The sequence below is a fragment of the Rattus norvegicus genome, chromosome X (assembly GCF_021556685.1).
Source record: "Rattus norvegicus strain SHRSP/BbbUtx chromosome X, alternate assembly SHRSP_T2T, whole genome shotgun sequence".
Lineage (NCBI taxonomy): Eukaryota > Metazoa > Chordata > Mammalia > Rodentia > Muridae > Rattus > Rattus norvegicus.
Window position 1 is genome coordinate 112,329,496 of NC_141554.1, and position 144,179 is coordinate 112,473,674.

At 38.7% G+C, this 144,179-nt stretch overlaps 2 protein-coding genes across 6 annotated transcripts; one reads left to right on the forward strand and one right to left on the reverse strand.

The window, feature by feature from the left end:
• Nucleotides 1-7,470: 7,470 nt before the first annotated feature.
• On the reverse strand, nucleotides 7,471-63,111 carry Nup62cl (nucleoporin 62 C-terminal like). 5 transcript variants are annotated; one of them, XM_087599355.1, is made up of 9 exons: nucleotides 63,028-63,111; nucleotides 38,297-38,402; nucleotides 34,879-35,038; nucleotides 28,537-28,687; nucleotides 28,226-28,275; nucleotides 27,956-28,090; nucleotides 25,549-25,660; nucleotides 22,382-22,448; nucleotides 7,471-7,699 (listed from the first exon to the last, which is right to left on the reverse strand). In XM_087599355.1, exons 2-9 carry the CDS (start codon nucleotides 38,349-38,351, stop codon nucleotides 7,608-7,610), a joined length of 822 nt encoding a protein of 273 aa, XP_087455481.1. In that variant the 5' UTR covers nucleotides 38,352-38,402; nucleotides 63,028-63,111; the 3' UTR covers nucleotides 7,471-7,607. The 5 variants fall into 5 exon arrangements, with proteins under 5 accessions (XP_087455481.1, XP_087455480.1, XP_087455478.1 ...); XM_087599354.1 differs by lacking the exon at nucleotides 63,028-63,111 and adding an exon at nucleotides 62,270-62,405; XM_087599352.1 differs by lacking the exon at nucleotides 63,028-63,111 and adding an exon at nucleotides 61,947-62,119.
• On the forward strand, nucleotides 62,630-113,826 carry Dnaaf6 (dynein axonemal assembly factor 6). The gene is made up of 8 exons (NM_001024890.2): nucleotides 62,630-62,660; nucleotides 65,157-65,233; nucleotides 70,069-70,239; nucleotides 73,765-73,837; nucleotides 75,876-75,981; nucleotides 84,061-84,157; nucleotides 102,344-102,429; nucleotides 112,924-113,826. The coding sequence occupies exons 3-8, from the start codon at nucleotides 70,072-70,074 to the stop codon at nucleotides 113,048-113,050; spliced, it is 657 nt and encodes a 218-aa protein (NP_001020061.1). The 5' UTR covers nucleotides 62,630-62,660; nucleotides 65,157-65,233; nucleotides 70,069-70,071; the 3' UTR covers nucleotides 113,051-113,826.
• Nucleotides 113,827-144,179: the final 30,353 nt, after the last annotated feature.

Sequence of the window (144,179 nt, forward strand, 5' to 3'; positions counted from 1 at the left end):
GTACTCCATTGTGTAAATGAATTACATTTTCTGTATCCATTCTTCTGTCGTGGGACGTCTGAATTCTTTACAGTTTCTGGATATCACAAACAAGGCCACTAAGAACATAGTGGAACACGTGGTGAAGGACCCAAGTGAGGATACCTCAGTCCCACTTGGGAGGGAGAAGAAAGCAATCACAGGAAGGGGGAGGGCGGGAGGGACCTGGGTGGGAAAGGGAACAGGGAGGGGAACAGGAGTACATGATCAGTTATTAGATGGAGGGAAACAAGACTGAGGCCCCAAGGGCCAGCAGAAAGAATGGAAACAGACAACCTTGGGAGGTGCCGGGGCGGGGGCGGGGGGAGGGGCATCCAGAATGTACCAGAGACCTTGGAGGTTGAGAGACTCTCAGGACTCAAAAGATGGGATTTTAGGTGAAATGACATACAGTAGAGAGAGGGAACTTGTAGAGCCCACCTCCAGCAGAAAGACAGGGCATCAAGTGAGCTATGGGGTTGCCATTCCACAGTCAAAAACTCTGATCCACAATTTTTCCTGTCTTAAAGACTGGAGGGACAAAAAATGGAGAAGAGCCTGAGGGAAAGGAGGTCCAGTGACAGGCCTAAATTGGAATCCAGCTCAAGGGGAAGTTCCAAGGCCTGACACTATTACTGAGGCTTTGGGATGCTCACAAAAAGGGACCTATCATGATTGCCCTCCAAAAGACCCAACAAGCAGCTTTACGAGTCAGATGCAGATATGTGCACCCGACCAATGGACAGAAGCTGCTGACCCCTGACGTTGAATTAGGGAAAAGCTCGAGGAAGCTGAGGAGGAGGGCGACCCTGTAGGAGGACCAGCAGTCTCAATTCCCCTGGACTCCTGAGATCTCTCAGACACTGGATAACCAACCAGGCAGCATACACCAACTAATATGGGGCCCCAACACATGTACAGCACAGGACCCCCGGGTCTGGGTTCAGTCAGAGAAGATGTATCTAACTCTCAAGAGACTGGAGGCCCCAGGAAGTTTAGAGGTCTGGTGGGGTGGGTGGGGTGGAGACATCCTTGTGGAGACACAAGGGGGCATGTAGGGGGGTGGGGGTGGGGTGTAAGATGTGGAACAGTCAGAGAGTCAACCAGGAGGGGGATAAAATCAGGGCTGTAAGAAAGAGACTAAATAAAATAAAATAAAATTGCCCTAAATAGCATTTTTTTTTAACTTAGGAAATGATACCATAATGGCAATCCATTTGTTTTGTTGACATTCTGGTGAAATAAGCACTCTCAATATTGCTGGTAGGGGGATAAATTGCTACAACCTCCAATAAGTACAACTTGACATTAATACTGACATGGAACACATCTACAAATAATATCCGCCATAAAACAAACCCTTAATCTATGTGCATTACTGTCCAATTGCTGTCTATAACAGAATACTGAGGTGGGGGAGGGTAAAGTTTAATTGTCCAAATACATTCAATGAAGTCTATATAATGATGAAAAGGTGGTAAAGTCCTCTGTATTACAATTCTGGAAATATACCCAGTGTAATAGCAAGTTTCAGAATAACAGTATATTTGCCTTTGTATAAAAGGTGGAATATATATATAGCCTGCATATGCATGCAATGTTTCTATGAGAACATATGACAGTGAGTGTCTCCAATTAACAGAATTCAGTGGTTGAGGGACAAGAACAGAAGGAAAAAACCACAACTCTTTATATGTTTTTGTCCCTATTGAAATTGTTGTGTTGAGACAGGGTTCCATATGTAGCTCAGACTGGCCTTTCACTTGTGATATTGCCGCTTGAGTCTCCCACGCATTGGGATTGCAGGTGTGTGCCATACATACCTTTATGCCCTTTGAATTTCTAACTGTATTACTGTCTCATCCAATTGCTTATTTTTAATTAAATAGAAATGTTATGTCAGGGGCAAGTTAAGAAAAAAATATCTTGTACACTTTGGGGTTCATATGACTTGGGTTGAGATTTCAGTTCTCAGTTACTGACAATATAGCATAATAGGGTTTTGCACCAATCTGGATGTTAAAATGTGTCTTGGTAAGTTATGGACTGTGAATTTCAGTAACTTTCTCTTTTTAAAGATTTATTAGCTGTCTTCAGACACACCAAAAGAAAGCATCAGATCCCATGGTGGTTATGAACCACCATGTGGTAGCTGGGATTTGAACTCAGGACCTCTAGGAAGAGCACTTAGTGTTCTTTTTTTTTTCCGGAGCTGGGGACCGAACCCAGGGCCTTCGTGCTTCCTAGGCAAGCGCTCTACCACTGAGCTAAATCCCCAACCCCGCAGTTAGTGTTCTTAACCACTGAGCCATCTCTCCAGTCCTTCAGTAAATTTCTTTAACTAGCTTAAATCAGCTTCCTCTTATATAAAATGAGGACACTCAGTTCTCAACCTGTGGGTCACGACCTCCTGGGGTTAGAATGACCCTTTCACAGGGTATACACAACAGACATCCTGCATATCAGATATTTATATTACAGTTCATAAGAGTAGCAAAATTACAGTAATGAAGTAGCAATGAAAATAATTGTATGTGTGACCTTCCCTGCCTCTGGGGATCATAGGCTGATATCAGTCCACAAGAGCAAAGGGAACAGAGACAATATACTGAGGGTTTGGAAGCCCTGTGAGTACATAAGGAACTGACATATGAATCAGCTATTTGGGGTCAGAGGGAGGGGCGCAGATCAACTTTACTTGGTATATGATTCAAGCTTATGTGGTTTGGGGGATGGGATGGAGCATCCAGGAAGGTCAAAGGACACAGGCTGTTGAGGTAATAAGATGCCTCATTTGCATGGGGAAGCACTTCAGGAATCTCAGGTGTTAAACCAGTGGTTTCTTATCAGGAGAAAGGAAGTCCAACCCTTAATCTCAACAGAAGCCAATTGACATTCTACAGGTAGAGGCTTAGGGTGGGGGTGGTGACAAGGTCAGACAAGCCACAGAAGGGATTCCTCCTCATTGAGCTCAGAAGGGCTTTGAGACAATGGTAGACTTCAACCTTAATTAGCAGGTTTTCCCACATTTATGGTTGAGGGTCACCACAGCTTGAGGAATTGTGTTAAAGGCTCACAGAATTAGGAAGGTTGAGAACCACTGTTTCAGAAGAATAGGGACCAGCTAAGCTGTATGATTTTAAAGCTTTGCCATGACAAAGATATTTAAATATCCCAAGGTGATCCAGTAAGTTCACACTTGCTCAAACTCCTTGATCAACTCCCGTTCAAGTCAGCAAGAGACCAAAGAGCAGCTACTGGAACAAAACGAAAGCTTTATACCTTTGTACTTCCCAAGAACTTCTAGTCTAGTAGATTTAAACTATCATGACACATATTAAAGTTATCTGCAATCTACTAAATGCAAATGTCGGTGCTCTAGAAGCACACTAGCAAATAAATGCAAACACACATTGCTTTGTAGTTCTGATGTAGAAGAAAGATTGGGTTTAAGTATAAACAAATTGTGGGCCACATCAATCTGTGAGCTAGGCCTATTTTTTAGAGAGGTGGGGCTTAACACGGATGCTCAGGCAAGCTTGACAAATTTGTGAATAGGGAAATGGAACACGTATCAAGTTTGATAGTGTGCTTGACTTCTAGGAAGGGTGGAACATTTCATCATCATGGCAAATTTGTCTAGTTCTAATAAAACAGTCTACTGCTACTGGAGTGATACACACAGTATATAACAAATCTTCAAGGAGGGATGACTGGAGAATGAAGGGATGGCTAAAAGACAGTTACGTGGCTGTGCAATTGCAAGTGGAAAGCGAGGTCGTGAAAAAGCGTTCTATGTGTCTGTATATAACTGCAGACAGCAAGTGTAGGTACCAAGTGATGTCTGGAAAATTTCACTAGAAGGAATGGCATTGTACTTCTAGCTGTGCTAAACTAAGGTATACTACCTATTATTTTCACATATGCCTATATTTTCACAGCATCCCTTTTCCCATCTTAAAAGCATATCAGACAGTCTGTAAAAAGCTTTAAGACCTTTGGTGTTATACTCCTTATCATGAGTTAATTTTGAAAATCCACCTCTCAAATTTATGACAAACTGAAAAGTATGTCAATCTACAAAGTAATGGTTTTATGCCAGTTGTGGTAGTTTGTGTATGCAAGGCCCAGGGAGTGGCACAATTAGAAAGTGTGGCCCTGTTGGCCTAGGTGTGTCACTGTGGGTGTGGGTTATAAAACCCTCATCTTAGCTGCCTGGAAGTCAGTCTTCAACTAGCAGCCTTCAGATGAAGATGTAGAACTCTCAGCTCCTCCTGCACCATGCCTGCTTGGGTGCTGCCATGTTCCTGCCTTGATGATAATGGACTGAACCTCTAAACCTGTAAGTCAGTCCCAACTAAATGTTGTCCTTTAAAAGATTTGCCTTGGTCATGGTGTCTGTTCACAGCAGTAAAACCCTAAGACACCAATCTATAATATTAGTTTAACTGAGCCAAAGTTCCTCTTTAACAAATAAGACATGTTTTCAGGGTGTTTCCTAAGGTGCTTTGTTTGCTGTATGCTTCTGATGAATACATTAGGAAGCGGTTTTAATTCTGTCATATGGAAAAGTTTTTTTGTTTTATTTAAATTCCAGCCATTGCCCCCCCAAGTCTCCCCTCCCACAGTTCCTCACCCCATTCCTCTGCCCTCTTGCTTTTGAGAGGGTGCTCCCCCCAGAACAGTCCTCCCCCACTCTCTGGTGCCTCAAGTTTCAACAGGATAAGGCACATCCTCTCTCACTGAGGCCAGACAAGGCAGTCCTCTGCTGTATATATGCCAAGGGCCTTGGACCAACCCCTTTATGCTGCCTGGTTGGTGGCTCAGTCTCTGGGAGTTTCCAGGGATCGGAGTTAGTTGAGACTGAGAGAAAACGTTTAAAAAAATCTCCTCTTGAATCTACTGAACATCTAATATTAAAAGGAAAAAAAACCCTTGTTCATGGCTTTCAAATTTCTTCTTAAAGGAAGAAAGAGGCTATGTATTTGAGAAAAGGCCAAGACACTAGAAATGTAAGAACTTCCTTCAGTTAATATTTAAGCTAGGTAACAATGGTTGCCTTAGAATTATTAGCAAAATGGTTTATTTCTGATCTTTAAAATTAACATTGGTTTGAGCAATGTCATGTCTTTTAGACAAGTTAGAACCAGAATCAAATGGTGTTAAGGGGCTATTTAATGTAAGGCTCCAAACACAGTACACTGAGGCTTAGTGAATTAATCTGGAATCCAGTGGCTACTTTTATGTACTGAGGGTCGAAATATTACAAATTCCAGTAAAGATGGTGCAAAAGGACAGAGTAAACAGGACTTCAGCTTCCTCTTTATATAAAAAAGTTTCAAAAGCCCTCTGCTAGCATTCAAAAAGGAATAAGAAAACCACAAAACTTTGGAGACTTGAAAAAAATTTTTCTTTCATTAGACTTTTTTATTTACATTTCAAATGTTATCCCCTTTCCTGGTTTCCACTCCAGAAAATCCTTATCCCATCCTCCTCACTCTGCTTCTTTGACGGTGCTCCCCCACCCACCCGCAACCTCTGGTCTACCCACACTTGCATTCCCCTACAGTGGGGCATTGAGCCTTCACAGGACCAAGGGCTTCTCTCCTCCCATTGATGCCCTACAAGGCCCATCCTCTGCTACATATGCAGCTGGAGCCATGGGTCACCCCCTTGTGTACTCTTTGGTTGGTGGTTTTAGTACATGGAAGCTGGGGGGTAGGGTTGATACTGTTCTTTAAAAAAGTTTTATCCTCACAAAACAGTTGGCAAAACCCAATGTTGCCCAGGATGATTTTTTTCTTTCCAGTGAATTAGACAAACAGAAGTTTTTTTTTTTGTTTTTTGTTTTTTGGTTTTTTTTTTTTTTGGTCTTTTTTTTTCGGAGCTGGGGACCAAACCCAGGGCCTTGTGCTTCCTAGGCAAGCGCTCTACCACTGAGCTAAATCCCCAGCCCCTAAACAGAAGTTTAAAACCAGAAATTCATATAAGGTATTATATTGTCTTTACTGAATGTGGGAGCCTCACTTACATGTGGGCTATTATACCAGAGTTTTATCAGAAAACAAAACAAAAAGGACGTTTGTCCTCATCTAGGGTATATTAGTAATCATATTGAAGTATAAAAACTAGAGATTACTCAAAAGCCATGTTTACTTTAAGAGAGTCTACAAGACTTAATAGTATGCATTATCCCCCTCAACACACACACACTTCAGTATTAAAGACTGAAGCTTGTGCATGGTAGGGCAGTACTCTATCATAAAACTGCAGGTTGACATTGGTTCATTCTTTGAGATAAGGTCTTAATTTAGTTGAATTCAGGCTGGTTTTGAATCTGTGATCCCTCTCCCTCAGCCTTCCAGGTGACTGAGATTATAGGCCTGTGCTATCAGGTCCAGTTCACACTGCATAATCTTGAGCGCTGACAAAAACTTACTGAAATAGCTATTTCATGGAAACATTTGTATAGGAAGTGAATCCATTAAGTTCTAGTATTTATTCTACTCATAAAACTTACTACCACTAGTAGTCATTTAAATTTTTTTGTAACAAGAACCCTTCAATGTGTTTATGGGTGATTTGGAGAACAAAAACTCAATTCAGTCACTTAAAACCTTTTAATCACTTTATTTTCATTTTTAGGACATCATTATTAGCAACTTGGATGAAACACAAGAGATGAAGATGTTTTAGAGCTAAGAAGGCAGCTTTTTTCTTTACAGACAGAAAACTAAATCATATGCTAAAACAAAACAAATGACAAAAATCACCAGGATACCTAGGTATAGTGGCACTTGTAAAACTGAGGCAGGAGGATTGTAAGTTCCAAGCCAGCATAGGCTACAGTGAGATCTTGATTTAGAAACAAAAGCACTGAGGTATATTGTCAAAAGTAAGTGGATCATTGGACCTTACCCATAATACAGTGCTGGGTATATTATCCAAGAGTGTGGCACATGGTTTGATCTCTAGTACCATTAGAAAAATCAAAGCCCAAATGAAATCTCTAATCCATAAAACCGCATTATCATCTGTGAGCTCCTGAAAGACACTTGCTGTAATTTGTCATACACTTGTTTTTTCATTGCCCATATTTCCCTTAACAGGTAAAATTATATCTCAGAGTAGATAGTAAATTTCACTTGAGACTTTACAGGATCCAGCACTTTCTATGAACGGCCACAAACACCCAGTAAAGACTGGGTGACACGTGCATTTTGGCAAACAACTGGCCACAATTAAGCTGCAGTAAGAAGTTGATGTGCACTAGTGACAGTATGCAGAATCTGAATAAGACAGGTATTATACACACAGAATCAATACCCACAAGGGGGTTACTTAATTCTGTGTAGGCATTACTATCACTGTGTCCAGACTTTATTCCATTCTGAAAGAAAAAAAGCACACTTCTCTTCACATTATCTAAATGAAAAACACATGCACAAATTATTGCAATCAAAAATTAAGTAGTAACTGAAAATACTACTCTATTTAATATCATCAGAATTTAGGGTTAATGAATAATCCAAAAGGAGTAATTTGGAGCGATAGTTATTCAAAGGCAATCTTCTTCATGGTATCTTCAGTTACTCAAAGGCAACATTCATGGCATCTTGCCCCTTGCGACGGTACTCCTCAAATGCCTTTGCAACCTCCTCTACCTTCTTATGCATTATGCCTAGAGTGGGAAAGGCATAGAACCATTAGTCAAAGTCACATTCCATGGATGCAATAACACACCCTCCCCTCAATTATGACATATGGAACTTTAAATCACAATTTTAATAGGGTTAAGTTTTAGAAAATCCGAGAGAAAAAATTCATTAGTTTGGAAATAAAAATAGTGGATGAGAATCATTCTTTGTTGTCTTTAACTTTGGGGCAATAACAGTCTGCCTTCAATTTATGTTTTATTGGAGAGAGTATTAACTGTTTGTTTTTACTCATTAACACCCAAAAGGACAATTCAGGGTGGTCAATACATTGAACACATAGATTTGGGGAGGTCTGAGCTACCTATAAGACAGACCTTGGAGAATATTTACATTTCTGGCTCCTGATTATTTATTTACCTTGGTGGTTCTTAAGTTTGCTCAGGGGCAGTGTACTGCAAAATGTCATTAATAGTTACCATATCAAATAGTAGTTTTCTGCCAGGCAAAATAAACTGTTGAGGTAAGTATGTTAATCAGAGCTTTTCTACAAAAATGCACAAATAGAACTGCTCGTTAGTTTTCATAGGGGACAAATAATAGTTGGTACCCTCAAAGGAAAGGAAAGTTTTGCAAAATAAAAACTAAAACTTAATTGATCTACTTTATTCCTTTCAACCATCCAGAACAGTCTTAATGTTTACCCAGTTTTTGAAAAGCACCATACATATATGAAATACATACACTCTGTAAGATCACACTCTAAGAGTGGGTAATTTAAATCATGGTTATCTGCTGAAGGGCCAGAACAACAGTGGATAATGAGCTTGACAAAATAAATCTCTTCTTTTTGTTCCAATAACAAACTGCAGGGTGCAGATTCCCCCCCCCCCCTTAAATAACGGTTTTAATGTGATGGAAGCATAAACGAGCAGTCTGAGCCATTAACTTCAGACTAGAGACGTCACCATCAGTGCAATTTACTAATTTGCTGATTGATACATACTAAATGCAAGGGACTACATTTATAACAATCTTAAAAGTCAATAAAATGTCAAGAAACACAAGTCAGCATTATTAAGAGAGGCTTACTATAAACAGTTTGTCATGTCTTCTAATTGAATTCCCAGGACTATTTCTGAATTAACTCACCTCAAATGTTTTAGGCCCTTCATTCATTAAGGGCAGACATTGCACATAGTACTTACTGCTCAGATTTCTGGTCCCAAGACCAGCATCACTGATTGGTTTCTGACACTATATTAAGTTAATACATCATAGTAAAAGTAAAATTCTAGTACTAGTCACTTGAAAAAAAATACAGCATTTATATTTCTGCATTATTAAAAAGACACTCTACATACAAAAATAAAAATTCTATTACTAAACAAAATGTGAGTTATCAACAAAGACAAGAAGTAGATTCAAGATTTCCTGAGACTTGTTTGGGATAGGAATGGATGGTAACTACTAGTAGGGCAATAGGACACTTGGGAGAAAGAGAAATATTCAAATATTGAAATGCTATTGATATTGATGTTTGTACAGCTCTACAGACTTATCTAGTCAATGACAATGTATTTAGTAATGAAATCACAACAATCTATTTTCATAAACACAGCAATTCTCCTGCTTCAGCTCCTTAAACCTGGAATAGCAGACATGAACCACCACATTTGGCCCTTGAATTTACTTCTGTGCCTTATCAAAAATCAGTTTGGGGTAAGCTTGTATTTTTGTTTCTGAGGTCTTTATTTTGTGGATCGTTGTGTCTTTCCCCTTAAATATCACACAGTACTGTTTATTTATTTATTGTTTTCATTTTGCTTATGAGTATCGATGTAAAATACTCAATAAAATTCTAGCAAACTGAATCAAAGAACACATCAAAACCATCATTCAACACAATCAAGTAGACTTCATCTCGGGACGCAAGGTTGCTTTCAATATATGAAAATATATGAAAATCTCTTAACATAATCCACTATATAAACAAATCAAAGAAAAAAATCACATGATCATCTCATTAGATGTCGAAAAAGCATTTGACAAAATACAATACCATTTCATATTAAAAGTATTGATTAGTGAAGCATAATTTAAAATAAGAAAAAAGTTGGGGACTTTAAGACTTAACAATGGACTATAAAAAACCATTTGTATGTATGTATGTATGTGTTTACACACACATACATACATACACACACAACAACAACACAATTAATTTAAAAAGAAGTCATGAATTTGAAAGAAAGGAGTGGTATATGGGAGGCTTGGGAGGAAGGAAAGAGAACGGGTAATGATGTAATTGTACTATAATCTCAAAACTAGAAGAAATAAGAACAAACACCATGGCATATTCAAGTATTTAGCTAACTGCCGTTAGTAGCATGGAAAGACAGTTATGTATGCAGGTCTACTACCTGTCAGCTTTGTATTTTCTCTTTCATTAGAAGCTCAGGGGTTGGTAAGACCCCTCAGCTAGATAAATGCTTGATGTGAAAGCAGGGGGGCTTGAGTTCAAGTCCCAAGTTCTTTGTAAAGGATGCTGTGGAACTAGAGACAGGTGGATTTCTTGGGCCTGTTGGCTAGCCAGCCTCAATGATGAGCCCAATGTCTTAGTAATGGGTCATGTTTTATAAGACAAGGTAGGATGACAAATGACACTGAGGCTGACCTCTGGCCTACACACACACACACACACACACACACACACAGAGAGAGAGAGAGAGAGAGAGAGAGAGAGAGAGGGAGAAGGGGAGGAAGAGTGAGGAGAGAGACAGAGACACAGAGAGACAGAGACACAGAGAGACAGAGAGAGAAACGAAAAGAGAGAGAGAAACAGAGAGATTTAAATACAGAGCAACACATATACACTCACATATGTACATATATACACACAGGGACACATACACATTCATCTATAGCCTCTGCAACAATAACAGTAAGTTTAATATACTGTGCTAGGTACATGTCAGGGGACAAATAAATTGTAACTGTCTATTAAACCCTAAACTAAATCAAAACCTAAGGCCAGAGGTACATTTCAAAAATACAGACAAATTAATGCATAATTGCTATGAAGAAGTTAAAATCTGTACTTTGTATATGATGCTAAGATCAGGTCTTATTGAAAAATCAGGAGTAAGGGGTCTACAATAAAGACATAATAATTTCATGAAGATCATTCTGACAGGAGTGTGGAAACGAACTGAAGTAGAGTGAGAAGAGAAAGTAGATCACGAAGGTTTCTGCAGACTGAACTCACACATCTGTAAAATAGTTGTAAAGATGTAGAGGAGTAAAACACCAAAACGTTAAGTATACAAAGAAAGGCATGAAACACTTTAAAAATTGCGAAGAGTTCTGTGTCAGAAATATGAACTTGGTAGGACTAGATAATTCCAAATGGTGTTCAAAGTGGAGCAGTAAACAGGATGCATGACTAAGAAGCTGACCCTTCCTCTCCTCTGTATCTTACCTCTGGGTAGTGCTCCCTATTCGAGCTCTGCAGAACGTTTGCTTTGACAACTGAACAAGCTAAGCTCTAGATCAGAGATACCAGATCAAGTCAAGGGTGGGCATTCTGTATTAAAGCTAAGGAGTAAACAGATGTTTCCAAGAGCTTAAGTGTGCCCACAAAGGAGCATGGAGTGTCTACTTCCTGCTCTATGGTTCTAAGAATGCTGAGTTAACACTGGCCTAACTAATCTACAGCCAGGAACTGCAAAATTCTTCTCCAGAGACTTTGACTCGCTAGAAAGTCTAAAAAAGATAGTGGCTAAAAGTCCTTCGGTGACGGGAAAAGAGAGGTATCTAATCATAATTTCCCACAGCAAGTTAACAAACCCAGCTACAAAATGTTTCATGTTGCTTTAAGTATAAGAATATTTGAGAAAAACAATTTGAGAGAGATTGAAACAAAATGGAAAGATGAGAGCAACAAATTAGGAAGAGCAAAATAATTTTTTGAAAAAATTAACCAACTCAGGGATGATACTGATTCTACAAACATGAATGAATGCTACTAAGTGCACATACGTGCGCGCGCGCACACACACACACACACACACACACACACACTCGTCATATGACAGCAGGCTCTTGCAACATAAAGGTTATTGCAGAAAGTAAAGATCAACACAAGTTTGGAAAAAGAAGTAGAGTACAGATCTAGAAAAACTAACAAATCCCATAGAGAGAGACACTAGGAAAGAATAAAAATGTAGATGAGTTCAGGGAAGCAAGCATTAGATTAAGTATATTTCCAGAAAGTGGAACAGAGATAACATAAGCAAAGAAATTAGCAGAAAGCTCATTTGAGAGCACAGCCTCAAACAGAAAGAACTGAGTTTCTGGACTCATTAATATTAGGCTCAGTAGATGAAACAGATTCACATCAAAGCATATCATCCTAAATTTAAGTATTCTTAGAAAGAGCTTAAAAATTTCAATAGGGAAAAACCCAAAATGAAGAACCTTCAGAAAAGGTTCAGAATCACAATGGCCCTCAGAGTTGGAAGAAGACAGAATTGCTTCTTCAAAAGTCCCAGGAAAAATTATTTCCAAGCTATCATTTAATACCTAACATTATCAATCAAGTGAGCTAGCGGGGTACATATCTTTTCAGCAATGCACAAGATCAAAATACATGTTGTACATTCTCTCTGGAAGCTGGGGGAATATGTGCTATAATGGAACCAAGGGAATGAATCAAGGGATCAGAATATCAAGGGAGTCACAAAGTAAAGTCAGGCCAGCACCAATTTCAGAAGGTATAATAGAGGAGGGTTGAAAGGATAGCTCAGTGGTAGAGCATCTGCTAAGCATATAGGTTCTAATTCCTATATTCTAATAACCTATGCATATAGGTTCTAATTCCAATCCCAGGAACCACCACCACCAACAACCACCAAATAAACAGCACAGAAAACAAAGAGTAGAGATTACAGCTCGATGGAAGAGACAAGTATTGCAGGTTGAACTAGATAATTTAAATTAAAATCAGGGATTCAGGTACTAACTCTACTGTTAAGTATACAGAAAACTAAGCCAAAAATAAAATTCAAAAGTAAACAAAAACCTGTAAAAAGAAAGAAAATGGAGTGTGCTAGGCTATGAACAGCACCTGTGTGATCATAATTAAAGTAATAATGGTCAAAGTGAAATTTATGATATTTGTGCATTGCAAGTAGGTGGAGGGATTTAATATAGGAAAACTAAGACTAAATAGTTTTTGACAAAATTAATTTAATTTGAGGTGCCTCTGGCATATCTGTGGGTGAATGTTTCTTTTTTTTTTTTTTTTCTTTTTTTTTGGAGCTGGGGACCGAACCCAGGGCCTTGCGCTTGCTAGGCAAGCGCTCTACCACTGAGTTAAATCCCCAACCCCCTGAATGTTTCTTAATGCAGAGTTTTGATAGTGAAAATAAAAATAACCATTTGTGAAATTATGGCTGGAGATGACAACTGGGGTCAAATGTACTGCTGGCTAAGAGAAATGCCCTTTAATGCCCTTTAATGGTTAAGAAAACCATTAGAATCAGGGAGAGGTCTCAAGTCAATATTCTAAGTGCCTACCTTAGAAAAACAGAAAAAGAACAAAGTCAACACAAGGCAAGCAAAGGGAGGGAGTAATAAAGACAGAGCTAAGAGGAAGAGAAGTGCAAACAGAATCACCATAGGAAAAAAAAAATCAATGAACTAAAAAGCTAATTCTTTGAGAGAGAAAAAAAAGTCAATAAAATTAATAAACTTCAGGCAAGAGGGAGAAGTTTAAGCACAGAAACCACAAATCACCAGGATCACAAAAGAAACAGGACATACCACTGCAAAACTACAAAACTATTTTGTATTTATAACCCAACAGCCTAATTCTTTGAGAAACAGAAGGCTTTTAAAATGTAACCAAGGTAAAACACACAATCAAAATACATTTAGAAACAAATGAAACCTTTTCCCTACAAAAGTACCCAGGCCCGAACAGTTTTACTGATGATCTATCAAAACATTCAAAGAAGAATTAATACCATTTCCCCAAATCCTAAGAAATAGAAGACAGTGTTGATACCAAAAACAGGCAAAGATAGTACAGTATCAAGAGAAAACTACGGGCCAATAAATCTGCAGCACACCCAAAGTATCTCACATATTTAAAAGCTTGTAGCAGAGAATTAGAAAAATAGATCCAAAAAGGCTGACTTTTTTTTATCCCACATATGTATGGATGACTGTCTATTTAAAAAATAATGAGTCCACAATGTAATCCAATTAAATAAAAAGCTCTTGTAACAACTGTACCGAAAAAGCATTTGATAAAATCTCACACCTGCTTATTATTTTTAAAAAATCAGCTAATTAGGAATAGCTGAGAATACATGAGCTTGAAAGAGCACCCACCAAAACCCTACAGCTAATATTACTACGTTAAGATGAAAGACTGGACGTTTTGCATATATGATCAGAAATGAAAGCAATAAGTAAACTAAGGGCTGTGTGATAGTTAAGGGGAAAGACACAAAGATTTATAAACATAAAGACCTCAGGAAAAGAAATCCAAGCTTACCCCAAACTGATTTTTGATAAGGCACAAAAGTAAATTCAAGGGCCAAATGTGTTGGTTCATGTCTGCTCTCCCAGGTTTAAGGAGGCTGAAGCAGGAGGAGTGCCATGAGTTAGAGAACAACTTGGGTTACAGTGTCAGAGTCTGTCTTTCAAAAGGAAAGAAATTTAGACTACAAGATGACTCAGCAGATAAGAGTGCTTGCCACCAAAGCATCATGGGAGAGAGAACTGACTCCTACATGTTGTCTTCGGACTGTGACATGCGTGTTGTGGCATGTGTTTGTGTGTGAACACTCACACAATATAAACAAACATAATGACAAAAGAAAATAAACTCTTTTGACCAAGGATAGTTTTTTCAATAGTACTGCATCTACTGAATGAATACAGGCAAAATCAACAAACAAAAAGCCATTGATCCAAACCTATCATACAAATGAAACCAAAATGTATCACAACCTTAAAATATAAAATGTAAAAAAAGACAAAACTTTTAGAAAAAAATGAGAGAAAAATCTTTGGGATTACAGATAATAAAAGCAAAAGCAAACACTGACAAATTGCCTAGCATTAAAATCTATGACAGGCTGGGTCAATGTCAGTATCCTGATTATGGTATTATTATACTACAGTTTTGTAAGATGCTATAATTGAGAAAAATAAGGTAATAAGAAAAATAAGGTAATAAGAAAATAAGGTAATAATAAGTAGGGTTTTGGTATTATTTCTTACAACTCTGTGAATCTGAGTTGACCTCAAACCAATTTTCCTAACAAAAAGCCCAACACATATGTGTAAGCTATTTTGTTAATGCTGGTGAAACAGGTTTTTTTCTCTATAATTGAAGCTGACCTGGGGACCTCATTCAGAAGCTCAGGATAGCTTCGTACTTGTGGCTCTCCTGCTTTAGCCTTCCTAGGTATGTCACATGTTACGGTTTTAGCTATTGCCAAACATATCCTATATAGGAAGCTAGGTTGCTTTTGACACTAACTGAAATTTTGTGGATTTCATATAATTAATCTTTCCTTGTAATTCAGAAAAGAAAAGTGAAGAGAAAAGGGGGAGAGGGAAAGAGGATATGACATTATCCTTTGACTAGTCATAGCTACTTTTAAGACATGCATTTTTCTAAAATCCAAGTAACAGCCAGCTCTACTTCAGTTCTTGCTGTACACTTCTAGATGGAAGAAAGTACTTCTAGAAGTACAAAGCCTCCCCCTCCGTGCTGCCCCCCACTCATAAGAATGCATCTGGTGTCATTGTGATATTAAAGTGATGAGAAGCTCCTATGCTTGGTGTAGCACTGTTCTTCACACACAATTGATAGGAAAATACAGTTCAAAGATGGGTAAAAAGAAAGACAAGCAAATGGCAAAGGGGTCCTGAATTATTGCAGTCGGGCAGGGTAGGTAGCCCAGGCAGGAGAATTATTTTTACATCTTTATGTGGTCTTCACTTGGTCAGTTATCAAAATTTTCAAAATATTACTCATTATAGAAGTCTCACTTTAAATAGCCACTTCCTAAAAATTAAAACAGGGGCAGCAGCAGCAACCCTGCTGCGCCATTTTGCCGCCCCCCCCCAGCTTTTGTTTCTTTATCCATCACACTTTAATCTCCTCCCTTTGTACCTGTTGAAGGCAGAGATAACATGACCATTTATGCCTGCTACAGACTAACACGGAGCCATAACACATAGGTGTTTTGTTCAATATCTACATAACATCTAAAATTACAATGTCTAATCTGGTCCGCAACTCATGCCCACTGAATCATCTCCCAGCCCCAGCACTTGAGTCTTCCAAAGCCTGTGGGTGCTACTTCGAGTCTCCTAATATTCTGTGATGGTAAATAAAAATGTACGAAGGTTTCAATACTTCTCAGAAGCCAAAGCTTATGAGAATTCATAGTTGGGCCTGTTGATTCCTCTCCTACAGCATTTTTCCTATTAATGTACCTGCTTGTCAAATGCTTTGAAATTTTTGAAAAAACAGTGCATAATTCATGCATATATTGAAATATCACACTGAACTTCATTGATATGTATAACAGATACATATTAATTAAAACAAACTAAATGCTGGGCCAGCAAGATGGTTTGGCAGATAAAAAGAACTTGCCAACAAGACTAATGGCATAATTTAGATTCCCAGAGCGAGCTGACTTCCTCCCACAAGTTGTTCTTTGAATTTCATAGAGTCACTGTGGAATATACAGAGCCCCTCCAAATAAATAATAGTAATTTAAAAACAGACAAACTAAGTGCTGACCTAAGAATGGTGGCAGACTTATAGTCCCAACACTTAAGAGGCTAAAGCAGGAGGAGCACCATGAATTCAAAGGCAGCCTAGCTACATAGTGAGACCATGTCTCAAAAATAAAATTAAAGTAAAATAAGCACTGTGTTGAGCTATAACTGACACCATAATGCTATCCTTTGCTCCTTCAAACACTGGTGTGCTTAACATGAGGACTGTCTATCTGAATACTGTAAGGGAGGCCATCCACTTATTTCATGTTTGACTTGTCTATTGAGCATGGGCCCCAAAACGGCATTATCCCGAGGCTCCAGTGTGTGTATGCATGCATGCATGTATTCAGTCACCAGCAAGAGGAAAACTGCTTTGGAGGGAAAAAAACCCTATCTTTCTTACAAACAATATAAATTCTGGTATTTGTGAGTGATTTAAATTATGTTGCATGTGGGGAAGCTCTCCAGCTTGAGGAAATTCACTTGGGCACAAAATGTACGTAAGTAGGATTAGTGAGAAATCTAATTTTGCAGGTGTATTGAGGGTATGTCAAATCTGGATTTACATACAGAAAAAGAATTCTGAGAATTCGACTCTGAGAATGTTAACCACCACACACTATTTCTTAACAGGAACTGAAGATTTGCTTAATTCTAATGTTAGTCCCCTAATCTAAAGTACAGGACATTCTTTGGAATTAAGGGAAAACATCTGTTTTGTCTGTAAAGAATAGCAGAGATGATCTAGTGGATCATTTAAATAGTGGAAAGACGCAAAATACCATTCAGTTAACTGAAATGGGAAGACTTAAGTGTCCCTGTGGAGTTTAAAATACACATTCTATATGAGCAAAGTCTACTTAGGTGGCTTTGTGCTGCTGTCACAGAGCTGGCAGAAGCCATTCAATTCTAAAGTATCTGAAGTGGAATGTTCAATTCCAGAACATAAGAGATGACCTTACCAATCCACCAATGTCACCAAGATTGCCCAAAGAATGTAAGGAAAGGCAGAGGCAAAGGGAACAGCCTCAATCAGTGAATGTGAATTGGAGCCTAGTCTAGAAGATGAAAGAGGACGAGGGCTCAATTGCAGTTTAAAGGTATCTTTTGGCACTTCAGCATTGGATGCTCTTCAGATAAAAGAGCTGAAATAACAAATATCCTGGGTTTGCTTTTGTGTGTTTGTTCATTTTGACACAAGGTCTCATACAGCACAGCCTAGCCTTCAATTACTCACTGAGTACTGAAAGACGACCCTGAACTCCCGATTCTTCCAGCTTTACCCCTCAAGGTACCTGGATTATGTGTTTGCACCGTCATGTCTAACTTTAATAAAAAGTGATTGTTTGAAACAAGGTGTCACTCTTAGACTTGCTTGGCCTGGTACTCATTGTGGAGATCAGGGCAGTCTAGAACTCACAGACATCCACCTGCCTCTGCCTTCCAACCGAAGGTATTAAAGTGTATACCATCATGGCTGGTTAATAAAAATATTTTTAAAATCACTTATAGGGGGTTGGGGATTTAGCTCAGTGGTAGAGCGCTTGCCTAGCAACCGCAAGGCCCTGGGTTCTGTCCCCAGCTCCAAAAGAAAAAAAAAATCACTTATAGGCTGAATCAAAACTGCTTTAAAAAGATCTAACACTAAAAAAGTTTAATTTGTCTCCTCAAATAATAACTATTAATATTGGGCAAAACAAAAGCACAATTATAAGGCATTATGTAAAACAGCCATTCTAAGATGAACCCTTAAAGCATTTTATGCAAGAGTTAGTTAGATACAGTTGATGACTAAGAATACTTCGTATAGAAAGTAAGGTAGTCACAGACATGGGACTCTACTTTGGAAACTTAACAACCCGGAAGATCATTTTAGTTACTTTAAGGAATAATTCTTTCTGCTCTAAATAACAATATAAATGTGAGACTCCATAGAATAACTATGCAGTTTTACTCTTTAGGAGCCCGCGATGATCATAGATAAAATAGATTTAGTCTTAGAACCTTGGGACATCTCATGAAAGAAGCCCAATGCCACGATAATAATAACGTTTCGAATAATAACGTGTTTTCCATGGCCTGCTCCTTTATTATTGTGCTATTTGGTGACTATGAATGGGCAGGGAGGGCGATGGTGGTATACGAAGCAAGAGGAAAACATGGATCCCTTATCCCACCTCCCTCCTCTGCCAGAATATACTCCATATACTTAAAACAAATAATAAATGACTTCAGACAGATTGCCAATTCTGTCGTAAGTGGTCCCCAAAGAGCTAGAGTTGCTGCAGCTTCAGTGGCTGCCAACTCAGAAGACAGATGTGGGACTGCAGCACTATTGTCAAGCCAGTCTTGAAAGAATGCTGTACAGTCTTACAAAAAGGAAGACGAGAGGGAGCTCCGATTTGCATCTGTGGCTACTATTCACTCTCTATTATACTCTTCAGCTGAAAAGACCCCACAGATACTGTCTAAGGGTAAATAAGCATTGTATTTGAAACCCTGCATGTGTTCAGACTTCCCTTAATTTGATGGTCTCTGAACCCCTTTTAATTCTGCCTATCGCTATGGACTGGTGTAGGAGTTAGAGATCTAAAGGAGCCCGGCTTGCCACACCTTTGTGGATGTTGAAAAGTTCATGGACTATGAAGTAATAGGTTAACATAAAGTGTATGTGGTGTTCAATTTCCAGTTCATCTTTATTTTTCCTTTGAAACACAATGGATTCTTTGGAGTAACTTTAAATTCATGGAAAATATTGTCCAGAAAAAGAGAGTCCCCATATACTGAATATACTCAAAAGTTCTAGCCTCACAAGCCTCCCCAGCTACCACTGTCCCACACCAGTGTAGTCATTATCCCTGATAAAGTACCATTACCACCCAAGGTCTATTCTTAGGCAAGTGCTCTACCACTGAGCTAAATCCCCAACCCCTCCAAGGTCTATTCTTTACACTGAAGTTCATGAATAACGTTGTTCATCCTACAGCTTTCAGAAAGGTATAATGATAGGTAGCCATCATTAAAGTACCACAGACAATATTTTTACAGCTCTCTGACTGCCTATTCATTCATCACCACGCCCACTACTGATCTTTTTTTTTAAACTATCTTTACAGTTTTGCCTTTTGCAGAATGTCATATATTTGGAATCACACAGTATATACAGTCTTTTTATTTTTAGCTTTTCTCAGTTAATAATATTCATCAAAATCACTTTTAAATAAATGATTTTTCAGTTAAGTATGTAATCTTTTTCATGTAACAGCTGCCATGTTTTATTATGGAAAATTTTTGTGCCAATATTACAGATATTAAGTCACAAAAACATTTCCCGGAAACATTTTAAAATAAAGATTTGATTTTATATGAGTTAATGATTTCTTTTTAGTAAAATATAATATTTGTATTGCCAGAAGAACACACTCATTCATTTTTCTATAACTGCTCTCTGAAAGTGAAAAAATGGATTAATTTAATCTTAAACTTTCAGTCCACAGACCATTTCAACAGACATGAGCCAATTAACTATTAAAAAGGAAAATAAAACAAAAAGAAAAAAAATCCTTTCCTGGACAATATAATTAAACCCCACCATGCTGCCTTCTTGATTACCTCGTTTCCTGATATGAAAAGGAAAGGCTTGTTGGGTGGGGATGGCAGAAAGAAGCTTGTGCTATCACGAACTAACAGAGTTTTCTCATTCTTCAGGAGAGTCCGTCTCTAATGAAACCCTCTAGACCAGGGGTTCTCACCCTCCCCAATTCTGCGATCCTTTAATGCGGTTCCTCATTTGTGGTGACCCCCAACTATAAAATTATGCTACTTCATAAATAATGTTGCTGCTGTTATGAATCGGAGTATAAATATTTTGGGAGATGGGTTTGCCAAAGGGGTCATGGCACACAGGTTGGGAACTGCTGCTCTATAACATTTCTCTAGTTCTTAAACTCAAATGAATCTTTAGAAAAAAAAGGAATTCTTATTAATCATCACCCTCTACTGTCTTATGCTGCTATCAATTTTGACTGAGAACTTCACCCAGACACTGAAAATTAACATCCCATCCAAAATATTTCATATTTAACTACCCTGTCCTCCACTGTTTTGTGCATGATTAAAATTTGTTTTTATATCTAACAATACCGACACTGTTTGAAAAGCTCACCGGAATTAAAAATAATGTTTTTCACACAAGGAACTCTGGATCCTGATCCCAATTCTTCTATGATTGGTCTTAGTTGTGTGTTCTAAAGAAGTCATTAAACCTTTCTGGGCCACAGTTTTTTCATTTATATAAAGTAAATCCCTTGCAACACTAACAACTTTAATTTTATAAAGGAAACACTGGCTGGGAGCCTTGCGGTTTCATTTATGACAAAGAGGATCCCTGCCAAGAGAAAAATCACTGCAATTTTTCTTTATAACCTAAATTACCTTATAACACCCCTTCAACTCCACCCCAAAAGTACTGTTCGCTGTAGAAAAATAAGCCACACACAGGAAAACTTTGAATAATCTCATTCTTTGGCATTGTGTGGTTATTAACACTTCCCTTCTTCTTAGCTACTGTGTCAACTTCTCAATGTACATGGTATTTAATGAGAAGCTACCTGGAAGTAACTCTTTAGATCTAGTTTAATAGCTACCTTTGAACCCCATGACCTTCCTTATGTCCACCCCCATACACAAACAACACAAATTTTAACAACCACTAACTAGTTCTCACTGTCATTTACTAACTACCAACACGGACTAGGCACTATCCAAAGAAAGCTATACACTGCTTCTTTTAATCTTCTAAAAATTAAGGGTACGTATTATCTATCTTTCGTTTTTGAGAATGAAATTAAAGGCTCCAACAGACTAAGTGTATGCTAAAAAGAGGTACTAGCTTCACCTGAATTGTGTGTGTGTGTTTTATTAATCAATACACGGAGTGATAAATTTTAGGAGTATATAAGTATCTTATTCCTCAATGATCTTAAACTTTATAGCTTCACCATTTATTGATGACCCTTGCCTGAATCAGCTACTATATAACAGAAATACACAATCACGATTTCCCCATTGTCTTAAACAACTAAAATGCTGAATTTCATGGTATGTAAATTGTACCTCAATAAGATATTTTTAGAAAGTTAACAAAATAACCTGTAGTCTGTTTTGGTTCATTTTCTGCTAGTATATTTTTCTGCCAAGAAATGACTATTAGTTGAAAGAGTTTATAAACAATGCAGGGTATTCAAGATAAAGATGAACTTAAACATATTCCACAGAAAACTTGTATTATTAAAGCAGAGAGGCATAGAGGAAGAGACCCAACCTCGACTTGCCCAGTCTCTACAAGCATGCACACACGTGGCCTAAACACATGTCATGAACATATACATTTATACCTTCAAACAAAAAACATTCCAAAAAGAACGTTGCATTCAATGGTTATCTTCACTGAGTTAGTATGCCAGAAATTGTGCTGATTTTGGGTGAGAAGGGCTTTAGTATTTGTCTCTCATTTTGGGTCCAATTCTGAGTATACAAAATATATATGTTTTACCAAGATCAAAATTCTATATAAAAGATAAATTTAAAAGTCCTACTTCGGGGTTGGGGATTTAGCTCAGGGGTAGAGCACTTGCCTAGCAAGCACAAGGCCCTGGGTTCAGTCCCCAGCTCCAAAAAAGTCCTACTTCATTGATACTGTCAATACCTTACCTATACCCATTCCCCATTTTTATTAACTTCTACTTAAACTGTAGAATTTCTTCAGAGAGTATATGAGCATGAGCTGAACAACCCTTGAGCCAAGGGCTTAAGTCAGTGTGGTCCCTGAAAGCACAATGTGCGTTATACATTTTCATACCTACAACACTATGTATAAAGCAAACTCCCACCTGAATTATGGCTGATCCACTGCAGAGACTCCAGATGAGCACTCAGAATCCTGCAGATCTGCTCCAGCTGAAAACACACCAAAGTCTTTTAGATTATGACTATTGGAATGTAGTAAACAAAAAAGCAAGCAACACAGGAAATTGAAACTAGGAAGCAACATTTAATTTTGTTCTGGTAACTGGTGCATTGACAATGAACTACATATTAATGGGGCTTTGCCATTTCATACTTATATACTAGTTACTTTTATGCATTAGTTCAATCTATTCATTTGGTAACTGTCAAGAATAAGATCCCTACAAATCAATAAAAAACTGACAAGCACAATATAAAAATAAAGGACATTAAGAAATGTTTCAAAAGAAAACAAATTAATAAATCCATTTAAAATTAATAACAAAAATTTGTCAATCAAATCTGCACATTTAGGGGGGACACTCGCTTGTTAATGTAGTACAGACTGGCCTGAAAACTAGTCATGTAGCCAAGGCCCTCCCTCATCCTCCTGAATGATAGTAATATGCATGACCCCTCAAATTCATTATTTTAAAAATAATAACATTCAGTAGTCAAGTATAGGTTGATAACTCCTTACTCAAAATCCTGTGAGTAGAATTGTTTCAGACTTTCTTTTCAAATTTTGGAACATTGCATTATATATAGCGAAATATCCCAGATATGGGAAGCAAGCTTAAACATGGAATTATGCTGCTTGTTTGATCATTTGTTTGTTTCTCATGGGCTACTCTGACCACTGAGTTACACCCGAGTCTAGCTACACTCATATTTTTTGACTATGACCCATTTCATGGCTGTGGACCTATTTGTACATTATTTCTTTGCTGAGAGAGTTTTAGATTTTGGAGCACTTAAAATTTCACCATTGCAGATTAAGAACATTCAATTTACAAGTAGGAAAAATTTGCATGTTAATATACACTAAACACTAGTGTAAATAGGCCCAAATTTCCAAATGTACATTTGTATGTCACCTGTCAATAGTTTTAAAATATTTATAGCATTTTATACTATTCTACTTCCAGGAGCCAACACAACTCTAAATATGATTGATCATTACAATGCTATATTAGATATCCCCAAAATTGGAAATAATATCTCTATCAATAAAAATGGTAAATATATTATAAAATTCATCTCTAGCAAAATATCTTGGCAGCATTAAAACTCACATTGTCAAAGAATGATTTACATTTTCAGAAAGGGCCATGGATACAGAAGGTAAAAATCAATAGATTTATGTTTCAGATTTTGTATACATAGAAGGACTTTGTGTGTGTGTGTGTGTGTGTGTGTGTGTGTGTGTGTGTGTGTGTCAGGAGTGTAAAAAGACTAGAAGAAATACATTAATAGAAAAGGGAGGGATTAGTAATGTTGATGCTTTAATTTTATGATTTTATAAAAAATGTAATTGGGTAATAGACATAATATGTTCACAAAATTGTAAGTATTATGTGGTGTCTCCCATTCATCGAGAGACACACACACACAAACCCCCACACAAGCATAATGAAAGTCATTAAGTGCCAGCACTGTGAATGCTGGGACACAGCTCCTATTTTTGTACCGTGACTGTGATGATCATCACATTATCCATAAGAACATTATCATTCAGTAGGTGTGATTTTTCTGTTCAATGATTTATGCTAGCTGAAAAGAGGGATGATCTCTCACTTCCTTTGTCCTGCTATCACACAGTAATTACCCTTAACTCACTCATCTTAAACATCTCCATTATCCCGACCAGGACAAATGAAAACAAAAAGACTGTTTCCTAGTCACCAGGAAAACAAAATAATCGTGGGCCAAGTTGAGAAAACGACAGAGATAGATTTTACTAACTCTGTTGACTACACTTCTCAAATTAATTCAGCACTCCAGGACTAGACATCAGTTCTGCTGTGTCTAAATCTGCTTATATTTATCTATTCATCAGAAACCTATCACAACAAAACAATTTTGAATCTTGGAATTACATTCAGAATCTAATAGAAATGTATTTTGTCGACTCGTGATCATCTTTGTGAACACAGGGCAGATGGTAGCATTGGTAATTTCAGACTAATTTATATTTGTCATTGTTCAATTTTAGATTGATGCTAAGTACAGAATAGCACTGTTTTATGGCTGAAAGGGACTTACAGGTCATTTATTCTGTCCTTGACATTTTACAAAAGAAGGAACCGAGACCCAAGGAGATTATGTGACAAAATTCTAATAGTTTCTCGACTATAACTGGCTGTCTTTTCATAATTAAAAAATTCAGTAATAATATGTATGCACAGAAAAAACTGTCTGCATCTAACTGGACAAAGAGCTTGCTAGAGAATAATGGCCACTTATGTATATGTTATTCATTCTCATCTACCCAGATCTAGCCTCACTCCTACTTATAACTAATGAGAAAAAGCACAATAGAAGCTCCTACAATAGGAGATGCCTCTTAGCTTTAGTTCCATTGACTGGGAGCGGGGAAAAGAGGACTTCATTTAGGCTTCTGAGACAATAGGGAAAGGTAGGGGGAATATGTTCTTTATAATTGGAGTATAGACAACTGAAAGAGAAACCCCCCACTTCTTTCTTACTGCCAAATTGATTCACAGAATCTCAATTCTAACAGGATCCTCAGACATGCATTCCAAAAATATAACATATTTGCTTTATGAACTAAGTTAGATGCTGTAAAGCAGTTAGAAACATGACAACATTTAACAAAAAAATTTTTATGGGAAAATGTTGTCTTAATAGTTGCTATAATTTAAAGATATAAATTAGTGCCTACATATGTCCAACAGACCTAGACATATATGTTCATATTTATAAGACTGTGTAAATAACTATATGGTCTGAAAATTTAACTAGTACATAAAAAAGTACCAGGATCCATTTAATTATGCAGAAAGTAAGTCCTGAATAACATTGAGAGTCATTTATTTTATACTCCTGGGAATAACCACAAAAACCTCACAACTGTAAATATTTACTAAAAATTTACTGTCCCACTAATCATGCCTAAGGGCTTCATATCTCTAGAGGGCACATAAGGAGTACTCTGGAGAACAGGAGAATGTGACTAATTAAAAGACCCACGGAGGGCTAATTTCCTATAAAATCTTGGCTGTCTAAATCAAAAGAACAGGGACCGTACTGGTTCAGAAGCATCAGCAGGACGAATCACTGAATTCAGGTAAATAATGATGTCCTTGAGATCTTGAGACATCCTTTTCAGGTCAGCATCTATGACTTCAGCCAGTCTATAACTGCAAAGGGAAATGAAAGAGAGAAACAAGAAATGTTTTCTCCTGGTTGTTACTGACATATAGAGATTTTACACTCCTGGGAATAACCACAAAAACCATATAATTGTCAACTAGATCTGTCTCGACTCCCCTACATTCATTTAGTTTCCAGTTATGATCAAGGACATACAGTCTCACAGATTCAATGTTACCACCATAACCTAAGACTGCAAAGCAAAGACTTTAGCCTCTGGCTAAATTTCTGATGAGTATTAGAGCAAAGGAACCCTTTGGTTGAACCAAAATATATGCGATAGTCAGTACTGAGATTTCTTCAATGACGGAGAATACATCAATGCTGAGATTTTTTCAATGACTGAGAATACATAAACTTTCACATAGTAAAACATTACATGGTATACTATAGCAAGTAACAACGGATATTTTGAGAAACAAGCTTCACAATATTAAAAGGTAGATACATCTAAGTTTAGTTACAAACTGATCAGTGGCCTAAATTTTCAAATATTCTGCTCAAATTGTTTATGAGACAGAGAAGGGAGCGGGGAGTGATGGAGAAAGGTTGCTTCCTTGAGCTAGTCTGGTATATAGATATGTTTATAAGAATTCAAAGCCAAGAGAAGATTTCTCAACTTTATTATCTATAAAATTAAAAGATGCATTTAGATTTCTTGGTAACTACCCATTGCTCTCAGTGCCAAATTTCTTATATGTATTTGGTTGCCTAAAGTGTTCAAAATTCTGGTGAAAGTATTATTGTAATATAAATTTGAGTAGAGTACAAAAGAGCAGTTGGAAAGGAGTTAGTGTTTCTGAGGTTTTCTTCCCCAATCTACAGTTAATATCTTCTAAAAACATGTTTTAAAAACAAATGAAACAAAAACTATAGACTAAAGTTGAACATGGTGATACATTCCTGTAATCACAGCACTTCCAAGTATAGATAGGTGGGTCAAGCCTTTCAAGCCAGCCTTAATTGCTACATAGTTTGTGGGATGAGACCTTCTCCAAAAACAGGTGATAAAAATATAGCATGTGTCAGGTGTGGTGGTGCAAACCTACAAACCCTGTACTCAAGACGGGAGGCAGGTGGATCTCTATGAGTTCAAGGACAGCCTTGTCTATCTATGTAGGGAATCCTTGGCCAGCTTGGTCTACCTAAAGAGTTTCCCATGGATACATACCCAGATCCTATCTCAAACAAGGAAACGTGTGTGTGTGTGTGTGTGTGTGTGTGTGTGTGTGCGCGCGCGCGCGCGCGCGCGCATGCATGTGTGTTTCACAAAAACAATGTCAAAGAATAGAACAAAGGAAGACATGGAAAAAGGAAATAGAATGAAAACACAGACAGAAACAGGATTAGAAATAAAATGGAGGTCAGTACAGATTAGCTATACTTATCAACATTAAAATTCCTACAAAAAAACCCATCAACTTGTGAGCTTTATAACAAATAAGTTCAGCTGAGCACTTGCAAAAGCTCAGTGGGGCACTGTGATGAGTGCCTGCAGTGCCTGCTACTCACAATGATAAGGTGACAGAACCACTTTAACCCAGGAGTTTGACATAAACCTGGGCAAACCCGCTAAGAACCTGTCTTAAAAACCAGAAAAAAAATCCAAAACATAAAAGCCCCATCTTGATTCACTAACAAGCCACTGACAAAGTGAGCCCAAGTTAGTCGCAATTTAGATTATGTAGTATGTTCACACAACGTCTCTTAATGCTTTCTAAAGTGGCCTGATTATCAAATCACAGGTCCAGGGACAGAGTTACCATGGGAACCCTGACAGCGAACAGACACAAAGTAAAAACTGAACAGTACACAAATAAAACATACCTAGCTTGAAACCCTGAAAAAAATAACTACATTTTTGAAAGCCAGAGTTCATCCTCAAATTACCAACTGTGTATGAAAAAAATCAAATAATGTATGACTAAAACCACTGTATGAATATTAGGTTTAGAAGTGCCACTATGAGGCCAGAAATATTCCATAATACTATAACATCACAAGTAAGCTTTTACTTTCACTTTAAGAATACACTTGACAAATATAAAAACTTTATAGATAAACATGAGCTCGAGATTAATAATAGTGAATGAAATGCTATAAAACAGAGCTGCCAGAATGATGCCTTTCTTTGCAGGCATCCGTTAAAGACAAACACGGTGAAGTCAAAGCAGATGATAAATATCAACTAGAAGTTGCCCTTTCCTATCGATCTTTATTTTCTCTTTTGTGATTCAATTTTTCCCTCCTTCTGCCCAACTCTTCAATCTTTATGTACTTACATCATCTCATACTCCTTATTCACATACAGCAGTTTAAGAGGACCATTCTGCTCCTTCAAAAACTCCTCTATGGGAGCCAAGGTATGTTCCAGTTCCTTCTGCTGGAGCAGGATAAGATCCAATTCTTGTTCCAACCTGAATAAAACAAGCCGATGGAAGGGCTAATGCAAGCAATTTGGGGTAACTAATTAAATGCCAATAAATAGCAAGGGAAAACAAAAGAGAACAAAAGTATCTTAAGTATTTCAACCAAAGACATCAAGGGTCTACCTGCTCTGATCCCGTTTCACTCTTTCCACTTCGTTGTGCAAAAGAGCAATCTTTAAAGAGAAATAAGAACAAAGTTGTGTTGATATTCAAATTTTCTTAAAAATTTTACAACAATATACATTTTCTCGAACATCACTCTACCACCAAACACTTACTTCCAAATTCAGAGAGCATATTAATTCAGGAAAATGTTTTTAAGATATTCATCAATATTGCAACAGGAAACTAACTACAATACAAAAGTCTATTCTCATTTGCTTATCTAAAAGTTCTTGTACAATAAAGTGAGATTAATGAGAATATCTTCTTACCTCATTACTGGTCTCAATCAGTGCATGGTTCCAAACATTGAATTGGTGAGCCTGATAAAAGTAGTGTTTTTCTTGTTCTTGAAGCTGATAGTGCCAGTTGTTCACCATGCTATCCAGAGGACCATATGTCATCACAGGAGTCACTATTGAGCTAAAAACCATAAAAATATGGTCATATTTATTAAAGTATAATCTTATTTTAAAACAAACAATACAGGATAATGAGGGAGAAAAACCTGTGGGGAGATTCTCTACTATGATGTCTAGTAAAATCATAACATGCAAAGATGATTTTAAAACATCCAGTTAAATTCTCTGAAAATTATCCTAAGGAACTAGAGCAAATGGATACTTCTTAACATGTCTACTATATCAAAAATATAAACAGCTAAGCCAGGGCCACAGTCTGCTTCCGCTCTCCATGCTATGTCAGCACAGTATGATGGAGGCTATAGGAATTACTCATCTAAGTCCAAGTGTACTTCTGAGTATTAGTCACAAAAGACAGGCATCCCACAAGACCTGCAAGGAACCCTACAGAACTCTAACTCCCCTGAGGATTGTATTAAGAGCTGATCTTCTATATTCTGTGATCAGGGTAACTAGGCCAAACTCTGACTCTAGGGGTAGTATCAGTGGAGCTCTAGGGGAAAGTAATATGTTAATACTTTGCTGGCAGAAGGATGTAGCATTCTAAATTCCTACTGGGGTACTAATGGGGACATATAATGCCAGAGTAAAGCTAAATAATCTCTCAGAAGCAACAAAATTTAACAAGAGTGGGTAAGTCAGGATTAATTGGTAGGCCTCGCCATTTGCTGTGGTATCACAGGGACCCAATAGAGAATCTAACCTCTAAAGACTGAACACTCTAAGACAAATTGAGACTGGTAAGGACTCCCATTTCCTCCACTCTGGAAGTCAATTAAGACTTGAGGAGTTTAACCTGATCACTGATGGGCAAAACCAAAAGTAGAGGTGAAAGGACTATCCTCTTACACCCATGAGCCTTGTGTCAGCAAGGCCCAAAGGAGGGCCAAGCCACCATGTCAATAGAGTATCCACGAGGCCAAACAAGTAGCATAAAGGTAAAGTAGCTGGTATTCTGAGTCCTCTAAACGCATGGTCCAAGTAGTTGAAACTTTGCCTACTCCTATATCAACCAAGTATTGAGTTAGCTCATCACTTGCCTCTTCTTCTGGTGTTTCTAGTCCCATCTGCAAGCTGGGCTTACATTCCTACAAGAGCTAGTGACATGGGAATGAGTCAGCAGAGCTCAGAGTTGAACTTCCACATCACCTGTGTGCATTGAGGCAGTATGACTGAGGGTTCCATTTTTGCTGGGGTGCTTGGGGCAAGGTCCATTTGGAAGCGAAACACCCACTCTTTGCACTATATCTCAAAAAGGGGGCTATCTCATGAAAATAAAGAAGATATAAATAGGACCCAAACACTCCTAAAATAATAGACAAATGTCCATGACACCATAAAAATGATCCATATCAAGGACTAGGAAAATCACCACTCCAAAGAGAAAAGGCTAGAAACACACATAAAAGCATTGAGAGGTATCAGATGTTGGGAACTGCCTGAAAAGAATTTTAAAGCAGCCACTAAAAATTTCTGAAGAGGACAATTTTTAATCCTCTTGAAATTTAAAAAAACAAAGAAATGGGGATTATAAAAAACAAGTGGAAAATATACAACTGAAAAATAAAATGACTGGAATAATAAGCCCTCCTGAAAGACTTGATGCTAGCTAGAGTGAGCTTACAGAAAACAAATCCATGAACATAATGGCAGGTAATTAAAATGTACAGAACAACAAAGAGGAAACAGACAAATGAAAAAAACTCCTCTAGGGCATAGGAGGACAGTAATAGATGAGATAAAAGTATATGCAAGAGAAGTTCCAGAAAGAGAAAACAGGCCTGAAAAATTATTGGGAAGAAAAAGTGCAAACTTTCTGAATTTGGAAAAAGACATAAACATGCCATTTCAAGAGGTAAACAACCAGAAATAGGATAAATCACAAAAACCTTCCTCTGAGGCAGCTGTGATAGCCACCATGCTATGGAAAGGGCTCTAGAGAAATCCATGGGAAGACACAGTGTGACTGGACTTATGAAAGGTAAAGGTTTTATATATATGTATGCATGTATGTGTATATATTTATTCATATGTATATGTATGTATGTGTATATACATATTAAATCATGGAAGCAAAAATATGAAAAAATATGCTTAAAATAAGAAGAGCAACTGAATGATAGCTGGCTTCTCATCTGAAACGGAGAGGTTAGGAAGAAATTGTACACTTGCAAAGTACTGGAAGGAGGAAAAGAAGTGCTCATCATGACCTTCTTCGCATCTTCATAAATGAAGAGGAAATAGAGATATCTTATGGATATCTAAGGTAAAGCACTGCCCACAAATCTCCCCTTGAAGATCGACTCTGCAGAAGTTAATGGCAAGTCTTAGAATGTCGCCTTGAGAAGGCTGAAAAGAAGGGCAAAGCATCATCCACCCCCTGAAGGGGGTTTTGTAGATTGTTCTTGTAGGTGGGAATGAAAAACACAGCCTTCTGTGGTGTTGCATTCAATGTGCATGGAAGAGATCCTTGTGACAACAGCACCAACAAGATTAAAAGTAGGGAAAGTAAGTATGGGTTTCTCTACTTGAACCAAAATGGTAAAAAGTCAATACGAATAGACCGTTCAAAGTTATATATGCATACCTTTATATCTACAACAACCAGTAAAAATTAATAATAATAATAATAATAATAATAAAGTATTAAAAACACCATATATATACAACAAGGTAAAACTGCCTTAAAATATTCCATCAATAACAGTTAGATTAAAAACAAGGAGAAACAGAAGACAAGTCAAAAATAATAACTAAATAACCAAACAGCAGAGTCAAGCTCTGATAGTCAACAACCACAACACCTATAAACAAGCTAACTAGAGCAAATAAAACACAGTGATGGATATTGCAGTTTAAAAACATCCAGCAATATATGGCCCACAAGGAATCACTCCAAGGCTACGGAAAGGCTAAGGTAAAGGAGTTGAAGGTGAAAAGGTATTTTTTTAAAGAAAAGATTATGTTCCTATTACAGAACAACAAAAATTACCATCTGCAAAGTCAAGGGGGAATTGCAGAATAATAACAAAATCAAGATGTAAGGGGAGAGCTGCCAATCTAATGTATATGCAGCCAGACGGTAAAGCCTCCAAGTCCATAAGAAAAAGCTAGATACAGTATATAGCATGAAAAGGCAGGAGGGAAACTATTTAGGGGGAAAGAAGGGACTACTAACAAGACATGGATGTGGGAAAGGGGGGAGCAGCAGGGGTGCCAATAAAAGAAAATTGTATTATGTATGTTTGGAAATGTTACAGTGCTGTGTGGTAATAAAAAAAATTTTAAAAACAACTATAAAGGATGCTAGAATTTTCCCGAAAGAAAAAGTGATAAAGCTAAAGAGAGAAAATAAGACGAATCCAAAATTATTTGGTTGAGAACTTCAAAAAGCTACTTTCCAACAACCAAAGGAACTACTAGAATGAAATCAGACAAAACTCCAAAATCTTTACATAAAGTAACAGAAACACAGAGAGCATTAAACTTAATAAGATAAAACAGAATATTTAGGTTTCCATGGAACAGTTTGTAACAGACCATTTCCTCTCACACAAGAAAAAAGTGTGAACAAATATAAAATAGCTAAAATCATATGGAGCACGTTCACTGACTAGAACTAATTCAAGAAGAAAAGAAGACAATCTCAGAACACTTGGAAATTAAGCAACATACTGCCAAATAACCCAATGCTCAAAACGAAATCAGAGCATAATGAAAGATGCGGGCCACAGAAGAGCAGTGCAAAGGCTATTTATAGCCGTGCAGGCTGGTGTGAGAAGAAAGTGCCTCAAATCAATAGTCTAAGATCAGCCGTTAAGAAACTAGCAAAAGAAAATGAACCCAATACAATCAGGAGAAAAGAATCAGCAGTGGATAACAGTGAACCTGAAAACAGGCAAGTTTTACAGATTAATCAATGAAACAAATGCTGGTTCTTTAGAGAAACATCAATAAAATTCATATAAGAAACACAGAGGCCACCAATATCAGAAACGAAACAAGAATATCTCTCCAATGTAACAAGGACAGTAAGGGAGAAGCCCAGACAACTCGATGTCATGAATTCTGGACTTATTCCTTTAAAAATCACACACTGCTGAAGCTCATTAAAGATGAACTAGACAGTCTGGCTGGTTATGGATCCATTAAATACGTTTATTTTTAATTTAAAGGATTCTGCATGAGATGTGTCTGGGCACAAAAGTTTTCATTAAAGAAACATCTAATGACTCAGTACCAAATTGACAATTTCTTTGAGGAAACAGGAATAAGAATGCCTCCCAGAGCATTTTATAGGTTGTAAAGTTGGTCCTGATCATTGAATGTTGTTCTGTTATCAAGACCTAGAGTAGAAAACCAAATCCACATGTATATACACAAATACTAATATGAAAATACAAAAATAGATAAAATAGATATCATTATATCAGAACCAGCCAGAATGGAGAGTGTAAGGGGACAGAGGTAATGGATGACTGTAAGGTCATAGCAGGGTAGCTTTACATAGCAACTCACAGCAGTTATGACAGCATGCACAAGGCCTGTGCAAACCCAAACCAGTCCAATCCCCAAAATGGAGAGGGTAGACAGGCATGAAGTCTCACCCTTATCTACGCTGCTGGAAAGAAAGTCCACACATGTAATAATATAGTCAGGACAGACTGGACTTTTTGTTGGATGCTAAAAAAATGAAAGGAGAACAAAATGTTGGGTGAATGGTAGTGGGGTGGATCTGGGAGGAGCTGGAGGAGAGGATGTGTATGGATCAAAACACACTGTATCAAATTCTCAAAGAATGGAGGAAAAAATGAAAGATGTACATCATCATCAGACATTAAAATTCAAACCACAATAAGAGCATGTCACATCTGTGAGAAGGGTAATAAAATGTGTCCCATTGCCACTACTGAGCAAGTAAATATGGACAGTCTGGGTAACTGACACACTACTGGTAGGTGTACCAGAATGACACAGCCACTCAGGGAGAGTGTCAGGCACCTAAGAATAATAAATATACAAATGACACACTGACAAGCACCTACATGCCTAGACATTTACCCAATATACAAAGGACTTAGGTTCACAAAGGTACTTGTATGCAAATATTCACACCAATAGCCCCAAACATGGAATTAACCTAGATGCCTATTAACAAGTCTGTGCTTAAACAAACTACATTATACCCAGCATGTAATACCACTCAGAAAAAAAGAACAAAATTTTATGTAGAACTGAAGGAATTATGCTGAATGAAAACACACACATGCCATGGCTTGTCACCTATTTAGCATTTAAAAAATATTGTCAATATGGTAATGAAGAATATTAATTACCGCCCACTTAATGAAAGGAAGAGAGATGCACTCATAAAAGGGCACCATGTGGAATCCTTGTGGTGACAGACCTAGTCTGTAGAACTTTTAAAAATTATTTTTATATTTGCTTTTACTTTTTATGCTCATGTATCTGTGTGAATGTGTGTACATGTGTACAGGTCCCCATGGAGATCAGAAGAGGGTCTTGGAGACCCTGGAGCTGGGGTTCTAGGCAATTCTCAACAGCCTGATACGGATGCTGAGGTGGAAACACTAGTCCTGCAGAATAGAAGCGAGTCCTCCTAGCTGCTAAACTTTCTCTCCAGCTCCCTAAATTGTATGTTGACTGAATCAACGTCAATATTCTAGCTACTTCTATACTATAGTAATACAAGATTCTGTCATTGTAGGAACTATACAAAGGACACACAGGATGTTTCATATAATATGCAAATTTATATAAGTTCTAGCGTTCAATTGCTTGATTTTTTTTTTTTGTGGCACACAGACTACAAAGTGTATGACCATTAGAGGATTACCTGATCTCTCTGTGTTCCCATCTTCTATAAAACAGGACCCCAAAATAGTATCTATTTCATAGGATAATTATGAGTATTAAATGATATGATGTTCTTAAAGCATTGTCATCTTGCTAAACATGCAGAATTGCACAATAAATTATAACTCTTAGTAGTATTAGTAATGGCTGTATTGGAACAGTATAACAGAAGCTTGTTGACTGTTTACCATCCAGAGCTACATTTTAAAAAAATCCTTCCCTGTTCCCACAACTGATTTATAAAATACTAGTTTAGAGCTACCCAGCCTACTAAGTGATAAAACAAAACAGAAAATTTCAAATAGACAAGCTTACTTCACGGTCATGGTAGAAGGCAGAGAAGCCATATTGATTAAGCCAGTGTTGTTAAGCCATGGTGATGATGCAGGTGGTGTCAGATACAGGTTGAAGCCACTTGTAATTGTGGTAGTGGTATTGGTGGTGACCGTGGTAGTTGTAGTTGTTGAGGTTGTGGCTAGAAAATCAAATAGATAGTGTTGGTAAAATTTTATAGTGTTAGTAAGGAATGAGAAACTTACCTCTGTCATTCAAGATTTTAAGGGGGAGGGGAGTCCCTTGTTAATGAGAATTTGAAATCAAAGCCATGGATTTGAACCCAACACTGTTGCAATATGAAGTGATATACTGCACACCAGGAATCTAAATTAACCTTCGGGCTGAAAATTAAAACTCCTGGAGAGATTCATTAAAATATAAAACAACTTAAGGAGCTCTATAACCATTAAGGGAATTCAATCAATTTTCAAAACTCTTTCCATAAATATTGAAAACTCTAGACCCAAATGGCCTCACTGGTAAATTCTACTAAATTTTCAAAGAACAAAAATAATTACAATGTACACAAAATCTCTGTACATATTTTGCATAATAACATGACTTATTTGAGAAATTAATTCCTACAAGTGAACTTGCTAAATCAAGAGGCTGGTACGCTTTAAATCTTAATGCATCTTGTGAAAGAACCCATCCAAAGTGATTTTTTTTTTTATTAACTTGAGTATTTCTTATATACATTTCGAGTGTTATTCCCTTTCCCGGTTTCCGGGCAAACATCCCCCTCCCCCCTCCCCTTCCTTATGGGTGTTCCCCTCCCAACCCTCCCCCCATTGCCGCCCTCCCCCCCACAGTCTAGTTCACTGGGGGTTCAGTCTTAGCAGGACCCAGGGCTTCCCCTTCCACTGGTGCTCTTACTAGGATATTCATTGCTACCTATGAGGTCAGAGTCCAGGGTCAGTCCATGTATAGTCTTTAGGTAGTGGCTTAGTCCCTGGAAGCTCTGGTTGCTTGGCATTGTTGGACATATGGGGTCTCGAGCCCCTTCAAGCTCTTCCAGTTCTTTCTCTGATTCCTTCAACGGGGGTCCTATTCTCAGTTCAGTGGTTTGCTGCTGGCATTCGCCTCTGTATTTGCTGTATTCTGGCTGTGTCTCTCAGGAGCGATCTACATCCGGCTCCTGTCGGTGTGCACTTCTTTGCTTCATCCATCTTGTCTAATTGGGTGGCTGTATATGTATGGGCCACATGTGGGGCAGGCTCTGAATGGGTGTTCCTTCAGTCTCTGTTTTAATCAAAGCCTCTTGAGGTTTTACTTAACTCCAAGAGTTCTTTTCTAAGTTTGTTGATGTATTCTATCCAGAATGCCTTGCCCTCTCACAGATTAAATCTGAATAAACATCCCAGGCTAAGTCCTATGTTCCCTGTGTGTGTTGCTGACATCTCATAATTTTCCTAACTTTAATAGCACTATTGATCCTTACTCTATGCCAAGCATATAAAGAACAATGAAAGAAAATTATGGCTGGTGGGGATTGGGAAGTATTATTTTCTTTCTTTCTTTTTTTTTTTTTGATTCTCTTTAGTTTCAAATATTCCTGGAAATTGAATGGATCCTGTGTAACCTGAAAACTGTAATAAAAATATTATTTTGTACACCATGGTTTATGTTAGCCTAGCTTTTCCAATTAGCCATATGTTCAGGTTAATGGCTATACTAAATAACCACAGAAATCATGGTGCCTGCTAAGTGCACAGACTACTCTAAGAGAGCCTGGTCTACTCCATTCCTGCTAGGGGAAGAAGCTCAGGCAGCCCTGCTTTATTCCAGGTAGCTCCGTCTGTTGCTCCTGGTTCATAGTACATGTGGCCAGCAATGAGGGTATGAAGTACAGCTGCTCCATATGCCGCCAGCTTAAGAGAGAACCCAATACAAAAAAATGCTCTAATTAGACATGGGATAGAATGGAATCTCATTCTCAAAAACTGAATGACATGAAAAAATCAAACTATGTAGAAATATAGGAACATATACAGAAATATGGAACCAGATGAAACATAAGCACCAAGTGGAAATTATATAAAAAAAACAACAACAAAAACTTCAAGCAGAGGGAGGAGAGAAGATTGACAGCTGAAGAACATAAAGGGTTCACAAACAAGTCAAAATTAGGAACAAGACAATATACAAAGTCAGAAAAAGGAGAGAAACTTGGAAAAATATAGATCAAAGGAGGACAATAGAATGAAATGCACGTGATACTTGATGTGGCAACCCCCCAAGGATGCCACATGAATACTTCTTAAGTTCCACTTTCCCTGAGTAACAGCATGAGATTTTCCTAAAACTCAGTGTCCCTTTTGGCAGAAGGAACTTTGTGGTAATATTGCATTCTTGTGAGAGTGAAATGAGCAACACACAGAAGACTGTGTCCAATCACAAAGGACTCTTGGGGTTGGTATCAATAATAATATTGAGTGCTTGCAGATAGGATCCCAGGTGGTGTTCTGTATAGCCAGATAGCATTATTTTCTTCTTGAGAACACTAGTAATTATATACTCAAGAAAAAAGTAAAATGATTCCTTTGGAAAGAGTCTACCTTGTCCAGAGGAGATCTTCCAATAAAGTAACTTGAATTTCTGACCTGCACAGATACACAGGCACTGACCTAAGAGGGATGATACATTTCAGGACAGGAAATGAAACACTATGCTTGCCAGATTTCGGTTGACTTAAAACAAAGCAGAGCTATCTGGGGAGAGAAAAGCACAACTGAAGACCTGCCTCCATCAGGGTGGCCTGCAAGTATGTCGGCTTCAGCACCTACATCATTGGTAATTGATGAAGGAGGGCCTAGTCCAATGTGGGATGTGCCGTCTGTCAGGTGGGTCTGCGTTGTATAAAAAAGTAGCTGAACAGGAGCCTGAGAGCCAGTGAGTTAGCAGAGTTCCTCTGGGGTTCTGCTTCAGTTCCTGCTTCCAGGTTCCTGCCTTGAGCTCCTGCAAGCAAGTCTTTTCCTTTCCCAAGTTGCTAGTCCTCTGTGTTTTGCCACAGTGCTACAGAAAGCAAACTATAACAGATAAAATGGCCTCCTTCTTACGGAAAGCAGATAATTTAATATATGCTTTATATGTATGGGATTAAGTTTGGAAGAAAAAAGCCAAAATTGTCTTCCTAAGCTAATGCTATGTATGTACATGCATACATATGTACGTACATATATGCATGCATGATTTTTATGATAAAAAGCAACCATCTTCAGCATTTGACAAAACATGAATAACTAGAAAAAATTTCTTCTGATTTCAACAGTGGTAGATGAATTCAAACATAGTGTTTATTTATAAGGCACAGGAAATCTATAGCTTTTATTGGTAAACTGAGTCAAGTGGACTTATTTGAAATAACAGTCATTTCTTTAAAATGAGTACAACTTACATGAGAGTTCCTGAGAAGCCATGCAGGCAGGAACATATGGTGTTGAAGGGAACATCTTAGTGCTCAAAATCTCAGTGGTGTCCACAGAGTAGATCTTGGAGTAGACCTAAAAATCAGAGCAAAAGTAAAATATAATGCTCCAAAAGTAAAACACCAGGACAAGATTCACTGATGTGGGGTAATAAAAACAGAGACACTGGATCATCAGCGAGGCGGCATACACAAGCTGATATGGGGCCCCAACACATATACAGCAGAGGACGGCCTGGTCTGGCCTCAGTGAGAGAAGATGCACCTAACCCTCAAGAGACTGGAGCCCCAGGGAGTGGGGAGGTCTGGTGGGGTGGGTGGGGTGGACATCCTTGTGAAGACAGGGCAGGGGTTGTGGGGGCATGGGGAGGAGATATGGGATGTGGAACTTGGGGGAAGGGGGGTGCGGACCAGGAGGGGAATAAAATCTGGAATAAAAAAAAAAAAGAATGAAAAAGCAAGAGCTACAAATGAAGCATCTTGAAGAAAAAAAATTAGTAAAAGCCTTTAAAATGCTCCTCGGTACTGCCTGCTATGAGCCTTCTAGTGACATGGGCTGAGAAAGTAAAGAGATGAGAAGCAGCCCTTCTCTGAAAGTTCAGCATAAGAACTCCTGTGAAACTGTTTGAAGCTGGTGAAATTGGTTTTTAAAAATTGTAAACTGCTGGAAATTGTCCTAAGAGTACACAGTGAGCGAAGAAACATTTCTTCAAGAACATCTGCTAAGTCAGTGATCTAACAGTGAGGGTCTACATATGGCACACAAGCCATACATAACTCACTGCCCTTCCTCCCAGGCCCTTGCTTGACTTTGTACAAGTAACACCCAGATAAGAGTGGCTTAGAAGACTGGATGCCCTCTGGCTCTGACTCTCAGTCAAGGGAGACAGGCTTTCCATGAGAAAGCCAGCAGCCAGCATTCTCATCACCTCTGCACGGATGGGAAGGGCAAATTCCTGGCAAGGACAGCCAAAGCTTCTGGAGCTTGTTTCTTTTAGTTGTTCCCATTCATAGGATAGAAACTCCATGCCACAAAGGGTTGAGAATAGTAGGGATGCAGTCACCCCACTCCAATTCCCTTGCCTAAACATCTTTGCAGTTCTAAGTTCCCCCAAGTGAAGATCAATGGCTGTTACCACTGCCCAACACCCAAAGTCCCCTACTTTGCACCAGAGCTAACAGCTGCTCCTGAGAACAGAGAGCTCCCAAACTGTCCCACAAAGAAATGCCTTTATGTAAAACAGAATGTAAAGTAGTTCCAGTTGTAGGATTCCCTTTTATAAGATGAAGATTTGGTGGTGAGCAATTAAAAGGTGACAGGTAGCTTTATGGTAGTAAGAAGCTGTCTCACTCCCCTAGTCTACCAGAGATAATAAGGAAGAATTAAGCACTGATCTAGCTATAGCATGAACAAATCTTGGGACTAGTAAGCTAAATAAAGAAAAAAAAAGACACAGAAGGCAACGTGTTCTACAATTTCAATCATATGAAATCTCCAGAATAGGCAAAGCCATTGACAGAAAGTGTGTTTGTTAGTGGTTGGCAGGAGCTGCAGGATGGAAGGGTTGCGGTTAATGGAGGGTGACCACTAACTGGGACCAGGGTTTCTTTTAGGGGTAATGAAAATGTTCTCAAGTTACGTGCTGGTGATGGTTGTATGTTTTGTGGCTATATTAAAAACCACTGAATTGTACAATTTCAAAGAGTGAATTGCAAGATGTGAATTATATGTCAATTATACTGTTATTAAGAAAACACATTATCATCTCAGGAGAAGAAAAAAAACAGCATTTGACAAAAATGCAATGCCCTTTCATGATAAAAGCACTCAATGAACCAGAATGAGAAGAGAACATCCTCAACTCTTCCTAATGATTTTTAATAACATGAAATAGCAAGGCTATTTATTCTGCCATATGATGTAAATACTCTGCTACCCCAGTTGGTCAATGACTTTTAATTTTCTTACTACGGTAATAAGTGGACAAATCTTTGTGTCATTTCCCTGTATGGTCTAATCTAGGTCTCAATATCATATTTTCAAAGGCCTTCCCTTTAACATCCAAGTGTTCAATCTAATCTTTAAGAGAAAACCACAAATTGTGCCTACATTGAGAGAAATTTCATATGGCAGATGACAAGAACTCAAAAACTACTAACACTCTACTAAGGACATCAAGAAAGGAAAACAGAAAATGGACTGCTAATGAGCGTGCGAAGTGGCATGGCTTCTGTGGAAGATAGGTGGTCAACGTTTTAAATATGACAAAGGTATCTGCCATCTGAGATAGAAATACTTCTGGAAATGTATCCACAAAGAATGCTCTTTATGTCACAGAAGTAGACATATATACCCAGAAGTAGACAACTGTATACTTAGTGATGAAGCATTTGTGTGTTTGGGTCTGTTGTTATTTTGGTTATTTTTTTCTTTTGTTCTTTCAGAGACAGAGTTTGTCTGTATACTCTTGGCTGTCCTGGAGCTCACTCTGTAGACCAGGCTGGCCTTGAACTCAGAGATCCAACTGTCCCTGTCTCCTGAGAATAAAGGTGTGTACTACCACTGCCCATGCTAATTTTTAATGTATAGTTTATGACAGTAAATTTGTAACATGTTCTTGTGCACTTGCAAAATGCCACATAAAATGATATCTAAAGCTAGAGAGGTGGTTAAGCTTGTGAAGATGCTTACCACCAACCCTAAAGGATCCACATAGTAGGGTGAGGCATTTGATAGGAGGACAGAATGTCCACTTATCTCCACACAGGTGCTATGGTGCACACATATACATACAAATAAGTAAATGTAATAAAATGATATCCTCTACATTACTATTTGTATCAGCAAAAAGAAGAAGCTAATATGTCAAATGCCAAGGGAGTGGATATACAAATTATAGTACCTCCAGACCATGGAATACTATGATACTAAAGATCTAAAGATACTAAAGAATCTCTCCATGACACAAAAGCTTTTAAACAAGTAGAGTACTAAAATTACAAGTTGAAAAAGCAAGATACACAATGGTAATATAGACGATATTATCTAGGTCTAAAACAGATGGAAATTTGGAAGCCCTGGGATGGTTCAGTGTCACAAGACTATGCAAGCCTAACAACCTGAGCTCTGTTCCCGGAAACCACTTAAAGGCCAAAAGAGATAACTGACTCAAGAAAAGTTACCCTCTGAACTTTATATGTAAGCCATGACTTGTGTACCAAGCCCATCTCTCTCTTTCTATTTACCTATTTCTCCCCTTCTCTCTCTCTCTCTCTCTCTCTCTCTCTCTCTCTCTCTCTCTCTCTCTCACTCTCTCTTTACATATATATATCTCACATGTATACACATATGAATAATAACTACAGTAATCATAATTTCTAAAGGTGGAAGGCTAAGAACAAAGATTTTGTCACTGAAAAAGGTTCTGGGAGGAGGAACACTGTGACGGTGGTTAGCAGCTGGGTATGGAAAACAGAGAGGGGTGCAGTGCACAGGGGCGTAGTACATCTATTTGTAGAATTTATAGTTTTATTTTGAGACCATTAGCCTATATTATTTACGAATTAGAAGGAAGTACATGTTCTTGTAGCCAGTGTGGGAAACATTACTTACACAGTTTCATATTCACCTACGCCTTTAAAATATTTATACACTCTCTTTTCCACCTTTAATTCATGCAATATTTCTTATGATTAATATTTTAGGCAAACAACAGTTATCCAGCTATTACAATTCATTTATTCATTAGTTTAGCCTCTCCCCTTACGGATTTGAAATGCCAGCTTCATACACACGGGTATGTTTCTGTGTCTTAAAATATTTCACTGATTATTAGTTTTTCTTCCTATGCCTGTTATATGGTAGAAACTCAGTTATTATAGCCCTCGAATTATTTATTTTCACATTATATAACATTTTAAACCTATAGGAAGAACACTGACTTACACATTTTGATGTATTTTCCCAAAAGCATCCCATCGTTACAAAACATCAGGGATGGCATTTATTCCTCCATTTGAATTCTAGGTTCTTCACTCCTTTCCTTCTCCCCAAGAACAATCATGGCTCCGCCAGAATTGCATTAGATTTGTAGATTAATTTGGAGGTAAATTTTGTTTTGATATTACTGAGTCTGTGCATACATTGATCCTGTTCATTATTCAGTGCATCTTTTATATGTTTCAATAAAATTGTGGGTTTTTCCATCTAGTGCATGCATATTTTCAAAAGTTTATTCCTAGGTATTTATGATTTTGGTTGAAATTGTTAATGGGCTTTTCCTCAGCTGTATTTCCCAACAACTATTACCTAAACATAGGGAAACTATTGATTTTTTTGTATTATTTATTTTGTAAATGGCTGTATTACTGAAACCTCTTCACTAGCTCTAATTAAATTTCTACTTGATTTATGCCCATATTTTTAAAATCCTGATCATTTATCTCTGATACTGGCATAATTTCAGTGCCTGTCCTTAAATCACATAACCAAAGACAGCTAAGGAAGCAAAAACTATTTAATGTGACTTAGTTTTAAGTTAAATGCTCTTACTCTAAAATAGAAAAGGACTTAGGACATAAAACCTTATTTTCCTTAATTATAAATAGGATTTCTTAACTTGGCACTATTGATATTTTGCGTCTGATTGTATTTTGTTAAGGAAGAATGACCTGTACGACATAGGACATTTAACAAGCTCTACTGGCACATGCTACTCCTCCGTCTATACTCAAAGGGCTTTCTGCTTTACTACACAGTTATTTACACATCCATGTTTACTGCTGCTCTAGTCACAAGTTAGGAAATTGAATTAATATACATACCCAGTGTCTCAGTTAGGGTTTCACTGCTGTGAAGACACACCATGACCATGGCAACTCTTATAAATGACATTTAATTGGGGCTGGATTTCAATTCTGAGGTTTAGCCCATTGTCACAGTGGGAATTGTGGCGGCATGCAGGCAGATATGTTGCTGCAGAAGAAGCCAAGAGTTCTACATCTGGATCACCAGGCAGCAAAAAGAGAGAATTATACTGGGCATGGCTTGAGCATCTGAAGCCTCAAAGCTGGCCCCCGGTGACACACTTCCTCCAACAAGGTCATACTTCCTAATAGTGCTGCTCCCTGTGAGCTTATGGGGGCCATTTTCATTTAAACCAACATCCACCAACTGACACATGGATAAGGAAAATGCAGTATACATAATGGCATATGAGTTAGATACTTACAGAGAAATGGATAGTGCTGAAAAAAATTATACTGAGTGAGGTCATCCAGACCAAAAACTAGAGATGTGAAGTTGGGAAGGGGGCCTGTTGGAAGGGTCCAGGGAGATGTGGAGGGAAGAAATGGTGAGTGGCTATGCTCGAAATATATTGTATATGTCTACAAAATTCTTTTAAATATAATATATAAATATATATTATTTTTAAAAGCCTCTGCATAAAATGAAAAACATGGTCAACCCTCACAGTCCAGGAAATGGTCCTTAGGGGAGGGGATCCTGTTGTTTAGCCAAATTGCCATAGCATCACACTGCCTTCTGAATATTTGTTTATACCCATAGACAAATGTTACTCAACACACACATAGCCTGATGGCTACACAAGGTACTTAGACTAAGTGACAGAGGAATGCTCAGCCCCAAACCAGACAGACAATAAAGCTCATCAGAGAACACTTTAGAAGTAGAGACAGAATAAAAAAAAACCCAAGAGCCAGAAAACTGAGAAAACATTGCTAAATGATATCTTCTATGCAAGACATGGCCATTGCAACCATGAGCTCCCTAGCAGCTGGGGATTCGTGCACTGGATCTACAGAGGAATGGACCCATGAAGTGTCAGGAATGGGTGGAAGAGGCACTCCAGAGACCTTAACCCTTATTGCACAGTTATTCGTCCCTGGTAGGTCCAGGGAGGGGAGGAAGTCACTGTCCACAGTTGTGTGCCCATTGCTAACCTCAGCAGGTTCCAGTTAACAGTTCTAATCCCACACAGATAATCCCCACTAAAGCAAATGGATCACAAAAGCAAACCAAAAGTCATGAGTCTGAAAAGGGGACTGGCAGCTGGGCGGAAGGGTTGGTTATAACAGGAAGGAGATAAGAAAGGCTGGGGAGAAAGTATTCAGAAGGCATTCTTTTTTTTTTCTTTTTTTTTTTTCCGGAGCTGGGGACCGAACCCAGGGCCTTGCGCTTGCTAGGCAAGCACTCTACCACTGAGCTAAATCCCCAACCCCCTTCAGAAGGCATTCTATACATGTATGAAATTGTCAAAGTACTTGTGGGACTTTCCTTCTCAGAGGAGGAGGGGAAGAGGGAATGGGGGAAGGGTGTGTGTGGGGGTGTCTTGGAGGAGATGACTGAGGCAAGGGCTGCGATTGGGATGAATAAGTAAATTAAGGGGGAAAAGGTGCTGCTATTTTCATACAAGCTGTTAATAAATTGTTTCATGTTTAACAAAAGTAATATAGGAAAGCCAAAATCAATTTTTAAAACACCCAAATAGCAAATAAGAAAGGGAGTGGATGGGGAAAAACAGAAATGGAAAGCAGAACAAATGAAAAAGAAAGTGTGGTGGCACACATCTGTGATCCCAGCACTTGGGAGATGGAGGCAGGAGGGTGAAAAGTTCAAGGCCAGGCTCAGCTACATAGTGAATTCAAGGCCAGCCTTGGATACATGAGACTTCCTTTTAAAAAAGAAAGAAAGAAAAGAAAAGGATTCTAAAACAAAACCACTGAGAACAGAATAAAAAGAGTAACTACAAGCCAGGCACGGTAGCACACAGTTTCATCGGAGCACTGAAGCAGAATCATGAATTCCACTTCAGCCTGGCCTACAAACCAAGCCCCTACTTCAAAAGCAAATAATAAAAAATGGAAATGTCAGATTTCAGCCCTAATATAACAATAATTACGGACCATGTTAAGTGATCTGTGTATACCAATCAGAAGAGAGCCTGACAGTGGGATTTAAAAGCCATGAATGACCATGTCTGTAGTGTATAAGAAATTCATTTCGAAAACAATTACATTGGCAGGCTAAGAATAAAAAGATGAAAAGATGTGTCCCATGCTACATTAATCAACAGACGGAAAGATTCAGTGTATTATTATTAGATAAGAAGACTTCAGATTAAATGAAATTACCATAGAAAAATGGAAGGTTACATAATAATTAAGGGTCAATCCTGTAAGGCATCTAGCAGTTCTGTCAATGCACTAAATAATGGCGCTTCAAAACACAAAAGGTAGAAACTGAAAATACAGCAGGAGAAAATGTCCTACATGCAGAATTCAGCGCCTCTCTTTTACTAGCTCATAGAACTGGTCAGAATATTAGCAAAGATACAAAAGAACTCAAAAAAAAAACAACATTAACCACCAATATGCAACTGATGTTTATAAAACAAAACAAAGCAAAAAAAACCTTTGCCCCAGAATGCTATACATTCTTTTCAATTGTCAAGGTAAAAACAATACGCCCACACCCACACCCACTCACCCCCCACACACAGTGTTTTCCAACAGCAATCCAGTCAAACTAGGCATATAGGTCAGGAAACTAGAAAGGAAACCATAAAAGGAGAAAAGAGATTTTATTGGGGAGGAAGAGGTTAGGGGAATAGATCTAACAGGAAAGTAGAAAGGGGGCCTTTGGGAGGAAGAAGTGGACCATCAGGAGGGGGCAGGAGGGCAGGGAAGGACAGGGGAAGAGGAGGATTAACAAGAACAAAGTATGTTTGGAAAATGCTATAATGAAACTCAGTGCTTTGCATGCTAATTTAAAAAAAAACCAATAAAACTTAAAACTAAAAGAAATCAATAACAAAAAGATAACAAAATCTCCCAAACATTTGGAGAGCAAGCATACTTTAAATAATTGGTGGTTCCAATAAGAAATTAAAAATGTGCTGAATTGAATGAAAATTAAAATATACCCTATGAAAATTCAGGGGAAACAAAGCGCCTGGCAGACAAATTTGCAGTGTAAAATGTGGACATTAAAAGACAAGAAAGGCATAATCAACAATATAAGGTTCCAACTCAAGAAATGTCAAAACAAACCCAAGGCAAGCAGAAGAAAACACAGGGCAGAAATCAATGACGTTAAACACAAAAGCCACAGAGGGAAAAATCAGTGCTATAAACTTCTGATTGTTAAAATATATCAATAAAATTTAAAGGGAAAGGGATGAGATTACCTCGGTGGGTATAAGTGCTCCTTATGTTACACAGGCCTAATGACCTGAGTGTACATCCCCAGACACCAAGAAAAAGACAGTTTCGTGGTGTGTCTCTGTAATTCTAGTACTCCTAAGTGAGGTGGCACAGGGAGAATTGAGCAGAAGCTTGCAGGCCAGCTACAACAGCATATGCAGCATTTCGTCAAAACAGGGTGGAAGTAAGGGCATTTGAAGCTGTACCATGACTTCTACACACACAGACACACTGTAGCACACATGGACTGTCACACACCACCATGTGCACACACAGACATCATACACCCACGCACTCACACACTGATGCACGTGGCCCATGTGAGTGTGCACACAAAAGTAAACAAACGAACAAACAAGCAATAAAAAATTAAAAATCCCACTGAACAGCACTTCTGTCTTTTGTAAAATCACATTATGCACTAACATTCAAACTCCTATACAAAAGTATTCATGTAACAATACATTGCTTTTTTTTTTCTGGCTGAAGAAAGACATCCACAGACAAGATATATAGATGAGACATTAGCATTGGAAAAGATATTCAACATCATTAGCCAACAGGGAAATTGCAAATTAAAGCCACAATCTGGTATCATTATCTGCAAGGGAATAAAACTGAAAAAGAAAGATAACACCAAATTATGGTGGCAATGCAGAGACTGGATCATACACATATTGTTGGTGAGTATGCAAAATGGCACGGTCCACCTGGAAGAAGTTTGGCAGTTTCTTTTAAAACTGAATATGCAACTACCATGTGAGCGAACAATTACATTGCTGGGCATTTGTCCCACAGAAAGGAAGAGTTATGTTTGAAAAATGTACGAAAGCATTTATAGAGGCTTTATTTGGAATAGTAAAGGGGTGATTTTATCATTTGAATGCCCCCCAAATTTACATAGTAGAATATTAGTACCTGATACAAACCAAATGGTGGCCCCTTCAATATGCCATTAGATCTGTCCTTATGAGTGGTTTAATGCTATTTTTTTCCTAAGGGTCCATTACGACAAGATGAGCTTGACACTCTTATGCCTGTCTCATATCTAGTATTGTGACTTTTGCTCTGGGATATCACAACATGAAAGTCTTTGTCAGATACAGGGCCCCAGATTTCTCCGTTTTCATAATTGAAGGAAATTTATCCATTATAAACTACCCAGTCTCAAATACTGTTTAACAATGAGCAAATAGTTAAAAGTGCAATCATAGCAGCAAAAAAACAAACAATCAAATAAACAAAAAAACAAAGACTTGATGTACACAACAATCAGGGAATTGTTATAGTAAGTTTTAAAAAAGTCACTCCCTAAGAATCCTATACTATGTAGTTTAATGCATATTAATTTTGTATACTGCCAAAGATTAAAAACCATAACCATTTTAAAATAACAACCATTAACCTAGAATAGGTTGGTAATTATTAGGCTTAGTGAGTTGGGGTAGGAAAAAAAAAGTGAACACCTCTATATAAAGGCAAACTGAGGATATCTTTGTAGTAAGAGAGGTAGATGGTTACAAAATGGTATCTCATACATGTATATAAGATGTCAGTACTAAAGTATTCTGGCAAGAATATACTACAGTGTTTAATGAGTAGAAGCAGGGTATGTTGACATAAACCTGTAATCCCAGCATTCAGGAGGCAACCTAGCTTATAAAATGTTAATTTTGGCAGATAATAGGTCTTACATGAAGTTTATTCTTAAAAGGCAAGTTTTAGTTTTAGAAAGAAAATCGCAGATCACAAGAAGCATCCCTTTAATAGATTTCCTGTGTCTAATATTTCATGACCTATGACAAAGTGCTTCTGCATTTACAGTATCCCTTAAAAAGGTGACTTTACTATAGTAGGATCAAGGAGAACTGCAGGGAGCATACCCCAGCTTCCATCCAGCATCAGGTAACTACTGAGCAATCCAAATCCAACCACAATTGCCTAGAAGACTCTAAATGAGGCTCTCCCCAAAATGTATTCAGGCAGAGAGGCTCATGCCTTCAAAAAGGCTGAGGCAGAAGAATTAGCATGAGTCCCAGGCCATCTAGAGACACAACATGAGATGCTGCCTCAAAAAAAATGTCATTAATTCTGAAATTCAAGAGGGAAGATGTGTACAAACAAGGTCATTATAAAGATGCTAAGGCTTTCTCTTTAGAGAGAAGCTGGAGTAGGCAGCTTCACTTCAGCATGATCTATGCCTGAAAGTCAGAAAACTTCTTCAGCTCACAATAAATCCAGGGGGTGCACGGCACAGAATTCAAAGTGCCCCGTGTCTTCTATGTGAGAGAATGTCAGTTTCTAACACTATCTTGAGAGTGAGAGGCATAATTCCAAATGTCTCTCTGTTCACACTCTAACCTTACATCTGCTTTCTAAAGACGAACTGGCCATTGCCATGAAAAGAACCACAAGCTGTTTTGCTCTCACCCGAAGAAAATGCAGTTTCTACCTAGGTAGGACGTGATACTGCTCATGGCCCAATCCTGCTGTCTACACAGCTGAGTACAGGATGGTACAAAATGGCTGGGACAGGATCTCAAAATGGGAACCAGCTGGAGAGAAAGGAAAGTCACCCTGTAGGTGAAGTGAGGAATGTCCTCACTGCAGAGCTGAAAGGGAACCTACCTGGAGGGCATAGCAGCTCCTCCTTAACTAAAGCTGCTTGTGACTCCAGACCCTAAAAGGAGTAAGAGTGACTGGAAAAAACTGTAGGCCTCGATGACACTGCAGAGTGAATATTCTGGATGGAAACCAAAATGGAACCACTTCCTCTTGATTGAGATACTCAGAAAGAGACAGAGAGAGACAGACAGACAGACACAGAGACACAGAAAGAAACAAACATTCAGGGTCCAGGCAATTTGCCCATGCTATCACTGAACAGCGAGGTTTTCACTTCCTAAATTACATATATTTAAAGGCCCCAAAGAATGATTGATACAAAGTAAAATCACAGATCATACAAGTCAATGATCTTTAGGACATAAAATGAGAGAATTTTCTTCCAATGAAATAGAGACAACACAGGAATCAGAAGAAAGCATGAAAATGTGTTGATTACGTCCAAAGAGCCCAAGTAGGAGAGCATCCACAGAACGAATGAATGTGAAAAAGCATGGAAGGCATTCAAGAAATGGATGTTAGCACTAAAGGAAAAAATGTTTGCTCAAGAGATCTAGCCTAGCATTGTACAACACCCTAGGCTGGATCCCCAGCACTAAAAGCATTTCAAAACATAGAGTTAAATAATAACTACACATAACTGAAGAGAATATGAAGTCACTGACCAGTAAAAGACTGTCAGAATACAAGGTGATTGGAAATGAGAGAGAAACAAAAAGATATGGAAAAGGACTACACAGACATATTCAGGGATCACATGGGAAATATAGAAGGAATAAAACAGAATGGTTAAGACAATATTCATGGTATTAATAAACGTGTTAAGTAGAACTAAAGAAAGTGATTCTTCAGTTTCAAAAGGCAACTAATTACAAGCAAGCAACTTTCAACCAACACACACACACATATACACATCCACACCCACTCACACACACATACACACACACACATCCACACACTCACACACACATCCACACACACATCCACACACTCACACACACATACACACACACACATCCACACACTCACACACACATACTCATACATGATATCCTGAAATGCTAGAAAATTAAGTAAACTCTGAAACTTAATAGAAAGAAAAATGACTAATAGGCGACAATAACCAGATTGACAAGAGGTGCTTCATTATCACGAATAAATGTTGAAAGACAATACACAAAGCATCTTCAAGTGCTAGGGGAAGATCACTGTGCATTTATAATCTTAGTTAAGTAAGAGTGGGGTGTGCCTAAAAATCTGCTTTTATACAATAGCTATAAAAGGCAGTTTTAAGCAATCAGGTTTAAAAATACTCCACTAAAACTAAGAGTCCCATTATTTTATATGCTACTGACGAAGGACAAAAGAAAGAAAGAAAAAAGACGCCAACCTGTCATACTTTAGTTAGTTAACTTTTTCACTTTTTCAAAAAGCTCTTTTCATTGATTTTTATCAACCACATAGTGACTAAACAAAGTCAGGCATGGAAGCACATGTCTGTAATCCCAGAAATCTGGTGTTAGAGGCAGGATGATCACAAGTTCAAAGCCACCCTGGTCCAAAGAGCAGAAGAAAGAGGAGGAGGGAGAGAGTAAGGGAAGTGGTGGGGGAAGGGAAAGTGAAGACAGGAGAAGAAAGAAATTGAGGGAAAAAAGTAAAACCAAAAAGCATATGAAACCACATATATAATCTAACTTTCATCTCAAATCTCCTGGTACTGTCACTACAGCACTTTTGAAAATATTCATTTATTTATATGCTCCCTTTTCATTTTCCTTCTCCCTCTCTTTATGTCCCTCTCCCTTTCTGCCTTTCCCTCTCTCCTCTCTTCTTCTCTCACTTCTCATCACATTTTGAAATAAGATGTCACTATGTAGTCCAGGCTGGCTTTGAACTTAAAATCCTCCTCTTCTTGTCTCCATAATGTTGGAATTGAAAATGTCTACCACCATGCCTGACTGAAGCACTCTTTCTCCTCCTCCTCCCTTATAAAACATCCCATGTTTTTATTATACACAGCTGTTACTAAAAGCAAAGTTTATATCAAACATTTTAGACAGATTTTAAAAAGTCCTTGGCTATAAAAGCCATTTAAGCATGTGCGCATGCACACAGACACACGCACTCATAGTGTTTTCCATCATAATAATTATACATGTACCTAAGTATGCTGTTTAAATTATTTTACATTTTCCTAAAAGGAAAGACAATTATCAAAACAAAAAAATGGGGGGAGTGAACAAAACAGACATTACTTTTAAAATATTACAAAATTATTCTTTAATCAAGAGAATGGATTTACTTTGCTCAAATATCAAAGCTAGGATTTCAGTGTTAGGTTCCCGTTGCTGTTATTCTTTCATTTTACATAACAATTTAAAAATAAATATTCTTACCAGTGAGGTCAGACCATTGCTCTGAATAAGCTGAGCAGAAAAACACAGATGATCATCTAGTCATCAAAACTGGGGCAAAACTCTACCTTGTTGCCCACTTAAAACCAAAGCTCCCATGTAGAATGAAATATTAATCAAACTCCCGCCCCCCCCCAAATATCAAGCAACTTACATGCATTTTGACTTCTCAAAGAGTTTCTTCAGCATGAAGCACTCTCTCTGCCTGCCTGCCTGCCTGCCTGCCTGCCTGCCTGCCTGCCTTCTTTCTTTCCTTCCTTCCTTCCTTCTTTCCTTCCTTCCTTCCTTCCTTCCTTCCTTCCTTCCTTCCTTCCTTTTTAAAAAAAGGTCTGGAAACCACTTTGCTATATACACTTTAACCAACTGCGCAAACATAAACTAGCATTCCTTTGGCTCCCATTTTATGATACTGATAATTAATCTGTTCAACATATGCTCCACTGCCCACAACTGCTGCTTGCTAGGAGTCAATAAGCCATCCCCAGCATCTCAGAGCTTTTCACCCCAGCTGCCTACCATGCAAACGTTGATCCTAGAGATTTTCACGTTGCTTGTGTGCACAAGGAGGATTAGGATATCAAGACTACCACCTGGACAGCACACAGTCTCAACTCGTTTTCATTTCTGAGGTTAAAATATGAAGCAGTACATATTCCTTAAAATTGAGTATTACTATCATGGGTTTTAGAGGGAGACAATAGCAAAAAAGGACCATGTTGAACGAGCTAATCACTGGATGCTTATTTTAAAGTTATCTATACTTGCTATGACTTGTAAACTGTGATCTCCATTTGGTGATTCCATGTGGAATAAATCAGTCTCAGAGAAGGAGGTACAATGAGGAGAGTAAGAGCGCTTGATACTGTATTTAATTTTATATCCCCAAATGTATTTCTCTCCTGGGGCTCAAGTGCTATGCTGCTATAAATTATATTAGATTTTTATAGCATGTAATTATATGCTTTTATATTTATAGATTCCCATTTACCGTCATGAAATATAGCTATCTATGATAAAATTACAAAAGCTGATAGAACTCAGCATTGTTAATCGCAATGTTGATCTTGTAGCAGAATTTTGACATATTTTTGACAAGGTCTCACTGTGCAGCCCTGGCTGCCCTGGGACTTAATGATGTACTCCCAGGCTGCCCTTGAATTCATGGCAATCCTTCTATCTCAGCCTCCAGAGTGCTGGGATCTAGGGTATGAACCACTGTGACTGACTCTTGGAGTACAAATGAACACTTTCAGATTTATGGGCTGTCATTAGTACCTGCAGTGCACACTGCAAAGGAAAAGACAGTGCTTGAGTAGCCATAAAAAGATGGCCTTGCACCACACACTGTCTATTCTTTTGCAAGTAAGAGAAACGTGATTTTATTAAATTATAGCATTTGCCTTTAAGTTGTTTCTAATTGAGAAACTTGGGCTATAAAATCTTCTTCAAATCATTACTTTGGGGGTTGAAAATTGACTTTTGTCACTAAAAAAATATGAATCAAAGATTATTTCCCTTCCATCTAATGTAGACCTTAGTGCTTTTTCTGAGAGTGACTTTACCCAGCTAGTTTCTAATAAGGCTATTTTTCAGAGCTACCATCATTATTAGGATTTGTCCATTCTCTCTAGAATTCCATTGCTTTTTTGCTTCATTTATGTTTGTAAAAACTAACCATTGAGGACCTACATTGGAACTTGTGCCTATTACACTCCTGGCAACAATTTTTCTCTTTCATCAATGTGAAGGATCTGTTTCTTGCTAAATTACATTAAATCATATTTTGTCTGAACTCAGTGCTGCCTTGCTATTTGTTTGTTTGTTTGTTTTTTGGTTGATATTTGTCTAGTACATCTTCTGGCTCATCACTTTTAGGTGTCACTTTAAGATCTTGTAAAAATCATAGTTAATGCTTTTCAAAGTATTTAGACTGTAGTTGGGGATTGTGCTGGTTAAAGAAAGAAACAGTGGGACATTCTCCTCTAAGATCCAGACTTCACTAGCCCTACTCAGTTGGCTAGGTTTCCAGTAACAGGCCTGATTTCCATAGGAAGGAGGAAAGATGTAATTACATTGTCTGATTATTTTTAGTTATAAAAATATTAAAATACATCATGACTATCTCTCAATGAGTGAATATAACTGCTTTACATTTAATGGGACTGACACAAGTGTGCTTTTTCTTCAATATTACTTTCTGCATATTTGGCTTGGTAGGATTTTTCTTTACTTGATTACTTTGTCCAAGTTTAGAAGTTAGATATTCTAATTATATTACTTAATTTAGGCTCTCCTAAATGCCTTTAACGGGAAATAGTTCCCTTTATGGTTTTCTAGCAAAGCCTGAAGACAATCCAAAGGTCCTACCACATTTTGATAAACAGGACAATGGTTCACACTTTGATGTCCCTGTACAGGTCAGTATTTTCTTTAAAAGGGAAAAACAGGCCTGTGCTCTTTATCTCTGGCTATCAGTGGGAAAACCTGTCTGTCTCCTTGAGTTACCTTTTCCATGCTGCTTGTTTCTCCCCTTTCTGTGTCCACCCGGCCTGGCGACTTTAAGTAAATCGCAGCTTTGCCTGTTGAGCCCAGTTTACAATTCTATCTCGGATGACTCAACAGAAGTACACACATTTAAAGAAAAATAGTTAATGGTAAACGCCTTCGGCAGAAACAAACTACGCCTGGAGAACTCATCACAGCTCACTTTGAGGGCTGTTGGAAGCAGGCAGATGTGCTCAGCCTGGCTATACAAATCTAAATAAGGCTTCTTAAATTAGCTAAATTACTGGAGGGAAATGAAACAGCTCACTGAGTGCAAATACCTGGCAGACTGTGCTGGACCCAAATGCATGGGTGCATCGCTTTCCTTGTTTCTAAATTTTGCTGGTTCCACTAGGTGAGAAATCAAAAATTTTTTTAAATAAATTCACTAAAGGCTCTGCATAAAATTACCTTATCTAATTCAATTTAATTCGAAGTGCTATGTGAAAGCTTTCCAAAGACTAATACCGGGTTATCCTGATGTTGTCAGTGAAGGATCAGCAAATCCAGGGTAATTATAGAACACTTTCAGCTGGGCAAGAAATTGAACATAAATTGAATTTCAATTACAAAAATCATACCACACATTTATCTTATTTATCAGCATGCAAATTAACTACACTGTCCCTCCCTGACTGTCATTTATTGACCTTAGGAACATTTTAGGTACTAGGACCCAGATCTAGGATCAATAAATGACAGTAGGACACTTCAGAAAACAACAGTGTGTCACTCAAACTCCTATAAACAGAGACTAATTATAAAGGGGAAAATGTACTGAGTCTAAAATCCTTGGTGTTAATAACTCATAGAAGGGAATTCTGATCACAATTCTGTAGCTGGAGAAACTCAGACACTGTAACACCACACATGTTTCCCAAAGAGAAGCATCTATTAAGTAAAGAAATGGACATAATAATTGTATTTTGATAATAACTTGAGCACACAACATTAGGAAGATGAATGTACGCCTCAAATGGAGGAAGGATGAATTCAAGCCTGGGTGCCTATTAGGAGTCATTTTGGCACCAATGTGTAGAGGCTTTTGTCTCTCCAGGTATAAACATTTTGTTCTGGATTATTTGTACCATTATTTCCCCACATTTCTTTGACGATAACTGTCGAGAGGTAACCACCATAGAAACTCGGTCATATAATTTATTAAAAATTGTTCCCACCTTCTTAGAAGCAAATAAGCTATTTTCCTTGGAGATAGCATTTTCTCTAAAATGCCTAGTTACTTGACAACCTTCGAGTTCCATGAATACACTTTTCCTCCTCGGGAACATCATGATGAAAGGGTCTGGCCAGAAAATGCACAAAATGTGACTATCAAGTAATAAAGCCGTTTCTATGAATAGCCACGTCTGATGCGGTGTATGATTCTTTAGCATACCATTCATTAGAAAGGCGGGAAGGCAAAAGAGCACAAATTTGCAGAAGAAAGCTCTGATTCTACTAAGATATAAAGCCTTATAGAAAAAGCACTGAGGACGAAAGTTGGCAAACCTAATTCTCAAAGCATACTGAAAAGTTTATTTACTACTAATGGCCTGAATGACAACTCTGAATATTCTGGCTACTGAGAGTTTATTTTAAACCTGTCACTGGTAAGCAACAGCTGGGAACAGTGGGATTTGTACACACATATTGAAGGAAATGGGGAAGAATCACATGTATGAAGTTGTAATTTTACTCCCTATCAAAGTAAAATACAGGGCTTCTGAAAATAGGGTGTGAGTTCTAAGTTCATGTTAAATATCTTAGGGGGCAGCACATTCTTATGATCTCTTGCTTGCAAAGAAACCCAAAAACTCCAAAGACCAAGACATAAAAGCAGGACTATTTAGGAGGTAAGAGGGAGCTTGGAGGAGGGGTGTAGGAGAAGAGTGGGTAAAGGGCATGTGTGATTTGAACAAATTATAGTAGGATGGTCATGGAAAATGTCACCACGAAACATAATTTGTATGCTACCTAAAATAATAATAATAATAATAATAATAATAATAATAATAATAATAATTTTAAACCTCAAAGAACAAGTCTTCAAAAATTACAAGTGTGATGCCGCTTCTGAGTATGTGTAAGGTCCACCTGCACACTGAAAACAAAGAGGGACGAAATGTACAATATTGGAAAAGCTTGTAAATTGCTAGGCAGCAAATCTCCCCCGACTCTGTGTGTGTGTGTGTGTGTGTGTGTGTGTGTGTGTGTGTGTGTGAGAGAGAGAGAGAGAGAGAGAGAGAGAGAGAGAGAGAGAGAGAGTAGCAGTTAGAATATTAGAAAAGGAAAGAGCAAGGTAGTACTTAGCAAGGAAAGGTGGGCAAAAGTCAAGAGAGGGATATCTTAGAGGAGGGGAACTCAAGAGAGACTTTGCAGAGCAGGAAGACCCAGGGGTGCCCTGCAAAGGTATAAAAGGATTGAAGATAGTGTTTAGAGCATATGAAAAGGGAGAGGAGGAACTAAGAAAAGAGGTTGGGGGAGGGGAAGAGAGTAAAATATTGAACAAAACTGGTAAATAAATCAAATTGTAAAACACAGTAAAGCGAGAGCGCTTCAAAGATGTCTACATTTAGAAAATTGGTCCCAAAAGTTTGGAGACATAGGAAAAGTAAAAAAAAAAAAAGAATGAAATAAAGATAGAGAATAGGTGAATAAGAACAGACCAGGGAGGAAGGAAAGGAAAGAAAAAGATAAAAATGGAAAAGTATGTGGCATTTAAATATGTTAAAAATAACATCTTATATCTTACAAAAATAAAGAGATCAGGTTAATAGAATTTCTTAAAGTAAAAATAAAAGTACATAGATGCTTTGCCTGCCTCTATGTCTGTGTACCACTTGTGTGCCTGGGCCCTATGGAGGCAAGAAGAGGGTATCTGATCCCCTGGAACTGGAGTTACAGAGAGTTGTGAGCTATGGTATGGGTGCTGCGACTTGAACCCAGGTTCTCTGCAAGAGCAGACAGCGTTCTTAACTCCTGAGGCTCCTCTCTAGATACCACCATCATTAAAAAAAATACAGAGTTTTATGTACTCAAGGCTACTCTTCCACTAGATAGCCAAGAACAAAGTTGAAGTTCTGATTCTTGCACCTAATACCTCCCAAGTGCTGAGGTAACAAGCATGTGCCTCCACATGCATTTTTTTTTAATTTATTTACTGGATGTGTATCGTCTGGCTGTGTACCACATGCAGGCAGTTCTCATGGAGTCCAAAAGAGGGTGTCCAATACTCTGGAATTAGAATTAGAGAAGGCTGTGCACAATCCTGTGATCCTGTGGGCGCTACATATAGAACCAGAATCCTCTGGAAGAGCAGCCAGGTCTCTTATCCACTAAGCCATCTCTCCAGCCATCTATATCTACACACACACACACACACACACACACACACACACACACACACACACACACACATTTTTACTTTTATCAGCCATCAAAAATAGGAAATTAAAATAAGCTTGAGGCTTGTTTGTAATGTTAATTGTAAAAAGAGAAAGGTTAGAGTTGGAGGGTGATGGTTTTGATCAAAATACAGTGCACAAAATTCTCAAAGAATAAAATTAAACAAAAAAAATACATTTTGGGACTGGAGAGATAGCTTGGCAGTTAAGGCAAAAGTTTGATCTTAAAGATGACCTAGGTTTGAATACCAACACCCACGTCAGAAAGATCACTGTAACCTCAGCTTCAGGTATCTGAGGCCTTTGGCCTCCTTGAAAACATGTGAGCCCTTGGTATCAATCAAATACAAAAAAAAAGCACCTAAAGAAAATATATAGCCAAACTTTAGCATCTACAGTGAGTGTACTTGGGTGGTGGAACATCGCTGACTATTTTTGCTGTTTGAAGTATCTCATAATTTTCATAAGAGGGATTACTTAATGTTCTAGAATATAGAGGGACAAAAAATTTGATAGTGTGTGTGGTCTGAAGAGGAAGGTGTGCTCTAAGATCAATTAAAGCCTTTCTTGTAGTCAACTTAATTGGCTACTTGGTAAAAAAATTAAATTAAAAATTAAGAGACATAAAATCTTCAAAGAAGATATTCCCAAAGAAAGCTAATCAGTGTGAGTGTTATTATGGCACTTGAGTCTCCTTGAGTCTTCTATGATTCATATTATTTTAAAAATCATTTTGAAAATGTCTATTTGGTTCTTTAAAATGCACGCAACCTAACTCTTCCATAAAACAGATACTATAGCTAACTGCTGCTGCACAATAAACTAGCTGGCTACATTCAAACGTAAAAGGGGAGCAGACACTCTCATGCAAGTCCAGACCTCGGGCCTTCCCTGTCGACTTCTTAAAGTTCAACAGAATGGAAGGCTCAAGTTGTATAAATGATTTTAAGTAATCAAGATTTTAGACTGTTAGTTTGTAACACAGAAAACTGGAAATTCGGTTGTTGGCTTAGTTAGGCTAAATAGGATAAAACCAAGTCCCTAATTAGAATATTGTTAGGTTATTCAGTCAAAATTTAAAGAATATTAAACACACTAAAAAAATTCCCCATGACAATATTAAACAAACAAGTAAACACCAAACTTGTAAACAAGGCTTAAAATCCTGTATAAAATCTGGAGTTATAGGGATATATGTGGAGAATAAGTATGATTATTATGATACAGGGATAGGAGAAATTTTCATCTTTAATTTCTTTGAATGCTGGTATAATTAGCTATTTAGCCAGTACTTTAAAGTGGTTACATATATTCTAAAAGACTGTCTAAGTGATATCCTATTTCTATAGCTAGAAACCCATAGAAACCTTCAGGTGTATTTTGCCCAATCTTTTACAACCTTAAAATTTCATGACTTTAGAACAGAATTAGAAGTCAAATTCAGCTACCAGGGCTCAGGCTAGGCAAGTAGGGGAAGCACTATGCACTTCTCTTCCTTCTAGATCTGATCTACTATTAAAGCAGGCTGGACAATAGTATTGGATTTAAGTGAGTCAAGGGAGTCCTATTCTCTGAGAATCACTCACTGACATCAGGAATCTAGGCAAGTCACTGAGTGTCTCAAGTCACGATGTTTCGCAACCTCGAAGTTTCTGTCTGCAAGTCCCTGGGAGGTAGGTTCATCTCGAGTCTGGGAGCCACCGTTTTCTATATCGTCTACCTTCCGGAAAACAACACTAGGCCCCAGACTCCATCTTGTAGAGGCAAACCAAATCTCGAAGGGTCCATTATTATCCCTAAAATAAACAGCACTTACTTTTCCAAGTGGGAAGGGGGACTAAACACCTTTACATCTGCCACTGTGCTGCAAACACATAGAACCAATTTCCAGAGTATTCCAGAACAATCTGTGGTTTTGATAAATTCAGTTAAGGGATACGAAAGTCTGAAACACAGTTGTGTAAGGCCAGTGTTTTTCACAATTAAAGACGATTTATTAATAGATCATGATCTATATCTAAAAAAATATAAAGTGTTAGATTGTACTTGCACATATTACTGATTTTATAAACATTTCAATCATATCGTCTATTGTGTATTACAGGTACAGTATAAAGTTGTTCTTTTTTAAATGGAAGTGGCTTGCTACTTAGGCCTTGAACTTGTGATCCTCCTGCTTCAGTCTAGTGCTTTCCGAAGTACAGACATAATCCCTTACACCCAGTTCTTAAAACATATTTCCTTCTATGACTCAGGGTCAAAAGATTCCCAAAACAGTGGCTGAATATTACAAATGTAGAATTAATGAAGAAAGGGGCACAACAAAGACCAAACAAGGAAACCAACTGATATATACATCCATATATGTATGTATGTATAAAACGCGCTGTAGAACTATCTAGGGACTTAACAAAACGGAAGTCTTTTCAACTGTGATCACCCACAGTAACAAGGGGAATGATGGTATTGCTTATTTGGCTAAAAAGTCAATAATTTAGATACTCCCATATTTTTGTTTATCTTACATCATAACAAGCAGAATAATAAATTACTAAAACTTCATTATCACTTCCTCTTTGCCATATGCGGTGAACTTATGCAAGCATAGTAGCCCAGACAAGGGCAATAGTTCAGTACCTTCGAAATCGAATTCCACTCCCTGGGAAACAAAAAATATTCATAACACCATCCTATGTCTCCTAGCTTACAGTTGGAATCATATATCCAATTCATTTTAGACCATTTTTCCTACCTTTCTCCTTTACAACCACAAATCAAGCAATTCGTGGCAACTCCTCTAACATGAAGATACTTACTTCCCTTATCAGCGACTAAGGGTTCAAACACCTAGGCTTCCCTTCTCCAGAGCAGGCGAAGCTGGGCACTTTGCCCGGAGACTTTCCCAGGACTTAGGAGGCACTGTGGCTCCAACAGTGCTCTGCATGAGCATCTTACCAGCTGATCCCTCTGCTTTCTCCCGGGCTCCCAGACAGACCTGCTCCCCTACCCCCATTCACAGCCCCACCCCTGGGCTCCGGGACAGACCCGATTCCCCACCCCACCCCCCTGGGCTCCTGGACCGACCAGCTTTCTCCCGGGCTCCCGGACGGACCCGCTTCCCCCCATCCCCACTTTCTCCCGGGTTCCCGGACGGACCCGCTCCCCGCACCCCCACCCCGGGCTTCCGGACGGACCCGCTTTCTCCTGGATCCCCGGACAGACCGCTTTCTCCTGGATCCCCAGACGGACCCGCTTTCTCCTGGACCCCTGGACGGAACCCCGGACGGATCCGTTTTCCTCCGGGGCTCCCGGACAGACCTGCTTTCCTCCCGGGCTCCCGGACAGACCCGCTCCCCCCCTCCCTCCGGGCTCCCGGACCGACCCGCTTTCTCCTGGACCTCCGGACGGACCCGCTTTCCTCCGGGGCTCCTGGATAGACCCGCTCCCCCCCTCCCTCCGGGCTCCCGGACGGACCCGCTTTCTCCTGGACCTCCGGACGGACCCGGTCTCCTCCCGGGCTCCCGGACGGACCCGCTTTCTTCCTGGGCTCCCGGACGGACGGACCCTCTCTCCCCGCCCGGGGGTTCTTGGACGAACCCACTCCCCCCCCCCCCGGCGGGCTCATGGACCGACCCGCTCCCCCCCCCATCCCGGGCTCCGGGACGGACCCGCTCCCCCCCCCCCCATCCCGGGCTCCGGGACGGACTTACTTTCTCTCGGACTCACGGACGGACCTCCGGACGGACCCGCTTTCCTCTCGGGCTCCCGGACGGACCCCCGGACAGACCCACTTTCCTCTTGGGCTCCCGGACGAACCCGCTTTCCTCCCGGGCTCCCGGACGGATCCCCGAATGGACCCGCTTTCCTCCCGGGCTCCCGGACGGACCGGCTTTCCTCCCGGGCTCCCGAACGGACCCGCTCCCTCCCCTACCCTCCCCGGGCTCCAGGACTGACCTGCTTTCTCTCCGACCCCCAGAAGGACCCCCGGACGGACCCCCGGATGGACCTGCTTTCCTCCCGGGCTCCCAGACTGACCCGCTTTCTCCCGGACTCCCGGACGGACCCCCGGACGGACCTGCTTTCCTCCCGGGCTCCCGGACGGACCCCCGGACGGACCTGCTTTCCTCCTGGGCTCCCGGACTGACCCGCTTTCCCTCGGACTCCCGGACTGACCCCCGGACGGATCTGCTTTCCTCCCGGGCTCCCGGACGGACCCCCGAACGGACCTGCTTTCCTCCTGGGCTCCCGGACTGACCCGCTTTCCCTCGGACTCCCGGACTGACCCCCGGACGGATCTGCTTTCCTCCCGGGCTCCCGGACAGACCTGCTTTCCCCCGGCACCCCGGGCTCTCGGACAGACCCGCTTTCGCTCCGGACCCCCTTACGGAATAAAAAGCACAATCCTACCGCCACCGCCCACCGGCTGGCTCCGCAACCTCCGCCGTACGGGGCCCCGTGGAACGAGAGCCTAGAAGGGACGGAGTCCGCACAACACGTGTTTCTGTCGCGGGAGGGGGGTGTGAAGAGCCAGAGCATCGCGGAGACCAACGCTTTTCCACCCGGGCCCAGGAGTCCTACCTTTCTGTGTCCGCCGCTCGCGATCCGCTGAAGGTACTGAATTCCCAGACCGGGAATTCGCGACCGGGTAGGGGTGGGAGGTTGGAGCGGGGGGCGGCGGAAAAGCTCGCCGCGAAAAGCCTGCGGAGCAAATGTTAATGTCCTGCTCTTACCTCCTCGGCTGTGCAAGCTCGCTATCCCGTCTACAAAGTGAAGGCGGAGGCCGAGAGAGAGGCAGTCCGAGAGAAGGGGGCGGGCCCGTACTCCGAGCTACTCTAGCGGAGAAGCGGAGAACTCCCAGGAGCCAGCAGCGACGGATCCCCTGTCGACCTACTTAACTAGAAAGGGCGGCCATAGACACGGAACGGGACGCGCTGGGATTGGTTGACGCTGGGATTGTTTCAAAGGAGACTCTTTTTTGATTGGCTAGTAGAGTCAAGCGGGAACTACAGGTGGATGTGGGGGGGTGGGATTAAACAAAGTTGTTACCCAGGCAACAGAGCGACGCACAGCGAGCAGCCATCTATTTTCGGCGCCTAGGCTTCGACCAGAGCACTGACCAAGGTGAGGAAAATAGAAACTTAGGAGGGAAACAGGGGAGGGTGCTCAGTGCTGTGACTATCGGAGAAACTAGGGAGAACTTAAAATACTAAAGGGCTCAAGGAGATAGCCCTGAAAAGCCCTGTGTTGCTGGAAGTGGAGGCCCAAAGCCCCTCCCACCCTGCTCAATCCCAGAAGCAGGATGTTGTTTCTAGAAAACTAGAGAAGGAATGGGTGCTGAACCTCTAAATATTTCCCAATTTTCCTTTCTCAAATTTCACACACACCACCACCACCACCACTACCACCACCACCACCACCACCACCACTTTCCGTTTAAAAAACAATTTGTAGGTAGGTCTGGTGCTCAAAGTTGGGAGACTCACTGTACCTTCCGTTTTATGTGAACAAGCAGTATTAATTCTGGACCAGCAAACCTTAATTGGGAAATGGAGGAGGAGAGCGCTCTGTAACGTCTTTCGGACAGGAAAGAACAAAATAAAATGGCTCCCACCGCTCGTGGGAGGGAATTTTAGTGGCCTGAAAGTTCTGAGGCCGTTGGTCACATCCTTAAGAATGGAGACCAATGGTCACGCTCACATTTATTGTACCTTTAAGATAGTATTACTCAACCAAAGAATAGGAGAGTATTTTGTCATTTGAATTTACCTTTGAAAACACACAATTTGGCTAAAAATTGAATCTCAGGAATGGGAAAGAACTGAGTTCAAGCTGAGAGATAAAGATCATTAATCATAAGAATTTTTCTGCTATGATAGGGATTCAGAACAGACTACAGAAGTAAACAAAACCAGCTTTTTGACCTTAGTAGTACATTTCAAGAACTGAAAGAAAAATTACCAGTTTATGTTCTTTTTATGTAGAAGTGGAATACAAAACTAAGAACAAATTATTGCCAAGTGTAATAAGTTTGCCTGGAATGTGCTTATATAGCACCCCATCCCATTTACTATTTAGGCTCCCTGAAACTTAATATCCTTCTGCCACAGCCTTACAAGTTCTAGGATAGCAAGCATACTATGTAGTTTTGATGACTCAGGATGAGTCCGGTAAAAATGAAGTTTTCCATCTCAGAATAAAAATTCACTTTTGAGCTCATGTAATACCAGCTACTAGGGAGGCTGAGGTCCTTTGAGGGTCCTTTGAGCCCAGGAGTTCAAGATCAGCTTGGTCGAGTTAGGAAGATCAAATTTTAAAAACAAAAGCAAAGCAATGCATCTTTAAAAGGATGGTAGACACTCCATTTTAAAAAAAAATAAATAACCTAGATAAAATGCAGATACAGGAATTATTAAATCAAGTGAGGTTTAGGATTTTATTTTTAGGTAAGATGCCATCACTGGACCCTATCCCCTAAGCCCTCTTTTTTGTTTCTCATTTTTCATTTTGAGACAATGGCTCACTAAGTTGCCCAGACTGGGCTAGGGGAGTCCTCTGTAGTCTAGACTTGCCTGAAGTGCATGAGCCTTCTGAATAGTCGTACCTCAAGTCTTGGATTGTATGTATTTGTATAGAAGATTCCAGGTACTTAAAAAAAAAACAGTTTCCATTAACTGTATTTTAACTTTGAGACAGAAACCTTGTTAAGATCCCACATTTATGAATATTTTTATGTAGTAATGTTAAAAGTATAAAAAAGGAAATTATTCTTGAATGTTTTAAAGATGTAACACTATTACTTCCTGCTGGACCCTGGACTGTTGGCATGCTTAAAAACACAACAATTGAAAAATACATCCCCAATCCATAACGAAATTAGTTTTAATAGGCAAAGAATTACTGATGAGTATAGTTGTCAAAAAATTAATTATGTCTGTCTCTCTGGGGGTTATGTTTATAGGAATGCAGCTGCTCATGGAGGCCTGAGATGTTGGACCTTCCTGGAGCTGGATTCACAGGCATTTTCAGGCTGTCTGATATAGCTGCTGGGAACTAGAGTCTTCTGAGAGAGCAGTGGTACTCTTAACCACTGAGCCATCCTATCAGCTCCCCCTCCCCACCCTACCCTACCCCAATAATTTTTTTTTTTTTTGGTCCGGAGCTGAGGACCGAACCCAGGGCCTTGCACTTGCTAGTCAAGCGCTCTACCACTGAGCTAAATCCCCAACTCCCCCAATAAATTTTTTAATGGTAGGAATAGTTAGTGTAACATAATAGAACACTTCCTTAGAATCATAAGGGCCCAGATTCAATTCTAAACCATCACCAAAAATAGAAAAAACAAACAAACAACTAGCCAGAATATTATTACTTAATTCAGACATGGGCAGAGACCATACCTTTGCATTTTCAGAAGAGTTTCAATACTAGAATTGATAAATAAGATAATATATAAGTAAAGTTGTGGAAGTAATGGCAAAATTCATTTGGAGGATAAACAGACTTTGAAATATTTAAAGTCATTCAGTCATCAACTAGTTTTTCCTTGGGGCTATGGCTTCACCTATTTACCAAAATTCAAACAGGATGCTATTTGATAATTTATTGTTGTTCTTGCAGCACCTGGGATCCAATTCAGGCCTTCTTCCACTTTTAGCAAGCACTCTACCCTAGAGCTACACCCCTAGCTATATTTGGTGAGTTGTTTTTATTTTTCCATTTCCTGGTTTTATTTACTGTGCGTACTTAGTAAAATATGCTGGTGTTGCCTTTTCTCCAAATAGTTAAAAGCTAAATAGTCTTTCTTATTAATGTCATGTATGGAGGCCAATAGACAGACAGATGGATGGATGGACAGACAAGAAAGAATGGTGGTAGTCTTATACTCAAAGACTGACTAGATACTGCCTCAGTGTTATGGATCTCTTGAGCCTTCTTGGTTAACACTTTTAGTCCCTAACTGGTCCCAGTGTTTTGGTTTGAGCTAGTTCCAGACTGTTGTTTTAACTGGTTAGCCAGACAGGTCCCCCAACTACATTTTCATTTGTGAAGGCTGTAAAGACTCAGGCTGATGTAAGGAAATCAAAGCTCTGTCTGGGAACACTGCTTTTTGTATTGGCTGGTCAAAATAGACTGGGGAGTGGAAGAAAGAAAAAACATGGACTTAAAAAATTAGTTTCCGAGCGGCCACATTTCAAGAAAAAGATTCTTTGCTCTCTCTCATCATTTTACCACCCTGCCACGCCCGGCCTCCTGCTTGCTTAGAATCAAGCTCAAGGCCTCATACAGGATTTTAGGCAAGTACTTTATACCACAACCCCTATCCTACTATCAGCCTATTTAAAATATTCCTGTCAATATTAAGGTATGTATGGAAAATGGACTAGGGAGCCACAGTTCTCACTGCCAAACTATTAGATAATTCAGGAAGGGAGACTTGTTCACTTTGTGTCAATGATGACTCTACTAAGCTCCAATGGATAGTTCAAATTCAGTGGTCACACAGAAGGCCCTGGTTAAACTAAATGGCTAACATACCCCCTCCCAAAAAAAAAAATCATGAATCTGGGAAAGGAACTGATAGAGGGGAGGAGGGGAGGGGTGACAGGGATAGGATCAAGATAAGGAAGGATGTTGAGGAAAAAGTAATCAGAATTCATTATGGGATTGTATGTATAGAATTGTCAAAAAGAAACGTGATAAAAGAATTATAAATGTTGCATTGAAATATAGGCTCAATACCTTTAGAAATTTTTTCTTAAAAATATCACCACACTAGTCTGCCCTAGTGGTCTAGTAATTAGAAAAATATACTGTGAAATTTAAAGGCTGCAAGTTAGAGGGTACATTATTAACAGAAAGTAGAAAATATATATGTTGGAGAAGATTGTGTGAGAAAGGCAGAAAATTAGGCGGAGGTTATATCCCGAAATCACCGATTGCTAGACTTGAGATTGTATTAAGCTGACAAAAAACTCAAAAGCATGTTTTCTTTTCTTTTTAAATATGGTAATCATGACAAATGAGCTTTGCTAACTCTTTTAATTTAATATTATTTTTGACTTGCCGAACTTCTAAAAGGTTAGTAGCATTTTCATTTTCATTGGATTTAAGGCTTTTCAATATTTCATATAATTGATTTCTTTTTGATATTTTGAGCTATTTAGTTATTCTAAAAATACTTGTTATTCTTTTGTGTCTCAAATTTTATTGTCAAATTTATCAGGACTAATTACTTGCTTACAGATTGTTATTACATTTCACATAGTGAAATACTTGCTTACAGATTGTTATTACATTCACATAGTGAAATATTACTTTTGTAAACGTGTCCATTATATCAAATCTTGAATCCAATTAGCTACAATGTGAGTCTATGTGATTTTATGCCAATGGGATTTGGAAGTCCAATTGCAAATATGTTTCAGATATATAATATATTACTAAGAATTTTTGTGAAGGATTTTTTTCTTTTTTCTTTTTTTTTTTTCGGAGCTGGGGACCGAACCCTGGGCCTTGCGCTTGTTAGGCAAGTGCTCTACCACTGAGCTAAATCCCCAACCCCGTGAAGGATTTTTAAACACAGACCTATACCCCAAGATGTGTCATTCCTTCAATGCAGTCACTTTGAGTGGCTAGTATACTATTCCAATAATGTTGCTATTGCTCCAATTGCATTTAAGACTGATATTTTTAGAACTGCCTTGAGGGCTGTATCATATTCCTTTTAATATTCTCAAGAAAGCAAATCTTCATATTTTGAATGTAGATATTTAGATATATCTGGAAGTCACTCAGAGACAAATCTGATGTGTAATCAAACTGAATGATGCCGTAATGATATCTATTTTCTTAGTGATACTTATGAAGGGAATACCAAGAGAAAAGACAATTTCTAAAATATTTTGAGCATTGATGGTATAATTTACATCAGTATGTGACCTTCCAAGGATACTATTTTGATGTGCCACATTCCTATGAATTTAATCATATTTCATTCACTATTTATCAACTGCTGGCCAAATCCCAGCTGTGGTTTTGAAGATGCTCTTTCTATGTGTACAGCTTCTCAGTGCCCTCACTGCCCTATTCCTACCCCAAAGCCAGTCACAGCCTTCCCAAGTAACTGGTAGAAATTTAGAGTTAATTTGTTTTTTTTTTCTCAATCCTGTATTCCATATACTTTGTGAGCCCAAATCTTCCTTCATCACTTCCCCTGTGGCTGCTGGATGGCAGAAAGCCCCAATGCAGGGCCTGGCTCAGTTACTATTTCCCTCTGGAATTTTGATCCCTGTCTTATCCTGAATATGTATCTAGTAGTGTCCAAACCCCTGGCATTTCTCAATAACTAGACCCTTCCTATACCCCCACATGAGCTGGGGTTCCATGTCACTTGGAATATCTCTCTACATCCAGGAAATCCTGCTAGACAGAGAGGATTATTTGAGTAGCTCTTGCTATGGCTACATCAGATGCTATATTTGGAACTTCTGAATATCTTTCTTACAGCTTAGCTTAATGGTTTGTTTGTTTTTTCTCTCTCTGACTCCCTATTTGAGTCTCAGAAGCCTCCTGATCATACAACTATCGGTGGGTACTATAGTCTAGATAATAAAGATGCTGTATAGCCTTTCATATTTAAGCAGCTACCAGCATTGGAACTGAATAATTGACCATCATGTTAGAAAGTTTGTAGAGTAAGTAATGTTGATGTAAGAAACAATTCCATTATGTTTGTTTCTTAAACACGTCATTGTACAATTTCTAGGCAGGATCCTAATTATATCTGCTACTGGGTGTGTTTTTTCCCTTTCACTGTCAAAGGTAGAAAATATTTCAGTAAACACTTTGCTTTCTATGTTGGCTAAATATTTAATGAACACATAATCAAAGAAGAATTTTAAAATATAAACAGAACCCTCTCTGTTTGATTTCATATGTGTCAATTATTCATTTCCTAGCACACCAGACTGTGAGAGAGGTTGCTTTGTTACCTTATATTTCAGTTTTTCTGATTTAATGAGTTTCCAATGTAATGAGCTTTATCACTAATGTAGGATTCATTACCATTAAAAGTGAAATTCATGTCCAAGAAAATGAAACTTTTAAAGAAATAATAATAGCTAACATAGGTTGCATATTTACTATGCAACAGGTACTAGTCCAGACTCCTTTATATGTATTAAGCTACTTAATACTTGTAACAATTCAAAGAGATAGACGCTACTGTTATCTCCTACTTTCCAGATAAAGAAATTTAGGTGGGGGGAATTTAAATAATTGTTCAAAGCCAAAGAGCTAAGAAGTCCATGAAGGATCAAATTCCAAACATCATGACCCCAGCCCTCTTATTCTTAGCCAGTGTGATATTTTGCCTTCATATTATAAATAGAGAAGTAGTTAACATTTTTTATACCCTTAACATCCCCAAATCAGTTATATATTCAACAAAAAAGTAAAAAAAAATTTATAAAACAAGACTTGGAAAATACCGTCCATACAGGTCAATTTTGACAAGTGACTATATCAGGACTTTTATTACCACTCTAGGTATAATGGAAAATTTTTCATGTGTAATTAAAACAGCTAGAGAAATGTTCTCTGGGAATGAAGTTTATAAAATGATGTTTCAAAAATATCTGTAAAATTATGGGAAAGATACCTATTTTGGTTTTGCCCATTTTGCCAACAATAAGCACAACTCTCCAGTCCTTTTCAGGCTCCTCATTAAAGTCTGACACCTCCAAGATGTATTTTTTAAAGATCTTAACTGTCCTGCTGTGGATGTAACTGCAGGGATTATTTTCAAAATTGCTACTAGGATGACAGGATTCAGTATTGCTGTTATAATCATAAAAAACATGTGCTTCTTTGTTCATGAATTTCACTAAAATGAGCCAATGCTCATTTCAAATGTCAGTGTAAGGCTAGGTCTCATCAGAGGTTAATTAACAGAATAAATGAAGCAAAGAGGTACACATTTACCCGAGGCAAATATATGAAATAAGTAAAGGTTATCTGGGTATATACCTGGGGCAAAATCTTTTTTAGTTCACTAATTGGAATATACAGCAGATATGAAACATGTTAAAAAATAGTCTAAAAACTGTGTCCCCCAATACAAGTACACAGCCTCTAACAAGTTGTCCTTTTAATCAAGTCACCAAGTGGATTCTCTCTCTGCTTTTTGCAATGCTGGGAATTGAACCTGGGCTTTTGAACATGGTAGGCAAGCGTTTTACAACTGAGCCATATCTAAAGCTTTTACCCTGGTCATTCTTACACACACTGAAAAAACAAGACCCACTTAGGGAGAAACTCGGTGTGTGCTGGTGAGACTGAATAAGAAGTTTTAGTAAAGCAGGCTCAATGCTTGGGTTTACTCTCTTCCCTGGGTTCTGGGACTTAGCAAACTACATGTGTGCAGGAGCTTATAAGCATTTGCAATTATGACAGAGGCAGTGGAGTGACACAGTAAAAGAAAGGCTACATGAGAAAAGTAAAAAGCACGTATGATCTCCCTCCTCCTCAGAATATGGAATCAGAAAATGCAGAAGCTGAGAACATAGAAACAGGGAAGTTGGAAACAAAGAACGTGGAAGCTAAAAATATGCGATTTGAGACACTGTCTTCTGCCTCGGCCCTGCAAGCACTGTCCAATCTCCTGAATCCTGAAGAAGAGGATGATTTTGATTTTCAACAGGTGATCATATACTTAAAGATAAATTAATTGTATTAAATTAATTGTGGAACTGTATTTGAACAACTCGTTCCCATCTTGTTGTGGGAGCAGAACTGTGTCATCTGATACATGCATAGGAGGCTGGAAGGCTTATTATGCATGAGACTATAACCTCTCGTACATTTCTAGCAAGCATAATTACATTTTTTTCTACACCACCTGAACACTGAATAGGAAAATAGTTCTGTAACTATGGTAGCGGTAGCCACATTTCAAAATGTTTGTCACTTATATTTATGGTCAAAGAATGCTTGACAACTATTACAAAGAGCAGTAGCTAGGATTGTTTATGCCTAGACAATATTGCTACAAAGCAAATATTTTCAATTATTCAGTATTAATTGATCTCCCAATCCAAGTCTCTTATTTTTTTAAAAAATCTGCATGTGAAAACAGAAAAATACTTTGAGCCAAATAATAGGAAAAATAGCTTCTGTCTACTAATAGGGGCTTCCCAGTACATGCTTAAATAAATATATCGTGTCTGATCAGGTGATTTTCATTTGGCAACACCTGGAAAGGTAACACTTTAAAGCCTTGTGGCAGCAAGATGGCCCTCATTTAGGATAGAAGAGTTACCAATTTAAGACCACTGCTATTCTTTCCTGGATAACCAAAACAGCATTATATAATGCCCATTTCACCCTCCCCTCCATAAATAAAAAAGAACTTTGTCAATTACACTAGCCATGATGATACAAGTTCAGTGTATAATTATTCTAATATATCAGAATATTTCAATTTGTATAAAAGTGTTTTAATGAATTTACTCACTATGACCACAAATAAACCATGTTCAATGAAAGTATGTATCAATTTATTTTTTCCAAATTTTTTGACGTAGTATGAAAACCAAGTATTTTATGAATGGGTCATAAACACAGTGGTCCAGGTCAATATCCACCTTCATTAGGTAAAATGGACCAGAATTAAGTAAGATATTAAATGGAAATAAAATTTGTAGGAGGGGACTACTAAGTCAGTTTGGAATCAAGGTAAGGAGACATGAAGATTTAGAGAAAGCCTTAGTAGAGCCAAACAAAGAAAAATCAAGACATTAATAATAGCACTAAATATATATGACAAATAAGACACAGAGGAAAATGTTAGGTGCAATGTATCCATGAAATTGGGAAAACAAGTTGATTTTGCTATCCAAGTTGAAATAGGATGCTAAATTTCCAGAACACACATCCTGGGAAAGGCGGCCTTATTCTACATAGAGCATATTAAGTATCTGAAAAACTGAAGCCCTTAATATTGTTGAGCAGAACTTGCAATTGGCACTGATGCAGAGGTAAAGATCGGCCCTGGTTACAAAGCCTCTTGCCTTTAGTATTTATATCTAGGGATGGTTATTTTCATCTAGGGATATTTCCAGGAGGAAAGATGAGTGTTTATGAAAATAGAGACTATAACATCATTTTACTGAATTGCACAATTCATAATAGAAAATTACCATAATAATATATGATTGTGTATATGTGGGTTATAAGCAATTTTGAGATAATTGGTCATTCAGACATCTCTGTACAGATAGCATTAAGAGGGTATAGAATCAGAGATTCAGTACAGTGGGAGAAGAATTAATGTTCCTACTGAACTATTAAATTTTCCTGGAGGGAAAATGCCTTTCATTTTTAACATGTATTCATCCTGAGAACCAGGAAATGATTGCAAGAGTGATGTGTTTTCTAAAATGGACTCTGAAAAACAGCAAGAGAACTGTTGCACACATACTGGTTCATTTACACAATCCCTTTTCTAAATGAATTGTTAAGTCTCTGGGAGATCGGGAAGAGAGTCTGTTGTTTTTCAAACTCCTGAGGGGATCTCAAGACTTATGGGAAATAAGATCCCACCAATCTTCAGACACCGTGACAAGGCTGTTCAAAATCTCTTCAGTGTTACAAAGTGGCATGAATTGGAATGACCAATTTCTCTGATAATTGGCTGTGGGTGCATGGTACAGGATTAAATGATGTCCTTATAAAAACAATTACCAGGTGATATTTTAAAATTTCACTCTATCTTCTCACTTGAAATTTTATTTTTAATCAGTTCTTTTCATTAAGTTCATAAATTGGAACTCCCCTCCGCTCTCATATGCTCATCCAATCATAACTGTCCATGAAGAGCATATCAATTTTTGCTAAAATGTTCACGGTTTCATTTCTACTGATTTAAATTTTCTGTGGAAAGAGACACTGCAAAATAAGAGGCCCTTATGTTCCAAGAACCGCTTTGCTCTGATTGACTATTAGTATTCTGATGATTAATAATTTAATAAAAGTACCACACATTCATGTGACCTCGGTGATTAAACACAGAGAAAGAAAGGTCCAGAATACTATTGGGATTTTCACATAAAAATATCTGTAGTTACTTAACTCCTCACACAAAGCTTTTAAATCTCCATTTGAAAAACAGTAGTAACCATCTCTCACACTGTAGAGAAATTACCTATTATTTTGTAATTTATAACTGTTGAAATAGTTTAGCATCATAAAGAACCAGGTGAGCTGCTGGGACAAATATTAACTCTTCTCACCCAAACAAGACTTTGCAACTTCTGTGCATGTCTGAAGTCCTGGGTGATGAGGGAAAGAACTAAAAAGGGGGACAGGTAGAGGTGGTACTTTGCCAGGATCCAAGGAAATAGGGCTATTTTGACTGTCAGTAATAAGTACTTCAGAGTCTGATGTTAGAATGAACAATTAGGAAGAAATTGAGTTTGTCTTGAAATAGCAAAGAATCCCTGAAAGAAGCCAGTGAAGTGATGGGGTAAATATGTGTCGCACTGACTTGGAAAGAGTGAAGATTGTTCTGTAGGGTATGCACACTAAAAATTTTTAATAAAAAGATAGCAAAAATAAGCATGTGGCTATATGAAAACAGAAGTGGTTTGGCATTCACCTGACACTATGATGTGGGAGTTACTGCATTAGGAAGTGTGGGAAAGAGATATATTTCATTCCCAAAGTAGGAAGAGATAAAAAGTTACTGGGACTTTTAAATGGTTCCTTTGATGTCTAACTTCTTAGCTTCTGTTTACTTTCATTTCAATAGAATGCTCCCTTAAGTCTGTCTTTCGTTTAACTATAACCAAACACTGACTGAACCTCAAAGTGCCAATGTTTTTCTCCTAATACTTGGGTCTAACCTTCATAGAGATGAATGTGTCTCAGTCCTCTTCTCCCAAGGGATGCATGATTCACTGGGCTGGAACCAGGGATTTAGTTCAACCAAAAAAAAAAAAATCAATTCGACCTCAGAGTCTATTAAGCCAAATACTTTTTGTCCGAAAGGACAAGGAAAACACATTGAACATAATGGTTGGCGTTTGTGTCTGTATTGTATAACAGCAGTGAAGAATTAAAGTGGAACTTTCTTAGTGTTTAGAAAACTTGACATGTTTAAATTATTAGTGATATTTATTATAAAAGAGTAGTTACAGAATATTGGACTTCTGTTCTTCTTTCCAAGGGACAATGCTCATCTACTATTGGAGCCATGGGCCCTGGGAATATTGGACCACCTAAAGCAAAAGAGTCCAAAGGTAAGTTATTTTATAAAGTAAAATAGATAAATAGAATCAATAAAGAATTTTCCTCAGCAAAGTCAGAGAGTAATAAAAACTCATATTTCACAAGAGGAATTCATTAGATGACATTGTATTAGATACTTCAGATTACTATGAAGTATATCTTGAGGGTTTTCACCACAAATAAAAAATATGTGAAGTAATACATATGACTTGACTTCGTCATCCTACTTAACATCATGTTGCACATGACAACAAATTAATTTTTAATTTCTCAACTCAAAACAAGCATGCAGTCTTTAAAAGTTGAAGAGGTGAGTTGAAGCAATTGTTCCCACGATTAGCTGCCACTGACATACGAAGATGTCATTTTACTTCTGCTACAGGTTAGTAGGTTTCTAATAAGGAAGATAATTTTGCCTCCAATTGTCTACATTCCTTGGCACATTTTTTGAGATAGAAGCTGGGGGAGCTCATCCATTAGGAGGCCTCAGTGTAGGTACATTGCTCTTCTTCTGTGGCGACTATAGGGACCTCAAGCCCTTTAGAATAGCAGTTTCCCAAAACCAATTTATTAATACAAGTTCAGTAAATATTTATTGAGAATCTGTTAAGTGCCAGGCAATATGATAATCTTTGAGACTACAAAGGAAATCGAAGTTGTGTTCTGAAGAAGAAAGTAAGCCAAATAGCTATGCAATTTTACCCCACACCAAAATTCTTCTGAAGGGAATTCAGGGGGTTCCTTAGAACGTTCCTGACCCAGGGCCTAGGATTGTAGTTCAGGGTTAGCATTACTCATCTAACACTGTACAAAATCACAATTCAAGAAAGTAAGAAATCGTTTTTTCAATACCCAAACATTTTTGTGTATATATTGTCACAGAACTGAATATTTTACAAACCTTTGAAAATGTTAAAGCATTGATTCTGTTGTTCTTGATCAAAATTATCAGAGGATGACCAGAAAGGGGATGCACAGTTTGTTCATCGAATTAACTGATTTAAAATATAGTGTATAGAAAAATGTTTAAAATAATGGATAAAATGAGGTCTGAGGATGCTTTTAAATTTTCAGGTATTATTACTGTACGTTCTCAAGAGGCTTTTTGCCCTACTCCAGAGATATTCACTACCTGACAGAGTAGTTCCTATCTGGATGGATTTCTGTACTGCCATATTTCCAATAATGTGGGTCTAATAATCTCAACAATTGGAGGTCAATGAGTCACATGTAAAATGCTCTATATGAGTCTGCACTTAGGCTTTAGAAAGCTCATGCCAGGTAGAAACAGATGATTTACAAAGAATTGTGGAATTGAAAACCTGACCATCAGGTGCATTTCTGGGAAAGCTTAAAAGGACTGAAAGTAATATTCTGAGCCTAACGTAGGTCTCCAATTGATGTGCCAAGAGAACAAATGCAAGCTGGGCTTCTGCATGCTTACTGAACACTTAAAGATGACACAGAAAAACCAAAGCACCTGCTCAGCTCTGCATAAAGGACAAGTGATTGAGATTTTCTTTAAAGTGCACATGTGTAGTAGGAAAATACTGCATTCAAAAGTAATCATCCTAGACACTGTTCTTTATTTCTTTAATTGACATTTTCTTTTTGTAAGATTGCATTACGGACACACAGGAAATGCATCAACGGGTTTTTACAGTAAAACAAAATGTATGATAGTATAACTCTATCCAAATCAGATTCCTTGCACTTCAGTTTTTTCTTTCATGTAAAAAATTTACACAACACCATATTTGTGCTTTGAAAAAAATATGTATACCACCAGCATAACTATTTTTTATCTCCATGCCATCTAGTTACAGATTGTTTTATTTTCTTATTTTCTTTTTCCTTTGGTGCCTTTTCTTTAGTAACTATTACATTCATACATTGTATTAGTGTATATTGATATTGATAATTTAGTTTATGTGGACCAAAAGTAAGTTCGTGATTACAAGTAACAGTGCTTCTGATCAGCTGTCCCAAGCGAGTATGGAGAACATGAGCAAGCAGCTGCTGCAGTCATCTCCTCTCTTTCCTTCACAGCCATTCCTGAACCCAGGAGTGATGAAAGTGAGAACATCTGGAATCCAGAAGAGGTTCCAGAAGGAGCAGAGCATGATGATATATGGGATGCTCGAGAAGTCCCAGAGTAAGTCATATGACATCAGGACTGTGTCTAGATACTTAGGCTGATGTGTCATCTGATACTATTATATTTTTATAAAATTCACGAATGTCATCTGATACTATTATATTTTTATAAAATTCATGAATGAATTGCACCACATAATAGATAAAACTACAGTGTCATACAGAGATCATGCGCAATTATTTTTCCTGTTCTAGAACAAAAACAAATAATTAAACACAATGCCTTTCTATTAGTTATTATTTAGCAAGAGTGAAATTTATATTCAATTTCAGTTTTGTTTAATGGAGAACTACCAGTGAGAGAAAAACAGCCATTAAATTATAAAAATTCATACACTCCAAATGACAATACCATGTTTGTGTGTCAAAGACCTACTTTTAATTACTCAGTATTCTGTAGCTTCAATAAAAGGCTATGTCCTCACTCCAATTATCAATTATTATGCAGACTTATTCACTAGAACTTCCGATGCTCAGTATTCAGTATATTTTGCAACTGGAATTCAATCTTTGCTTTGCAGCCTTTTCATACTAAGTCTTTTCATTCTGATCAAAATTCACTCTTTTAAGGCACCGAAATAATATTTACATACACAGATAAAATTCATGATTAAATGAATTTAAACATTTATGCCTTAAAATCTTGAGCATTTAAAACACGTTGAACTAGAGAGCAAGTATTGCTGACGTACAATGTACTTTGTTATAGTACATCCTACTAGTCTCATATAGTACATTATGCATATACATAGCACATTTGTATTAGTTCTAGGCACTTTGTTTTGTATTTTGTTTTACAGTGGGTAAGGCCCCAGTCTTTGAGCTAGCCTCAAACTAAGATCTTTTCTCTACCTTCAAGTGTTCATCTTCTTGTCTGGCCTACTTTATTCTGAAAAACTTTTATGACAAATGATCTGTCAACATTTTTACGTCTAACTCCAAAACTGTCTAATAAATATTTTATTTATTTATTTATTTATTTTTTTTATTAACTTGAGTATTTCTTATATACATTTCGAGTGTTATTCCCTTTCCCGGTTTCCGGGCAAACATCCCCCTCCCCCTCCCCTTCCTTATGGGTGTCCCCCTCCCAACCCTCCCCCCATTGCCGCCCTCCCCCCATAGTCTAGTTCACTGGGGGTTCAGTCTTAGCAGGACCCAGGGCTTCCCCTTCCACTGGTGCTCTTACTAGGATATTCATTGCTACCTATGGGGTCAGAGTCCAGGGTCAGTCCATGTATAGTCTTTAGGTAGTGGCTTAGTCCCTGGAAGCTCTGGTTGCTTGGCATTGTTGTACTTTTGGGGTCTCGAGTCCCTTCAAGCTCTTCCAGTTCTTTCTCTGATTCCTTCAATAGGGGACCTATTCTCAGTTCAGTGGTTTGCTGCTGGCATTCGCCTCTGTATTTGCTGTATTCTGGCTGTGTCTCTCAGGAGTGATCTACATCCGGCTCCTGTCGGTCTGCACTTCTTTGCTTCATCCATCTTGTCTAATTGGGTGGCTGTATATGTATGGGCCACATGTGGGGCAGGCTCTGAATGGGTGTTCGTTCAGTCTCTGTTTTAATCTTTGCCTCTCCCTTCCCTGCCAAGGGTATTCTTTTTCCTCATTTAAAGAAGGAGTGAAGCATTCACATTTTGATCATCCGTCTTGAGTTTCGTTTGTTCTAGGGATCTAGGGTAATTCAAGCATTTGGGCTAATAGCCACTTATCAATGAGTGCATACCATGTATGTCTTTCTGTGATTGGGTTAGCTCACTCAGGATGATATTTTCCAGTTCCAACCATTTGCCTACGAATTTCATAAACTCGTTGTTTTTGATAGCTGAGTAATATTCCATTGTGTAGATGTACCACATTTTCTGTATCCATTCCTCTGTTGAAGGGCATCTGGGTTCTTTCCATTTTCTGGCTATTATAAATAAGGCTGCGATGAACATAGTGGAGCACGTGTCTCTTTTATATGTTGAGGCATCTTTTGGGTATATGCCCAAGAGAGGTATAGCTGGATCCTCAGGCAGTTCAATGTCCAATTTTCTGAGGAACCTCCAGACTGATTTCCAGAATGGTTGTACCAGTCTGCAATCCCACCAACAATGGAGGAGTGTTCCTCTTTCTCCACATCCTCGCCAGCATCTGCTGTCACCTGAGTTTTTGATCTTAGCCAATCGCACTGGTGTGAGGTGAAATCTCAGGGTTGTTTTGATTTGCATTTCCCTTATGACTAAAGATGTTGAACATTTCTTTAGGTGTTTCTCAGCCATTCGGCATTCCTCAGCTGTGAATTCTTTGTTTAGCTCTGAACCCCATTTTTTAATAGGGTTATTTGTTTCCCTGCGGTCTAACTTCTTGAGTTCTTTGTATATTTTGGATATAAGGCCTCCATCTGTTGTAGGATTGGTAAAGATCTTTTCCCAATCTGTTGGTTGCCGTTTTGTCCTAACCACAGTGTCCTTTGCCTTACAGAAGCTTTGCAGTTTTATGAGATCCCATTTGTCGATTCTTGATCTTAGAGCATAAGCCATTGGTGTTTTGTTCAGGAAATTTTTTCCAGTGCCCATGTGTTCCAGATGCTTCCCTAGTTTTTCTTCTATTAGTTTGAGTGTGTCTGGTTTGATGTGGAGGTCCTTGATCCACTTGGACTTAAGCTTTGTACAGGGTGATAAGCATGGATCGATCTGCATTCTTCTACATGTTGCCCTCCAGTTGAACCAGCACCATTTGCTGAAAATGCTATCTTTTTTCCATTTGATGGTTTTGGCTCCTTTGTCAAAAATCAAGTGACCATAGGTGTGTGGGTTCATTTCTGGGTCTTCAATTCTATTCCATTGGTCTATCTGTCTGTCTCTGTACCAATACCATGCAGTTTTTATCACTATTGCTCTGTAATACTGCTTGAGTTCAGGGATAGTGATTCCCCCTGAAGTCCTTTTATTGTTGAGGATAGCTTTAGCTATCCTGGGTTTTTTGTTATTCCAGATGAATTTGCAAATTGTTCTGTCTAACTCTTTGAAGAATTGGATTGGTATTTTGATGGGGATTGCATTGAATCTGTAGATTGCTTTTGGTAAAATGGCCATTTTTACTATATTAATCCTGCCAATCCATGAGCATGGGAGATCTTTCCATCTTCTGAGGTCTTCTTCAATTTCTTTCCTCAGTGTCTTGAAGTTCTTATTGTACAGATCTTTTACTTGCTTGGTTAAAGTCACACCGAGGTACTTTATATTATTTGGGTCTATTATGAAGGGTGTCGTTTCCCTAATTTCTTTCTCGGCTTGTTTCTCTTTTGTATAGAGGAAGGCAACTGATTTATTTGAGTTAATTTTATACCCAGCCACTTTGCTGAAGTTGTTTATCAGCTTTAGTAGTTCTCTGGTGGAACTTTTGGGATCACTTAAATATACTATCATGTCATCTGCAAATAGTGATATTTTGACTTCTTCTTTTCCGATCTGTATCCCTTTGATCTCCTTTTGTTGTCTGATTGCTCTGGCTAGAACTTCAAGAACTATATTGAATAAGTAGGGAGAGAGTGGGCAGCCTTGTCTAGTCCCTGATTTTAGTGGGATTGCTTCAAGTTTCTCTCCATTTAGTTTAATGTTAGCAACTGGTTTGCTGTATATGGCTTTTACTATGTTTAGGTATGGGCCTTGAATTCCTATTCTTTCCAGGACTTTTATCATGAAGGGGTGTTGAATTTTGTCAAATGCTTTCTCAGCATCTAATGAAATGATCATGTGGTTCTGTTCTTTCAGTTTGTTTATATAATGGATCACGTTGATGGTTTTCCGTATATTAAACCATCCCTGCATGCCTGGGATGAAGCCTACTTGATCATGATGGATGATTGTTTTGATGTGCTCTTGAATTCGGTTTGCCAGAATTTTATTGAGTATTTTTGCGTCGATATTCATAAGGGAAATTGGTCTGAAGTTCTCTTTCTTTGTTGTGTCTTTGTGTGGTTTAGGTATAAGAGTAATTGTGGCTTCGTAGAAGGAATTCGGTAGGGCTCCATCTGTTTCAATTTTGTGGAATAGTTTGGATAATATTGGTATGAGGTCTTCTATGAAGGTTTGATAGAATTCTGCACTAAACCCGTCTGGACCTGGGCTCTTTTTGGTTGGGAGACCTTTAATGACTGCTTCTATTTCCTTAGGAGTTATGGGGTTGTTTAACTGGTTTATCTGTTCCTGATTTAACTTCGATACCTGGTATCTGTCTAGGAAATTGTCCATTTCCTGAAGATTTTCAAATTTTGTTGAATATAGGTTTTTATAGTAAGATCTGATGATTTTTTGAATTTCCTCCGAATCTGTAGTTATGTCTCCCTTTTCATTTCTGATTTTGTTAATTTGGACACACTCTCTGTGTCCTCTCGTTAGTCTGGCTAAGGGTTTATCTATCTTGTTGATTTTCTCAAAGAACCAACTTTTGGTTCTGTTGATTCTTTCTATGGTCCTTTTTGTTTCTACTTGGTTGATTTCAGCTCTGAGTTTGATTATTTCCTGCCTTCTACTCCTCCTGGGTGTATTTGCTTCTTTTTGTTCTAGAGCTTTTAGGTGTGCTGTCAAGCTGCTGACATATGCTCTTTCCTGTTTCTTTCTGCAGGCACTCAGCGCTATGAGTTTTCCTCTTAGCACAGCTTTCATTGTGTCCCATAAGTTTGAGTATGTTGTATCTTCATTTTCATTAAATTCTAAAATGTTTTTAATTTCTTTCTTTTAAATATTTTTTAAATTACGATTTTATATTAGTTTTGAAAATAAAAGCAATGGTAGATCACATATAATTACTTGAAAGGAAAGATACAGCTTTCAAATAAATAAATCCATGATTTGAAGACTTTTTTTTTTTTTTGGTTCTTTTTTTTGGAGCTGGGGACCGAACCCAGGGCCTTGCGCTTCCTAGGTAAGCGCTCTACCACTGAGCTAAATCCCCAGCCCCCAATAAATCCATGATTTAAAACCATTTATCTGAATGTTATTTTTTTCTTGGTCCATGTCCTGGTTAGAGTTACTATTGCTATGAGGACACAGGATGACTAAAGCAGTTTGTGGAGAAAAGGCTGAACATGGCTTATACTTCCACAGCACTGTTCCTTATCAAAGGAAGTCAGGAGAGGACTCATAGGACAGGAGCCTGGAGGCAGGAGCTGATTCAGGGGCCATGGCTTATTCTCGACAGCTTCCTCAGCCTGCTTTCTTATAGAACCCAGGCTACCAACCCAGGAGTGATACCACCCACAACGGACTGGATCCCCCCAAATCAATCACTAATTAAGAAAATGCCCTGCAAGCTTGTTATGGCTTGATTTTACAGAGGTATGTCCTCAGTTGAGGCTCTCTCCTCTCCAGTGACTCTACATGCATTAAGTTGACATAAAACTAGCCATCCCCCACCATGAACATTCTTTTAAAACCTGCTGATAAAGGCATCAGACAATTTGCAGATAATCTTAATGTCTCACATCATATTTGGGAAAATTATCCATCTCTTTGTTGTTAGATGAAAATAAAAGTAAACTAGTTTAGGTATAATACTTGTTACGTGATTCACATACTTACTACAAAATAAACACATTCAAAAGGAATACAGTTTAAAAAAAATGTCAAACTTCTCATCCTGCTCTGGATACCCTATTTTTTTAAAAAAAAAATCTAGTTTTTCAATTGACAGAATTTACTTTAAATCTTTCAAAAGAAAATTCATATTGGGATACCCATATTGTAAATCCAATTTTTAAAATTGAAAATAGGTACTTTTCATTTACTATATCCTGGTTACAGTTTTCCTATACTTTACTCCTCCCAGTCCCTCCTCACTTGCCTACAATTCAGATCCGACCCCTTCATGAGTCTCGTTAGAAACTAAACAGCCTTCTAAGGGATAATATAATATAAAATATAATAAGATTTAAAAAACCAAACACAACGGAATAGAACACAACAAACAAGAAGAAAGAAAAGTCACAAGAAACATATAGACAGCGAGACCCACTTGTTGACATTCAGGAACACAAACCTGGAAGCCATAGTACACAAAAGACTTGTAGGGTAAAAATGAGAAAAAATAAGTTAAAAAAAGATAAAGTTAAAATCAAATAAAAGGTTCTGGTATGACATTTTTGAGACATAGAACCTCCAGAGACACCACTGAGTTTGTTTTCTATTAACTTCTACTGCTGGACATGTGACATATTTCTATGTCTAAAGAATGAATAAAGTAACCCTTAAGTTTTGTGGTACCCACATATCTGTATGAAAGTCACTCATTTGTCATATTATAGAATAAATGTCTCCCATCCATATGCAGCCAGCCCCAAACTAGAGTCAATGTCCACTTTTCATCCAGACATTTGAAGTTCTCCAGAGAGAGCATCTGTCAAAGTTCAAAGTGAGTAATAATTACTCCAGTCACGACACGAGCAAAGCTGCTCTACAAGAATCTTTATCTTGATTTTCTTTTACCTTATGGATATACACTTCAAAAATGCCCTAATATGGAAAGAAGAAAATGGATAAAGAACATGGAGGTCACAAAAAGAAGCATTGCAAGTGACCAAAAGGAAAATAATAAGGGCCTAAGCCGAGTTACTGGCTTGAACAGAGTTACTTCAGGGAGTTTGAAGGAAGATTTAGTAATTGATTAAATATGAAGAATGGGAAGAAAGCATTAAAGAGGATGCTGAACTTATTATTTAGGATTGTAGATGGAGAAAAACAGTTTGCTGTTGGATACATAAACTCTGAGGTGCCTTAGAGACCCCAAGGCAAATCTACGTAGTATGAACTAGGAAAAATGTACCTTTTGCTCAGGGTACATGCAGAAACTTGAGAAATTTCATTTTGAAGTAACATGCATGTACTTTAGTTCCTTCCATTTTATCTTAACCTGGATGAACATTTATAAATACTTGGTAGACATCACAGCTTATTAAGAGAAAGGAATTCCATGTCAAACAGCTACTTATTGATACTCTCATTCAAACTTGGGAATTTCTGCTTCATTCTTGTACTTTATTATTTACGAACTGTAAGAGAGTAAACATAGTTTCCAGCCTTATAATGTGCTGTCACACCATTTCTCTGGGTGGAATTGACAATTTAAAAAAAGCTTATAGATCTGAGAGTATAGGTCGTTGCTAAAACACTCTCTAGCACAGGCCCCCATTTAGATCCCAAACACTGAAAGAAGAGAGGGGCAGCAAGAGGAACAAGAAGGAACAGGAAGTGAAGGAAGAGAGGAGGGGAAGGGGGAGAAAGATGAAAAGAAAAACCCAGTGAATCATCGTTTCATTCTATTGGAAGAACTAGTGTACCTTCTAGGTGGGAGCGTCTATCCATTTTATCCCTAGAAAGGAAGTGTTTGTGAATTGTGTATAGGGGTGTGTGCAGAAACGAAAGACTTCCATGTATAAAGCATCCCATTGGACTTGAATCTAAACCCTATAGTCCAGCTGTCAGAATTATACTACCACTGTTTCTGTTGTAGAAGCTTAGAAGCACAAACAACCAAAGAGATCTGTTCACAACTATGTTGTCCATAAGTCATACAATTGTAGAAGCCTGTGCATTTACACTGTCACCAAAGTCACATAGTGAATGACAGGCAGGATTGAATCTGAACTGTCTTTACATTGTAGTTTAAAGTCATCAAAGGAAGTTTTCTATATGCATCCCTCCTGCAGGTATGGATCCAGTATTTTTCTGAGCCAGTTTATTCAAAGAATGTTTTGTTTTGATTTTACTTGTAATTTTATTGGGCATGTACTGTAAGTTCCTTTAACCCACATTTGGCATAGAATTGAAGCAAATAAGCATTGTTTTAAACAGTATGTACAAAAAAATACAGTCCTGCCCCTCAGGGTTTAGAGTTTGATTGAATTTCTAGGCTTGTATTCCTTTGTGAACTACTAGATATTTGAAAAATAGTGAGGACTTAATCTATTTTAGTCTGTGCCTTTCTTTATGTTTTTGTGCTAACATAACCTCAAAAGTCTTCTGTTTGTTTTGTGTGATGTGACAGGAAATTGTTCTTTCACCTGAGTCTTGTCATTGAAACTGATATTTTTTTCAGTTATGAGATTGTGTTCCAACAAACGGTGGGAACTGAAGACGTGTACCTAGGATTAACAAGAAAGGATCCTTCAACAGCATGCTGCCAGGAGCTGGTGGTAAGCTTCACCTCTTTCTCTCAATTCTGTACTGAACGGTATAGATAACGAACTACCATTTCCATAACATTGTAAACAAATATATAAACTACAAATGCTGTCTGCTATGCTTAACACACCAGGACACTGGTGAGATCATTTAAAATGGATCACATCAAAAAATCACCTAAGCTTATCTATGTTAGACAAAATTAACAAATAAACACGATAAAGCATATGACCCAATATACCATTTCTAGTCCTATTGACAGATTTTAATCATACTGACTATTCTTCCATTCTAGTTGTGTCCATTTATCTGACCAGTTATTACCGTCTGATGTGCTGACAAGCCAAATGGGATAAAAGATTTCCTTCCCTGAATTGTCCTTTTCTGTTATTTCTCTATTCTTGGGATGACTCAGTCAGTATGCAGTGAGGAGCTTTGAAAGGTGTTTTCTTCGTGATTTTCAGGTCTGATCGTTTTTACTAAAAATAACTGTAAAGTATTGCCTAGTTCCCTTATTTGAATTATGAAACAACACATGGGGGGCCATGTCACCATTTCTGTAACAACAATGGCAATGCCAATAATAGGAATGATAGCACTTCAGTGTTGCCTATTCAATCCTCATAATGATTTTGTTGAAAAGTCTGACTCAACCCTTGAATGTGAAATTCAGCTCACTTTGGCAACATGTACACATAATTGGTGTCTTTATATTTTAGATCAGGAACTTTTCATTTTTTAAAATCCTTTTCCTTCTCTTACATGATAGAATGCTGAGGTATCCTCAGGAGATACTTAATATCTTTTCTCAAAAATAAATGAGAAATGGACTGTCCTTTTGGCAATAGCTTCAAGTTTTCTCTTATTAACAAAATCTAAGACATTCAATTGAATCAAATAACATAATGGGAATAGTGACTGTAAGTACCTCAGGAGATTTTTTTCAAACTTTAATGAGTTAAGATTTCAAGTGATCTTGAAGAAATTAGCTCCCAGGGTCTTAACAGTAATATTCAAATTTCTCTCCCTTAAATTACTATAAAATTATGTTTTTGATGTCTAGTGTTGGTGATAGCTCTAAACTCTGGAGAAATTCTAGGCTCTAAATAAATAAAACTGTTGCTAGTCTATCCGTTTTTCTTATGCAAATTGCTATTAGTTTTAATATTAAGGGTATCCTGAATAAATGATCTTGGAAACAAAATCACATCTTCTCCTATCAGGAATATACAGTTTATCTAAAAGCAAGTAAAATATATAGAGAATATTTGTGCCTTCCCTCAAGTGAATTTATAATCAACTAAGGGGAAAACCTAATAGAGATAAATTGACTTTATTATTAGCAATTAAACTCAATATACGCAATTGTAAGTCTAATAAGGAGTTCAGATTTGGATAAGGCATAGACCCAAATGAAAAGCAACATCAAATAAAACATTGTTTGTGTCATGGCTCCCCCTCTCTTGTGTGTGTGTGTGCATGTGTGTGTGCGTGTGTGTGTGAGTGTGTGTTTGTGCGTGCACGTGTGTGTGTGTGTGTGTGTGTGTGTGTGTGTGTGTGTGTGTGTGTGTGTGCGCGCTGAAGGACAACAGTTTGTGGTGTCATTCTCATCCCAGAAACATGATCCACCTCCTTTGAGACAAGGTCTTTCTTTGGCCTGGATTTTACCAATTAGGCTAACGTGGCTGGTCAGAAGGCCCCAGGGAGCCCCCTGTCTCATCAACCTCCTCAGCCCTAGAATGAAAAGCATATACCACCATGCTTGGCATTTTTACATAGGCTCTGGGGAGACAAACTCATGTCCTGGTGCTTACAAGGCAAGTGTGTTTACAACTGAGCCATACCACAGCCCCACTCTATGCCATTTCTATACTTCTTTTTTCTTACTATCCATTCTTTTCATATTTATTCTACATCTTTAAATACTTAATGAATTCTACTACACTACCAAACTTTGTCTTAAGTGCTAACAAACCTAGAGAAATCAGAAATAGTCTATATATTGATTTTTTAGAAAGAAATTTAATGTAAAGGCGATAGATGTCTTTTTAAAAAAAATCCTTGGGGTTCTGGATGGTTAGTCTATGTGTGAACGAATGTAACAGGTACAGAAATATCAGAAAAAGATCAGTTAACTCCATTTGGATGAATAGGATTTCTACAGTGGACAACATGCGAAGAAAGGCCTCCTAAGCAGAGATAAGAGTATTTAAGAAAGTGCACAAGCATGGTATATATGAGCAAATGATGACTATAACAAGAATCAATAATAAGTCTGGGCAATTTATACTAGTACACTGACTACCAAAACACAATTTTTTTTAAAAAAAATTAATTTCATGACTTAGGTTGGAAATGCTTAGGTCAGAAATAATAAGAGAAATAGCAACATGCAGAAGGTCATGAAGTTTGAATTGTTACACAGAAAATAATCAAACCCCCAAATTTTAGCTTGTATTTCTTTCTGTGAGTAAGTGAATAGTGACCTCCATTTTCGTTGCTTAACTCCACTGGCAAGACTCAGAGTAAAGAAACTGTTGATCTCATCTGTGCTAGTTAGTGTTTTGTCAAAGTAGCACAAACTAGGGTCATCTGAGAAGAAACCTCACTTAGGAAAATGCTGCCATCAGATTAGGCCATAGATGACTCAGTATATGTATTTTCTTCATTGATGATTGATGTTGATAGTCCCACCCCACTGTGGGTGGTGCCACCCTTGAGCAAGTGGTCCTGGGCTGTAAAAGAAAGCAGGCTGAAAAACCACAGAGAAGCAAACCAGCAAACAGCACTCCTCTGTGCCTCAGTTCCTGCATACAGATTCCAGCTCTGACTTCTGTCAGTGATAGAATCTGGCACATCTCCTCCAAGAAGGCCACACCTCCGAATCCTTCCTAAACAATCCAAAACCTGGGAACCAGATATTCAAATATATGAACCTCTGGGGACCATTCTCATTCAAATTGCCACAGATATATTTCTCTATACCTCATAAGTCTGTACTTTTTAAAAAAAATTGTCCTTTCCATATTTTTTCTTTTTTCTCTTTCTTTTAAAGATAAGGTGTTTCCGTGTAACAGCCCTGGCTCTCCTAGAGCTCACTATGTAGACTAGGCTAGCTTTGAACTCACAAAGATCTTTCTGCCTCTATTGCTCAAATGCTGGAATGAAAGCCAAGCACCACCACTCCACTACCCAGCTCCTTTTCATTGTTTATATTCTCTATCTCCCCCACTCAGGTCTCCCCTATATGGATTTTCTATAAATATCACTGACTATATTGTCTTAGAATACTTGCATATCATTGCTCGCTATAATTTCTTAATTTAACAAATGCTCAGAGATCTCTCACTATGTGCCAGATGCTATTGATGGACCACACAGTGGATAAATAATATTGAAAAAAATAAACAAATTTCTCCTTCTCTCTTACTGACAAGACCAAGCAGTCCCTCAGCAGCAGTGCAGTTGGAGCTGCTCGGCAGACTGAACAGATTTTTCACAGATTCATCAACAGGAAAACAATGAGACCCCCCCAAGGGAAGGAGATTATTACTTATGCAGACAGTGCTAACAAGATCACTCTTCAATCAGCTCCTCAAATCCTTTACTCATAGGATAATATCAAACTAAAAGGGTCCAGATGGCAGGTAACCTGAGCAGTAGGGTAGACTGTTGCTATAGGGCCAACTCTGCACTACAGCTAAATATTTTATAACTGGCCCCTGTACTATATACTTGATATGTGTATGTATAAATATATAAAATGTAGGCTATAATATATACATATATAATATACTTGCTATATATACTATATATGATATAGACTATAAAATATATATATACTTGCTATGTATACTATATAGCAAGTATATATATGTATATATACTATATACTTGTTATATGCTGTATCTGTACTCAGCATAAATGAAACGGGAAATTCTCTGCTTTTCTAGAACTAAGAAACAGTGTGACAAACTGTCTCCTGGCAACCTCCTACAGGATTGGGGGCCTCCTATAAGGTGGAGAGACAGATAAGAAATAGCAGTGAGATAATTCCTCAAAAGTTACCTATCTTCCCACATTCCCAGAGGATTCTAATATGCTCTGTCACAACCTAGGTCATCCTATAGTCTAACCTTGCTTACACGGCCTATATGAATACTTCAAAGTCACTAGAGTGGCATAGTAGAGACATTTCCCTACACTATACAGAAATGATTTTTGTCTTGCTTTTAACTTTCATTCAATAGTAGAAAAAATAGCACATGGTTAATAGAATGTTTATCATGTGCTAGGCATTCCTCCAGAAGCAACACATACTGTCTTCATAATCACCACACCACACCCGACATGGATGTTATTATTCCTCCCGTTTTACTGATTAGGGTATGCAAGCACAAGCAGTTAATTTAAGAGTGTACTTGTAAGATCTGTCGGAGCTAAGGCTGTTGGAATCTGATTGATGTATGGGTAAAGTGATGTGAGTGCAAAGAAAGGAAACTCCACGTTATTCAGCAAGGGAGAAGGCATTCGACCTGGACATTTGAAAGACAGATGGTGTTCTGTCAGGCAGCAAAGGATGAAATGCATTCTGAACAGAATGATAGGTAAGAATAAAGCCATGACAGGATGAGAGCAGGGGGTGTGTTTTCCCTTTCTTTTTTTCTTTTAGAGTTTATAATATGACTACATTTCTCCCTTCCCCTTTCTCCCTCCAAACCCTCTCATGTACCCCTCCTTGTTCTCTTTCCAATTCCTGGCCTCTTGTTTTCATTGTCATTTTCAATTGTCATTGTATGCTTCTGTGCTTTGAGAACTATTTGTGAAATTCTTAGAGCTCCAGAATACATGTAGACAGGGAGAAGATGAGACAGAATAAATGAACTGGAGCCAGATTTGAAAACCCTTGAATGTCACCCTAAGTGGCTTGGCTGAATAATGTACCCCTCAAATTCCTGTATGGAAACCCTGTTTCAGCATGATAAAACTGGAAGATGATGCCTTTAGGAAATAGATTCAGGCCAAATCCTCTGAGGCTCTCATGGTGGGCTGAGTGAGCTTGTAAGAAGAGACACTAGAAAGTTTGCTCGCTGGTTTTCTACTATTCTACACAGGGGACCACATATACACTAGGAAGAAGCTCCTCACGATAACCAACCCTATTGTCACTCTAATTTCTGACTTCGTGGCTGCAGACCTGTGAGAAAATGAAAGTTTCTTTCTGCCATTTCAGTTACAACGTATTTGGTATTTTGACGTGGAAGGAAAAAAGAGAAAAAGAGCCCATTAGATGTCAACATTCCTGTTTAGTGAATAAATATTTTAAGGAGGGCAAGTTCAATGATGGTGGCTGTATTTCAGAAGAACTGCAGAGATGGTGTGAATGTGCACCACCCTCAGTTTGGTGATGGTGATAGGGGAAATAGTTGGTGATTTTGGTAAAGTGAGTGTCTCAACTGTGACAATGAGGTTGGAAAGCAAAGGAAGAGTTCAATAAATGGTTTTTGTTTATTTTATGTATTTACATTTTGATGTTACTATTAATAGGGCATTGGCAGGGCAGTAGTGGTGCACACTGCCTTCAATCTCAACACTTGGGAGGGAGAGGCAACTGGATCTATGTGAGGTCATCAAGGTCTACAAATGGAAGTTCCGTGATAGCCAGGACTACACAGAAAAACCCTGTCTTGAAAAATAAGCAAGCAGACAAACATTTATAGGACCTGGAAAGTGGTTGGTGTGGTATATAAGGGAGAAACGGGAGTCAGGTATCTGGCTTGACTGACTACAAATATAATGATGGCTTTAACCAAGATATAAGAAAGTAATGAGTTATCTGGAAACAGTGCACTTGGACAGTAGACAGTAATGCTTTCTCTTACATCTCACCTGAATTTTCTACATTTTTGTAATTACTATCCATTACTTTGTATTATTTTGTTCAAACATTGCAAGGTAAGGTATGGAATGGAAAATGAAGGAAACAAAGTTCTCAGACAGAGTTACTAAGATCTTCTTAGTTTGAATTTAAAAGCCAGTGGGAAATCTTGAGGTATGAGTGTCTAATAGGCTGTTAAATACAAATCTATGTGGAACTCAAGAAGAAAGAGACTGGAATTGTTGATTTTTCAGATCTGATGTTCTACGCTCTCATATATTTCTCTTAATATATTTCTCATTGGGTGCTGGAATGTGTTACCACAATGTGTTTGCTATTCATCTTATTTAAAATAAAGTAGGTATGAATTTAGCTTGTATTCTCTCTCTGACTCTGTCTTTGTCTCTGTCTCTGTCTGTCTGTCTGTCTGTCTGTCTCTCTCTCTCTCTCTCTCTCTCTCTCTCACACACACACACACACACACACACACACACACACTATGTGGAAAGAGTATTTGAAAAATAATGAAACTTTGAGGAATAGAGCCATTTGGAGGCACAGGAAGCCCTTAGAATGAGGTGAGCAATCAGAGAATTCAGAAACATAAATTCTTACTCCAGTTTTACATTAGCTATTGAAAACCAAGGGGAATTAGATCAGCAAAGTGAGATTGGGATTGTGGTATAGAATTGGAGATAACAGAGATGCTAAGAAAGGAAGAATTTCCATCACACAAACAGGGTAAGAAGAATGGGAACTCGCCTAATGCCTGAGAACAGGACTGACAGAGGCACTACGGTTGACAAGTGGGAGGGGGAAGACGTAAGTGCGCTATGCAGGAGGATAGTCTGGCCTCTGCAAAGGATGCAGGTGGGTATGGGGATTTAGGTCTGTAAATTCCCATGTTCACTCATCTCCATCTTCAATGCCCCAAACTGAATGGGCCACAGGTGTTCTGCTAAGTGATTCGTTATCTGTTCCAGAAGAGGGAAAAAGCAGCCTGCCAATGATTTAATATTTCTTTTGAACTAGAAGTGATGCATAATCCTTTTGTACTCCTACTTTGAGGGATCTATATTGATAAGGAAACAATCTCATGTGACCTAACAAACAAGATTGCTTTTTGCTTTGTTTTTCATGGTCATATCTTCAGAACTTGACTTGGGAGTCTTCCTGACATCCTTGAACCTCACTGGGAAGGGGGAGGGATTCAAGGGTGGACTAAAAGTCAGTCACCATCCAGCTGGTATGACCAGGAATCACATTTTTATTACAGGCATCTATTTTTAAAAAGACGTCAATCATTCTAACCTGTTTACTGAGATTTCACTTGTTTCGTGAATGGTGTGCTTTTTGAATCCTGTTTTGCTTCTTAAGGTTAAAACAGTCATAGTCATTTACTCCTAATAAGTAAATAGATTTAGCCTCTTTAGTAATGAAGTTGATTATCTTTTTCCATTTAAGATTTTAGAGGACAGAAACCTATTTTGTCTCATTTTGTTGAGCTTCCTGATTATGCTGACCTTGTTTGATTGGTTATATATCAAGCTATGTATCAGAGAGAAGGATATTTAAGCTGTAATAGGATTCCTTATTATCAGCTTGAGGCAGCACAGTAAACCTTCAATTAAATTTCTAATAGTTCTTTCAGTAACATACATACATTTATAGTTAATATTATAGCATTACTTCATAATGATCACGGTGGTGGGAGAGGATAACAAATATCTTCTTAAAAGCTAATGTAATTGTATTGACTTAATATATTTTTGATTATGAAAATAATATGTATTTATGATGATAAAAATACCAATATTAGCAGTGGGAAACATAAAAGCCTTTCACAGTGAGACATATAATAACTCCAAGAAGGCCTTAGAATCTTGAATGGAATAAGGGTACAAAATGTCTTATACGTATTATGCAGTAATAAAAATCATCAGTAATTTTACATTTCAATGAGGCCATTTTGATGTCGTTTCATCGAATGATCAAAATCACATGCCCCATAATTGTTGTGGCAGAAACATTTGATTACAGACAAGCATTTTTATAACTTGAAACCCATCACTGCTTAAGGTAGGGATGAACAAAGGAAGGCACAGAGAATATCAGCAATTTTGCTGTAAGAGTAGAATGGTTATTTACCAGAGGCTGGAGAGAGCGGAGCGGGAGGAGAATGGGGAAAGGAAGGTTAGTGGGCAGTAAATTATAGTTACGCAAGAGCAAGGAACTCTGGGATATTATTGCACAGCAGGGTGACTGCAGGCAATAATTATGGACTGTACATTTCCGAACGCTAGAAGAAAGGATTTTCAGTGTTTTCACAATAAAGGAAGGATATGTATTGGGGGGAAAAAGATAGGTTTAACTTGATTTAGACATCACACCGTGTACAAAATGTATCAAAACATCATGCAGAACCTCATTAATAGAAATACTTTGTAAACATGTGTGTGTGTGTGCATGTGATTTGTACGTGTGTGCTGTGTATATGATGGGTGAGGAGGTGTGGTGTCCATGGCACACATGTGGAGATCAGAGGGCAATCTTTGGTGTTGGTCCTGACTTTCCACTTGGTTTGGGACAGGGTGGTCTCTTCATTGTTTGATTCTGCATATGCAGGCTGGAGATTCTTGTGTTTGTCTCCCATCTTGACATAGGAGCACAATGATTACAGACATTCTTCTACATCTGGCTGCAGACGGGTTCTAAGGATTTGAACTCAGGTTCACACCAAGCCCTTTACCCAGGAAAAAAAGGAGAAGAATTAAGGATACTTAGAATTGCAGGGAACACCATTAGATTGGTTAGATAAAAACTGGTCAGCAAAGAGAAACAAAATGAAAACCTCACAAGAACCAGGAGTCTGCTTTGTGCTGGCCAACTGCTTCTTGGCATTTGACCTGCTTTAGGGTGTGGTTTACATACCAAGTGACACTCTACTGCAAAAACTATAGGAATCAACTAACCAGCTTCTGGTTAAGGTGGGACTCTGTGTCCCCTTTCTCCTTTCCCTTCTCATTCTCCATGCTGGAATTTTTTCCATTTTGAACCTATGCAGGTCTTGTGTGTGCTGCTGTATATTCTGTGACTTCATACATGTATCACCTCCATTGTGTCTGGAAGTCTCTGTTTCCTTGGTTCCTCCACAACCTCTGGCTCTTACAGTCCTTCCGCCTCCACTTTCACACAGATCCCTTGAGCCTTGAGTTTGACTAACACGTCCCATTTAGGACAAAGTGCTCCAGAATAGCTTAGTCTCTGCACATTGTCCAGGCATCAGTGTCTATGTTAATTCTCATCTACTTCGAGAAGATTCTTTCAGGAGGGTTGAGCGAGTCTATAGATATGTTATTAGGAGTCATTTCATTGATTTGACTTTTAACACAGTGGTTCTCAACTTGTGGGTTGTACCCCCTTTGAGGGTTGCTTGTCAGATTTCCTGCATGTCAGATATTTACATTATTATTCATAACAGAAGCAAATTACAGTTATGAAGTAGCAATGAAAATGATTTTATGGTTGGGTCACCACAGCATCAGGAATTGTATTAGAGGGCTGCACCATTGGAAAGGTCGAGTACCACTGTTTTAGCAGAATAAAAGTAGTAGGATTTCCTCTAGGGGCCCATGACCAATCTGGTCTTGAGGGTGCTTGTATTTTTTGTCTTACTATAGGTTTTTTTGTTCATTTGTTTTGATTTTTAATTTTTTTGGGGGGTGTTGTTTTTGAGAGAGATAGAGCACTCAAGCCCATGAAGTTGGGTAGGTAGTGACATGTTGAGGATCTGGGAGGATTTGGGATAGGAGAAAGAGTATGATCAAAATGTATTATATGGAAAAATTAAGAAGTGGCCAGCCCTCCATACATATACATGTGAGCAATACTAAGTGGACTCAGCAGACTATATTCCATACACCTATGTATATGGTGTGTGTGTGTGTGTGTGTGTGTGTGTGTGTGTGTGTGTGTGTGTGTGTTTGTAATAATAATCCTTAAAGAATAGTTCATGAATTTGAGAAAGAATGCGGAAACACAGGAAGAATTGGAGATAGAGAGGATGGAGTATAAATCATGCAAACTCATGGGATGAGTCTCAAAAAATAAAATAAGTGTGAGAAAATAAATACATAAAAAGAATCATTTGCTGGTCTTTGGAAGACAGCAGCTTCAGTGTCCCGAGCAGTGCCTACTTGAACAGAGGCAAGGAAGCAGAGACGAAAGGAGGGCAAAGGCCATACTATTCTTTAAGGAAGTTTACTATAGAAGAGGGGAGCGAGATGGAGGCTTATATCAAACTTGGGAAACATTCTAGAAGAGGATTGTTTTAAGTATGCCTTTAAGCTAATGACAAATAACTATTTTCTTATTTACATTCATTTTCCCTACTGTTTGTCACTAGGTTGAATAAACAAACACTAAAAAGTATCCCTAGTTTAAAGGCTGCCCAGGAAAGAATAGATGCATTTTCACTTACTATTCCAGGATGTTATCCTTTCTACTCAGGAGCCAGGGATTATTAACTCCTGCCTTGAGAGTGTCAGCCTTGAGTGGGTAGTACTTGCTGAGAACATGCCACATCCTGAGCACCGTCCTTAGCAACCAACCACTAAAGGATCAGCTTGAAAACTAAAGAATTTCTTTACACAAACACGCCAAAATTGCTCTCCTCTACTTTAGAGACCCTGATTAGAAAAGGACAGTTTGTCTGGGTGTGGTAGCGCATGCCTGTAATTCCAGCATTCAGGCAATGGAGACAGGAGGATCACGAGTCTGAGGCCAGCCTGATCTACTACAAACTAATCTACTACTCTGTCCTTGAATAAAAAAGACAGTGGGAGAGAGTTTGGAGCTATAGTGTAACCACTCAACAGAATTCCATACTGGTGGCTTTTTCCTCTTTGAAACAGCTTTTCTCTTTCCTTTGGTGACCTAACTTCTGGTTTTCTTCCTGCATCACTGAATTCCTCCTTTCCTTTGCTCCCATATCACTGTTTGCAGTTCCCTTGAGCTTTGACCTATGTCCTTTTCCCTCTATCTGCTCTCTTTTGGGTTAGTCCCTTGGCTTACTTCCTGCTTATTTAGTAGGTGACAGAAACCCAACATGTCCATAAAAGAACTCATAATTGTGTTCTTTGACAGCCTTCTCATTCAGCTTTCTCACAGTAATACTATTTACTAGGGCCGAGAGAAAACAGCCCTTGCCTAGCCCATAGCAGACTCAAGCTAAGACCCCGACTCAACGCTCATTCCTCTTTCTTTGATATTTCATGGTCAAGTCATCAGCAAGTCTTATTTGTTGTACTTCTAAAATATATTTTAAAGCCCGCTAATTTTAATTACCACAGCAATTGATTTTATGTTCCAAAGGACCACCAATTCTTGCCTAGTCTGTTTTGATTTTCCTATGACTCATCTCTGTGCTTTGACTGTAGCCTTTTGACACATAGTGTAAGGGATCTTTAAAAAGCATAGGACGGCCTTGTCAGGCATCAATGGGAGAAGAGGCCCTTCGTCCTGCCAAGGCTCAATGTCCCAGTATAGCAGAATGTCAGTGCAGGGAGGTAGGAGGAAGTGGGTAGGTGGGTGGGTGAGGGAACACTCTCATAGGAGCAGGGGTAGGGAGGGGGTATGGGATAGTGGGTTTCTGGAGGGGAAACCAGGAAAGGGGTAACATTTAAAATGTAAATAAAAATGCAATTTAAAAAAAGTAAGCAAGTCCCACCATTTTGTAGGGCAAATTTCAAGAATGGTGAGTTCAAGGTCAGTGTAAGCTACACAGTGAATTTGATGCTAGGCTGGACTATATAGCAAAATTGTTGTCTTATAAAAGATAGCAAACAAATGTACAAACTTAGATCATGCCTTTCTTTACATAGGCCCTTAATGCCTTCCTTTTGCACTTAGAACAAAATCCAAATGGCTTTATCCTGATCTCTGAGGTGCTGTGTGATCTCAGTCTTACCTTCTTTTAGTTTCATCTCATGTTACATTTCCGTCCTTGTTCATATAATCTTCATGGTGTATTTCAAATCTCTAGGTTTATTCATCTTGCATTATTCATAATGAAATGATAACTACAGACAGTTCAGTTTATATATATATACCTCATTTCATACGTTACCTTTTGTGTGTGTTTGTTAAAGGTACCTAATGTTGAATCTCAGGAAATATTTGTCATTAATTATAGTCTTCATGCTGCATTTCTCATTTCTGGGTTTATTCATCTTACATTATTAAAACTTTGACCTCTTGCTCTAGCCATATGGTTCTGATGCTTCAGTATGCCCAGTTATTCCGTTCTATGCAGAATGTTCTTTTCCCACATAGTAAGTTTACTTCCTACTTTTCAATCGTTTTACCACCTATCTCTTTCTCGTTTGTTGTAGCAATAATATCCCCAGATCTATAGTACAGAATAGTACTGACTAGTGGACATAACTTCTTATGAATATCTCCTTTTCTGTTTATTTTTTAGCTTGTCATTTAGTTATGATATTTCTCCCTTACCTTTCCTCCCTGCAAACCCTCTGGCAGCCCCCACACTTCATGAAAGAGGGGTGGAAAGATTGTAAGAGCCAGTGGATCAGGGAGTTTCCTGTGAGATTGTCTCCTAGTAACCTCGGAAGCTATGTTACTAAAGTCTTACTAATGTGACTACCCAATGGTGAGTGGAGCAAGGATGACACCAGCGAACATGGCAAACTGGGCAGGGACAAGCCCACAAGGCCTGAACACTACATAAAGAACTACAGCAGTTGAATAAAGCTGGTAGTGGGAGAAGTGGTCATCCTCAGGAAAGAGCCCTTGCCAACAGTCAGCCCTCTTGTAACATTATAAGGACTAAATAGGTTATATTTAGTAATATGCATATATAATATGCATGCAGTAATAATTGATGGATATTTCCTTAATTAGAATAGTTTAGTATAGTCACTGAAGGCCTCTCAGGAGGCACTATTTGAGCAAAGACTTACAGGAGATGAAGGAGTGAAATTGAAATATTAGAAAAATCATCTGAATAAACATTTGTATTACTAAGGTTTTAAGACAGGAGGTGCTGTTGGAAATATTATAGAAAATAAGGAACTGTTTAGTGAAATCAGAACCATCCTGGAAATTGGTAAATGACTTGAACATAAAAAGTAATGGGCAATACAGTATCAAGATGTGGAAATTTTAATTACATATATTTAAGGCGTTTGATATCCATATACATAATGAAATGATTACTCCAGTCAGTTCAGTTTATATATACTCGTTTCATATGTTATGTGTTTGTTAAGGGTACCTAAAGTTGAATCTCAGGAAATATTTGTTATTAATTATAGTCTTCATGGTGCATTTCCCATCTCTAGGTCTATTCAGCTTACATTATTGAAACTTTTTACTTTTTCCCTGACGCTTGCCTTCCCCTATGTCTGGTAACCACTGTTCTCTCTCTATGCATCTCCTTTTGGAAAGATTACACATATAAGAGAGATTGCACGGTATTTTTCATTTTTGTGTCTGGCTTTTGTTACTTGGGATGCTATAGGACATGGCATTCTTTTAATGAAACAGAAGGGACAGATAGTGATATAAAGGAGATACAAGAAAACACTGAAAACTAAACAAATCAAAAACCAGGAACCAAGTGAAAAGGCCGCGGGGAAAACAGTGTGCTCAGTAGAGACACGGATTTCATTTAGACAGAAAGTGCAGGGACTATTCCAGGCCGTGAGGGAGGTGTGAGGCACTGTGTGCTCCAATGGACCCGACAGACAGCATTGCAGAATCCATGAAGTGTAGGGTGCAGCAGCAGGAGAGATAGGACTAGCCATATGATAATTATTAGGTCACAAAGAAGAAGGCTTCTTATTGTTGTGAGAAAATGGAGATAGAGGCATAATGGCTTTGCTTCGAGTTGTATCAAGACAGATAGTGGTGGAGGGACTGACTGATAGTGGTGGACGGACTGAGTGTTCAGGAGACAATTGGGTGCCTGTGTAATTATGGAAGTCTGTGGATGAACTGAGGTGGTTTTGTTTGTTTGTTTGTTTGTTTGTTTGTTTGTTTGTTTTGCTTGTAAGCAGTGTCTCATGTTTCCCTGAACTCCCAATCCTCCTGCCTGTCTTCCAGGTGCTGGGGTTGCAGGCTGCCCCAGCACACCTGGAGCCGAGCTTATTCTCGATTCCTGTGATAAGAAAGGAGTTGTATTTCTTAGACATATTTTTAAAATGAAAAGGAAGGAGTGGAAATGTATTACTGGAATGTTTAAAAGGATAATGACATTATAGAAAACATGCATTAATTAAAACTATGCTTTATTGATTTATGTGCCCTTATTTTGGAGAACACATTTCTATATACGTATTCTTTAGAGATGAATATTTATGTAAATTCAAGGTAGGGCTCTATCATCTTTGCTTTTTTCATTTTCTATGGATTACTGTTGTTCAAGAGGTTTTGTTTATAAACTACTGTGGTTGTATGGAAAAAAGATCTCATCTGTTTTCATAGTTCGACAAAGGAAAATTAAATTGTTCAAGCGATTCAAAATAAAGCCTACCCAAGCCTCTCTCATCACAATTTCCTGATGTTATTTTGTTTTATAGTGAAATTCAATTTTAACTTTTTTAAAGAATCAAATATATCAGGAATAGTGTCTATAGTTCTGAAAAATAGACGTATTTCATATCTGTAGCCCTTGAATTAATTTAGAATAGTTTTCAAAATACCAATACAAAACCATCTGTATATATTGTTTTAGTAAACTTTCAATAAATAGTATATACTAGCCAAGTTACATGTAAAACATTCTAGTTATTCTTTTTTCAAAAATTTGTTTTTAATTGAAAGTTATATTACTTTGCCCCTCCCTTTTGCCCAACCCCTGCCATGTTCCCCCTCAATGTGTTAGCCTCTTTTTCTATTATTATTATTATTATTATTATTATTATTATTATAACTTTGTGGTTTATTTTTATTATTGTGTGTGCATATATATGTAATATACATGTGTGTGTGTGTGTGTGTGTGTGTGTGTGTGTGTGTATCCACAAATATATAAACATGACCTGCTGAGTACATTTTTGTTGTTTGTATGCATATAACTTTAGGGCTGAACATTTTGCATTGGATAACTAATTGGGGGTACATCCTTCCCTCTCAGCAGTCATTAACTGTTTGTAGTTGCTTGCCTAGGGTGTAGAAATTCCCCTCTTTAGCATTAGCATGTCTATTGATAAAGTCATTGTTAGGATCTTGTTTGTGTAGTTGTTTCTAAATGAATTCAGTTTGTACACTATATAAAAGAAGTAACCAAAATTCCTTTGTTTGGTCAGTGGTATTTCATACTTGGCAATTTTTAACAAGGTAGGTCTTTTACACAATCAGAGGTCAGCTCTTTTCTAAGTATGTATTGACAATACCAATTATTAAACTAGTCTGAGTCATGTTTCAGGAGGGGTTTTCTATTAAGATTACAAGAGATAATTCTTTTACTTTTAACGATCTAAACAGTTCAAAGGAAGAAACAGTTGTATCCCTTGATCCCTATGGCCAGTACAAGCCCTTCCAGCTTTTGGGAGGGGTTTCTGTTCAGATCCCCATGGAATCCTTATCTTGTGAGCTATTGCTGTGCTCCATCCTGCTTAAGCTGTCTTTTCTCTTGTCCCTCGTTTGAAATATTGTAGCAGACACTTTTAATTTTCTTAAGAGGAAAAATTAGTCAGCTGTTTCTTTGAATTATCTTTCCATGGAACCACAGATTATTATAATAACCACTTTGAAGTTCTGCCTAGGAATTCTATCTAAATTTCCCATACATCATCATTCTTTCCTTTCTCGATTATCCTTTCGACATGTATGAAATACCATCTTACTTTCAAAGATCTAAACATTTCAAAGGCAAGAAACAAATAGTTCTATCCCTTGATCCATTTGGCCAGTACAAGACATTAAAGGGCATTTCAAATTGACTATCGACGGGAAAGTTATTTCAGTAAAAGGGGGACTTTTGGTCCAATCTAATGCTCATTTGTTTTTTGAGTCAGAGTGCCTATAACTGCTTCTGTGAAATATGTGCTTTTTGTTTCACTAAGGCACCTCTAATTAGGAAGATTTAATTACTAAAATGTATTTTGGAACTTAATTGTTCGAGTAAAAAGTTAACCACAGGAAGTACTTACATGCTATCACCTCTTGATTGCTATCTATCCTAATACTTAAGTATGGATTTCATAAAGAAAATATAGCCCAGAAGCATGTATTGATCCACATACCTCACACCACAGAAACACCATTGTATGTGTTGAAGCATGTTAGGAGGAAATGCCAGTATGTCACTATTTTATTCGAATTTCCTTTAAAGCTTGCATTTACCAAGGCAATTACAACAATTGGACTCCCCAAATAACTAAAATGTCAGGTCATCTAGTTTATCTTAGAAAAAGCTTCATAATTTACCTGAACTTTGGATTCCATTTTTTGTTCCTATTTTTAATAGAAATTATATGTCCTCACACATTTATGTATGTATATCACAATATATGTGATCTACCATTAGCAAAAAGTAGATGTTCTTTCAGCTAGTTTATGTCACCTTGACACAAGATAGACTTTTGAAGAGGTAGCATCAATTGAGAAAAATGTTCCACAAGATTAGCCCTTGGGAAAGCCTGCTGTGCATTTTTCTTTCTTTATTATTGATGTAGGAGGGCTCAGCTCACCCACTGGGATGGTGACATCCCTGAGCAAGTGGTCTTGGGGTGCATAAAATAGCAAGCCATGGACACCAACCCAGTAACTGTCTTCTCCTATGGCTTCCACACTAGTTCTTGCCTCCAGGTTCCTGCCCTGATAGATAATGAACTACAGAATCTCAGATGAAATAAACCAACATGTTCTTCCTCAAGTTGTTTATGGTCATGGTGTTTTATAACAGCATAAAAACCCCAACTAAAACAGATGTAAAGTAAAGAAGTGCAATTTTTGTGGTAAAATATACATTTATCATCGGTGACACTTGGTCTAGTCACAGTGCGATATACCCATTATTAATATCTATTTCCAAATTATTTTCATATACCTAAAAGGAAATACCATACATGTTAAGCAGACACAACTCTTCTCTACTTCCCAACCCCCATCAAACTCAGTCTACTTCTATCTTCTGGATTGGCCTATGCCTAACATGTCATGTAGATAGAATTCTACAAAACATAACTTTAAATGCCTGCCTTCCTTCCTTCAGTATAATGTTTTCAGGATGTATCAGTAAAATGTACTTTGGCTAGAGAAATGACTCAGGAGTAAAGAGTATTGGTATCTCTGGCAGACGACATGGGTTTTATTCCTAACAGCTACATGGAGACTCACAATTGTGACTCCAGTCACAAGAGATTCTAAACTTTCTTCTGATGTCTAGAACCAGGTGTATATGTGGCGCACAGACAAACATACAGACAAAACACTCATACACATTTAAAAAAACATTAATGTACTCTGCCTTTTTTCCAGCAGAATAGTATTCCAGTGTATGGACATGTTACACTTTCTTTATCCATGTATCAATTGATGCCTATTTTGGGTTTTTTATGCCTTTCAAGTATGATAAATACTGCTATTATGAACAAAACCATGTACAAAATTTTGAATGTTTGCTTTTGAAAAAAATAATTTTCATTTTGTGATTGCTATTGTTTTGAGGCAATATGTCATGTAGCCCAAGGTTTCCTCAAATTCAATATATAGCCACATTGGCTCTGTGTTCTTGTTTTCAATGCATTGGGATGGATCATCTGAAGTGGAGCTGCTGCTGGGCCCTCTGGTAACTGTGTGGGGCATTTGTAAGTGAAATCTTGCTAAATTAGTAGGTAGTCCTTCTTGACAGGTGGAGATTCTGTTATTGTTTTTCTTTTGTTAATTTAACTTTTCCAGAGGCCAATACTTCCGTAGAAAATGTGGTCTGGGTATTTTTACCAGGAGACTACAACAAATTGGCATCACCAACCTCCACTTAACATAGTTTATACATTTATATGAAACTACTTACACGAAGGTGGTCAGTGATCCCTCCCCAGTCTGATGATGAGTCAGAAGCTTTGTTCCTTTACTGATGGCTACCCTTTACCACTTACTAAAGTCCTCTGTCTCTCCACAAGTAAAATGCACTAATGACCTGTTTCATATGATCAATAAAAAGAAATCACAAAGCCTGGTACATAGTTGGCACGTTCTCTTAGTAAATATTACATTATTACTCCACATATATCCTAATGCTTTTGAAAGTATCTGTACTCCAAAAAGACAGTATTTTCTTATTTTATCTTAGGTGAAAATTAAACTGCCCGATACAAACCCTTCTGAAATTCAAATTGACATCCAAGAAATGCTCCTTGATCTTCGTACTCCTAAAAAGTGAGTAAGACATAAGATCGAAATAGAATATTATGATTGTAAGGAGTCATTGAATCTGCTTTTTAAGTAGGGTTAGTATTCATCAACATGAAAGCCCTAAGGAAAGTGAATTTCCATTGATAATTCAGAAATTTGATCTACTCAATAAATTGAGGATGGGACTAGGATAGAGCTCCATGGTTAAAGTGCTAGCCTAGCATGCACAGAAATCTCTATTCAGTTTGTAAATGCTTGGAAATGCCTAGCTTCCATAGTTTGCCTCTGCACATTAGGTGAAGTTCGTCACCACTGAAACATAATCCTTGATAGCATAATACAGTTCTGGCTATTAGAAAAAAATTAAAAACAGCTAGAAGTGAAATTCTGCTAAGCTATATAAGCTTTGCTTTTATACTAATGGAATTTGATACAATGGTTACATAAAAGAATAATTATCCTTAAACTTTTTGGATGTTAGTAGGCCTCTAAGATAAAATTTGAGTGTGTTTATTTTTTTTAAGAATGCACAAAATCATCCTTTGCAGTACATCAGTTCAAATCATGTTCCTCAGACAATATACACAGGAAAATTCTTATAAAACAGTTCACCTGAAGCATCGATGAACCAGTCCTGTTTCTCAAAGCTAACTCTTTACAAAGGACATTGTTGGAACCTGAACTGTATTAGACAAAATATCTAAGTATCTCATGGACTTGCTTCATTCCCGTGTGGCTACACAGTAGTGAGCACGTACAAGTGATTGCTGCAGCCCTTGCTCTGGAACTCATCACCATTCTCCACTGGGTTAGAGAAGCAGGTAGTTTCTGGAACATTCTTTTCCTTTATTATCAATATCTACAATTTTCTTTTGTTGAGCTTGGGGCTTTGAGGAGATTTCAAAAAGAAAAGTCAACAAAAGACTACTCTGTTTCTGCAGTAGATTCATTTAACTCAAAATGATCTTTAGATGAATATTTATCTAAACTTTCTTCTGATCACTTCCACCACTTAAAAATGTATTCACACACACACACACACACACACACACACACACACACACACACACAATTTCATCTTATTAAAACTAGATTCACTATTCTTACCATAATTCCAAGGAGTGGCTAGGCTTTATACTATAATTTTATATGTGTTTATGTGCATTTATTCTCCCTGCAACCTTTGTAAGGAAAGTTAGTTAGATGAATAGTCAGTTTTCCACGATATTTTCATGCTGGATAAAATCACATGCATATCTACAGCCTGTGCAGTTAATTTCCGTTTCTCTAGCAGTTCTCACTGTCTCCATCAATCTTAAGCCAGCTCTTCTAGCTTTGCCATCACTCCAGATACCTGTCAGAACTCACTAAATGAAAGTCTCTGACCAAGGGACTTTTCAACATAGAACTTGGGCTGTGCTAGGTCATTTGTATACTCCATTTGTATGTTAAATTATCAAAAGAACATGTACAAATGAAGAATAGGATGTATCCTGCCTGAGTTTGCTCTCTGTTGTTGCAGTAAAACACTGACCAAAAGCAACTTGGGGAGGAGAGGACTTAATTCATCTTTACAATTCTTGGGTTGTATTCCATCATTGAGGAAAGCCAGGCCAGGAGCCTGGAGACAAGAACTGGAACAGGATACCCAGGAGCGCTTCTTACTTGCTTTTTCTTCATGGCTTGCCCAGCCTGCTGTCTTATACAAACCAGGACCAGCCATCCAGGGGTGAAACCACTGTCAAATGGGCTGGGCCCTCCCCCATTGATCACTAAATAAGAAAATGTCCTATAGACATGTCCACAGGCCACTCTAATAGTCAATTCCTCAGTTGAGGTTCTTTCTTCCCAGGTGACTTTACTTTGTGACAGGTTGACAAAATTAACCAGCACATGTACTGCAGTTGTATATTAAATATTCAGTAGAGGGAGAAACATATGCCCTATGCAAACTTAACTAAAATAGAGATCTAGATTTATTTGAGCATATTTTAAAACTATACCATTATCTGAAATTCTATAATCAGAAATATGCTTTGGATTTAGGCTCTCCATATCCCAACCGTCTTCACTTGACTTCTATCTGTAAAATTCTATGATGTTATGTTTGTGGACTCAGAAAAGGTTTCGTGGAGGACATTCTGTTCCTGTATCTAAAGATAGAACAAGTGAATTTATTTTAATTAAATTGACTAGTGATTTCAGTCGAACAGTAGTAAGATGCACTGTATTATCCTTAAACCTCTGACTTCTAGCATTATTCAACCAAAAGAGAGCTTTGCTGACATTTTAGGTGGCTGTGTTGGCCTAGCTGGAGAAGAGAAAAGCTTTGGAACTAGGAGATTCTCAAAATCCTTTCAATTTTGCTTACATAGTAAGGACTCATTAGTTTTATGATTTAATTCTTAGAATATTATAAATTAATGCCTTAAATATGATCAGCAAACCCATTATAAGGAGACATATAAAATTTAGTATCTAAGTAGTAATCCCCCACACCAGCTCAGGAGGTAAAGAGAGCATGAAGTATACAAGCAAGAAGGCCTGTGATCGAAAAACACACATGCTATGCACTCACTGATAGGTGGATATTAGCTCAAAAGCTCAAATTACCCAAGATGCAAGCCACAGAACGCAGGAAGCTCAAGAAGAAGGATGAACAAAATGCAGATGCTGCCACGCCTTCTTAAAAGGGGGAGCAAAAATATCCATAGGAGGAGATATGGACGCAAAGTTTAGAGCAGAAACTGAAGAAACGGCCATTCAGAGCCTGCCTCACATGTGGCCCATACATATACAGCCACAAAACTAGATAAGATGGATGAAGCAAAGAGGTGCAGGCTGACAGGAACCAGATGTAGATCTCTCCTGAGAGACACAGCCAGAGCATGTCCAATAAAGAGGTCAATGCTAGCAGCAAAACACTGAACTTGGAACAGGACACCCTTGGAGGTAATTAGAGGAAGGATTGAAAGAGCTGAAGGGGCTTGCAACCCCATAAGAACAACAATGCCAACCAACCAGAGCTTCCAGGGACTAAACCACTACCCAAAGACTGACTATACATGGACTGACCCTGGACTCCAACCGCATATGTAGCAATGAATAGCCTTGTTGGGGGCACCAGTGGAAGGGGAAGCCCTTGGTCCTGCCAAAGTTGGACCCCCAGTGCAGGGGAATGTGAGGAGGGGCTGTAAGGGAGGTGGATGGCGGGGAAACACCTGTATGGGGGAGGGAGAGAAGATGAGGGCTTATGGACAGGAAACTGGGAAAGGGAATAATATTTGAAATGTAAATAAAGAAATATATCTAATAAAAATTTTTTCAAAAAAAACTGCAAAGCTTCTGTAAGGCAAAAGACACTGTCATTAGGACAAAATGGCAACCAACAGATTGGGAAAAGATCTTTACCAATCCTACATCTAATATCCAAAATATACAAAGAACTCAAGAAGTTAGACTCCAAAGAACCAAATAATCCTATTAAAAAATGGGGTACAGAGCTGAACAAAGAATTCTCAACTGAAGAATATCGAATGACTGAGAAGTACCTAAAGAAATGTTCAACACTCTTAGTCATAAGGGCAATGCAAATTAAAACATCCCTGAGATTCCACCTCACACCAGTCACAATGGCTAGAGGTAAAAAAAACCTCAGGTGACAACAGATACTGTCGAGGATGTGGAGAAAGAGGAATACTCCTCCATTGTTGGTGGGATTGCAAACTGGTACAACCATTCTGGAAATCAGTCTGGAGGCTCCTTAGAAAATTGGACATTGAACTACCTGAGGACCCAGCTATACCTCTCCTGGGCATATACCCAAATGATACTCCAATATACAACAAAGACACATGCTCCACTATATTCATAGCAGCCTTATTTATAACAGCCAGAAGCTGGAAAGAACCCAGATGTCCTTCAACAGAGGAATGGATACAGAAAATGTGGTTGGTACATTTCACAATGGAGTACTACACAGCTATCAAAAACAATGACTTCATGAAATTCATAGGCAAATGGTTGGAACTGGAAAATATCATCCTGAGTGAGGTAACCCTATCACAGAAATACACACATGGTATGCACTCACTGGTAAGTAGATATTAGTACCAAATCTCGAATTATCCAAGATACAGTCCACAGACCACATGAAGCTCAAGAAGAAGGATGACCCAAGTGCAGATGCTTCACTCCTTCTTAAAAGGGGGAACAAAAATATTCATAGGAGTCGGGATGTGGAGACAAAGTTTGGAGCAGAGACTGAAGGAACAGCCATTCAGAGCCTGCCCCACATGTTACCCATATACACACAGCCACCAAAACTAGATAAGATTGATGAAGTTAAGAAGTGCAGGCCGACAGGAACCGGATATAGCTGTCTTCCTGAGAGGCTCAGCCAGAACATGTCAAATACATAGGCGAATGATAGCAGCAAACCATTGAACTGAGAAGGGGGATCCCCATTGGAGGAATTAGAGAAAGGATTGAAAGAGCTGAAGGGGTTTGCAACCCCATAAGAACAATAATACCAACCAACCAGAGCTCCCAGGGACTAAACCACTACCCAAAGACTATACATGGACTGACCCAGGGCTCCAGCTGCATATGTAGCAGAGGGTGGCCTTGTTGGGCATCAGTGGAAGGAGAAGCTGTTGGTTCTGCCAGGGTTGGACCTCCTGGTGTAGGGGAGTGTCCAGGGGCCCAGGAGTAGGAGTGGTTGGGGAGGGGAACACCCTTATAGAAGAAGGGGAGGAGGATTGAATGGGGTCTTATGTCCAGGAAACCGAGAAAGGGAATAACATTTGAAATGTAAATTAAAAATTATCCAATAAAAGAATAAAGAAAGAAAAAAAAAAGAAATGCAACCTAATCTTTAAATATCTAAGAATATTAGGAAAAACCAAAAAAAAAAAAGCAACTGGGAAATGGAAGTAGGAATCATTTGTCTTTAAGGTAGTGGCCACTGGGAGCTTGATCATGCTCCATTGACTATATGGACACAACAAATCGAACTTTGTGAAAAATCTTTTTTGGGACAGAGACCACAAGGGTAGGGAGGCAGACCTTTGATGAATTGGAAGTAAGGGTGACACATATACGTGGAAATTGAACAATGCTCTACTCAATGATAACCTGGTCAAGGAAGAAATAAAGAAAGAAATTAAAAACTTTTTAGAATTTAATGAAAATGAAGATACAACATACTCAAACTTATGGGACACAATGAAAGCTGTGCTAAGAGGAAAACTCATAGCGCTGAGTGCCTGCAGAAAGAAACAGGAAAGAGCATATGTCAGCAGCTTGACAGCACACCTAAAAGCTCTAGAACAAAAAGAAGCAAATACACCCAGGAGGAGTAGAAGGCAGGAAATAATCAAACTCAGAGCTGAAATAAACCAAGTAGAAACAAAAAGGACCATAGAAAGAATCAACAGAACCAAAAGTTGGTTCTTTGAGAAAATCAACAAGATAGATAAACCCTTAGCCAGACTAACGAGAGGACACAGAGAGTGTGTCCAAATTAACAAAATCAGAAATGAAAAGGGAGACATAACTACAGATTCGGAGGAAATTCAAAAAATCATCAGATCTTACTATAAAAACCTATATTCAACAAAATTTGAAAATCTTCAGGAAATGGACAATTTCCTAGACAGATACCAGGTATCGAAGTTAAATCAGGAACAGATAAACCAGTTAAACAACCCCATAACTCCTAAGGAAATAGAAGCAGTCATTAAAGGTCTCCCAACCAAAAAGAGCCCAGGTCCAGACGGGTTTAGTGCAGAATTCTATCAAACCTTCATAGAAGACCTCATACCAATATTATCCAAACTATTCCACAAAATTGAAACAGATGGAGCCCTACCGAATTCCTTCTATGAAGCCACAATTACTCTTATACCTAAACCACACAAAGACACAACAAAGAAAGAGAACTTCAGACCAATTTCCCTTATGAATATCGACGCAAAAATACTCAATAAAATTCTGGCAAACCGAATCCAAGAGCACATCAAAACAATCATCCACCATGATCAAGTAGGCTTCATCCCAGGCATGCAGGGATGGTTTAATATACGGAAAACCATCAACGTGATCCATTATATAAACAAACTGAAAGAACAGAACCACATGATCATTTCATTAGATGCTGAGAAAGCATTTGACAAAATTCAACACCCCTTCATGATAAAAGTCCTGGAAAGAATAGGAATTCAAGGCCCATACCTAAACATAGTAAAAGCCATATACAGCAAACCAGTTGCTAACATTAAACTAAATGGAGAGAAACTTGAAGCAATCCCACTAAAATCAGGGACTAGACAAGGCTGCCCACTCTCTCCCTACTTATTCAATATAGTTCTTGAAGTTCTAGCCAGAGCAATCAGACAACAAAAGGAGATCAAAGGGATACAGATCGGAAAAGAAGAGGTCAAAATATCACTATTTGCAGATGACATGATAGTATATTTAAGTGATCCCAAAAGTTCCACCAGAGAACTACTAAAGCTGATAAACAACTTCAGCAAAGTGGCTGGGTATAAAATTAACTCAAATAAATCAGTTGCCTTCCTCTATACAAAAGAGAAACAAGCCGAGAAAGAAATTAGGGAAACGACACCCTTCATAATAGACCCAAATAATATAAAGTACCTCGGTGTGACTTTAACCAAGCAAGTAAAAGATCTGTACAATAAGAACTTCAAGACACTGAGGAAAGAAATTGAAGAAGACCTCAGAAGATGGAAAGATCTCCCATGCTCATGGATTGGCAGGATTAATATGGTAAAAATGGCCATTTTACCAAAAGCAATCTACAGATTCAATGCAATCCCCATCAAAATACCAATCCAATTCTTCAAAGAGTTAGACAGAACAATTTGCAAATTCATCTGGAATAACAAAAAACCCAGGATAGCTAAAGCTATCCTCAACAATAAAAGGACTTCAGGGGGAATCACTATCCCTGAACTCAAGCAGTATTACAGAGCAATAGTGATAAAAACTGCATGGTATTGGTACAGAGACAGACAGATAGACCAATGGAATAGAATTGAAGACCCAGAAATGAACCCACACACCTATGGTCACTTGATTTTTGACAAAGGAGCCAAAACCATCCAATGGAAAAAAGATAGTATTTTCAGCAAATGGTGCTGGTTCAACTGGAGGGCAACATGTAGAAGAATGCAGATCGATCCATCCTTATCACCCTGTACAAAGCTTAAGTCCAAGTGGATCAAGGACCTCCACATCAAACCAGACACGCTCAAACTAATAGAAGAAAAACTAGGGAAGCATCTGGAACACATGGGCACTGGAAAAAATTTCCTGAACAAAACACCAATGGCTTATGCTCTAAGATCAAGAATCGACAAATGGGATCTCATAAAACTGCAAAGCTTCTGTAAGGCAAAGGACACTGTGGTTAGGACAAAACGGCAACCAACAGATTGGGAAAAGATCTTTACCAATCCTACAACAGATAGAGGCCTTATTTCCAAAATATACAAAGAACTCAAGAAGTTAGACCGCAGGGAAACAAATAACCCTATTAAAAAATGGGGTTCAGAGCTAAACAAAGAATTCACAGCTGAGGAATGCCGAATGGCTGAGAAACACCTAAAGAAATGTTCAACATCTTTACTCATAAGGGAAATGCAAATCAAAACAACCCTGAGATTTCACCTCACACCAGTGCGATTGGCTAAGATCAAAAACTCAGGTGACAGCAGATGCTGGCGAGGATGTGGAGAAAGAGGAACACTCCTCCATTGTTGGTGGGATTGCAGACTGGTAAAACCATTCTGGAAATCAGTCTGGAGGTTCCTCAGAAAATTGGACATTGAACTGCCTGATGATCCAGCTATACCTCTCTTGGGCATATACCCAAAAGATGCCTCAACATATAAAAGAGACACGTGCTCCACTATGTTCATCGCAGCCTTATTTATAATAGCCAGAAGCTGGAAAGAACCCAGATGCCCTTCAACAGAGGAATGGATACAGAAAATGTGGTACATCTACACAATGGAATATTACTCAGCTATCAAAAACAACGAGTTTATGAAATTCGTAGGCAAATGGTTGGAACTGGAAAATATCATCCTGAGTGAGCTAACCCAATCACAGAAAGACATACATGGTATGCACTCATTGATAAGTGGCTATTAGCCCAAATGCTTGAATTACCCTAGATCCCTAGAACAAACGAAACTCAAGACGGATGATCAAAATGTGAATGCTTCACTCCTTCTTTAAATGAGGAAAAAGAATACCCTTGGCAGGGAAGGGAGAGGCAAAGATTAAAACAGAGACTGAAGGAACACCCATTCAGAGCCTGCCCCACATGTGGCCCATACATATACAGCCACCCAATTAGACAAGATGGATGAAGCAAAGAAGTGCAGACCGACAGGAGCCGGATGTAGATCGCTCCTGAGAGACACAGCCAGAATACAGCAAATATAGAGGCGAATGCCAGCAGCAAACCACTGAACTGAGAATAGGTCCCCTATTGAAGGAATCAGAGAAAGAACTGGAAGAGCTTGAAGGGGCTCGAGACCCCAAAAGTACAACAATGCCAAGCAACCAGAGCTTCCAGGGACTAAGCCACTACCTAAAGACTATACATGGACTGACCCTGGACTCTGACCCCATAGGTAGCAATGAATATCCTAGTAAGAGCACCAGTGGAAGGGGAAGCCCTGGGTCCTGCTAAGACTGAACCCACAGTGAACTAGTCTATGGGGGGAGGGCGGCAATGGGGGGAGGGTTGGGAGGGGAACACCCATAAGGAAGGGGAGGGGGGAGGGGGATGTTTGCCCGGAAACCGGGAAAGGGAATAACACTCGAAATGTATATAAGAAATACTCAAGTTAATAAAAAAAAAATAAAATAAAATGAAAAAAAAAAAAAGGAAGTAAGGGTGATCAGGGTGCATTATATGAAAAGCCCATACAATACAAATATTACGTTCAAAAAGAAAAAGAAAGTAGGCCTGTGATCTGATCCCACATAAAAGCCTGGGACAGAACTTGCTTGTGCCAGTTCTAGGCACAGTGGGAAGCCTGTCTAAAAAAACTCCAGGCAAAAACAACAAAAATAACAAAACCAACCGAAGGAAGGAAGGAAGGAAGGAAGGAAGGAAGGAAGGAAGGAAGGAAGGAAGGAAGGAAGGAAGGAATTTAATGCCAGATCAATGAAAATATTTCTCTCTGCTTGCCTCTCGTACTTTCTCCTACACATTGACAAAAATCTGCTGTGATAGATTACTGAGTTCTTCTTGCTGTTTATGGCCGAGTTGCTGGACAGTTGTATGATCTTAGATGTATCACTGCAATAAGCTGACCATAGTTGTGTAAGAAATTTAAATATGTGAAACACTTATTAAGCTCATGTTCTCAGTAGAGAAGGAAGGAAGGAAGGAAGGAAGGAAGGAAGGAAGGAAGGCAGGCTGAAAGGGAAGGAAAGAAGGAAGGAAGGGGGAGAGAGAGAGAGAGAGAGAGAGAGAGAGAGAGAGAGAGAGAGAGAGAGAGAGAGAGAGAATGAAAAGCAATTGAGGAAGACACTTGCTGCCAACCTCTGGTCTCCACATGTACTCCCTTGCATGTCCACCCACAGAGAGAAACACAAATACAAACACCATATACACACAAGCACACACATACAAAATGCCAGGTTTCTTTACTGAACTGGATCCAGGAGTTTTTCTGTCAGCCTTTTGTAAAGACACTCAAGTCCTGTCTCTACTGTGTGTCTCTACTGAGAACATGAGCTTAATAAGTGTTTCACATATTTAAATTTCTTACACAACTATGGTCAGCTTATTGCAGTGATACATCTAAGATCATACAACTGTCCAGCAACTCGGCCATAAACAGCAAGAAGAACTCAGTAATCTATCACAGCATATTTTTGTCAATGTGTAGGAGAAAGTACGAGAGGCAAGCAGAGAGAAATATTTTCATTGATCTGGCATTAAAATCATTCCAGGCCAAGTACGCAAACTCTACATATGTAGTAGAGGCTCAGCCTAAGGTGGTGTTCAACGAAGCATTAAAGAACCATTCCAGTTTCAGATCCGTATCTGCTGGCTGCATTCCACCTACATATAAATTAGACTGACACCAGTTTAGCCCAACAAGCTTAGAGGCCTGGATCTATTTCTATGCCTAGAGGCATACCTTGAGACTGTATAGAATGCAAAACGAGGTCAATTTAAAGAGAGAGGATCGGTCAAAACAATTGCTTAGGTTTTTTAAAAAAATGAGAGAGTTCTTATTATGTTGTCTACACTGACCTTCAACTTGGGGTCTTTCTGCTTCTACATTCAAAGGATTTAAATTGCACATGCGGCTTACCTGCTTAAAATTATTAGGATCCCAACTGGTAGATGATATATGTTATATAGTTATTTTTTTATCACATACTGCCTTATTGAAAATGCTATATTACTTTAGGAAGTTAATTCCAGGTCCTAATCTTGTGTTTATCTCATCTCGTCTTTAGGAAGCTGCTAGTGAACCTTCCCCAGCCTGTGGAACATAACAGTGCTAAAGCGTCCTATATCTGGGAAGCTGAAACACTTGAAGTCAGGATGACCCTCCAAAGGGATTTGGATTTTAATATTTCCTGAAACTGGATGAATAAGAAGAGATAGAAAAATTCAGGACAATGAAAACTTTTTTTTTTACCTTTTAATACTGGTTGTTTATGTTCTCTTTTTCCCACTGACATAGTTTAGAAAGGTTCAGATTTTTAGTGATGTTTTGATTATATACAGTCAAATCTATTACTGTTAGGAAATATGGTTGTTTCATACGATAAGGTGCTATTCCATTTTTATAGTGAGAGCTGAATAAAATATTTTCAGGTTAACCATCTAGATTGCTACATGGTCAATTGCACAGCAGAGCTATGACCATAAAATAAGTGATTCATTTAAATCAGCAGTCTGAGGATCTTAAGCTAATGAATTTCACTACCATACAATCTGCTACATAGGGATTTGTCATTATTATCACCAGAAAAATTCATTTGGCTGCTTTTCCATTGATTTTATCAAATGATTTAGGATGTTTTCAATCTAGGTCCTCCATATTGTTCTGGAACATACAAGTAAGAAAGGACTATAAATAATTTGTTGTGTCTTGTGAGACACATGTTTACTTGAAAAAGCAATACTTATAGATGTATATGTAGATTCATTTTTCTCTCATTTTTATCTTCCTAATTGGACATTCTTACTTTTATAAATTATCCCAATGTTCCTCACATTTTCTGTACTATTGAATGAGTTTGTTTCATTACTGTTTATTAAAAACTTACATTTTATCAGTGTAACTTGACATCATTGTATAACTGTGAGATTGACTGGGAGTAAATTTTGAAAAAAGAGATAAAGAACTAAAATATGTTTATCATTTCTATGTCAACTGTCACAAGAATATTTAGTAAGATATTTTCTGGAGTCAATTATGTATATGACTACCAGACATCTAGTTTGTTACTAGAGCTAACAGAAGAATTAGGCTAATGTTTTGGGAGAAGTGATCAAAGCACAAAGCCAAGAGACTCTAACATTTAAGTGACCATCATGACTTTGTTGTATGAGGGGAAGCATTGAGGGAGGGAGGGAAGAAGATAGGAGAGAGGGAGGGAAGGAGGGAGGGACAGGCCAGGTGGGGTGGCACATGCATTAATTAATCTTTGCACTCAGGAGACTTGGGCAGGCAGATTGTAACAAGGACATACGTATCCAAGACTACATAGAGAGAAAAAAAGAATTTAATATCGCAACCTAAAATGTAATCTCTGGGGCAAGATTAAGTGGTAACCAATATTTTTTTTTCTCTAGAGAGCACTGATAACTCTGAAAAGCATGTCATCTCTCTTTTTGTCCCTGTAACACTGGCACTAATTACGGCGACAGTTATTACTCAAACTAACTAAATGCATTCAACTTGTCCCTAGAAGAGAAGATAGAGCATATTTAGGCCGACATGACTTGGCCTTTGGTTATGTTGTGCTGTATCAATTATATAATGAAACAGAGCTCTAAGAACAGTGAAATATGCTCTATAATTATGCACATCTAGAAACCATCCTCCTTTACTGTCCTTGGCCTTGGAGTAAAAATGGCATTGATTATACTGTTACTTTGTTTTAAAGAAAATATGCAAGAATTTCTTCTTTTTTATTATTCTTTTTTATTATATGTGTATCTGTGTTTTGCCTGCATGTATGTCTGTATGAGAGTGTCAGTTCTCCTGGAATCGGAGGTACAGACAGCTGAGAGCTGCCATGTAAATGCTGGGCCTTGGACCTTGGACCTCTGGAAGAGCAGAGACATCTTAACCACAGAGACATCTCTCTAGCCCCAAGACTTTAAATTTTAAATAGAAATAGCCTACTAAATAAGATGTAGAAATGACAATACAAGAGGACAATTATCTTGTTGCCATTTTTTAGTGACTCATAGCCACTTTCACACTTGTGATTGAAAGCCACAATTGTGGCATAGCATAGCCTACTATCTTGGCTCGCTTTCTCTTGCTATGATGAAACACCATGACAATAAAGCAACTTGGGGATGAAAACGTGTATCTCACTTCCACTTCCACATTATAGTCTATCATCCAGGAAAGTCAAGGTAAGAAACTGGAAGCAGGAACTGAAGCAGAAGCCATAGAGGAAAGTAGTTACTAGTTTGCTCTCCATTGCTTACTCGGCCTGTTTTCTTATGCCATCTAGAAGCACTGGACCCAGGGTAGCACCACCCAGAGAGACTAGGCCCTTCCACATCAATCAGAAAGCAAGAAAATGTCTCCACAGACATGATCAATCTGATGGGTAAAATTCCCGAGGTTCCTTCCAGCCAGATAACTCCCAACTTGTATCATGTTGACCCAAAGAAAAAAATCAGCACAAATACTTAAGGCAGGACTCTCAGGGTCTTGAGGAAGGGAGAACAATAGTCTTTTCAACACAAGGGATAGCAGATGTGAAGACCTAGGATGAAATGAGCAGTGTGCTGAAAGACAGGCAGGACATGATCCTGGGGAACTAGGACTGCAGTGAAGGCTGGAAATGTAGGCCACGGAAATGTCTTGTAGACCTTTGGAAGCTATGGTGAAGAATTTAGACTCAGTATATTATGAGATAAGAGCATAAAAATAAAAAGGCAGTTGGGATGCTATTTTAGTAGCACAGGGAAATTATTATTCCACATATCATAATTTAAACAGAATATAGTGTTGATTGTATTCATTAGGAAAACAAATTGGGAAGAGGCACCATCTTGGTAGTACTTTCTAGTTTTGCTTTAATTTCAGAAAAGCGTTTTGTATATTGTTAAAGTTTCCTACATGCAGTGTATTGTCATGTCTATTTTCCTAAGGAATTAGTGGGATTAGGGAGTGAATATGGAGAGAAACAGCTCTAATTAAGGGTTATTTGCAGGATAATATGGAAACCTAATCCAGTATAAACTTCCCAAGATATATGCATATAAAAGCAATCTAACAAATTACCAAATAATGTGGGAACTGAGCTCCAACTGGCCATCTCTTGTCACTAAAAGAAGTTTCCTGTCCGTGGACTGGGATGCATCTTATTGAGCTTTTGTCCAAAGGAGTCCAATTGGAACTTCCAAACAACCTAGGCTGTTGTTGCCGAAACTATAGATTGTTCTCCACAAACTGACCACAAGGCCCTACTGAATATGGAGAAGTTGAGCTGGTGCCTACATAGATTCTCCACCTCTCTATTCTAGCATCTTTGGTATAGGAAAGTACTCTGTAGACTACCAAAAAGAGAAATGTAAGCACCAATCCAGTCACAAGCCCTTGAATCAACAATGCTGTGCTGTCAGCAAGATATGTTAGTGCAATGGGTACCACAAAGCTTGCGGGAGTAACCAACCAATGTCTAATTTGGGTTAACCCCCCACTCTACCAGATGAAACAGGTAACTGACACTGAGTATCCAAGAAACCCCCAAGACTAGATAGTCAGGAACCTAGAGAAAAATAAAATAAAATGACTCCTAATGACATTTTACTATATTCACAAAGCATAGCTTGCTCAGCCATCATCAGAGAAATTTCCTCCTGCATCAGATAGGAACACATTTAGAGGCCCACAGCCAGACAATATTGGGAAAATGAGGGACCTTGAAACATTCAGCCCTAAAAGGAATGTCTTCAATAATTCTCTCCTCGGGGCTTCGGGAACCCTGCAGGAGAGGAGCCAGAAAAGGGCTTAAAAGCTAGAGAGGATGGAGGACACCATGAAAACAAGTCCCTCTTAAACCAACATGATCAAAGCACATCTGCACTGTGTCTTTTATGTATATATTATTGCTTCTAGTCTAACGTTTTTATGGGATTCCTGATTGTGTGAACAAGTGAATCTCTGTTTCTCGTGCCTTCTCTTGAGTTCTTTTCCTTCTGTTTGTTTGTATTATCAAATTCCAGTGTGTCAGTTTTATCTTATATTTTAGTTTATTACTGTCCTTTCGAAGCTTGTTTGGTTTTTTTTTCTTTTCAAGAGGCAGGAAACGGGTGATCCGCATGGGAGGGGAAAATGAAGAGGAACTGGGAAGACCAGAGGGAGGGGAAATCTTAATCAGGATTTATGATTTGAGAAAAGAAATCTATTTTCAATAAAAGGAAAACATAAATTAATAAATAAAGGATGCACTGCTAATCATACTCGGCCTGAGCACAAAGAGTTAAGCCAAGCACATAGTCTGATGACCTCATAAATCAACCAGGTTTCATTCTAACTCACTCAGCAGAGGTCAACAGCCTCTCCCTAATGCCCCCTACAGTCTTAAACCCAGTGATATGTACAGCATTCAATGGGGCACTTTGATATGATCTCCCCAGAAGGAAACAGAATTGTTTTTATCCATAAACAAAGTTAGGTCATTGGAGGAATCTCCTTGAAAGTGATCTGGAGTTGTGGTATCTTCTCTTTTCACTTTCCAGCTGTCCTGAGGCAAACAGCTTTCTGCCACCATCCACTTGCACAAGGACTTACCATGAAAATGCAGCAAGGTCAAGCAAACAGACTTAAAACCCAGAAGTCAAAATAACTCCCTATAACTTGTAAGGTGATTATTTCATATAATGTGTACCACTGACAGAAAACGAACTCTTTCTCTCTCCCTCTCTCTCTCTGTCCCCTCATCCCCTCATTCCTCACTCTGCCTTCTGCTTATGGATCTGATGTAATCTCTCAGTTACTACTCTAGGGACATGCCTGCCTGCTATGCTCTCTACCGTGATGGTCATGAATCTGTAAGCAAACGCCCAGTTGAATGCTTTCTTTCCTAAGTTGCTGTGACTTCTTATTTATTATGAAAATCAAACAGCAATCTATAACATATTTTAAAACTTTTCAGGATATATTTTGCTTTTAAAATTTGTTCATAGATTTTGGCAGGTCTAGAGATTAATCTTATGGACTTAATGTTTGCCAGGCAAGCCATTTTTTTACATTCCAGTAGCAGTACTCTTGATAAGCCCTATGTTTATATGGAATTCTTTAGTCCATTCACTTATTTTCATCCTAACCTCTTAAGGTTTTTACCTCTTACTTCCCACTGTATCCATCTGGAATTTATTTTGGAATAATTAATTTTTGGCCTCCTAATTCTAGACCTGAACAAAATAAAATATGTTGAAAACATTCACTGTCACACTCTGCCTTCTTCCCATTTATTTTTACCATGAAGTCATCCATAAATTTTGCTGCCAGAAGAGCAGTTGAGGATTTGTGATGTATGATTTGTAATATATTATAAAGCAAGGGGATTTGAGTGCGATACACTTTTAGTCAACTCCCCTGACATGATGATTTTTAAATGTTTCTATTTTACTTTAAAATATATTGCACCCACATTCATGGGCACACACACACACACACACACACACACACACACACACACACACAGAGAGAGAGAGAGACACTCCCACCCCACCCTGACACGAGTAAGTAGGTCTTAAAATAAATTCGTACAAGTCCAAATTTTAGAAGTATCACTGACTTGAGAGATGCTGAAAATTGAACTGTTTCCCCTATTTTGTCGATCACTTAAATGGTTATTATTTCAAATATATGAATAATACTGAATGAATGGGTAGTGAGCATAACAGAGTACAGCCAATGGCAAAGTTAATATATAAAAAGCCTCTCCTCTTTGTTGACAAAAGGTCACCATTTACCAACAAATTACAAAAAAAAAGATCCTTCACTGTCCCAGAGACTGCAAATTGAGGGGAGAGATAATCAAGAGCAAATGCAAGGCAATTTTGACTGTGCTTCTCCATGTTACTGGGATGCTGTTCGTCCTATGCGACCTTCTCTGCAGCCTCCTTTTAAAATGTCTTGTTCAGGGCTTGCTACACTCTAATCTTTAAAGGTCAGTTGAGAAGTTTGAACAAACCTGCAATTTAGTTACTGGTGTTGTAATGATGTGAATTTTTCAGTTTTCACCATCTTTCTATGGTTATTTCAGATACTGATAACAGGGTGAGCAGAGGGGAGTATGACAACTCTTTATATATTTTGCTAGTTGATGTGAGTCTGAGATTACTTAAAAATAGTTTTTGAAAATTAATAAATGAAAACAACCAGCTAGAAGATTTTTTGACCCCAGGACCACTGCTTCCTTTATAGTTGTAAACTCTGTTTCTTGACATTCTTACCTAACATATATTGTACCATACAAGGAGTTTGCTTATAAACAGCTAACTTTATTTTCCAAATGGTCTGTTCAACCTAAAGATGTAAGCATTAGATACAAACTCAATTCCAACAAAGTTCCTTAATCAACTTTGCCAAACACCGTGAGAAGTATACCATGAAAGAATTTAGTTTGGAAGATGTGCTTAGTGTATATAACAAAAGAAAACAAGAATATTTGTTAATGTTAAATTGGGGTACTATATGGGATTAGTCAAGGTGGGGTAAGAATATCTGAAAATCTTCTCTTACAAAAAAGCAAGTGGACCACTATCAAACTCTAAAATTAGTTTTAGATCTCTTGAAGTTAACCAGAAGCTTCTCACAATCTAGAGAGTGTTTATTCTAGATAGATAGATAGATAGATAGATAGATAGATAGATAGATAGATGGATAGATAACCAACCAACCAGATCTGAGTAAAAAGAATCAGCAATATTCATAGATTCTCCGGACTATGACTTCAAACTCTCCCAGTTCTATGGTAGCTCAGGAAAAAGGTAGACCATTCTTGTGAAAGTCAAGCATGCTTGAAACCATTGTATGGAGCAGAATAGGATGGCCAGATTTATATTCATATGTTAAACCAACATTCACCCAAAACAGCAGCAACCAAAGACAAAATTTAAATTGGACTTCATCAAAATCAAAAATATTTGTGCTACAAAAGACGTTAGCAAGGAAGTGAAGAGGTATGACCAAGCAGTAGTAACACATGCCCATAATCCCAGTGCTTGGGAGGCAGAAGTAGGTGGATCTCTGACTTCAAGGCCAGCCTGGTCTACAGAGTGAGTTCCAGGCCAGCCACAACTACACCGAGAAATCCTCTCCAAAAAAATAAAAATACTACGAAAAATACAAAAGAAAAGAAGTGAAAAGACAACACACAGAATGAGGGAGAATATTTGCAAACTCTATGTCTAATAAAGAACTATAATTCAAAATTTATAGGGGACTGTTATAATTTTTTGCAACATATTAAGACCATTATAGAAAACCATGACCAGTCAAAAGGCAGAGATGCGAAGCCCAGTCCTAGTACATCTCCAAAACAACTCCAGCACCTAAGGCTTAGATATGATTGCAGAAGAGGGAGGGAAGAGTGCAAGAGCCATAGGAAGAGGGCTTTGCTGTGAGGTTGTGTCTCCTTGTAATGTCGGATGCTGTACTCATAAAGTCTCACTATCATGAGTGCCCAGCCTAGGCTGAACAAGAATGGCACCAATAGACATACCAGAATAGACAGGGAGAAAATCAGGAGGCTTGAGCCCTACACAGAACTACAGGCAAGTAAGGAACTCTGAGAGTGGGAGAAATAGTCTTCCCTAGGGAAGAGCACATCAATTAGTTACCCAACACCAAATGGTCAGCTCTGGAAGCATACATACAGCTAACATTATACAGACTGAGCAGGTTATATTTAGGAGTATATATTTTCATTCACATATATAATTAATAGAAAAGGGGGCCATTGTTTTGAAGGAGAATAAGGAGATATTTATATGAGGGCTTGAAAGGAGGAAAGGAAAGTCAGAAATCTCATAACTATACTAATCTCAAAAGGTAAAGGAAATAATGATAGTAATAATAATAATAATAATAATAATAATAATAATAATAATAAGTCTCTAGATAACACAAACCTGTGACTGAAGTGTGGCTCAGACTATTTCCATCATGATCACAGTACCCTTCCTATTTCATAGCTTTGAGTTGGATCTTTGGCTTTTAGTAAGTCAAAGCTTTTAGTAGGTCACTTTCTCATGCTAACCCTGCTTTCTGCTTGTTAAAGATATTTTTCTTTGAAAACTGGGCTTGTTTGGAGGTTCTAGCAGGGGATCCCGGCCCGCAGCAGCTCTCTGTTCCCAAACCCCGTGGGAGAGAGACCTCACCGCCTGATCGGGTGGGCACTCCTGAGGCTGCAGAGCGGAGGAGACCACCAACACTGCCCACCCCTGCCCACATCCCTGGCCCAAGAGGCAACTGTATAAGGCCTCTGGGTTCCCGTAGGGGAGGGCCCAGGAGTGGCAGGACCCCTGCGCCTGAGACACCGCCGGAACCTGAAGGAAACAGACCGGATAAACAGTTCTCTGCACCCAAATCCCGTGGGAGGGAGAGCTGAACCTTCAGAGAGGCAGACACGCCTGGGAAACCAGAAGAGACTGCACTCTGTGCACATCCAGACGCCAGAGGAAAACACCAAACGTCATCTGGAACCCTGGTGCACGGAGGCTCCCGGAAAGAGCAGCGCAGATCTTCCTGGTTGCTGCCGCCGCGGAGAGGACTTAGGCAGTACCCCACGAGCAAACTTGAGCCTTGGAACCACAGGTAGGACCAACTTTTCCCCTGCAAGAAACCTGCCTGGTGAACTCAAGACACAGGCCCACAGGAACAGCTGAAGACCTGTAGAGAGGAAAAACTACACGCCCGAAAGCAGAACACTCTGTCCCCATAACTGGCTGAAAGAAAACAGGAAAATAGGTCTACAGCACTCCTGACACACAGGCTTATAGGACAGTCTAGCCACGGTCAGAAATAGCAGAAAAAAGTAACAGTAGAGATAATCTGATGGCGAGAGGCAAGCGCAGGAACCCAAGCAACAGAAACCAAGACTACATGGCATCATCGGAGCCCAATTCTCCCACCAAAGCAAACACGGAATATCCAAACACACCAGAAAAGCAAGATCTAGTTTCAAAATCATATTTGATCATGATGCTGGAGGACTTCAAGAAAAACATAAAGAACTCCCTTAGAGAACAAGTAGAAGCCTACAGAGAGGAATCGCAAAAATCCCTGAAAGAATTCCAGGAAAACACAATCAAACAGTTGAAGGAATTAAAAATGGAAATAGAAGCAATCAAGAAAGAACACATGGAAACAACCCTGGACATAGAAAATCAAAAGAAAAGACAAGGAGCTGTAGATACAAGCTTCACCAACAGAATACAAGAGATGGAAGAGAGAATCTCGGGAGCAGAAGATTCCATAGAAATCATTGACTCAACTGTCAAAGATAATGTAAAGCAGAAAAAGCTACTGGTCCAAAACATACAGGAAATCCAGGACTCAATGAGAAGATCAAACCTAAGGATAATAGGTATAGAAGAGAGTGAAGACTCCCAGCTCAAAGGATCAGTAAATATCTTCAACAAAATCATAGAAGAAAACTTCCCTAACCTAAAAAAAGAGATACCCATAGGCATACAAGAAGCCTACAGAACTCCAAATAGATTGGACCAGAAAAGAAACACCTCCCGTCACATAATTGTCAAAACACCAAACGCACAAAATAAAGAAAGAATATTAAAAGCAGTAAGGGAAAAAGGTCAAGTAACATATAAAGGCAGACCTATCAGAATCACACCAGACTTTTCGCCAGAAACTATGAAGGCCAGAAGATCCTGGACAGATGTCATACAGACCCTAAGAGAACACAAATGCCAGCCCAGGTTACTGTATCCTGCAAAACTCTCAATTAACATAGATGGAGAAACCAAGATATTCCATGACAAAACCAAATTTACACAATATCTTTCAACAAATCCAGCACTACAAAGGATAATAAAGGGTAAAGCCCAACATAAGGAGGCAAGCTATACCCTAGAAGAAGCAAGAAACTAATCATCTTGGCAACAAAACAAAGAGAAGAAAAGCACACAAACATAACCTCACATCCAAATATGAATATAACAGGAAGCAATAATCACTATTCCTTAATATCTCTCAACATCAATGGCCTCAACTCCCCAATAAAAAGACATAGATTAACAAACTGGATACGCAATGAGGACCCTGCCTTCTGCTGCCTACAGGAAACACACCTCAGAGACAAAGACAGACACTACCTCAGAGTGAAAGGCTGGAAAACAACTTTCCAAGCAAATGGTCAGAAGAAGCAAGCTGGAGTAGCCATTCTAATATCAAATAAAATCAATTTTCAATTAAAAGTCATCAAAAAAGATAAGGAAGGACACTTCATATTCATCAAAGGAAAAATCCACCAAGATGAACTCTCAATCCTCATCTTCGGTTGGTTTATATACAAGTGTGCAATTTCTAGGCTTGAAAGTAAAATGATGCTATCTGGTGCTGGATAGAGGAGCCTTATTTTTTATTATGGCAGCTTGCTATTTTTTGTAACATGGTGATTTGGTTGAACACAATAAAGTACAGTAGTAACTGATCTCCCCTTCTTCCTGGATGAGTGAGGAGATGATTAAATGTTGATGTCAGCATCCTTGAGCATATTCAGATGAGCTTCTGCTTCTGTTGAAAAGGATGCTGTGTTTGATTGTGGTCTGAAGCTTTGAAGCACTACTTGGCATCTCCTTCCTTGGAGGTCTCACTGTTTAAACATAACAGATTTGATAGCTTGTTGGTAAGGTGAGGTCCAGCTTGTCTCCACTAGGTCATCTTCATGTGAATCCGGTGGTTATACGGTTTTGTTCTAGGGATATTTCATTTTTTTAATAACGGTTTTAGCTGACATTCATGGAGAGAATGAATCCTTAGAACTGTGCCACTAGTGAAAGGAAATCCTGTCTAGAGTATGTTTCTTTACAAAGCTGTGTCACACCATCCTTTGGGCCCTCTGCTGGAAAAGTGGAATCAAGTCTCAAATAATGCCTTTTAAATTGTATCCTCTAGTATTATAGATGTAGGACACTACTGTATCATACCTCTGAGGATGTAAAATAGCTTGTACCTGCTTTATGATACGTAGTAGTGACCGTGCTTTATCAGAGCTGTTTTTAATGATGTTGCTCAGAATGTTTTCTTTCCAGATGATGATTGAGAAGCTAATTTAAAAAAAATGGTGCCAGGTACCACAAGAGTAACAGAACTGTGCTGTTTTCTCGGGTTTTGTTTTTTTACTTTTTTTTTTTAATGGAGTGTGCTGGATGTCTCTACAGTTTTGTTCAGATGACTGCAGAACCTGGAAAAGCTGTTGCTGCTGTTGATGCATAACACACTGCTATTATTGGTCTTTTTATATAAATATAAATATATATACAGATATATAATTTGAATTTTTTGAAACTTTAGCTGTGCTGTCAACTTTGGAAAAAAGTATCCCCGTTTACTGTGTTGAGTTGGCACTGTACAGAAATTAACAGCCATATTGGTCTAGAAATGTTGAACTTAAGTTTTTTCCATTTGTACAGGGGTAACACACTGTATTAAATATGTAAGGTCTTATATACGTGGGTTTGATTACAAAAAGTAATAAAGTATTCTCTAAATTAAAAAAAAGAAAAGAAAACTGGGAACAGTTCTACCTCAAGTCCCATCTGTACCACTTCTAAGTATGTAACCGAAAGATGCCTCCCTATACCACAGGGACACTTACTCAACTATGTTCATAGCAGCTGTATTCACAATAACCAGAAACTGGAAACAACCTAAAGAACTCTCAACTGAAGAATAGATACAGAAAATGTGATACATCTACACAACAGAACACTATTCAGCCATGAAAAACAAAGACACCATGAATTTTTCAGGCAAATGGATGGAACTAGAAAATATCATTCTGAGTGGGGTAACCCAGACCCAAAAGGATATGCATGGTATGTTGTTGCTGTAAAATTATAATAAAAGAATATCTTTTACCCTGCTAGGTCCAGCACTACAGTGCTCCAAGATATCTGGTAGATATCTTGCCAGAAACACACATCCTAACTCCATGGCGGCCCAGTGTCTCTGCCACCACACACTCTCCCAAAGTCAATTCCCCACAAGAAAGAACTCAGGACACAATAACCACTGATCCAATTGATAAGATATAATTGCCCACCTAAACATACAGAGCCCTGTACACATTCATCCCTTAAGAACATTCATAACAACCTGTAAGTCACAGAGTGGAATCTTAACGTCAGCCTCCAAGTTCTCTCCATGGCTTCTCTCCCATCTCCTCCTGTTCCAGTCTCCTCCTCTTCCCTCTAACTTTTCTCCCGCCCACCCTTCCTTCTTGTCCAATGACAGGCCTCATTCTATCCTGTACCCACCCTCACCTGTATGACCTCCTACAGTATTACTCACTGGTAAGTGAATATTAGCCTTAAAATACAGAATACCCATGATACACCCCACAGACACAAAGAAGCTAAACAAAAAGGAAGACATAAGTGAGGATGCTTGAATCTCACTCAGAAGGGGGAACAAAATAGTCATGAGACAGATGAAGGGAACTGAGAGAGGAAGGGGAGAGGAAGGGGAATGTGGGGGTTCAAGATCAGGTGTGGGAGAGACAGGGGAGATGGCCAGATGGCCATGAAAATGAATGGAAATCTGCAACTGACCAGGGAAGGGAGGAACATCTCAAGGATAAGACAGAGACCTGGGATAAGTGAGGTGCCCAAGAATCAATGGGGCTGTCCTTAGCTGTGACTCACAGCAATGGGGATATGGAACCTGAAGTGACCACCACTTCAGAAAGTAGCCAAGCAGAAACCCCAGTGGAGTGATAGAGACATCAACCCACCCACAAAACTTTTGACCTAAAACCTATCCTGCCTACAAGAAATGCAGGGACAAAGATACAGCAGAGACTGAGGGAAAGTCCAATCAATTATCTGCCTATCTTGAGATCCATCCAGTGGGCAAGCACCAATCCCTGACATTACTGTGATACTCTGTCATACTTGCAGACAGGAGTCTAGCATGTCTGTCCTTTGAGAGGTTCCACCCAGAAGCTGACTCAGACAGATGCAGACGCCCACAGTCAAACAGTGGATGGAGCTTGGGGATACTTATGGAAGAATAAATGGAAGGATTGGGGGCCCCAAACGGGATAGGAACTCCACAGAAAGACCAACAGAGTCAACTAACCTGGACTCTTGAGGCTCTCAGAGACTGAATCCCCAGTCAAAGAACACACGAGGCCTCCCCGCACATATGTAGCTGATGTGCAACTTGGTCTATGTGTGGGTCCTGAACAACTAGAGCAGGGGGCTATCCCAAAAGCCTGTACACAAGATATGTTCTTATAACTGTGCTGCCTTGTCTGGCCTCAGTGAGAGACGATGAGCAGAGACTTGATGTGCCAGGGTAGGAGGAGATCAGGAGGGGCCTCCATTTTCTCAGAGGAGACAGGAAGAGGGAGAGACTGTGGGAGGGGGCACCAGGAGGAAGAAGAACAGTGATCAGGATGTAAAGTAAATAATTTGAAAAAAAGATGTCTTTCTTTCATCTTTTGAGGTTTTTCTTTACATGTTTCTTTTAAATTTTATACATGAGGACTGTACTTCTATCAGTCAACCTAGAAAGACAGTCATGCTCTGGAAAAGATTGCTAGATTGAACATCAATTATATATGAAGTAATTAGAAGCAACAGGAAGTGCACTTAGTAGATTGTATATGCATGTATGTATGTGCATATATATACACATGTATGTAATATACATATACTTATATATGTGTATGCTTATATACACAATTGTAATAAAGAGACAATGAATTTGGGATGGTGGACACAGGTTTTGGGGTGTGGTGGGAAGAAAGATGTAGATACATTGTTCATATACAAAGTTCTTAAAAATAAAATGTTAAGAATTTAGAAAAAAATTTGTGCATGTTGAAATGGGTTAAGTAAAACTGGGCTAAAACTTACCTCCAATTGATTTTCTAGGAAATAATGTTAGGAAAATGATATGATATACAGAGTACTGGGAAATTAACTTTGTGATTTTCTTTTCTTTCTTTTTTTTTTTTTTTTTTTTTTTTTTTGGAGCTGGGGACCGAACCCAGGGCCTTGTGCTTGCTAGGCAAGTGCTCTACCACTGAGCTAAATCCCCAACCCATGATTTAATTTTTTAAAAAAGAATTTTTATTTGAGTATTGTACTTGGATCATTTCTATGTCACCCTATATTGTTTTGGGAACCTTTTAGACTCCCCTAACCAACAAAGGAAGTTCCCCAAATCAGAAAAGTGAAAACAGACAGGTGGTGGGTGGGGAAAAGGAGCTCCAGAGATGGAAATGGTGAGGTACAGTGCTGGGATGGGGGAAACAGGAGGACTTTAGCCAGGGAGGAAGGCAGAAGGAGGGAGGAAGGACTAAAGGCCATAAGAGAATACACCTTTATGTTGTGTGTGTGTGTGTGTGTGTGTGTGTGTGTGTACATATGTATATAGTTTAAATGACAATTCTCCCTCCAAAAGCAGCAGACTAATGAACAGCCCAGTGCCCGCACATGGGGAATTTTATGAATATTTTTGACACATTTTTATTTTAATATGAAAGGTAGAACTACATACTGAATGCTTCATTAAAGGATACCAAGTAGGAAGCATTTTCATAAATCTATGTCAACAGCAATAATATAATAATGTATTAATAACTACAGTAGTTTCCTCTTTATACATGAAAGATATTTCCCAAGATTCCTTGTGGATCTCTTAGACCCCAGATAGTACATAACTCTATGCAAGCTATTTTTGCTTATATATCCACCTCCATGATAACATTTAATTTATTTAAGCATAGCAAGATACTAGCAACAATATTAATAAAATACTGCAGTTATAACAATATAATAAAATTTATGTGAACATGATTGTTCTCTCAAAATATATTATTGTAGGTGGGATGGAATATAATAATGTAAGATTTTTATCATGCTACTCATAACAGCAAAATATTGAAAACTTATGAGTTGTTTCCTTCTATAATTTTTCATTTAATCTTTTGGACTCTGCTTCATAGTCTAAAAAAAGAAATTTAGGATTGAGGCACCAAATTTCTTTCCTAAAAATAATGATAGAATAGAGATCTATAACTAAACTAATGAGAACTGTGAGGGCTAAATGGTGTTATTAGTCCTTAAAGTATAGTCAAGGAGGACTGACTCCTTTGACAATACAGCGACATAGTGAGTTCATAATGACTGGAAAATGATCCCAAGAAGTTGGGTGTTAAGAAAAGACAGGTGAGACAGTGAGATGCTTCAGGGGTTAAAGTTGCTTGTCATCAATGCCTGACCACCTGACCCGAATCCCTGGAATTTATTTGGTAGAAGAGAACTAATTCCCCCAAGTTGTCCTTGGCTTTTATATGCCCACTCCTGGAAAGAAATACATCAATGTAAAAAAGAAAAGTTGAAAAGTGCCCTATGTTACCGTCATAACATGAAACTGGCAATGGGGACTATTGCTCGAACTAAAGGATTTCCTTGGGGAAATGCTTTGGAGGAAGTGGTAGAAGCAAGAATGGGATAGATGAAAGAAGAAGACTGAAGTTTGGAGAAAATTTGGAGGAGAGGAGATAGGGCCAAAATTTTGTGGAGGAAAGTAGACAGGCTTTTGCCCTCCTCCCCTTTTTTAATTTTTATTTTCTTTTGTCTTGGTATATTTTAAATGTGGATATTTGAATACAATGAAGGCCAAGGCTATCCTCGGTCTTGTGCACTCCTATAGGAAATTTAAGATTATTTTATCAATTTCTGTGAAGAACTATATTGGGATTTTGATGGAGATGGTGCTGAATCTAGACATTGCTTTTGATAGGATGGACATTTTTACTATATTAATCCTACTGATCCATGATCATGAGAGGTCTTTCCTATTTTCTGGTATCCTTTTCAATATTTTTCAATGCTTTAAAGTTTTTGTTGTATAAGTCTTTCACTTATTACAAGGTAGACTAAATCTACCTTGGTTAGATTCAATCTAAGTTAATTTATGAGGCCATTGATAATTGTAATATTTTCTTGATTTCTTCTCAGACGGTTTATCATTTGTATCTATGAAGGCTGAATATATTCATCAGCTCTAGCAGATTTCTGGTAGTGTCTTTAGGGTCTTTTATAGACACATTTTTATTACCTTCAAAAAAGACTTCTTTTTTTCCTATTTATATCCCCTTTGATCTCCCTCATTTGACTTTCTGCTCTAGCTAAGACTTCAAGTGACGTACTGAACAGAAATTGGGAGAGTGAATATCCTTGTCTTATGTCTGATTGTATTGGAAATGTTTTAACTTTTTCTCCACATAGGATGAGGTTGGCTGAGAGCAACCTAACAATAGTCGCTGTTAGGTTAAGATACGTCCCTTGTATCCCTGTTCTATCCAGGACTTTGAAGAAATAGATACTAAATATTCAAGGAAATAAAATTTAAGAGAACATTAATGATGGAGTTAAAGTGAGATGCTTATTCCTTAAAGACAAGAGTGACAGGGATACTGTAATGGTGGTGGCAATAATAGCTAGCTAGCATTTAATGCAGGTTCTGTTCTAAAGTCAGTATGAAATAGATGTTATTTATTCTACACATAGGCCCTGGGAGGATGAGAAGATGGACTAGCATTGACAGATGTGGTTATCTGTTCGACACTACAGGGCTAGTAAACATAAACACAGGGACTGAACAATGGAAGATTGACCTCAAACAATATTAAGAGAAATAGACTGCATATAGGCTTACAATTGTAGAATCTGTGGGGACAAAGTGAGAACAGTAACAATGGTATTGGAAGGCCGAGAAGAGTGGAGGCAACAGCTGCTCAAAGTCCATAGGTAAGGAATGGAAACACTGATATGGAAGACCTGAGCTAGAAAGAAGCCACGAAGCATGCACTGGGACTGTCACTTGTTTGCAGCTTTCTTTAGTGATATCACAGGAGACGTGATAGGATTTGGTTTCAAGAACCAGGAAGATTAGGGGACAAAGGATTCTAAACTGTTACTAAGTATCATTGTTAAAAATATTTGCTGGGATGATGTCAGTGAAAATGACAGAGGTAGGAATCTTGAAAACTCCACCCCTCCATTAAAACAATGAAACACTGGGAAAAGCAACAACCGGAGAAGCACACATTCAATGTCTCAGTAAGAATGAACAGTGGGCTTTATAGCATCTTCACTTACTTTATAACTCTTTTAGAACTCAATCTACTTTGCCAGAACTGAGGGAAGAAGAATGAGGCTCTCCTCTTACCCCATGTCATCATTTGACCCTAAAAGCCTAGATTATAAGGCCCTTTATCAGCAGCATAGTGCTAACGACTTCTGTGTAGTGAGTATTTCTCAAAAAAATATTTAGAGACAAGTGTTTAATGGCATGGATACACAAGGTATTTGATAAGGAATTAATAATTCAAAATTCATAAGGACCTCATACATCTGAATAGCAAATGGGCAACTAATCTGATTTCAAAACGAGCAGAAGACCAAGATAGACATTTTGTTAAAGGATGCACAGATGGACAACAGTTACACAAAAAGTTGTTCACCATCAGTAATCATCAGGGAAAAAAAGCCAACCCAAAGCACAATGAAATAGCACCTAACCCCTCTTAAGATTTCTATTATCAAAAAGTCAGGCAATCAAGGTGTTAGTTCCATGACTGGTCTAACTTGAGGCCTATGTCACGAGAGAGAGAGCCCATGTCTGACACTGACTGGATGGCCAGGAATCAGAGGGTATATCCCACAGAAACAGGATAGAACCAAACACAGACAGACATAAAAAGCCAATGAAATGATTCCTAATGATATTCTGCTATCCTCAATACCCTGGAGCCTAGTGCAATCATTATCAGAAAGGCCTTCTGGCAGCTGATGAAAGCAGATGCAGAGATCCACAGCTAAACGTTAGGCAGAGCTTGAGGAAGCCTAAAGAAGAGGGGGAGGAAGGACTGTGGAAAGCAGAGGGATCATGCACACCTGGAGAGCATGGCCCACAGAATCAACTAAGCAGGGCGCATAAGGTCTCACAGAAACTGAAGTGACAACCACAGAGCCTGCATGGGCCTGTGCTAGATCGTCTGCATATATAGGCCTATAGCTGGCTGTTCTTGTGGGTCTGCTGACAAGGGGAATAGGGTTGTCCCTGACTCTTTTGCCTGTTCTTGGAACCTATTTCCTCCTACTGGGTTGCCTCATCCAGCCTTGATATGAGAGTTTGTGCCTAGACTTACTGTATCTTGTTCTGTATGCCATGCTTGTTTGATATTCCTGGGAGGCCTGCCCTTTTCTGAAGGGAAATGGAGGAGGAGGAGGAGGAGGAAATCTGAGGGAGAGGGGAATTGGGGGTGGGAACTGGGAGGAGAAGGAGGGGAGGCTGTGGTCAGGTATATTGTATGAGAGAATGTTTTTAAAAACAGGCCTGCGTGAGCATAAAAGATAAAGGTGTTGGGATGGTTATGAACAAGAGAGGGCCTCTGTACTCTGTGGGTAGGAATGTAAATGGATAATAGTCATTATGGAAAACAATATGGAGTTTCCTCAAAAATTTAAAAATAGATCTACTATTCAGCAATCGCACTTCTTAGTGTATATTCAGCAATCCTATTTCTTGGTGTACAGCCAAAGGAAATTAAATCAGTACCTGCAAGAAATATGTGCATCCTTATGCCCATAGCAACATTATTCACAATATCCAAGATACAGAAACAACCTAAGTGCCCATCAATGAAGAAATGAATAAAAGAAATGTAGTATATAATGGAATATTATTCAACAATAAAGAGACAAGTAAGGCATTAAGGCAGAGTAAAACAGTGATATCCAACATCTGGGGAGAGGAAATAAGGAATGTCTGCCAAAGGGTGCAGGCTTTCAGGGACAAGATGAATAAGTTCCAGGGATTTCATAGGCTGCAGGACGATAATAGTCAGTAATACTATATTAGTTACTTGAAATTTACAAAGAGGATCTTAATGGTATTTAACACGCACACACACACACACACACACACACACACACACACACACACAATTAAATGAAGATTGTAATACAAACCTTGTGTAGGTTTTATCCCAACATTCCATGTATTAGAAGCTTGTTATCCCCAACATAGCAGTATTGGTCATGCAGACCACTAAGAGGTGGGGAACGATCATTAAATAATTCAAGGATGTGCCCTTGGAGAGGATTAATGTGTCATTCAATGGAGAGTTGTCATAAAAAGAACAAACTGGCTAGGATGTAGCTTAGTTGGTAGGGTGTTTGTGTAACTTGCAAGAGGCCCTGGGTTCAATCCTCATCACTGTATACACTAGCATGGTGGGCTCTGGGGGTGAGAGGAACAGGAATTTAGGATCAGCACTGGATACATAGTGAGTTTAAGGATAGCTTGGGATATATGAGCCAGTGTTCCAAAACCAATAAAAGTAAAGAAATTTAAAAAAAGAACAAACCTTTCCCCACCTAACACTGCTTTTCTGTCTGACTCTAGATTTTCTCACTTACCCCACTAACGGTAGCCATGATGACATCTACCATTAAGCATACACCAAGATAACTATTCAATGTTAGACTCTCAACCAAACTTAGGAAGTACATACGCCTCTTTTCCTTATAATTATTCCAGTGTAGTAACAAAAAATGGGTAGAATGCTAATTAATCCTCGGTTGTAATCATGTCACAATATATACATATATATTTGGTATTTAAATACCAAATCATCCCCTTGTACTCTTGAGTATATACAGTTTCTGACAATTATACTACAAGGAAACTAGGGAATGAATAAAAAATTAAAATAGTGAACATAAGTGAAACAAAAATTTAGTCAATTAGTCAAGAAAAATTAAAGTCATGCAAATTGGATATAAAAAGTAAAGCTGTCTTTATTCACAGATGATGTAATTTTATATATAGAAAATTCGAAGGAACATTTTTAAGGAACTAGAGATAATAAATGAATTCTGTAATATCACAGAACACAAACTCAACATACAAAACTTACTCATAGTTATACATACTTGTGATTGACATGCAGATTTATGCAGTGAAAATTGCAAAATGATGTTGAAATAAAGTTTAAAAGGCTAAATAAATAGAAAGATAGCCTGTATTCATGGACTGAATGACTTAATATTAAGATGTCAATACTAACAAAAGCTACCTATAGATTTAACTTAATCCCATCAGAATACCTGGCCTTTTGTTGTATCCTTTAGAAATGTCATAGACAGATGCAATGGATCTTTATTATACTCAATCTTGACTCTCTCATGAACTCTGCCTGGCACTCCACCCAAATACATATCCCCTCTAGCCTCAAGTCTTCTTTTCTATAAATCACTAAGTCTACTCACTGGTGTCTGTATGCACATAGTTGTTGGGAGGTTTACTGAGACATGGGCAATCTGCCAGTGGCTACCCGCTAAAGAAATCTGCTCTATAGCCCAGAGAAGGTACCAATCGCCAATACCTACTCAGCTGGGCTTAGGCCTCAGGAACCTCTTCTACCTGCATCTTGGAATCTTGTACTGGCATGATTTGAGGCAGGACTTGTGTAGATAACTACAGTCGGCATGAGTTCATATGTGCGCATACCATGTTGTGAACAGAAGACACTGTTTTGCTGCAACCATCCACTTCCTCTGGCATTTAACATCCTGTCTCCTCTTGTTCAATGATACCTGAGCCTTGGCTGATGGTCCCATCTATGGATGAATACTCATAGTCACATTGACCAGCTATATGAATTTCTTCAGTAACTGCTAGTCACAGCAGTAAGAAGCTTCTCAGACCAAGGTTGAGAGCAGTACAGATTTATGGATAAAAATATTCAAAAGGCATTTAAAAACACATTTAGTAAGCCAACATTAAAAGGTTCCCCTTTGAGGCATAAATTTCTTTAGCTATGGATTTTGACCATGTTTACAGTACCAGGCATGACCATGACTGTCCTCCTGCACTGCCTAGTCTTATGTCAACTTTACATAAGCTAGAGTTATCTCAAAAGAGGGACCCTCAATCGAGAAAATGCCTCTATAAGATTGGACTGTAAGGCATTTCCTCAATTAGTGATCAATAGTGGAGGAGCCAGTCGATTGTGGGCAGTTCCATCCCTGAGCTGGTGGACCTGGGTTCTATAAGAAAGCAGGCTGAGCAAGCCATGGGAAGCAAACCAATAAGAACCACTCCTCTGGACCACCTTTCCCTCAGTCTTTTTTCCATTTTTGTCCCTGCAGTTCTTTTAGTCAGGAACCCTTCGGGGTCAGAAATTTTGACTGTGGGTTAGTAACACCATCCCTCCTCTGGAGACCCTGTCTATATACCGGAGGTATATACTCTTTGAGTTCCTTCTACCCAATATTGGACATTTTGGCTAAGGTCAGCCACATTGAGTCCTGAGCGTCTATCACCTCCCAGGTCTCTGGTACTTTATAGAAGTTTCCTCCACCTCCCAGCCCTGAGGCTGCTTCTCTCCATTCATTCTCTTTGACCTCTGGGCTTCCTTCCTGTTCCCTACCCTCATACCTGATCCTGTTCCCCTTTTCCCTTCTTCCTCCCCTCTCTCACCCAGTTCCCTCCCTCCTTTTGCCTCCTGTGATTATTTTCTTCCCCCTTCTAAGTAGGATTGAAGAATCCTCACTTGGCTTTTCTGCATCTTAAAGTTCTTAAATTCCATGGGTTGTGTCCTAGGTATTCTGTACTTTTTGGCTAATATGCACTAATAAGTGAGTACATACCATGTATGTCCAGTGGTCCAGTGACTGGCCCAACTGCTGATCCACCTCATAGAGAGATAGCAGGCCTGACACTATTACTGATGCTATGGTGTGCTTACAGACAGGAGCCTAGCATGGCTGTCCTCTGAGAAGTCCAACTACCAGTGGACTGAGACAAAGGCAAATGCTTACATCCAACCATTGGACTGATGTCAGGGACCCCCTATGGTTGAATTAGGGGAAGGATGGAAGAAGCAGAAAAGGAGGGTGACCACATAGGAAGATCAGCAGTCTCAACTAACCCGGACCCCTGGGAGCTCCCAGACATTGAGTCACCAATCATGCAGCATACATGAACTGGTCCAAGGCCCATGACACATATACAGCAGAGGACTGCCTGGTCTAACCTCAGTGGGAGAAGATGTGCCGAATCCTCAAGAGACTTGAGGCCCCAGGGAAGGGGGAAGCCTGGTGATGGGGGAGCTTTCTCGGAGGTGATGGTGGTGTGGTGGTGGAGGAAGAATAGGATGAGAAACTGTGGGAGGGGGGACTGGGATTGGGTTACAGTGACTGAATTGTAAATATAATTTTAAAAAATCTTAAAAACCAAACAAACAACAAAAAAGAAGCATTCTTTCATATCCTCTGCATCAGCTCCTGCCTCCAGGTTCCTGACCTGCTTGAGTTCCTGTCCTGACTTCCCTCAGTGATGAGGAAGCAGAAACCTAATAAACCCTTTCTTCCCCGTGTTGATTTGGCCACAGTGTTTCATTGCAGCAATAGAAACTGTAACTAAGACCCTTCCTGTTATAGTAGGCCTCAAATCTGGTTAAGAGAACAGCGCCCCCCCTCTTTTTTGTAGAAAAGAATAAAATGATTCTAAAATTTTACATGGGACTTCAATTTTTAAAAATCCAAATAACCAAAATGTTCTTTTAAAAAAAGTTGGATACAAAATACTTCTCAAAGCACTATATAGCTGGAAAGATGTCACAGTGATTAAAAGTATTTGCTACTCTTCCAGAAGACCTGGATGGAATTCCCAGCTCCCAAGTTGGATGACTCACAACTACACAAAAGCTGCCCCAACATCTCCTTTTCCTTTCCACAGGCCCCTGCATGCATGACACCGGTACACATACCTGTACACATATACATATATAAAGATTCTAAAGTCATTAAAAGTAAACATTTAAAAACTGATTACAAAGTAATCAAAAGAATATGATCCTGACCTAAGAATAGACATACATATGAACAGAATATAACTGAGATTCAGAAAACTATATATCTAAGGTCAGTTGATTTTCAAAGAGGTGCCAAAATCACGCATGGAGTAAAAATAGTTCCTGCAGTAAATTGTAGCTGAAATAATTTGATATCTACATATAAAAGAATTGTTTCCCTCCCAGCACATATAAAACTAAGTGAAAATAGAACTAAATGAAACAGCTAAAGATTTAATATTTTTAAGGTCAATCTCTTGGCAGCAAAATCATCATAGTAAACTTGACAATTTAAATATAAAACAAACAAAAACATATTCAACTACAATACATTTAAATGTGGGGGCATGAACAAACATTATTAAGAAAATGAAGGTGGGAGAGAGACCTCACCGCCTGATCAGGTGGGCACTCCTGAGGCTGCAGAGCGGAGGAGACCACCAACACTGCCCACCCCTGCCCACATCCCTGGCCCAAGAGGCAACTGTATAAGGCCTCTGAGTTCCCGTAGGGGAGGGCCCAGGAGTGGCAGGACCCCTGCGCCTGAGACACCGCCGGAACCTGAAGGAAACAGACCGGATAAACAGTTCTCTGCACCCAAATCCCGTGGGAGGGAGAGCTGAACCTTCAGAGAGGCGGACATGCCTGGGAAACCAGAAGAGACTGCACTCTGTGCACATCCAGACGCCAGAGGAAAACACCAAATGTCATCTGGAACCCTGGTGCACGAAGGCTCCCGGAAAGAGCAGCGCAGATCTTCCTGGTTGCTGCCGCCGCGGAGAGGACTTAGGCAGTACCCCACGAGCAAACTTGAGCCTTGGAACCACAGGTAGGACCAACTTTTCCCCTGCAAGAAACCTGCCTGGTGAACTCAAGACACAGGCCCACAGGAACAGCTGAAGACCTGTAGAGAGGAAAAACTACACGCCCGAAAGCAGAACACTCTGTCCCCATAACTGGCTGAAAGAAAACAGGAAAATAGGTCTACAGCACTCCTGACACACAGGCTTATAGGACAGTCTAGCCACGGTCAGAAATAGCAGAACAAAGTGTAACACTAGAGATAATCTGATGGCGAGAGGCAAGCGCAGGAACCCAAGCAACAGAAACCAAGACTACATGGCATCATCGGAGCCCAATTCTCCCACCAAAGCAAACACGGAATATCCAAACACACCAGAAAAGCAAGATCTAGTTTCAAAATCATATTTGATCATGATGCTGGAGGACTTCAAGAAAGACATAAAGAACTCCCTTAGAGAACAAATAGAAGCCTACAGAGAGGAATCGCAAAAATCCCTGAAAGAATTCCAGGAAAACACAATCAAACAGTTGAAGGAATTAAAAATGGAAATAGAAGCAATCAAGAAAGAACACATGGAAACAACCCTGGACATAGAAAATCAAAAGAAAAGACAAGGAGCTGTAGATACAAGCTTCACCAACAGAATACAAGAGATGGAAGAGAGAATCTCGGGAGCAGAAGATTCCATAGAAATCATTGACTCAACTGTCAAAGATAATGTAAAGCAGAAAAAGCTACTGGTCCAAAACATACAGGAAATCCAGGACTCAATGAGAAGATCAAACCTAAGGATAATAGGTATAGAAGAGAGTGAAGACTCCCAGCTCAAAGGATCAGTAAATATCTTCAACAAAATCATAGAAGAAAACTTCCCTAACCTAAAAAAAGAGATACCCATAGGCATACAAGAAGCCTACAGAACTCCAAATAGATTGGACCAGAAAAGAAACACCTCCCGTCACATAATTGTCAAAACACCAAACGCACAAAATAAAGAAAGAATATTAAAAGCAGTAAGGGAAAAAGGTCAAGGAACATATAAAGGCAGACCTATCAGAATCACACCAGACTTTTCACCAGAAACTATGAAGGCCAGAAGATCCTGGACAGATGTCATACAGACCCTAAGAGAACACAAATGCCAGCCCAGGTTACTGTATCCTGCAAAACTCTCAATTAACATAGATGGAGAAACCAAGATATTCCATGACAAAACCAAATTTACACAATATCTTTCAACAAATCCAGCACTACAAAAGATAATAAAGGGTAAAGCCCAACATAAGGAGGCAAGCTATACCCTAGAAGAAGCAAGAAACTAATCATCTTGGCAACAAAACAAAGAGAAGAAAAGCACACAAACATAACCTCACATCCAAATATGAATATAACAGGAAGCAATAATCACTATTCCTTAATATCTCTCAACATCAATGGCCTCAACTCCCCAATAAAAAGACATAGATTAACAAACTGGATACGCAATGAGGACCCTGCATTCTGCTGCCTACAGGAAACACACCTCAGAGACAAAGACAGACACTACCTCAGAGTGAAAGGCTGGAAAACAACTTTCCAAGCAAATGGTCAGAAGAAGCAAGCTGGAGTAGCCATTCTAATATCAAATAAAATCAATTTTCAATTAAAAGTCATCAAAAAAGATAAGGAAGGACACTTCATATTCATCAAAGGAAAAATCCACCAAGATGAACTCTCAATCCTCATCCTCGGTTGGTTTATATACAAGTGTGCAATTTCTAGGCTTGAAAGTAAAATGATGCTATCTGGTGCTGGAAAGAGGAGCCTTATTTTTTATTATGGCAGCTTGCTATTTTTGTAACATGGTGATTTGGTTGAACACAATAAAGTACAGTAGTAACTGATCTCCCCTTCTTCCTGGATGAGTGAGGAGATGATTAAATGTTGATGTCAGCATCCTTGAGCATATTCAGATGAGCTTCTGCTTCTGTTGAAAAGGATGCTGTGTTTGATTGTGGTCTGAAGCTTTGAAGCACTACTTGGCATCTCCTTCCTTGGAGGTCTCACTGTTTAAACATAACAGATTTGATAGCTTGTTGGTAAGGTGAGGTCCAGCTTGTCTCCACTAGGTCATCTTCATGTGAATCCGGTGGTTATACGGTTTTGTTCTAGGGATATTTCATTTTTTTAATAACGGTTTTAGCTGACATTCATGGAGAGAATGAATCCTTAGAACTGTGCCACTAGTGAAAGGAAATCCTGTCTAGAGTATGTTTCTTTACAAAGCTGTGTCACACCATCCTTTGGGCCCTCTGCTGGAAAAGTGGAATCAAGTCTCAAATAATGCCTTTTAAATTGTATCCTCTAGTATTATAGATGTAGGACACTACTGTATCATACCTCTGAGGATGTAAAATAGCTTGTACCTGCTTTATGATACGTAGTAGTGACCGTGCTTTATCAGAGCTGTTTTTAATGATGTTGCTCAGAATGTTTTCTTTCCAGATGATGATTGAGAAGCTAATTTAAAAAAAATGGTGCCAGGTACCACAAGAGTAACAGAACTGTGCTGTTTTCTCGGGTTTTGTTTTTTTACTTTTTTTTTTAATGGAGTGTGCTGGATGTCTCTACAGTTTTGTTCAGATGACTGCAGAACCTGGAAAAGCTGTTGCTGCTGTTGATGCATAACACACTGCTATTATTGGTCTTTTTATATAAATATAAATATATATACAGATATATAATTTGAATTTTTTGAAACTTTAGCTGTGCTGTCAACTTTGGAAAAAAGTATCCCCGTTTACTGTGTTGAGTTGGCACTGTACAGAAATTAACAGCCATATTGGTCTAGAAATGTTGAACTTAAGTTTTTTCCATTTGTACAGGGGTAACACACTGTATTAAATATGTAAGGTGTTATCTACGTGGGTTTGATTACAAAAAGTAATAAAGTATTCTCTAAATTTAAAAAAAAAGAAAATGAAAAAATATTCCACAAAAGGAGAGAAAATATTTGTAAATCAAATATATGATCAAGGTCTAGTGTGCATATTATATGAAGAACCAGTTCTACCAAACAGGAAAAGGCTAAGCAACTCAATTTTAAAATGTAAATGAGAAAGCCAAATCTGTGCTTCTGATAGTAGGAGTCAAGTCAATGCATGCTTCTGATGGTAGGAGTCAAGTCAGTGCATGCTTCTGATGCTCAAAGTCAAGCCAATGCATGGTGGTAAAGAGTCAAGTCAGTGCATGCTTCTGATGGTAAAAGTCAAGTCAATGCATGCTTCTGATGGTAAGAGTCAAGTCAGTGCATGCTTCTGATGGTAAGAGTCAAGTCAGTGCATGCTTCTGATGGTAAGAGTCAAGTCAGTGCATGCTTCTGATGGTAAGATTCAAGTCAATGCATGCTTCTGATGGTAAGAGTCAAGTCAATGCATGCTTCTGATGGTAAGAGTCAAGTCAGTGCATGCTTCTGATGATAGGAGTCAAGTCAATGCATGCTTCTGATGGTAAGAGTCAAGTCAGTGCATGCTTTTGATGGTAAGAATCAAGTCAGTGCATGCTTCTGAGGGTAAGAATCAAGTCAGTGCATGCTTCTGATGGTAAGAGTCAAGTCACTGCATGCTTCTGATGGTAGGAGTCAAGTCAGTGCATGCTTCTGATGGTAAGAGTCAAGTCAATGCATGCTTCTGATGGTAGGAGTCAAGTCAATGCATGCTTCTGATGGTAGAAGTCAAGTCAATGCATGCTTCTGATGGTAAGAGTCAAGTCAATGCATGCTTCTGATGGTAAGAGTCAAGTCAGTGCATGCTTCTGATGGTAAGATTCAAGTCAATGCATGCTTCTGATGGTAGGAGTCAAGTCAATGCATGCTTCTGATGGTAGGAGTCAAGTCAATGCATGCTTCTGATGGTAGGAGTCAAGTCAATGCATGCTTCTGATGGTAGGAGTCAAGTCAATGCATGCTTCTGATGGTAAGAGTCAAGTCAGTGCATGCTTCTGATGGTAAGAGTCAAGTCAGTGCATGCTTCTGATGGTAGGAGTCAAGTCAATGCATGCTTCTGTGGTAGGAGTCAAGTCAGTGCATGCTTCTTATGGTAAGAGTCAAGCCAATGCATGCTTCTGATGGTAGGAGTCAAGTCAGTGCATGCTTCTGATGGTAAGAGTAAGGTAAAGTAAGACAGGGATAGAGAGTTGACACTGACATTTGAGAAGAGCAGGCAAATCTGTTCATTGGTACAGCTGAAATTATAACTAGTTTCTTTAACTTCAAAACCCATGTTTTGAACCACCATATCAAATGTTCTCAGACTTCGGTGTGCAGTAACATTACCTGGATAGCTGGATAAGACACACTTTCTTGTGCCTCACACTTGAGAATTTGGATCAGTGTGTAGAAAATGGAATGCTAACAAGTTCTTCAATTGATTCTGAACCCAGTGATGCAAAGATGACACGGTAAGTGAACACACTAAGGCACAAAGTGTTGATATAAAGCCTCAGGTCTTGCCAGGTCTGGAACTCCCTGCTCATTAATCTTCCTGGTGGGGAAGAGAAATCAAAGCTTTATAGAAGTGGTTGCAATAGATGAAGTGACTGCTGAAGGAAAGACTAAGATTTCAAATACAACAATAGGAAAGACAGCTCTTCTTTCATTGAAAATCGATTCTTTACTCATAAAATATATTCTGATTATTGGTCTCCTTTCTCTATTCCTCACAGTTCTTCCCACACCTCTTCTCCCCTCTAGATCCACTTCCTTACTGTCTCTTTAGAAGAGGCTCCTAAGAGATAACAACCAAACATGACAACATCAAATATGAAGCAAAAACTATATAAATGTTGAATGTGGCAACCCAACAGGAGAAGAGGAGTCCCAAGAACAGGCACCAGAGCCAGGGACCCACTGGTTCACACCCTCAGGAGTTCCATAAAAGTACTAAGCTAATAACTATAATACGTACACAGAGGATGTGGTATGGACACATGGAAGCCCTTTGTTTACTGCTCCAGTCTTAGAGCTCATATGCACTTTGCTTAGTGGATTCAGATGACCTTAGTCTCCTGGTGTCTTTCATCCACTTTGTCTCTTACAATGTTTGTGTCTCCACATCTGTAGGGTTCTCTGAGCTTTGAGGGGAGGGATTTGATGAAAACCTCCAATGTACATTCTCTCTGGTATCTGACTGTAGGTCTCTGCATCTGTCCCCATCTACTGCCATAGGAAATCTCTCTAACAATGACTGGATAAGGTATTATCTATGGGTGTAGCAGACTATATTAGGAATCATTTTATCGATTTTTTTTAAAGACAGTTGTATTTGGTTTTATCCTAGGTCTCTGGACTATCTAGTCTCTAGTTCTTGGTTTCCCAAGCATTTCAGATATGGGTTCCTTCACGTAGAGTGGACCCTAAGTTAAATCAGACATTTGTTGACTAGACCCACACATTCTGTGCCAGCATTGCCCTAGCATATTTTGTAAGCAGGACAGAGTATAGGTCAACAGTTTTGTAGCTGTGTTAGTGTGCATGTTCCCCTTTCAGGAGCCTGCAGAGTTCCTTCCAATACCAAAGACACTAGAATATAGCAGTGAATGATCCATATAGGCACCATCTTGACTTCTTGATGTTCAATGAGATATGTTGGTCTTGTTCTTGGCAATGGGGCCCAAAGTAAAGAGCAATCCGTTGTATTGACAACAACCTAAGTTGTTTGAGGATTCCCATGGGATTCCTTTGGCCAACAACTCAATTGGATGTAACCCAAACCCACCACTGGAAACTGTGCCTGTCTTAAAGAGTTGGCTAGTAGAGACTCCGTATCCCTCATTACTAAGAGTCCTCACTAGCATCACCTACATACATTGCAGGAGTTTCTATAGCACCCATAAAATCCCCCCCCAATTCCAGCAACCTCTCCTTATGCTCTGTCACTCCATCCCATCTCCCCTCACACACCTAATTGTGACTATTGTGAAGGGTGTAGTTTCCATTATTTCTTTCTTAGCCTGTTTATCCTTTGAGTAGAGGAAGGCGTCTGATTTGTTTGAGTTAATTTTATATCCAGCCACTTTGCTGAAGTTGTTTGTCAGGCTTAGTAGTTCTCTGGTGGAACTTTTGGGGTCACTTAAGTATACTATCATATCATCTGCAAATAGTGATATTTTGACTTCTTCCTTTCCAATTTCTATCCCTTTGACCTCCTTTCGTTGTTTGACTGCTCTGGTTAGGACATTGAGTACTATAGTGAATAAGTAGGGAGAGAGTGGGCAGCCTTGTCTAGTCCCTGATTTTAGTGGGATTGCTTCAAGTTTCTCTCAAGTTTAATGTTGGCTACTGGTTTGCTGTATATGGCTTTTACTATGTTTCAGTACAGAACTTGAATTCCTGATCTATCCAAGACTTTTAACATGAAGGGGTGTTGAATTTTGTCTAATGCTTTCTCAGCATCTAAGGAGATAATCATGTGGGTTTTTTTCTTTGAGTCTGTTTACATAGTGGATTATGTTGATGGATTTCCATATACTGAACCATCCCTGCATCACTGGGATGAAGCCTACTTGATCATAATGGATGACCATTTCCATGTGTTCTAGGATTCGGTTTGCGAGAATTTTATTGAGTATTTTCGTGTAGATATTCATAAAGGAAATTGGTCTGAAGTTCTCTTTCTTTGTTGTGTCTTTGTGTGGTTTAGGTATGAGTGTAATTGTGACTTCAATGAAGGAATTGGGTAGTTCTCCTTCTGTTTATAGTTTGTGGAATAGTTTGGACAATGTTAGTATTGGGTCTTCTATGAAGGTCTAATAGAATTCTGCACTAAATCCATCTGGTCCCTGGCTTTTTTTTTTTTTTTTGGTTGGGAGACATTTAATAACTGATTATATTTCTTTAGGAGTTATGGGACTGTTTAGATCATTTATCTGATCCTGAGTTAATGTTGGTACCTGGTATCTGTCTATAAAATCGTCCATTTCCTCCAGATTTTTTAGTTTTGTTGAATATAGGCTTTTGTAGTAGGATCTGATGTTTTTCTTAATTTCCTCAAATTCTGTTCTTATGTTTCCCTATTCATTTCTGATTTTCTTAATTTGGACACACTCTCTGTGTCCTCTCATTAGTCTGGCTAAGGGTTTATCTATCTTGTTGATTTTCTCAAAGAACCAACTTTTGGTTCTGTTGATTCTTTCTATGGTCCTTTTTGTTTCTACTTGGTTGATTTCAGCTCTGAGTTTGATTGTTTCCTGTCTTCTACTCCTCTTGGGTGTATTTGCTTCTTTTTGTTCTAGAGCTTTTAGGTGTGCTGTCAAGCTGCTAGTGTATGCTCTCTCAAGTTTCTTTCTGGAGGCACTCAGAGCTATGAGTTTTCCTCTTAGCACAGCTTTCATTGTGTCCCACAAGTTTGGGTATGTTGTACCTTCATTTTCATTACATTTTAAAAACTCTTTAATTTCTTTCTTTATTTCTTCCTTGACCAAGTTATCATTGAGTAGAGCATTGTTCAACTTCCATGTATATGTGGACTTTCTGTCGTTTCTGTCGTTATTGAAGACAAGCCTTAACCCATGGTGATCTAATAGGATGCATGGG

What these genes read in the sequence shown, in the direction of transcription:
- Dnaaf6 (NM_001024890.2), top strand. Translation starts at nt 70,072, where the DNA reads ATGGAATCAGAAAATGCAGAAGCTGAGAACATAGAAACAGGGAAGTTG. An exon ending in TAAAGCAAAAGAGTCCAAAG is followed by an intron (nt 73,838 to 75,875) that starts GTAAGTTATTTT and finishes TTTCCTTCACAG; the next exon opens with CCATTCCTGAACCCAGGAGT. An exon ending in GATGCTCGAGAAGTCCCAGA is followed by an intron (nt 75,982 to 84,060) that starts GTAAGTCATATG and finishes TATTTTTTTCAG; the next exon opens with TTATGAGATTGTGTTCCAAC.
- Nup62cl (XM_087599352.1), bottom strand. Translation starts at nt 62,075, where the DNA reads ATGCTCTGGCTCTTCACACCCCCCTCCCGCGACAGAAACACGTGTTGT. An exon ending in AATAAGGAGTATGAGATGAT is followed by an intron (nt 25,661 to 27,955) that starts GTAAGTACATAA and finishes TTCCCTTTGCAG; the next exon opens with TTATAGACTGGCTGAAGTCA. An exon ending in GTGGATCAGCCATAATTCAG is followed by an intron (nt 7,700 to 22,381) that starts GTGGGAGTTTGC and finishes TTCCCACTCTAG; the next exon opens with GCATAATGCATAAGAAGGTA.